Raw genomic sequence first — 144,179 nt, 5'->3', positions numbered from 1 at the left:
GTTCTGAAGTGATATAACAGAAATTCACGAGTTCAAGATATAAGAGGATTCAACCTGAGTTCATGAGTTCATGGTATTGTATAGAATGATTTACAATACCTTGCAGCATTTAAACTGAGAAATTCAATCTTTCCAAAGAATTATTGAATTGGACTATCACATTTTAATTAAAACCAAGGTTAGGCAGCTGATCAGTTCTGCACTAACCCCGAGCAGGCCCCGCCATGCTCTATCACTGGATCCAAGGCACTCATTGGCCTAACATGACCACGAATCTGGTCCACAGGTTTATATAAAAACAATAATCCAATTCTCTAATTCAATTCAAGAAGCCAATGTAAATCAACAGAACATCATCATAAATATCATCAACAACAGAATAATTCCAATTCAAACTTTGATAATAATCTATTCATAAATCATGATCCATCATTTCATAAATCACAGTTCAGGAAATCCTCAACTATTCAGTATCCTCCATTATCGGCTAAGCAACTGAATTTAGCCTGCTAAACCAGCATGACAATGGCGGGTTGAATAATCAAGAAGATCCCAATTCATTCAAAGCTCTAACTATCACTGAGCAACACATGCTTCAATGACAATCTGAACTTCGAATTAATTTGTAACACGGAAATTCTTTAGAAACTCGAAGATTAGAAAGAATGGGTCAGAATACTCGCACTTTCGAACATTGAAAAGAAAGGTATGAATACTTGAAACATATACCAAATGAATGGATCAGAATATTTGCAATATATCCAAGAGAAAGGTTTAGGGTACTTGCAACACATGTAAGAAGAATAGATCAGAATATTAGCAATATATCCAAAAGCAGGGTGCAGGATACTTGCCTTAAATCTGACTCCAGTTTCATAGCTCAACCTCATCTTTCAACTTTCACAATCTATGCATATCATAGTCTCTAGACCATCTCTGGCTATACTCTATCTACCGTACATCTTTGCTTCCTCGGTTCATCCCTTATTCGCCTTGCAATACCATTTCGACTTCCTGACGTCTTCGAGCGTACACGTCTCGTCCAAATCCTTTACGAGAATAAGATAATACTATAGTCACTAAACAATATATCGCATATACATATCACGTATACCGATACCCACTTATATACCCCTTTAAACCTATCACATATCACTTAACACATAATCATGCTTTGACTCTAACATATAGTCAAGTCATATTCCACATAACATGTTACAAATCAATTATCATATAGATCCTATCGATAATCTGACATCGTCTCGTCTATTTATTAGACTATCCTCTGGTCAACCTACTCTCAATCAACAACCAATCAACCAATTTCAATTCCTATAATCCATATGTTCTTATCCAATATCAGTCAAGTCATGACACCATGTCATTCAAATCATTTATCCTGTATATAATATCAAGAATAAACATATATATCACGTAATCATCAATTAATAGCAATCAAATAACATATAATCACATTTTGCACACTTAACAAAAATTATTCACATTCTCGACTCCATCATAATATTATGTCATATCAAACTAGACTTTATAAGCTTTCATCTCTCTTTCGTTTCACTTGATTCCGACTTACGGATCAAAAGTTATGACCAAAACCGTTTTCTGACTCCGCTCTCAACATATAATACCTTACACCGATAGCAGACAACACATTACACATTAAGTCTCCCATCCCAATTGATGTCAAGTCAAGTCTTGGGTTAAAAATGATTTTTCGGGAATTTTCTGGAATTTTTAAACATTTTTCGGAATTAAAATCGATAAAAGAATCACTTTTCGAATAAATAATCAAGTCCCAAATACTTGAAATTGGACTTGAAATCATTCATAAACAATTATCGAGCCTTGAAAATAACTTGGAAAAATATTTCAAAGCTCGAAACTATTTTTCGGAAATTTTTAAATCAAAAAGGATAATTAAATCCAAATAATTAATCAATTAAAATCAATTAATAATTAATTAAAATAATTAATCAATTAATATTTAAATTAATTGACCAATTAAAATAATTAATTACTAATTAAAATTAATTAATAAACTAATTTAGATTTATTTTTGAATAAAGAAATAATTAAAAACTATTTTTGGAATTTAAAATAATTAAATAAAACAATTTTTGAAAATTAAAATCAAAAGGTTTAAAGTGTAAAGTTTTGAAAACTTTGTAGCAAGGTTGAAACTGTAACTTTTAAAAGTTACAGGGGCTGAACTGGCAAAATCGAAACTGCAATACCAAATCTTTACCATCTTCATAAGTCTGGGGGCTAAACGGCAATTTGCCGCCGCCGTTCCCCCTGACTCGCCGGAATCTCCGTTCCCGGCCACCTTTGCTTGCCAAACTGTCCAGATTCATTCTACTAGCCACCACAAACATGCTCGAATCAACAAACACGCCAAACACACTTATATTTGGCCGGAAAAATCGAAGCAAAAACCCACCGGCGAGTTTCTTTCGAAACTCCGGTGACCCCTTTCCGGGAATCCCACGTAACTTTTGAACATACCCACAAGTTCCTCTCTTCACGCTCTATCCAACCATATCAACCGATTGCTTATGTGATTAACAGATAAGAAACGCCCAAATCTCAATTGAAAATATTCATAACCCACGAAGAACACTCAACAACACCTACTCAAGAATTAAACCACTGTTTCTATATGATTCCGAACCCCAAATTCAACATATAATATATCAAAACGACGAGAAAAACACGCTCTACAACATAGAAGCATCAAAACAATCAAACAAGATCGTTTACAAAAATTCATCTTTAAAATTATAATAATTCGAATTTTAAAACTTCAATTACTCCCTACCTGTGAATCTCATGTTGTTTTTGATGATTGATTTGGGTTCTACTCTTCAATATCTTCGATTTGACTATTTGCACGCTTGATTCTGACTCCAATAACACCTTCAAATCCTCGTTTGATTATGAAGAACACGAAGAACACTGCTCGGTTTCTCTCGGTATTCGTGCAGAGAAACTGGTGAAATGATTTTACGGGTGAAAATAAGCTCTAGAAAGGTCTATTTATATTTACAAATAACTGGTACCCCTTTTTATCGTATATGACATGAAAATACGTATTTAATAGCTTTATATTAATAAAGCGGGGTCCAATCGGTACTGGTTTTCGAGATAATCATCAAAACGGGGCTTTTTAACTCAATTATTGGTCTGCGGGTCCCATTGCAATTATTACAAGATAAGGATGAATATAATAATCAAAATATCTTGTTTCACGTTTATCGAGACAAACTGGATAATTATCAACAATTAAAATACCCGAAAAACTCCGCCGGACCGACTCTGGGGAAAACCGTACTCCGGATCGAAAAAGTCAAAACACGAAAAGTGTCCGGAATATTCAAATTAGGCTAAAGGTGAGTTTTCTCGAAACTTATGGGAAAAAAATTTGCTACACCGTTACGAGTGGACGGTTTTACGAAAAATCAAATAATTAACAATTAAACATAAATATACACAATTAAATCTGTAAATCGATTATAAAATCATCTAACATTCCATAAATCGATATGAAAATATCCAAATAAACTATATTTTCTTCTGAGCATATAGAAATTGAAATCTCTCAAATACGAACACATATGAGTAGTTAACGCAATAAACCAGATAATATAAAATTCACAAAAATTCATATATTAATCATATAATACTCATAATTAACCATAATTAATTAACCAACAAATCCACCAATACCACTTAATCACATAACACATATATTCACATAATATTCATACAGAATTTTCAAAACAATATATGAAAATCAATTTTGAAAATACAATTATTTATCAATAACACAATAACCCGGGGTTTAAATATAAAACTTTGAAAACTCATTAAACTGGAATAAAATATTAAATCTTATTCCTTCTTTAAAGAAAATCACTTTTAATACTAATAAAAATATTTTTAAAAATCCGGGTCATTACAATCTACCCTCCTTATAGGGATTCCGTCCTCGGAATCAGAGAAAGAAGGAGGACGCAAAATCTGTAAAATCCATATTAATCCACAAAACAAGTATAATCACATACAACTATTCACATAATCAATTCACTTTCAACTAGGGGTGAGCAAAAAAACCGATTTGAAACCGAACCGAACCCGAAACCGGGAAAAACCGGTTAAAACCGAACCGTCAAAAACCGAAACCGGAACCGAAACCGAAAAAATTAAACCGAACCGTTTTAATGGGTGCGGTTCCGGTTATATTGCAAAACCGAACCGGAAAAAACCGAACCGAACCGGTTATTAAAATAAATAATTAAATATAATTTTTTATAATTTTATAATCTATACATTTGTAATTTTTTTTTGAAAATATATATATATAAAGCTGTCATACAGATTTAAACATTTAGTAGTTGGGCTTCTGATTTATACGAAATGGGCTTGTAATCTACGAAATAGGCTTGTAATCTTGAATAAACACTTCCATGTTCCACTGCAAGGCTTCCAGCACAAAAAAACTAAACTCTGCTACACGACCCAAAGTCCCAAACTAACAATTAGGTCAAGTCGTCGAGACTCAAGTCACTATACCACGTTCTATTCGGTATTCACCAACTACAAACATCTGTAATTGTCAATTTGGTCGAGAGTAGCAGGCAGCCAGCAACCAACAACTGCAAGAAGAGTTCGAAGAGGAGAAAATCTATCAATCATGGCATCTCAAGATTCTCAACAACAACAAGAATCTGTGCTTAACGGCTCATTGGATTAATAAAGATTGGAAGCTGTGCAAAAGAATTCTAAACTTTCGCCAAATTGGGAGCCATAAAGGTGATGCAATTGGTAAGATGTTGGTTGAATTATTTGGAAGATGGGGTGTGGATCGTATATTCACCATTACACTAGATAATGCAAGTTCCAATGACACCGCAATATTACATTTAAAGAAGTTTCTTAGAGGTCCGGAGGCTATTTTGGAGAACAAATATCTCCATATGCGATGTTGTGCTCATATCTTGAATTTAGTGGTAAAGGACGGCTTGAAAGAACAAAATGATTCAATCACAAGAATTCGAAATGCTGTTAGATATGTTAGATCTTCCCCCGCAAGGCTATTATGTCTCATTGTTTTTTTACTGTCCCTGTTTTGAGTTCCAATAATTTATTTCTGATATGAATTCTTTAATTTGTAGATGAGCTTAAACCTTGTGTTCTTCATATGAGTATAATCTTATTAAATCAAATCATGGAATATCAGGTGGCCAAATACAGTATCATTTTGGTCGATTAGCATGTTATGTGAAATAGTCACTACATTATTGTTCTCACTTCTCTCTCTGCTTTATCCTGTTAAATTTAACTTCATACTTGTTTTTGTATGCTGATACTTGTATGGTGCTATTCCAGGTTCACTTTCAATTTTCTTTATTAACTAGGTCGCATAGGCTACTGGCTTCTCTCTTTTGGCAATGGATTTGCGGAAGACTTTTCTACAGGCCATGTAGTATGATAATTTGTTTATGTCATTTTGTAAAAGACTATTTTGATTATCATCTGTAGAAGTTTAAACAGAGAATGTACTTTTGTTATTTGGTGTTGAAACTTCAAATTCACCACTGTATTTATTTTAATCTCTGGATTACGCGCATAATTTTGTCTCGCTTGTAATTTTATAGTTGTCGGTTTTGTAACCGAAACCGAGCCGCTTATAACCGAACCGGGATATTTTAAACCGAAACCGAAACCGAATCCGAACCGGCGGTTGCGGTTTTCGATTTTAAAAACCGGAGATATATGGTTGCGGTTCCGGTTTTATCCCGAAACCGAGCCGAACCGGCCCACGCTCTCCCCTACTTTCAACTAAAGCCAACAATAATATTTAGACAAATAGATTTATAATAATCACATCTAAATTTAATAATATGGGATATTACATTTTACCCCCCTTATAAGGATTCCGTCCTCGGAATCCCCCGAAGAAAACTAAAACGTACACACTTCGTAATATCATATCGTCATCCGCCTTTTGATCAATCTTGGCATACCTTTGACTTCAAAGAAATAGGAAAATCAAAACCTTCACAATTGCAAACTTCGTTTCCCAAGAATCAATCTTTGGGAATTTCGTAGGAACAAGATATTTTCAAAATAGGTCACATTGGAATACAAGAGTGACTGGGAGATCAATACGATCAATTGAACTTAATGTTGCGTGTCCATATTAGACACTACTAAAGGTTGTTAACCTTCTTGTAATCACAACACACACAAGTGATGGCGTCCCATCCAACTCCTATCACACAGACAGGTATACCTTGTGTCCCCTATACATAGGGTTGTTCATCCCAATCAGATGGAAAGAATCCAAGAAATCTCAAGGAGCATCAAGGAATGTTAAGGATTATCGAGGCATATATTAAGGAACATCAAAAAGATATCAACGAATATCAAAGAATGTCAAAGAATATCAACGAATATTAAGGGACATCAAAGAATATGGATGAATATCAAAGGATATCAAAGAATATCAAGGAATTCCAGTGTCTCTTCATAAACACGCCTTTATCATACACCGATTCAATACTAACTCACACCAATAATCAATATCATTATCATCTTAGAATTTGAGAAATTAAAGATCTCATTTATCAAAACTTTTGTAGAAAAGATATCATGATAATATCTCACTGATGAGAAAACAATCAAAAGAATCTTTAGTTGAAGAGAGGTATTGCCAAGGTCTTCTCAGATTTTCGCTCTACTTCGATAAATCATTGTACGATATATGTCTTCTTTTCAACGTTCTTGATGATCAATCGATTTGACTCGTAATAGCCTCGTAAGATGTCATCGTAGATGTTATCGTTCGTAATAAGTCTGGCCCAAGTAGTTCACGTTCTCATGCTTCATCCAGTTGCCTTTGAAGTCCATAACACAACACGTAGCATATCTTCGATTTTCTGAATCGTCGCCCTGTGGGTTATGGGCCCACCTTGTCCCGCTTAACTTAAAGCGTCGTCGTCGAGAATTAACATTCTAACTTACTCGCAATTATCGCTTCTAATAACTGGACTCAACTCCACCTACTCTCTATCATTCACTTCTCACCTATCAACCAATCTCTCCTTCTAATCCAATACAACTCATACTCTACACTTACTCTTCATATCTTCACTCAAAACAATATACATCTTCCAAATATCTGACATGGTCAACATACTATGAACCATGCATTTATATCATCCTCAAATCAATATGATAATCCAGTTTCAAATATGCAGTATAGTCAGAATACTCTGAACTCTGCATTTTCACCATTCTCAATTCAATCATTCACTATCAAACTCTTTTATATAGGTCTAATACTGACCTTTTCCACAATTCACCATCTCAATTAATCAACATACTAGAAATCATATGTCTAAACTTGAGAATCCTAATCTCTTTAGATATCCACACTTAACTTGATCATCTAACTAAACTCTATGCTTCACTCACATCTCAAGACTATTCCTAAATAGTCCGACCATACCTCTATGTGAGGTTACACCACATTCTTCTCTAGAAAACCTATAACTATGATCTATATTCTAATTTCAAATACTTATAACCTGTTGCTCTGATACCAACTGTGACGTCCCGAGAATCCGGGGGTCTGGATTCTGACGTCACCACACAAAAACCATTTTTTTTTTTAAACACTTTGAAAACCTGTATTTTTTTTAAAAGATAATAAAAATCCAAAAGAATTCAAAACCTGAAAACATTTAATAAAAGATTTGAATGAGAACATTTTAACCCCCTAAAACAACAGGATCGCATCCAGGTTACAGTATTGAAATTAGAATCCACTAACTATTACACAACATCTCTTACCAAATCAGATCATCTTCGATAAGACGAATCGCTGTCAACTATTCCAGCTATGACTTACACTTGAATCCCTATAGCACAGCTCTAGCTTGCACCAACCTCATCAACTTTCCTGAACACTCCTCGACCACTGGATCCTCAACTCTGTCTCCTCGCCTAGCATTAGCCTTATTCACAATCTCAATCAATCATCTCATCTTTAAGCCTTTCTGAAAGGGTTAGAAAGGAATAGCAAGGGTGAGCAACAATGCTCAGCAAGTAATAATAAACAATGAAAGTTCTGAAGTGATATAACAGAAATTCACGAGTTCAAGATATAAGAGGATTCAACCTGAGTTCATGAGTTCATGGTATTGTATAGAATGATTTACAATACCTTGCAGCATTTAAACTGAGAAATTCAATCTTTCCAAAGAATTATTGAATTGGACTATCACATTTTAATTAAAACCAAGGTTAGGCAGCTGATCAGTTCTGCACTAACCCCGAGCAGGCCCCGCCATGCTCTATCACTGGATCCAAGGCACTCATTGGCCTAACATGACCACGAATCTGGTCCACAGGTTTATATAAAAACAATAATCCAATTCTCTAATTCAATTCAAGAAGCCAATGTAAATCAACAGAACATCATCATAAATATCATCAACAACAGAATAATTCCAATTCAAACTTTGATAATAATCTATTCATAAATCATGATCCATCATTTCATAAATCACAGTTCAGGAAATCCTCAACTATTCAGTATCCTCCATTATCGGCTAAGCAACTGAATTTAGCCTGCTAAACCAGCATGACAATGGCGGGTTGAATAATCAAGAAGATCCCAATTCATTCAAAGCTCTAACTATCACTGAGCAACACATGCTTCAATGACAATCTGAACTTCGAATTAATTTGTAACACGGAAATTCTTTAGAAACTCGAAGATTAGAAAGAATGGGTCAGAATACTCGCACTTTCGAACATTGAAAAGAAAGGTATGAATACTTGAAACATATACCAAATGAATGGATCAGAATATTTGCAATATATCCAAGAGAAAGGTTTAGGGTACTTGCAACATGTAAGAAGAATAGATCAGAATATTAGCAATATATCCAAAAGCAGGGTGCAGGATACTTGCCTTAAATCTGACTCCAGTTTCATAGCTCAACCTCATCTTTCAACTTTCACAATCTATGCATATCATAGTCTCTAGACCATCTCTGGCTATACTCTATCTACCGTACATCTTTGCTTCCTCGGTTCATCCCTTATTCGCCTTGCAATACCATTTCGACTTCCTGACGTCTTCGAGCGTACACGTCTCGTCCAAATCCTTTACGAGAATAAGATAATACTATAGTCACTAAACAATATATCGCATATACATATCACGTATACCGATACCCACTTATATACCCCTTTAAACCTATCACATATCACTTAACACATAATCATGCTTTGACTCTAACATATAGTCAAGTCATATTCCACATAACATGTTACAAATCAATTATCATATAGATCCTATCGATAATCTGACATCGTCTCGTCTATTTATTAGACTATCCTCTGGTCAACCTACTCTCAATCAACAACCAATCAACCAATTTCAATTCCTATAATCCATATGTTCTTATCCAATATCAGTCAAGTCATGACACCATGTCATTCAAATCATTTATCCTGTATATAATATCAAGAATAAACATATATATCACGTAATCATCAATTAATAGCAATCAAATAACATATAATCACATTTTGCACACTTAACAAAAATTATTCACATTCTCGACTCCATCATAATATTATGTCATATCAAACTAGACTTTATAAGCTTTCATCTCTCTTTCGTTTCACTTGATTCCGACTTACGGATCAAAAGTTATGACCAAAACCGTTTTCTGACTCCGCTCTCAACATATAATACCTTACACCGATAGCAGACAACACATTACACATTAAGTCTCCCATCCCAATTGATGTCAAGTCAAGTCTTGGGTTAAAAATGATTTTTCGGGAATTTTCTGGAATTTTTAAACATTTTTCGGAATTAAAATCGATAAAAGAATCACTTTTCGAATAAATAATCAAGTCCCAAATACTTGAAATTGGACTTGAAATCATTCATAAACAATTATCGAGCCTTGAAAATAACTTGGAAAAATATTTCAAAGCTCGAAACTATTTTTCGGAAATTTTTAAATCAAAAAGGATAATTAAATCCAAATAATTAATCAATTAAAATCAATTAATAATTAATTAAAATAATTAATCAATTAATATTTAAATTAATTGACCAATTAAAATAATTAATTACTAATTAAAATTAATTAATAAACTAATTTAGATTTATTTTTGAATAAAGAAATAATTAAAAACTATTTTTGGAATTTAAAATAATTAAATAAAACAATTTTTGAAAATTAAAATCAAAAGGTTTAAAGTGTAAAGTTTTGAAAACTTTGTAGCAAGGTTGAAACTGTAACTTTTAAAAGTTACAGGGGCTGAACTGGCAAAATCGAAACTGCAATACCAAATCTTTACCATCTTCATAAGTCTGGGGGCTAAACGGCAATTTGCCGCCGCCGTTCCCCCTGACTCGCCGGAATCTCCGTTCCCGGCCACCTTTGCTTGCCAAACTGTCCAGATTCATTCTACTAGCCACCACAAACATGCTCGAATCAACAAACACGCCAAACACACTTATATTTGGCCGGAAAAATCGAAGCAAAAACCCACCGGCGAGTTTCTTTCGAAACTCCGGTGACCCCTTTCCGGGAATCCCACGTAACTTTTGAACATACCCACAAGTTCCTCTCTTCACGCTCTATCCAACCATATCAACCGATTGCTTATGTGATTAACAGATAAGAAACGCCCAAATCTCAATTGAAAATATTCATAACCCACGAAGAACACTCAAGAACACCTACTCAAGAATTAAACCACTGTTTCTATATGATTCCGAACCCCAAATTCAACATATAATATATCAAAACGACGAGAAAAACACGCTCTACAACATAGAAGCATCAAAACAATCAAACAAGATCGTTTACAAAAATTCATCTTTAAAATTATAATAATTCGAATTTTAAAACTTCAATTACTCCCTACCTGTGAATCTCATGTTGTTTTTGATGATTGATTTGGGTTCTACTCTTCAATATCTTCGATTTGACTATTTGCACGCTTGATTCTGACTCCAATAACACCTTCAAATCCTCGTTTGATTATGAAGAACACGAAGAACACTGCTCGGTTTCTCTCGGTATTCGTGCAGAGAAACTGGTGAAATGATTTTACGGGTGAAAATAAGCTCTAGAAAGGTCTATTTATATTTACAAATAACTGGTACCCCTTTTTATCGTATATGACATGAAAATACGTATTTAATAGCTTTATATTAATAAAGCGGGGTCCAATCGGTACTGGTTTTCGAGATAATCATCAAAACGGGGCTTTTTAACTCAATTATTGGTCTGCGGGTCCCATTGCAATTATTACAAGATAAGGATGAATATAATAATCAAAATATCTTGTTTCACGTTTATCGAGACAAACTGGATAATTATCAACAATTAAAATACCCGAAAAACTCCGCCGGACCGACTCTGGGGAAAACCGTACTCCGGATCGAAAAAGTCAAAACACGAAAAGTGTCCGGAATATTCAAATTAGGCTAAAGGTGAGTTTTCTCGAAACTTATGGGAAAAAAATTTGCTACACCGTTACGAGTGGACGGTTTTACGAAAAATCAAATAATTAACAATTAAACATAAATATACACAATTAAATCTGTAAATCGATTATAAAATCATCTAACATTCCATAAATCGATATGAAAATATCCAAATAAACTATATTTTCTTCTGAGCATATAGAAATTGAAATCTCTCAAATACGAACACATATGAGTAGTTAACGCAATAAACCAGATAATATAAAATTCACAAAAATTCATATATTAATCATATAATACTCATAATTAACCATAATTAATTAACCAACAAATCCACCAATACCACTTAATCACATAACACATATATTCACATAATATTCATACAGAATTTTCAAAACAATATATGAAAATCAATTTTGAAAATACAATTATTTATCAATAACACAATAACCCGGGGTTTAAATATAAAACTTTGAAAACTCATTAAACTGGAATAAAATATTAAATCTTATTCCTTCTTTAAAGAAAATCACTTTTAATACTAATAAAAATATTTTTAAAAATCCGGGTCATTACAATCTACCCTCCTTATAGGGATTCCGTCCTCGGAATCAGAGAAAGAAGGAGGACGCAAAATCTGTAAAATCCATATTAATCCACAAAACAAGTATAATCACATACAACTATTCACATAATCAATTCACTTTCAACTAGGGGTGAGCAAAAAAACCGATTTGAAACCGAACCGAACCCGAAACCGGGAAAAACCGGTTAAAACCGAACCGTCAAAAACCGAAACCGGAACCGAAACCGAAAAAATTAAACCGAACCGTTTTAATGGGTGCGGTTCCGGTTATATTGCAAAACCGAACCGGAAAAAACCGAACCGAACCGGTTATTAAAATAAATAATTAAATATAATTTTTTATAATTTTATAATCTATACATTTGTAATTTTTTTTTGAAAATATATATATATAAAGCTGTCATACAGATTTAAACATTTAGTAGTTGGGCTTCTGATTTATACGAAATGGGCTTGTAATCTACGAAATAGGCTTGTAATCTTGAATAAACACTTCCATGTTCCACTGCAAGGCTTCCAGCACAAAAAAACTAAACTCTGCTACACGACCCAAAGTCCCAAACTAACAATTAGGTCAAGTCGTCGAGACTCAAGTCACTATACCACGTTCTATTCGGTATTCACCAACTACAAACATCTGTAATTGTCAATTTGGTCGAGAGTAGCAGGCAGCCAGCAACCAACAACTGCAAGAAGAGTTCGAAGAGGAGAAAATCTATCAATCATGGCATCTCAAGATTCTCAACAACAACAAGAATCTGTGCTTAACGGCTCATTGGATTAATAAAGATTGGAAGCTGTGCAAAAGAATTCTAAACTTTCGCCAAATTGGGAGCCATAAAGGTGATGCAATTGGTAAGATGTTGGTTGAATTATTTGGAAGATGGGGTGTGGATCGTATATTCACCATTACACTAGATAATGCAAGTTCCAATGACACCGCAATATTACATTTAAAGAAGTTTCTTAGAGGTCCGGAGGCTATTTTGGAGAACAAATATCTCCATATGCGATGTTGTGCTCATATCTTGAATTTAGTGGTAAAGGACGGCTTGAAAGAACAAAATGATTCAATCACAAGAATTCGAAATGCTGTTAGATATGTTAGATCTTCCCCCGCAAGGCTATTATGTCTCATTGTTTTTTTACTGTCCCTGTTTTGAGTTCCAATAATTTATTTCTGATATGAATTCTTTAATTTGTAGATGAGCTTAAACCTTGTGTTCTTCATATGAGTATAATCTTATTAAATCAAATCATGGAATATCAGGTGGCCAAATACAGTATCATTTTGGTCGATTAGCATGTTATGTGAAATAGTCACTACATTATTGTTCTCACTTCTCTCTCTGCTTTATCCTGTTAAATTTAACTTCATACTTGTTTTTGTATGCTGATACTTGTATGGTGCTATTCCAGGTTCACTTTCAATTTTCTTTATTAACTAGGTCGCATAGGCTACTGGCTTCTCTCTTTTGGCAATGGATTTGCGGAAGACTTTTCTACAGGCCATGTAGTATGATAATTTGTTTATGTCATTTTGTAAAAGACTATTTTGATTATCATCTGTAGAAGTTTAAACAGAGAATGTACTTTTGTTATTTGGTGTTGAAACTTCAAATTCACCACTGTATTTATTTTAATCTCTGGATTACGCGCATAATTTTGTCTCGCTTGTAATTTTATAGTTGTCGGTTTTGTAACCGAAACCGAGCCGCTTATAACCGAACCGGGATATTTTAAACCGAAACCGAAACCGAATCCGAACCGGCGGTTGCGGTTTTCGATTTTAAAAACCGGAGATATATGGTTGCGGTTCCGGTTTTATCCCGAAACCGAGCCGAACCGGCCCACGCTCTCCCCTACTTTCAACTAAAGCCAACAATAATATTTAGACAAATAGATTTATAATAATCACATCTAAATTTAATAATATGGGATATTACATTTTACCCCCCTTATAAGGATTCCGTCCTCGGAATCCCCCGAAGAAAACTAAAACGTACACACTTCGTAATATCATATCGTCATCCGCCTTTTGATCAATCTTGGCATACCTTTGACTTCAAAGAAATAGGAAAATCAAAACCTTCACAATTGCAAACTTCGTTTCCCAAGAATCAATCTTTGGGAATTTCGTAGGAACAAGATATTTTCAAAATAGGTCACATTGGAATACAAGAGTGACTGGGAGATCAATACGATCAATTGAACTTAATGTTGCGTGTCCATATTAGACACTACTAAAGGTTGTTAACCTTCTTGTAATCACAACACACACAAGTGATGGCGTCCCATCCAACTCCTATCACACAGACAGGTATACCTTGTGTCCCCTATACATAGGGTTGTTCATCCCAATCAGATGGAAAGAATCCAAGAAATCTCAAGGAGCATCAAGGAATGTTAAGGATTATCGAGGCATATATTAAGGAACATCAAAAAGATATCAACGAATATCAAAGAATGTCAAAGAATATCAACGAATATTAAGGGACATCAAAGAATATGGATGAATATCAAAGGATATCAAAGAATATCAAGGAATTCCAGTGTCTCTTCATAAACACGCCTTTATCATACACCGATTCAATACTAACTCACACCAATAATCAATATCATTATCATCTTAGAATTTGAGAAATTAAAGATCTCATTTATCAAAACTTTTGTAGAAAAGATATCATGATAATATCTCACTGATGAGAAAACAATCAAAAGAATCTTTAGTTGAAGAGAGGTATTGCCAAGGTCTTCTCAGATTTTCGCTCTACTTCGATAAATCATTGTACGATATATGTCTTCTTTTCAACGTTCTTGATGATCAATCGATTTGACTCGTAATAGCCTCGTAAGATGTCATCGTAGATGTTATCGTTCGTAATAAGTCTGGCCCAAGTAGTTCACGTTCTCATGCTTCATCCAGTTGCCTTTGAAGTCCATAACACAACACGTAGCATATCTTCGATTTTCTGAATCGTCGCCCTGTGGGTTATGGGCCCACCTTGTCCCGCTTAACTTAAAGCGTCGTCGTCGAGAATTAACATTCTAACTTACTCGCAATTATCGCTTCTAATAACTGGACTCAACTCCACCTACTCTCTATCATTCACTTCTCACCTATCAACCAATCTCTCCTTCTAATCCAATACAACTCATACTCTACACTTACTCTTCATATCTTCACTCAAAACAATATACATCTTCCAAATATCTGACATGGTCAACATACTATGAACCATGCATTTATATCATCCTCAAATCAATATGATAATCCAGTTTCAAATATGCAGTATAGTCAGAATACTCTGAACTCTGCATTTTCACCATTCTCAATTCAATCATTCACTATCAAACTCTTTTATATAGGTCTAATACTGACCTTTTCCACAATTCACCATCTCAATTAATCAACATACTAGAAATCATATGTCTAAACTTGAGAATCCTAATCTCTTTAGATATCCACACTTAACTTGATCATCTAACTAAACTCTATGCTTCACTCACATCTCAAGACTATTCCTAAATAGTCCGACCATACCTCTATGTGAGGTTACACCACATTCTTCTCTAGAAAACCTATAACTATGATCTATATTCTAATTTCAAATACTTATAACCTGTTGCTCTGATACCAACTGTGACGTCCCGAGAATCCGGGGGTCTGGATTCTGACGTCACCACACAAAAACCATTTTTTTTTTTAAACACTTTGAAAACCTGTATTTTTTTTAAAAGATAATAAAAATCCAAAAGAATTCAAAACCTGAAAACATTTAATAAAAGATTTGAATGAGAACATTTTAACCCCCTAAAACAACAGGATCGCATCCAGGTTACAGTATTGAAATTAGAATCCACTAACTATTACACAACATCTCTTACCAAATCAGATCATCTTCGATAAGACGAATCGCTGTCAACTATTCCAGCTATGACTTACACTTGAATCCCTATAGCACAGCTCTAGCTTGCACCAACCTCATCAACTTTCCTGAACACTCCTCGACCACTGGATCCTCAACTCTGTCTCCTCGCCTAGCATTAGCCTTATTCACAATCTCAATCAATCATCTCATCTTTAAGCCTTTCTGAAAGGGTTAGAAAGGAATAGCAAGGGTGAGCAACAATGCTCAGCAAGTAATAATAAACAATGAAAGTTCTGAAGTGATATAACAGAAATTCACGAGTTCAAGATATAAGAGGATTCAACCTGAGTTCATGAGTTCATGGTATTGTATAGAATGATTTACAATACCTTGCAGCATTTAAACTGAGAAATTCAATCTTTCCAAAGAATTATTGAATTGGACTATCACATTTTAATTAAAACCAAGGTTAGGCAGCTGATCAGTTCTGCACTAACCCCGAGCAGGCCCCGCCATGCTCTATCACTGGATCCAAGGCACTCATTGGCCTAACATGACCACGAATCTGGTCCACAGGTTTATATAAAAACAATAATCCAATTCTCTAATTCAATTCAAGAAGCCAATGTAAATCAACAGAACATCATCATAAATATCATCAACAACAGAATAATTCCAATTCAAACTTTGATAATAATCTATTCATAAATCATGATCCATCATTTCATAAATCACAGTTCAGGAAATCCTCAACTATTCAGTATCCTCCATTATCGGCTAAGCAACTGAATTTAGCCTGCTAAACCAGCATGACAATGGCGGGTTGAATAATCAAGAAGATCCCAATTCATTCAAAGCTCTAACTATCACTGAGCAACACATGCTTCAATGACAATCTGAACTTCGAATTAATTTGTAACACGGAAATTCTTTAGAAACTCGAAGATTAGAAAGAATGGGTCAGAATACTCGCACTTTCGAACATTGAAAAGAAAGGTATGAATACTTGAAACATATACCAAATGAATGGATCAGAATATTTGCAATATATCCAAGAGAAAGGTTTAGGGTACTTGCAACACATGTAAGAAGAATAGATCAGAATATTAGCAATATATCCAAAAGCAGGGTGCAGGATACTTGCCTTAAATCTGACTCCAGTTTCATAGCTCAACCTCATCTTTCAACTTTCACAATCTATGCATATCATAGTCTCTAGACCATCTCTGGCTATACTCTATCTACCGTACATCTTTGCTTCCTCGGTTCATCCCTTATTCGCCTTGCAATACCATTTCGACTTCCTGACGTCTTCGAGCGTACACGTCTCGTCCAAATCCTTTACGAGAATAAGATAATACTATAGTCACTAAACAATATATCGCATATACATATCACGTATACCGATACCCACTTATATACCCCTTTAAACCTATCACATATCACTTAACACATAATCATGCTTTGACTCTAACATATAGTCAAGTCATATTCCACATAACATGTTACAAATCAATTATCATATAGATCCTATCGATAATCTGACATCGTCTCGTCTATTTATTAGACTATCCTCTGGTCAACCTACTCTCAATCAACAACCAATCAACCAATTTCAATTCCTATAATCCATATGTTCTTATCCAATATCAGTCAAGTCATGACACCATGTCATTCAAATCATTTATCCTGTATATAATATCAAGAATAAACATATATATCACGTAATCATCAATTAATAGCAATCAAATAACATATAATCACATTTTGCACACTTAACAAAAATTATTCACATTCTCGACTCCATCATAATATTATGTCATATCAAACTAGACTTTATAAGCTTTCATCTCTCTTTCGTTTCACTTGATTCCGACTTACGGATCAAAAGTTATGACCAAAACCGTTTTCTGACTCCGCTCTCAACATATAATACCTTACACCGATAGCAGACAACACATTACACATTAAGTCTCCCATCCCAATTGATGTCAAGTCAAGTCTTGGGTTAAAAATGATTTTTCGGGAATTTTCTGGAATTTTTAAACATTTTTCGGAATTAAAATCGATAAAAGAATCACTTTTCGAATAAATAATCAAGTCCCAAATACTTGAAATTGGACTTGAAATCATTCATAAACAATTATCGAGCCTTGAAAATAACTTGGAAAAATATTTCAAAGCTCGAAACTATTTTTCGGAAATTTTTAAATCAAAAAGGATAATTAAATCCAAATAATTAATCAATTAAAATCAATTAATAATTAATTAAAATAATTAATCAATTAATATTTAAATTAATTGACCAATTAAAATAATTAATTACTAATTAAAATTAATTAATAAACTAATTTAGATTTGTTTTTGAATAGAGAAATAATTAAAAACTATTTTTGGAATTTAAAATAATTAAATAAAACAATTTTTGAAAATTAAAATCAAAAGGTTTAAAGTGTAAAGTTTTGAAAACTTTGTAGCAAGGTTGAAACTGTAACTTTTAAAAGTTACAGGGGCTGAACTGGCAAAATCGAAACTGCAATACCAAATCTTTACCATCTTCATAAGTCTGGGGGCTAAACGGCAATTTGCCGCCGCCGTTCCCCCTGACTCGCCGGAATCTCCGTTCCCGGCCACCTTTGCTTGCCAAACTGTCCAGATTCATTCTACTAGCCACCACAAACATGCTCGAATCAACAAACACGCCAAACACACTTATATTTGGCCGGAAAAATCGAAGCAAAAACCCACCGGCGAGTTTCTTTCGAAACTCCGGTGACCCCTTTCCGGGAATCCCACGTAACTTTTGAACATACCCACAAGTTCCTCTCTTCACGCTCTATCCAACCATATCAACCGATTGCTTATGTGATTAACAGATAAGAAACGCCCAAATCTCAATTGAAAATATTCATAACCCACGAAGAACACTCAAGAACACCTACTCAAGAATTAAACCACTGTTTCTATATGATTCCGAACCCCAAATTCAACATATAATATATCAAAACGACGAGAAAAACACGCTCTACAACATAGAAGCATCAAAACAATCAAACAAGATCGTTTACAAAAATTCATCTTTAAAATTATAATAATTCGAATTTTAAAACTTCAATTACTCCCTACCTGTGAATCTCATGTTGTTTTTGATGATTGATTTGGGTTCTACTCTTCAATATCTTCGATTTGACTATTTGCACGCTTGATTCTGACTCCAATAACACCTTCAAATCCTCGTTTGATTATGAAGAACACGAAGAACACTGCTCGGTTTCTCTCGGTATTCGTGCAGAGAAACTGGTGAAATGATTTTACGGGTGAAAATAAGCTCTAGAAAGGTCTATTTATATTTACAAATAACTGGTACCCCTTTTTATCGTATATGACATGAAAATACGTATTTAATAGCTTTATATTAATAAAGCGGGGTCCAATCGGTACTGGTTTTCGAGATAATCATCAAAACGGGGCTTTTTAACTCAATTATTGGTCTGCGGGTCCCATTGCAATTATTACAAGATAAGGATGAATATAATAATCAAAATATCTTGTTTCACGTTTATCGAGACAAACTGGATAATTATCAACAATTAAAATACCCGAAAAACTCCGCCGGACCGACTCCGGGGAAAACCGTACTCCGGATCGAAAAAGTCAAAACACGAAAAGTGTCCGGAATATTCAAATTAGGCTAAAGGTGAGTTTTCTCGAAACTTCTGGGAAAAAAATTTGCTACACCGTTACGAGTGGACGGTTTTACGAAAAATCAAATAATTAACAATTAAACATAAATATACACAATTAAATCTGTAAATCGATTATAAAATCATCTAACATTCCATAAATCGATATGAAAATATCCAAATAAACTATATTTTCTCCTGAGCATATAGAAATTGAAATCTCTCAAATACGAACACATATGAGTAGTTAACGCAATAAACCAGATAATATAAAATTCACAAAAATTCATATATTAATCATATAATACTCATAATTAACCATAATTAATTAACCAACAAATCCACCAATACCACTTAATCACATAACACATATATTCACATAATATTCATACAGAATTTTCAAAACAATATATGAAAATCAATTTTGAAAATACAATTATTTATCAATAACACAATAACCCGGGGTTTAAATATAAAACTTTGAAAACTCATTAAACTGGAATAAAATATTAAATCTTATTCCTTCTTTAAAGAAAATCACTTTTAATACTAATAAAAATATTTTTAAAAATCCGGGTCATTACAATCTACCCTCCTTATAGGGATTCCGTCCTCGGAATCAGAGAAAGAAGGAGGACGCAAAATCTGTAAAATCCATATTAATCCACAAAACAAGTATAATCACATACAACTATTCACATAATCAATTCACTTTCAACTAAAGCCAACAATAATATTTAGACAAATAGATTTATAATAATCACATCTAAATTTAATAATATGGGATATTACATTTACCATCAAAAATAGGCATATCGAGCTTTCTATAACGCCAGTGGCCCGGGCCACCACCAGATCCACCCCCAGTGTACGCACCCCCTGTACCGCCTCCACCTTCCGCGTTTCGGCCCCCACTCCCACGATTACCACCCGCACTACCAAACAACACCGACATAGACGAGCCGCCTGGAGGGCGGAACATCTCTTCAGATCGCGGAGGAGTGCCGAGATCTGGCTGCAGAGCAGCAATTGTGTTCTTCATCTCGGTTTGAAATTGGATCTGGTCATTACGCATGGTTTGTACCAACGCCTCCTAGTACTCGCGACTACGGCTAATACGGCCCTCCAACCGTTCAGCCAACACCTCGAACTCACCCCCCATCTTCTTCGAGGTCACCGCCTGAGATTCGAGGACTAATTCAGTCAAAGAGTGTTTCATGGCATCGAAAGCACGCGCCACCGCCGTGGCCACCATGTCGGCCATGGTCTCCTCAATGGCCGTCGCCTTCTCTTCCAACTGATCCACCCGCTGCGTTACTGTAGGAGGCCCCATAGGATCTAAAGCTCTGATACCAATGTTATGTAATGACTAATTTATGAAATAAGAGTACGAGCTCAACTTCAATTCAGATGCAAACAGTCTATTACAAACAAGAATAATACTCTGGACTTTCGAGAGGCCAGATCTCTCCACAAATTAACTAGACGATATGACAAAAGATAACCCTAATTCCTTCTCTTCCCCCTTTCTTGTATTCCTTACTCCTCAATTACTGATGTGCCCTTTGACTCTTTCATGTTGACCTCCATCTGCGAATTGTCTTTCTTGCCCTTGTTTCTTGTGTACGTTATCACCTTGTTACTGGACCCTTGTGGCATTTTTTGGCCCATTACAGGGTCCCATTAATAGTGTCTTATTTTTTGAAAGTACTGTAATAAATTTCTCTGTGTACGTTTTGTGGAACAAATATTAAACGTTCTTTGAATACTCAATAGTCAATACTTATAAAGAGTAGTACTTGATACTATAAGATGAATTTATTGTGAAATATTTTTATCATTATTATGGCCATACAGAGGAATGAAAGCCAACGGCCCAGGCCTACTCGTAGATTTGCAAGATTGTCGAATCGTTGTAGATACTTCCTTCTTCCCACATTAAGAGCAAATTTTATATATCTTAAAAAATATATTATATTCCATTTTTATTTGACCAAAGAAACTTTAACTTTGAAAATGATAATGTAATACAGACTCAGAGAGATTTTCATTTAGGTGTAAAATTTTGGTCCACAAAGATTTTGTATATGCAAAATCATCATAATAAATGAAATTGGTGTCGATAAATCTATCATTTAATAAAAAATAACTGTTAGTGTGTCACGAGCACAAGAGAATTTAATTTTAAAACATGACGTCATAATATCCTCTGCATCGTAGACACTTCTCCTGAAAGAAGTTGATTCACTCGTTATATTTTTAAAGGATTGTTTGGTTAGAGCTCCTCAGGTATTAGGCATAAATTTTATTCATTCCAAATTCATATTTAGTCTTCGATTAAGAAAAAAGATGATTAGTTACCCATATGTTAAACTTAGAGGATATGAAATTTCATACCATAAGGTTTCATGTATGGATATAAGATTTTTTTTATTTAATTTATAATATGATATTATCCACTTTATATGTCATCACCCATCCTCTGGAGGTTATCAACCACTCGGTGCTCATTATTGACCCCACTCAATCCATCTCGTGCCCACTAAAATTTTATTGTGGCTCCGGACAGGACCCAGAAGCGCTCTAGACGAGCTCAAAAGTCAATATTTTACCCTACCTCCTTCTCACTAAGACCCACCCCGTGCACAATATCTCACCTAGGTCTTGTCAAGACTCATATCGAGCTCCATTCTAAAGCCAATAAACCCCCCATACTTTTAAAAACATTGGTTCGCATTTAAATTTGTATTTAGTAATTTGTACCAAAATTAAACACCCCCTCTCTATATATACATGGAGAGTCTTATTACTCTAATACAAAACTTCTTATTTTACGAACTAAATTTCTAAGAGATTATCACTAAATTCTCTCAAAACCCCACCTTCTCCAACCCAGCCTCTGCCTCCACTCCACTTCCGGCAGCTTCACTCCCGCCACCCTTGCCAAGTTTGCCGCTCCCTCCACCTCCATGCCGCCTGCCTCCTCCATAACCACCACCTTCATGTGCGCCTCCATTATTTATATCAACATCAAATCTAACTCACTTCCACCTCCACTTCCACTTTAGTCTTCCTCACTTTCGGTACCATATGTCCAGCTTTAATGCCGATTTCAATTTTGTATCTTTGCCAAAAACTGCCGAACAACGCTAAAAACTTCTTCCATGTCTACTACGTCCATCTCCACCTTCACCTCCACTATCTCCACCACCGCAACCACCACATGAATCGAAAACAGAATAGATATGAAGATTTCAACAGTTTCTGAAAGTTTTAAGACCTAAAGAGAATATTATTAAATTCTAAAGAGAATATCGCTAAATTAGATCATTATCATATATATAGTAAGGATGATATTTTGAAATAAATTTCACATAGGTATAGATCAAATTATTTAAAATTGTTCATTATATATAACTATAAGCATCAAGAAACTTTTAAGCTTTGTTTTTGTTAATATAAATATAGATGAGTTATTAAATATAAACTTGTAAGGTATATTTTTCTTAATAAATTATAGATGACTTATTAAACATGTTTAAGTTTGACTAATGACGGGCAAAAGGAACTAAGCACGGCAATTCTTCCCCGAATTTCAATAATTCAAAATCACTGAATTCTGCATCATATATTCTTTAGACTTTTATATGTTGATTTTACTACACTTGAGCCAAAAATTTAGTTAGTAAAGCATAAATTTAGTGGTTTGGACTTTGAACCTAAATTGTCGGGTTAGCACACTGTTTGCTTTTTTACATGACCACTGGAAATGAGAATTGAATAGGAGCACTTTCATGCAATAATGTTAATTTCATTCAACAATCACAATGTCTTACTCTGTGATAAGTCTGGTCACTGGTGTGTGAACCGAGAGTGGTGTTGACGTGCATACTGAGAATCTCAGTATTATTAGTATTAGTTTGAGTTGAATCAATCATATGTTTGACAATTAAATTTGAGTGGAAAAAAAATTGAATAACAATTTTTAAGTACCTATCATTTTCCGTCAATGAAATACTCCCTCCGTCCTCTTTTACATCTTCATTTTGACTTTTGACCGGTCAAATTGACAATATTTTGATCGAACTTTACACGTATCAGATAATTGAGAAAAATAAGAAAGACTATACCACTAGAAAGTATTGAATGGATGAAAAGGAGGGGACGCGTCCTCACCTGCCAGCTGAAAATAAGAAAGGGATGTAAGAACGCGTCCGTATTGAAGGGGCAAATTAATCAAGATAGTTGTGGCTATTTGAAGATGTTGTTCATTGATGAAAAAAGGATTATGTGGAAAAAGATTCAGGATAATCAAGAACGCGCCCGTTGGGAAGATGTCGCGCCCCTGTGGAACAATTAGTATGGTCATAATTGAGGTTCTCCTTAGGAAAGCCGGACGTGCTCTGGGGTATTTATAACTATCAGAATGCGCATCTTTAAACTGAGGGCGCGCCCCCTTTCTGTGTTATCGTGCATCTTAGTTCCAGTAACAAGTTAACGGTGATTCTTAAAGGAGTTTACAAATCAAATCTATATACATACGCATATATATACACAAACACAGGGAAGAACATGCGAGTAACCGAAAGGACATACATGTGGATCTACTAATGTGATGGACGAAAATCGACGAGATCGGAAGGGAAATGTACCTTTGAAGATGACGAAATGGTTGGCCGGAACGATTTAGTGAACGGACGCGTCCATGGCTAGGGCGCGTCCCTCGATTCAGTAAGGTCGCAATTATAGCTAAACAACTTATGTGTGAGGGTGAGTGAGTCTCGATGACGACCCTTCTGGGCAATATGAAGACTAGTTACCAGGCTCATCTGGTAGATATCAGGCTCATCTGATAGTTCCCAGGCTCATCCGGGCATGATCTATAATCCTCAATCCTGTTATCTGCCGAGTTAACCCTCGTGTGGGGGCTTGAGGTGATCATGGTTCTTGAAGGTCCTCCGGGGTAATATGAAGGCTGATCATATGTCTGGATCCTGTATTCTAGTGAGTTAGCCCTCATTGGGGGATTGAGATGATCGTGTAACTTGGCTCCTTATTTGCTTTGCTTGATGATGAAGACCTCACCGGGAGGTGAGGACCCGTCCCTACACTTCAAGGAATGATCACGGCTTTACCAGATGACTTCTCCATGGTGTAAAGAGTCGTGGTGGATGTTATCTCTCGTAGAGGAGGTAACGTCGAATCCGTGATTTACTTGGACTAGGAGTCTGAGGTAGTCAGCCTCAGGGCTAATTCTAACTGGAGTAGGACTCTCCGAGATAAGCTACCGGCTTAAGATTGATCTTATCACCAAGAGGTCTAGTCCTGATCAAACTAGGAGTCTTGGCTAAGTAGAACTACGTACGGCTTGATCCCCTATATAAAGTGGTATGTAGGCACATTGAGGGGATATATCGAAAGTTGTGAGAACGAGAGCTGAAATATATTCCCTTGATCTCAGCCACCCTCAAACACCTGAAACTACCACCCACGACGGATTTTCGTCATATAATCACCGCGAAACACTTAATTCCGGCAACGAACCTCACGTTTGTTGATTCACCAAATTCCTATATCAACATATAGCATAATATAGATATACTTTGACTAGAAAGTAAGGGCCGGTTTGTCTTTACCTTGCTCCTTCAACTTACTTTCTTAAAAACTACTCCCTCCGTCCCATTGAGATATATTCATTTGTATCGGGCATGGAGGCTATGAAAAATGTATAAAGTAATGTATAGTAACAAGAAAGAGAAAGAAAAGTAGGTAAAATGGTGGGACCCATTAATATTTAAGTGATAGATTTGGAAAAGTAAAGTTAGTGGGTGAGTGGGATTTTTATATTATAAAATTTTACTATTTTAGGAAAGTTTTGAAATGTATAGAATTGAATGGAACATCCGAAAAGGAAAGTGTATAAAAATCAGAGGGACGGAGGGAGTACGTATTTACGTGTTTTTGTGCTTTCGCACATTGAGTAGTGTTGGCTATAAATCAGTGGATATGTAATATAACCTCAAACTAATTTATTCTCTTTTTTATTATTTGATATTTTGACTTTTTGCACATATTTTTAAGTGCTTTAACCGGATATTTAAAAATATTATTTTTGATTGATTTTTTTTGTGAATTAAAATTTTGAATATATATTTTTAATTAGAAAAAAAAATTAATAATAATGTTTTTAACTATCCAGTCAAAAGACTTAAAAGTGTGTGCCAAAAATCAAAGCGTCAAATAATAAAAATCAGAGGAAGTAATTTCCGATACTTTAACAAAAGAAAGGCAACAAATATTGACCAGCACAAGAAGGTCGTCGCAGCCAATTTCAACACAGGCTCCTGTCATGGCCCATCTTCTTCCAGACTGCTCCCGGGAATTTTAACTACTGCACGACGACTTTGTCATTGTAGACCTTCTTTTTCAAAAGGATTGGGCAGGGGCTGATTTGTCTTTTATTTATTTTGTTGAAAAATTAACATATTATGTAGTATTTGAACCAGAATTTTTTAGAAATACTTCGGTCACATTTGCAATAATTTATTTATTTTTGAGAAATTGTCTTTTCGGTTTTCTTCCGAAGAAATTAATTAATTTGATCTGCTAACGTTCAAGTACTCGTGTGCTAGAATTTGTGCATAAAATGATAATCAAATATGGATACTCAAGACACATCTCAGTCGGTGAACATGAAACAAGTTGGAAATGTACCGCCCAGAAACGAGGGTAATTGATATTTTACTACAAAATTAGCAATTACTTTCTATGTCAAATAAAATCACAGCAATCATGTGAAAAATACGTAATGGTCATTAAATAAATTAATATAAGGGTAAATGACAAAGTGGTGGCTGAGGTTTGATAATTTTTACAAAATGATGGTTGTACTTCGAAAACTACGGAATGGTGGCTAAAGTTCACTTCCGCCTTCTGGTGGCGGTCGTGAAGCTCCGTTAGTTTCCTCCGTTAACTCACACAAAAATCAAAAAAGCAAGAGTAAAAACGGGTTTTAGATTAGAACAACGGTCATTAGCAAGGGTAGTATATATATACAGTAATAGAAGCATAATCAGTTAGAACAATTGATCGGAAAACAGCTATTGCATCAACATTCATTTCATTCATCACATATCCAGAAATCATGGCAGAGTAAATGACAATATCTGCTGCAGAGTTATAACTAAAACCACATTTTGCCATCTTCACTTGTCGACATTTGAAGTACATATCAATAAGGCATTCTTCAGAAACACATTTATAAGCACACCATGTCTTACTATGTGGGTGTTTGGCACGGGCTTATAAGCCCGGCTTCTGAATTATAAGTTATAAGCACTTATTTGTACCGTTTGTGTAAGAAGTCAAGAAGTACTTAAAAAAAGCTACGATTACTAGCTTTTGTCTCACGGCTTCTACTTATTTCCCAAACACTTTTATCACTTATAAGTCTTAACTTGCTTCTAACTTCTACTTCACTTTTTTACTTTAAGCAATAAGCACTTATTTTAAGTTCAACCAAACGGCCCCTATATAATAATGAATTTCTTTAACTTAATTTAAACTTGATGTTTCAGAAACTAATGGGAGGAAACTTGCAGATGTGGTTGGGTCAGGTTCGACAAAAGGAGAAATGATCTTACGAAACAAATCCAAAGCCACAAGCATACACCCATTCAACACATACCCTCGTACCATAACTCAACATCTTAAAATAAACTAACAAAGCAAAATCAAAACAACCCATCATAGTAAACCCACTTACTATCCAATTCGAAGGTGAAGCATAAGACTAATCCATGTCTCTGCCTTGTTTCTTTCGGATTGCCAAGTAGAAATGACATTGTTCTAACTAATTATGCCTTGTTTAGTTTATATATATACTACTTTTTCTAATGACTGTTATTTTAACCTAAAATCTCTTTTTACTCTTATTTTTTTATTTTTATTGGGAGTTAACGGAGGAAAACTATAGGAGCTTAACGGCCGTCACCTTTTTAAAAGTTGGAAGTGAACTCCAATCACCATTTCGTAGTTTTCAAAGTACAACCATCATTTTGTAAAAATTGCCAAATCTCAGCCACCATTTGATCATTTACTCTTAATATAATATATATTCGTGGTGAATTTTGTTGTTGGAACGTGACTGTAAGTCTGTAATACAAGATAGCATGACAATTTCTCAATTTTCTTATAAAGTATGAAATTAAGAAATATAATTTTGATTCAAAATTATATTTGACTCGTAAACTTGTATAATGAATCGGTCTACGATTATATTTGATTCGTAAACTTGTATAATGAATCGGTCCACGTATATATAATTAAAATATGTGGACCGATTCATTATACAAGTTAACGAGTCAAATTTAAATAAATTTTAAATTATATAACTTGTATAATGAATCGGTCCACATATATATAATATCAATTATTCTATTGAATACCATCTTAATTTTATCGTTAATTTTAATAAATTTTAAATAATACTAATTGAACATCATCGGATTTTTAAACATAATTTAAATCCTCGTCGCATACCGTCAGATTTTGTATCATAATTTAAAATTTTAATTAAATATTCTAAATTTATGATATATTTTTTAAAATATGAGTTGAATACACTCGAATTTCATAAATGAAAAAATTTCTATGCAAGCCAATTAAATATACCCCACTTAAAATTGCAGGACTCTTAGGGGCCGTTTGAGTGAGCTTAAAAAAAGTGCCGCTTGCTTAAAATAAAAAAGTGGAGTAGAAGTTAGAAACAAGTTAAGACTTATAAGTGATTAAAGTGTTTGAGAAAGAAGTAAAAACCCTGAACGTTGCGATATTTATCCAAGAAGAAGTAAAATTTGAAGTTAAAATGTTCCTGGACGTAATTACAGCTACCTTCGTAGTCTTTAAAGTTTAAATACAGGTGAGGAGCCAAAGCCGATAATAGTATTGAAACTTTCAAACACTTGTCCTCGTTCAAAGAACCTGGACTAATTTTGGATTTCTTATTCTTACTCTCCTATTATTCCTCAATACTGTAATATTTATGCACATAAATATTTTTTATATCATCAGTTCTCACCAAAAACCAAACCGGTAAATGTTATAGTGTGTACAAAATGTTTTTCGGTTTTTCTATGGTGTGCCCATGGGCACATGCTAAGTGCGGAAAATTTCGTGCTTGGATCATTTTGATTGGCTCCTATCTCATGATAATGGTGGACCCCCTGCAAATAGACCAACCACACCAATCAAAATCTCCCAAATACAAAAATTTTCGCGCTTAGCATGTGCCCATGGGCACAAACTAGCCAAACCGAATGTTTTTATACTCCTACCTTTTTTGGAATATTCTTTCTTATATCGGTGTCCGGACCAGCTTGCGATTATGCAAAAATTTGTCATATATGTGTATTATATATGTGTTCTTTTTACAAAGATCTCTTTTGTACTTTTTGCAGTTAAAGTTGAGGAAGGTGGAGAATTGGAAATGTGGGCACTCTGTATGGCATCCATAAAAAAGCTTGTATTGACCAAAAAAGGTGGGGAAACAGAGGTAAGAAATAAAAGTTGGGAGGTCTTTTTTTATTTTAAATATTTTTGTTCGACCTTTATGATCATGAAAAGACAGATTTGGGTTTCTTATAGTATCATGTTTCTGTGTTGTTTATTCATGATCATCATGTTTAGGTAGACCCAGGGAAAGGTTATCTGTGATTGTTTATGCCAGTTTAAGTTATGTAGGATTTTTGCTTGCTTTAAATATGGTATAGAATAAAAGCTGCCTTTTGTTGAATCACAAGAACATTAAGTAAAAAAAAAGACATAAAGTAAAGGTTACTGTGGATGATTCAGGAGTGCAGATGGATTCTAAGTAGAAATTTTGATTATATATAGGCAGGATGGATGTTTGCTAATTGCTAGTGCATTAATCTCTGTACATATGGTGTGCTGTGCATTTTTCGACAAATAGAACATCTGCTTGATCCTCCTTTTAGTTAGCAGTAGCGATGATCGACACCTCACAGCCAGTAAGTTTGAAAGATGTGATGGATTCGTTTTGGTTGATGGTCCATAATTTCATGTTAATAAAGGATCATCTGCACTTTGGATGGCTCTGCAAGATGAACCTAATCTGTACATTGTTCTTTTACCTCATGTAGTGTGGTTTCTGTGAACTAATCAAACAGTGTTTTACTGAAAAGTCATGAGCCACATGATGGTCTAAAGAAAGCTTGATACTTGTAGTCAACTTAAGGGTTCCTAAGCCAATAAGGCAGCACTACTATTGTATATCATGACTGAGAGGCAGGAAATCTCCTACTCCTATTTGATTACCGTCGTCAATTATAATTAATGAATGGAAATTACAACTGGCACTTGCTTAATCTCATATCTGAGTTTCTTAGTTATGCATAATGAATGTGGTATGTTTAAGATCCAGGTTCATTTAAGCCTCTCTCTAATGATGTGGCTTACCCCCATATTTTTATTTAGTTGACTTTTCTGATCTTTACCTTATATAAGTCATAGCCCATGCATTCATTTTCATAACCATTTTCTACATTCTAGTTTATTCTAGTTTATGTAGCTTGGCAGGTAGCAGCGATTTTACATTGTATCGAGTTTATCAGAAATTATTCAGAATGAGCACCTTTCAAGCTCCTCACTAGTGCTTATTACCAACATACATAATTTTATTGAGTTTGTGAGCCTTCTATACTGTAAATTAATCTGGTATAGAGTTTAATTTCTTCCCTTCTTTCTGAAGTTCTCTTCCGATGAGTAATCGTATAAGTAACGATATGGGAGCAGACAATACAGATAGTACAAGTTTGCATTCATTGCCTCATGGTCCAGAAGAATTACCATATATTCACAAGGTGGGCGTACCTCCAAAGCCAAAACTACTGAAGGAAATCACAGATACTTTGAAAGAAACGTTCTTGCCAGATGATCCATTACGTCCATTCAAGAAACAACCACGAAGGAGAAAGTTCGTCCTCGGCCTTCAAACTCTATTCCCCATACTTGAATGGGGAAAAGACTACAATCTTTCAAAGTTTAAAGGTGATCTTATTGCTGGGCTCACCATTGCAAGTCTCTGCATTCCGCAGGTAAATGACTACACTGCATGATTTTGAAATTTTCAATGTTTAAAAGTTGTTAAATTCTTTGACCTTCATCTATACAGGATATCGGCTACTCGAAACTAGCACATTTGGATCCACAATTTGGATTATGTAAGTTTTTTGTTTTTAACACTATTTGTCTTTGCGGAGGACCCTTAATCATACTTATGTGTGTGTGTGTTTATATTGTATTATATCACAGATAGTAGCTTCATTCCACCTCTTATATATGCCTTCATGGGTAGTTCAAGAGATATTGCCATAGGACCGGTGGCAGTGGTCTCTCTCTTGCTGGGCACTTTGCTACAAGACGAGCTTGATCCTGTTAAAAACAAACTTGAATATCAGCGCCTTGCATTCACAGCGACATTCTTTGCTGGTGTCACTCAAGCCACGCTTGGTTTTTTCAGGTACACAAATATCTGATCACTCGAAATATGCAATGAAGAAATTACCCCCCCACCCAAAAGAAATAAAAATAAAAAATCGTATATTACCTGCGTTGATTCTTCTTCCATTATATGAAGATTTCCCTTTCTTTCTAGACTGGGTTTCTTGATTGACTTCCTATCGCATGCTGCTATTGTGGGGTTCATGGCTGGAGCTGCCATTACAATTGCACTTCAACAACTTAAAGGTTTGCTTGGCATTAGGAAATTTACAACAAAGACTGATATTGTATCTGTTATGAAATCAGTGTTTGGGGCAGTACATCATGGGGTAAGTGTGTTATCTGTTACATTTATAAAAAAAAAATATTATAATCAGTTGTATATTGTTATCATACAATTTATTTTGTGTTGTAGTGGAACTGGCAGACAATAGTGATCGGAGTATCCTTCCTAGTGTTCCTTTTGTTCGCCAAGTACATCGTAAGAGTCTTTTGCTCGTCTTATTACCCTTCTATAACTTGATTTTGTTGCTTCCGTCCAAGCTCAGTCTTTCCTTTTTCCTTCGTTGAACCAGGGAAAGAAGAACAAGAAGCTATTCTGGGTGCCTGCAATTGCTCCATTACTTTCTGTCATCATCTCGACCTTCTTTGTGTACATCACCCATGCCGAAAAGGATGGTGTTCAAATTGTATGTAGCAACTGATTTACATTTACAAATGGTATCAATTTACACTGCCTTGTATGTTTTTGTGATTAAATTTTCTTCCTCTTTCAGGTCAGACATATCAAAAAAGGTGTCAATCCATCATCTGTGGATCAAATATATTTTACTGGTGACTATCTGCTCAAAGGTTTCAGAATAGGTGTTGTGGCAGGCATGATAGCTCTTACTGTATGAAAAAAATTCTCACCTTCCTAATATCATTCAATTCAATAAAAAAGTAAACTTTAAATTATTAAATGTAACATACTGGACTATAGGAAGCCGTTGCAATTGGAAGAACATTTGCATCTATGAAAGACTATCAGATAGATGGAAACAAAGAAATGGTGGCACTAGGGACAATGAACATTGTGGGCTCGATGACATCCTGTTATGTTGCTACAGGTTTGATGCCACGCCATTTGCTGATACAGAACCTCTTCTTTGTTTGTCTCAGGTTTTTTAGTTGAATTATTTTGTATTGATTATAAATGGCTCTACCATTGTTGCAGGTTCCTTTTCTCGCTCAGCAGTGAATTACATGGCAGGCTGTTGTTCAGCAGTCTCCAACATTGTGATGTCTGCTGTTGTACTACTAACTCTGGTAGTAATAACACCATTGTTTTACTACACTCCGAATGCCATCCTCGCCTCCATCATTATATCTGCAGTTCTCGGACTTATAGACTTGGATGCTGTAATTCTAATCTGGAAGATCGATAAATTTGACTTTGTTGCCTGCATGGGAGCGTTCTTTGGAGTAGTTTTTGCTTCAGTTGAAGTTGGTCTCTTGATTGCGGTAATTAACCAAAATCATTTTTCACCAGATGTTTATTTGCAGACCAACAAAAGTTAATTTGGTACAAAGATTTTCAATATAATGGGTTTAATTCACAGGTAGCTATTTCCTTTGCCAAAATTCTGTTACAAGTGACCAGGCCACGGACAGCAGCACTCGGGAAGATTCCCAGGACTAGTGTTTACCGAAACATGCAGCAATATCCTGATGCAACAAGAATTCCGGGTGTTCTGATAATCAGAGTTGATTCCGCAATTTACTTCTCCAACTCCAACTATATCAAGGAGAGGTATATATATCTTACTTGTATGCTTCTTAACTTAGGCTCGACATTGTCAATGTATAATTCAAGGTAAATCTGCAACACACTAAAACATGGTTATATTTGTTTTTTTGTTAAAAATCCGAGAATCACAAATTGTAGCCAAAGAAAGACGCCAATGAAAATAAGATACATATACAAGTGATGTTAATGCCAGTACTTAATATTTTGCAGGATTTTGAGATGGTTACTGGACGAGGAAGAAATGCTGGCGGAACACAAACAGCCTAGTGTCCAAAATTTAGTACTTGACATGTCACGTAAGCATTTTCTACTCATACAAAAATTCATTCTGTTGGATCTCACACCATAATAGTTGGGTAATGCATCTATCGTATAATTTCGATATAATTCAAATATTTTTTCTTGTGTTGCAGCTGTTACCGACATAGACACTAGTGGTATTCATGCCTTGGAAGAACTGTATAGGAGCCTTCAGAAGAAGTCTATTCAGGTACCAAATTCATGAGCACTTTCATCTCAGAGTTCTCCATTAGGCGATTGCTGTGCCAAAGTAACTTAAGTTGCATATCGACTATTATTAACTTATTTTCTTGACAACTTAATTGTAAACAGCTCAATCTAGCAAATCCAGGGCAAGTTGTACTCGACAAATTACATGCGTCTGAGTTTGCAGCCTTGATCGGAGAGGACAACATCTTCCTCAGAGTTGCCGATGCAATTGTTATGTGTGCTCCCAAGTTCGAGCAAGTTTGAATTTACTTGTATCAATTTATACCCCATATTATATGATCATCAAGTGATCAGTACATTTTGACATTTGCTTGATAAATGATCCAAGTCCTCTGCACCTGCTGTACTTATGTGCCCCTTGCGGTGAATATTAATAATATTCTCACAAAGAAGTTGCTGCTTTATATTTCTTGTTTCTTGACATCCAGTGTTTTTCTGGCACAATAAAATCTCGATTTGATAAAATAGCAAAAGTAAATTAGAGAATATGAATTAAATAGGATCGATTTTATTTTTTTTTTTTTCCGGTAAAGAAAAACACTTTCATGAACATAATAAAACTGGGACAAACCGTCTTTTCTCACCATCCTTCTTGGGATAGTATCGGAGTCCTTCAAGATACTCAGTGGATTGATGTGCATCCTGTAAACGGAGCCCTAATAGCTAACATTGGGATTTCCGACAAGCTTTGTGTCAAGTTATTAGTTCTGATTCAACTACTCAGAATCACTCTACTTCCTGTGTAGCTAATTAGCAACGACAAGTTCAACAGTGTCCAACATAGAGTGCTAGCTGGAAGAGCTGGTGCCAGAACATCAGCAGCTCTTCTGATAACTTGTAATTACTATCAAACGAATCTAATCCTGTGAAATGAATTTTTGCAAGTCCCCGCACGAGTACTGATATAATAAAGTTGCAGAATGAACTGTAAATAGGGGCCTAACTGAGACAAGCTTAACGTGCAAAGCTCTCGTTTGAGCGATTGATTTTGAGCCATCTAGTATCAAATCATTTGACTCGTTAATCCTAACAAACTTCTTTACTATTATTAATCATCAAAATGTAATAACTCTTTATACACAAGTTCACAAAAATTTCCTATGTTCTTGTATGTATGCAAGCAGAAAGTGGAACCAATGGGAGCAAATGACTGCTCCATCATAACATCAAAGGAACAAAATTGTAGTTCAAATCAAGATCAATGTAGAGTGAAATGGAATACAATATTTATGACCTAATGCAAACGTGCCGCTAACAGAATTTTGATCGGCTAGGCTTAAGTAGATTACCTCCTTTAGTCAAGCGTAAATCACCAAATCATAACAAAGTATTCCTCAGGCCAAAGTTAAGATTATATTACAGAAAAGAAAAACAAAAACAAATCAGCAACTGCATGTCATATCCACTTGTAGCAGCAGCATAATGATGGCAAACCACTTCATATCTATACATGTCTTGTAGAGACGAGCTGACTAACACATGGTAAGCTAATCAACACAAATTCTCAACCGAACACAATTAATCACAACTCAAACACATTTCAAGAATTGGATTTAAAAAGGACCTTTACGAACCAGATTGTGATCTTTACCAAGCTGTATGTGTCGGTACTGACTTCAGCTGCTCAAACAACTTTTCTTCTATATAATAATAGCAAAGTATCTATTGCAGCACCTAAACGTCGGTCTTTGGTTGCAATATTTGCACAAGTGACCATAATATATCCATCCGGTGAACATTCCTATTGTTCAGTCCCTGCAGATAGTACGTCAACAAAATATATAAAGCAAAGATCACAAACTTTTTTTCATCCACATAATTATGTATATTTTGTATCATAATATTACAACAGTAGTAGAAGTATACCTCAGCAACAAAACATATCCATATTTTCCCACCACAGGCTTCTGTAGAACCTTTTAGAATTGTCATACCCAAGCTCCTGATTGCCTCCGCAATCTCGAAAAACCGACTGCAGTTCTCACACAGCATCTACAAATAAATACAAAAAAAAAAAAAAATTACAAGAAAATCAAGTTTTTTTGCAGCACTTTGTAAGAAAAACATTGGCACTTCAGTCACCCACACATCTAGGTTACCACATCTAGGTTGCAGCACTTTCAAAGTGTATTGTACTGCATACCTCTATCAACATTTGCCCACTCAAGTTCATATTCTCTATCATTATTGGAAAAACTCTCAAGTGACTTTCTACTTCCATTGCCCAACTTGAACCCAGCTCATTGTTAGAGGAGACATGTACACCAGTTTCCTTGTCAATCAACTGCAAAAGCATAAGCAAATAAATACTAGACCATAATAGAAATAGGTTACTCTGTTCTCTGTTTTACAAAGGACGAGGTAATCATGAAAGAAAATGGTTTTACAAACTGTGTGCTTGCACATTTATAGAATGATTGCGAGCATTGCCGAGGAATGGTGGTCAATAAGTGTTTACACATGAAGAAAGAAAAGATGAGTCAAGAAATTTCATAAGCTTACTTTTGATTCAGCACATTTCTGTAGCTTGTCAGCATGCTTGGTGGTACATTGCAAAAAGAGCATGTGCTTAATAGTTCGCTCCAGAAGAGAATCAATACTGCACTGTATTCATTAAGCATATTAGCACATAGTAAAACACTAAACAAAAAATTATATAACAGGTAAATGGCTCAAGGAAACTACCTTTGACCCATTTGGTACAAGTTCACGAAGCTCCTTAATGCGATCTTGGATTAATTGTCTGTCCCTTGGCCTAGGCCTGCAATTTTCTCCAGGTCTAGCCCTCTTTTTGTTCATCTTTGTAAGTTCTTGAGGCCTCTCTAACTGTTCGCTACATGCACTAGGACTAGCCGATGAGATTCCTTTTGATGACTTGTCACCATATACCTCAGAGAAGGCCAAGCAATCTTCAACAAGTGAAGATCGATCATATGAGTAATTTGCTGAACCAATAGTATGGTTATCACTACTGCAAGGCTCCAATAATTTATCAATCGTCAATAGTGACTCCGCTGTACCCAACTTGGGATTTACACATTTAACGTCTGAGACACTTTGGCAAACATTGGCCACCACTGCTTCTAGAAGATGCTCTGTACCATTGTTTATCATCAAAAGGTTACCGCTGCTCGTTCTTCCTTCAGATATCTGAACAAGTGCTCCATTTTCAGTCTTATCCGTCTCCCATTCAAGATCAGTATATTGTTTCTTAAACGATGGCCCTAGTGCTTCAAACAACTCACAGCCAGCAGTAAACTGAAAACACGTCTTACAAGTGTCCATATGATTAGTTTTTGCCTTCAACTCTGATGTCTTTACTGAAGATGCTCGAGACTCTTGTGAAAAATCATGTGCACCGAATGACCCACAATAATTGCCTGTTCCAGTGTCTTGGAAAGCTGAAGGCAGGCATGACATGCTTGCCCCATTATTACCAGTAGCAAGTGCAGTATTATAGAAATTACATTTGTTATTACAGTTATTAGATAGAGATGGAGTATCATTGTCTTCAGATTTAGATACCACTCCCACACCCCTAATGCCAGTAGTGTGTCCATCAGACTTCTTCTCACTTGTCAACTGTCCATCTACTTGTGTTTGCCTATCCATGGATGCAATTGGAAGTACTGATGAACTCTCACCAACACCCGAAACTGTATATTCAGGCTCGTCATTGTTGACAGTCGACACCATCTTCCTGGAATAAACTTCAGCTGCTGGAACAGTATAAGAACGTTGAGGAGGCCTTTCAAGAGATGCAACCACAGGACACCACATATTTCCTTTATCGTTTTTCACAATTTTGTCAGCATTGCTCATTAGATGACGATAATTTCGCGACACTGAAGTTCTAGAGGATATGCTTGACTGAACAGAAGAAAAGAAACATATGATGCTTCCATAGAATGAAATGTTTATGGAAAGGTGCAGGTGTTGCGTGCAAGATAAAAGGCTTTAGTTTGCCTGTGAAAGAGAGGGAGTGAGTGAGAAAAAGAGTGTTACCAGGCATGACGAACTGTCTATATTACTACAATGTCCTGATAAAGAAGCTTGAAAATCCAAAAAATTATCTTTGATGTGATTGACCAGCATCAGGTCTTCAGCGATCTGCACCTCTCCCATCAAGGGAGAAAAAAAGGAAAAATTGAGAGAAGAACATACCTATATACAAGGCACGATTCCTGACTCTATGACTCTTTTTTGTAACCTCAGCTCCCTCGAGTACAAATTTATAAGAAAAAAAGTAGCGATTTTTTTGGAAAAATAATCAGCATCATATTTGTTGAATTAGGTTACAACCCTTTTAATACCATCCCCTTAACCCTGAATATATAAATGCATACCAGAAAAACAGACATTTATACATATAGTTGTACGTATATGAATCTATATTTCAAAAGTAATAGAAGTTTTATTTTTACATGAAAGGAAAAAATAGTAGAGCTTATAAATGAACAGACCAGCAAAAAAAATTATAAGAAAAGATAGTAGTTAAAGGGGCAGCCTCATGAGCCTCCAGCTCAAGAGTCATTACCTATGATACATTAATTGGGCAAAGTATTGCATCAATTTAAAAAAGTCAAATATTAAGTGCTATAATGTATCTGGCAAATCAGATATTGAGTTCATAAATTCCCTATAGTTGGCTAATTTGCATAAGTTTCACGTACTTTGCGCAAGTCAGCAAAATTTTCAGATAAACTATGAGCTAAAAAGTTTATAGCACTAAATAGTAAATTCATCAAAACCTATATCATTTGAGCAAGTATTTTGCGCAAGTCATCAAAACCTCTATCATTTTTTCCTAATCTAATAAAGTAGTAACAATAAACTAAATTTATATACATAATGCATTATCTTGTACAATTTTCCTTAGTTTTCATGTAGGATTTTTTGAGATTCGAGGATATATCCTAAAATATTTATCAATCGAAAAATCTATTGAGATAGGTGGGACTCCCTCTCTGAAAATCGTAAAAGAAACTGTGCGGTGGATACTTTTTCAATACTTAGAAAATCAAGCCAGCTTACAATATCTAAAGAGCCAAGCTGTACAACTCCATGAGGAACAACAGGCACAACAGCAATAGTCTGCATAGTTAAAAAAAGAAAATTCACTTATTGTAGTTACTAACACCTGATAAAAAAAACTTAATAACACAACTCAACATGTCAGAGAAAGAGGCTGGGTAATACGTGAATAATTAAGATGGCTATGCAGTGAACACCCACATAATTATAAAAGTAAAATGAATATATACTATATAGAAACGAAAATATAAAGCCCGTCTTCTTTGCAGTAAACCTAAACCCTTTCATTCAAATCGGAATGAATTTAATTGAATCTAAAGTTTTAAATCCAGGTTAGGATTTCAAAAGAATTTAGAGAATTTATATTGTCTGACGGATCACTACATTAAATACAAAATTTTTTGTTCAGATCCTAATTCCTGAACCTAACACTAACATGCTATTTATTATTCGTACAACCAAACAATGCTACAAATTTTACAACTTACTGATCGTCCACCACATATGATACCCTCATCGATACCACTGGTAGACCTCTCTTTATTGATGTATAATAAGATTTTGCAGTAAATATCGTCCATGCAAGTTCGAAAACCATTGATGTGGTGTGCACAAGTGTGATAAAAAAAACTCATATAGGAAATATATCACTTCCTTCTCAGTAAACAGACACTGTAAGGCAATGTGCTATCCATATTAGAAAAGATGACAAATGGAAATTACAACCTAAGAAGAGGAGAGAAGGCATACCCTAATCCCAGATGAAAACTGAGGAAGCAATCCATCAGAATACTGTAAATATAAAACTATGTAAGCACTGATACAATATTACATTGGGTTCAGATCACCATACTTGGCTCCAAGCTAAAGTATAAAGAATAATAACCTCCCCAATAAACCTATCCAAACTAATACTCACCTCTAACAAGGAGCAGGAATCAAGTACATGCTTATCTGTTGAAATCCACATATGCTTGCCAGTTATAGCAACCTTTCCGACAATCCTATTATAATAATACAAACAAATGTCAACTTTGATTGTTTATTTCCACACCAAGAAGTATACAGAAACAAATGTTGTAAGAACAGACAAGACTCAAGACCCAGTTTCAAAATTTAAATGGACTTAAAAATCAACTAACACTTGGATAAATGGAATATGGAGATGTCTGAAGGTACATAAGAAGATACAAATGAGTAGCAACTAGGATGATTTCAAAATTCATAAAAGTGTACACAAGAACATTCTTCCCACAAACGTAACAAAGGAATATGAAAAATATGCTCATCAGATAAGAATTGACTGGGATACTGAGAGCTTATGAGTTAATGATATAACTAATACCCTTCCCCAAGTGAGTATACATGAAGTGACATCTTTGCAACAGCTAACCCAAGAGAGTCACGCGAAGATTGTCCATCATATGAATAGCCGGCTAGTTTCTTTGAAGCATCGGGTTGCTCATGGTTTTCATAGTAACCATCTTCCCATGTCAACACCCTGCAAAAATTCCAGTTCAATGAAATAGGAAATTAAAATTTATAATTGCAAAGGACAAACACTAATTCACGTGTCCTGGATTATAAAACTCAATCAATACATGTTGAATACAATATACTACTCAATTTGCTTTTGCTCGATACGAAAGGTCTTAAAAAATCTCTCTTATAAATAGTAAACTAATTTCAAGGTAAATCAAAAACTGCTACAACCATTAAGTTCTAGCATGGCAATTTGTAATTGAATTAAGAATCACATCTGCTGCGACAAGGTTCAGAGGCTTCATTACAACTCATAAACAGTCACTTGATACATTCACTTTAAATACATTAAGCAAAAAAGCAATCTCTAATCAAACGAAAGAAATCATTTATTCAACAGAAAGTCCTCAACGAGAAACCTGATTATTCCATTGAGTCTTTATTATTTAAGATTGTCCAATGACAAAATACTCATGGTTCACACACACCTGAAATTTATTCCCAATTACATGGACTTTATCATGTTAGTATGTTTTTTTTTGTTAATTGACATGCAAATACTTTTAAATAATAGGCACTCTAAGTATTGCAAGTCAACCCAGAAATCATTCAAAAAGTTGAGAAGATTAAATACTAGTATATCATGGTAGGCAAGAGCACAGAAGAAAATACAGTGACACAAAAAATATGAACTAACCGGGCTGAAGATTTATTCAACTTACATTTGGGCTTGATGCTCAAATTTCCAAAAGACGGCGTAATTCCAGCAAGTGTCGAAACACAAACTCTTGAGTGCTTGGCGTAACTGACTACCCATTTTATCCAAAAATCAAGAAACCTTAACACCCACCTACTTAAAAATTGCTCCACCAGGTTAGATTAATTAAACCCCGCAAATATTCTCAGGCTCCAAATTTTCTAGCTACCCCTGTAAGAACCTCTTCCTGCTTGCTTCCTCCGCAGCCCAGCTCTCCTCTTAATTGGTGGTCCTACCGTGGGAAGCAATAAACCATCCATCCCCATTCCACCCAAAACCTAAAACCCTATACCCTAACACCAACACAAGGAAAACACCGATCCTAAAAGATCAATCTCCACACAAAGTACTCGATTTGATAATCTTCCCATATGTATCACAATTCACAAACTATATATTTCTTCTACCCAATGGCTAATCAAGAACTAAACTAACAATGTAAATATAACTTAACAAGTATCACCAACTAAAACCACAAAGCACCACCAACCCTTTACCGCTAAAACTTAACTATCAGTACCAAGATCATTTACATATATTACAACCATTATATTCAAGAACAATAAATCTAGAAGGGCTTGCTGTAAAGGCGAAAAATTTATCGAATATCAGTAGACATGAATGCAATAGAACCAAGAATCTGCAGCATATGAGTTAAAGTTGAGCAAATATTAGGCTTTTATAAAAGAAACGACAATGGCAAGATAGAAAATAACATCTTTTTTTGACTATTCACTGTAAAAATCTAATCTTTTTGTTAACAATAATAATCATTTGAAGATGGTTGCTTTTTTTTTCTTGCTTTTACTTACAGTGGTTGTAACCAAGAGAATCTTGAGCCACCCAAATTCAACTCCCCACTACAGTTTTACAAGATTTGCAGTGACTAAATTAATGGGGTTTGTTTATTTTGATGAAGCAAAAGGAAAAAGAAAAGGGAGCGAAATTGAGAGGAGTGAGATCAAAGTGAGTTATACTTTTGTTTTGTTTAAACAGCTTTTTAAGGTAAGAAGCTTTGTGTCGAATGTGTAGAGTACGCCCCCCTTTTAACCCGCTTCATCGTATACTTGGGCCAAAATGACAAAAATCATAATTTTAATATCACATTTTCTGGTACGAGTTCACAAGCATGCAGTAACAACTAGTTTATAATGAGGTGGTGTTTTTATCAACTCTTATCTCAAGAAATCAGTGAGAAGGTCCACTGTAGGTGAATTTTTAATATTAGCTCTCATCCCAAGAAATACTGACCGTTGGTCGGAACGGTTTGTGGATTCCGAATAGCTAAAGTTGCTAATTTGATAAAATTGAAAATACGCGTAGAGGGATGAATAGGTGTAAATAGCTAACTAGGGTATTTCAATTTAGTGTTTTGAATTATAGCACGGCTATTTCAGAAGTAAAACAGTAAAATGCAGAAATATAAATCAAACACAAGCAATTTTAGTCAGGTTCGACATCTATATCTGATGATCTACGTACCAAGAATTATTATTACCGAAAATATTGATAATTACTGAATAATAGTATATCTTCCTTTTCCCAATCAGTTAAAACAACTTGTTGAAATCTTGAGCAGACAGTAAACAGCTCGACATTATTGTTCCCCGTGAACTCCTCCTCAGTTCTTATCCAAGAACCCAGCTAATTCTAATGACTAACATTTACAAACTTTGAATACAAGATAGGAAGAATGTTTACGACTCAACTAGATTTTCTATCACAGATACAGAGAAAGTATACGATCAAGGTTAGAGAGAAAATATAAGTTTTTAAGATCAGGAGTTGTATTTTGCCTTAAAAACTTCCGACCGTGTTATTCATATTTCGATGTTTAACTTAATTGTAACACACACCATACATATATGTATATGTGTGTGTATATATACATATACATATATATATATATATATATATACACTAAAATTGTAAATTTATTAATAATGCATGTACTAAATTTTTTTTGTTTGTTTCATTAATACATATATTTAATAATTACATCTTTCAAAAAATATTTAATATTAAATAATTCTGATAAACATGTCTAAATTATAATATTTAAGAAATTACAATTGACATAGACATAATATGAATTTTAAAAGGAAAAAGTGTAAATCAACTCAAATACCAATCAATCAACTACTTGATTAGTAAATTTTTCAATATATTATCATTTATTTTGAATAACATAGTGTAAATTACTTTGTACACATATATATATTTAGATATAGTAAAATCTTGATTAATTTATAATCGATAAATTAATAACTCATGATAATTTTCTATCTAAGGCACAAAATTTTGGTTTTAACATAATATTAATAGTATATAATTAATTTTAATTAATTAATTATCTTGATAGATTTAACATTGAAATTAATTTTAAATTTTTTTTCACTATATCATGGTTGGTAGATGAAGACACATCACATAAATTTTTATATCGCGTATCTGAATGGTTAGTCGATGTCCATTGACATAACTATACGGTAATAGGTAGATATTCCCTCCGTTTTGAAATATATGTCGTTTGATTTTTTGGCACAACATTTTAAATTTTTTGACCGCATAGTTAAAATTATAATATTTTTTTTTGAATTATAGGATTAGTTATATATTTTTATTCAAAAAAAGAAAATTTTGAAAATAATGAATTTAATTATACAGTCAAACGACTTAAAAGTACGTATTAAAAAGTCAAACGACCTATATTTAAAAATAGAAGGAATAATTAAGTTAGCCAAATCATGTTTAATTGGATGATCCAAATATAATTTGAGTTACTCTTGAATCTTTTTTTTGTTGAGAGCAAAGTTACTCTTGAATCTATGATTATCCAGTGTGAAATGGTATTTTTTAGGTCTCTGAAGACAGTGTCTTATTAAATCAGAACAGATATGAGAAAACTATATATAGAGGGTGTTTGGCGACACTTTTTAAGCCGGACTTCTCGGTTTATAAGTTAGAAACACTTATTCGTACCGTTTGTGTAAAAAGTCGAGAAGCATTTATAAAAAGTTAGGAATGCTAACTTTTGTTTCAGGACTTCCACTTATTTCCCAAACACTTTAATCACTTATAAGTTTTATCTTGCTTCTAACTTCTACTCCACTTATTTATTTTAAGCAATAAGCACTTATTTTAAGCTCACCCAAACGGCCCCATAGTCCTGTGAATATTGCTCCTTATATATGCTGGATGAGTTCATGAGTTTGAATTTCAAAAAATGAAATGAAACTAATATTTAAAAACCTAAAGTCTTGTAAAATTAAAGTGTAATTTCGAATGAGTGATTAGAATGGCAAGAGTCAATGTGGCCAACAACATGATCTCTGAGTAAAGATTATCTGTTTCTCATCTTCCTATCTTCTCATTTACACATCAATGTCCTTTTAGAAAGAAACTGCAAACCCTAATTATATTGTACCCTTTATTTTCAGCTCTTTCCACCAATGATTTTATTACTAAAAGTTTTGACACACACCTCAATCCCCATTCTTCTCTTTATTATATGCTCACCTGGCCTCTTTTGTCATGTAAATTTCGTAGCCACTACCAGCCAACCTATAATCAATTGAGTGGCATTTGAGAGCCATTATTAGCCCAGTCGCCCCCCTTTATCTCCTACTATCCAATTTTGATATTTTTGGTTTCCATATTTTATGTAATATTAAATACGAATATTCTGATATTATCACTATTCCTCTTTCACGTTCATATATATACTTCTAGAATTTGAGAATTACCCATTTAATTACAACTATTGAGTTCAAAAAAAAACAAACAAACTATTGAGTTTACTGATAAAAGTTCAACGTGATATCTAAAATGAAGTACGAGATAGGCGGAGCACTACAAGAAATAATGCAGATAATTTTGATAAAAAAAATTATGTAGAAACTAGTTAAAATTAACAAAATAATATCGAAATTCGTTATTTTTTACTGAACAAGGAATCAGTCCATATGTCCAAAATATGTAATTTTGACAGCTTATTTTTGATAGTTTAATTTCGACAATTAAACTGATGAAAATTTACATTCTGACGAAAAATTCAAATTGGCCGTGGCCATTGTAAAAATTTTGACTTTCCTGCTATTCTTGTGAGTTATTTACACAGCGAACAAATAATTTTAAAAATAAAATCACGGTGAGTACTAAATTAGATTCAAGTAAGTGTTCTAGTATTTTAGATAAGTCATTGAATTGAAGCCTGCACTTAACTTATTATTTTTAACCACAAAATTAAAAAAGGACGTAAAAATTTTAAATTTAACTCTGCAATATGTCAAATTAATTAAGTTTACTGTTCAAATTTAATCACCAACCCTAGACGGCTGATATAAAAAGTAAAAAATCGACGAAAACATACACAGTAATCCTTGTTTATAGGGATGACAACGGGTTGGATCGGTTCGGATATTTGACATATCCAAATCCAAATCCAAATTATTTTTAAAATCCAAATCCAAATCCAAATCCAATCGGGTTTCACATATCAAATCCAAATCCAAATCCACGGATTTCGGATCGGGTTCGGGTTTGTTCGGGTTTATCCAAAACCTGAATTCCGAAATTTATATAGTGTTGTAAACATATTATTTTTGATTTTTTCGCACTTAAATTTCATTATATTTAAAACTAAATTACTTTAATAATAATGTATTACACATTAATAAAATCTTGAACCGTATATAATAATTTCTAAACACAGATCTTCACTATATGATGTATGAAATTTTAAAGTAACTCATTAGTTAAACAAAAAAAATCACTATAACCCAAAGAATATACACATTTACACTCTACCTATATATATATAAACAAAATTTAGTGGATTTAAAATTGAAAAAAAGTATATTAGTATACTTATACATATACATACACATACATACATACATATACATATACATACATACATACATATATATATATTTGGATTTTTTTCGGGGTTCGGGTTTGGATCGGGTTTGGATTGGATTCGGATTTCGGGTCGGGTTTCGATACAGAATACCTAGTATCCAAATCCAAATCCAAACTCGTTCGGGTCTAAAAATCAAATCCAAATCCAAATCCAAATCCAAAATATCGGATTCGGTAAGATCCATTCGGATCGAAACGGTCGGGTATCCATTCGGATCGGTTTTTTCTGCCATCCCTACTTGTTTAGCGCCAACTCAACATCTTCATCAGCATGTCCCAATGATTCACATTAGCAGAGTGATCTCATGTGATGATTGCTGTTGATTACTAATCCCAAATTATAGTTAAATACAACGTTAAAAGTGACCATGATTACATGTGTTTAGCCATCAATTACATTCACTTAGCAAGGTTATAACTTCTCCAGAACATACTTTTGGCTGCTCCTATACTCCCTCCGTCCCCCTCGATTGTTTACATTGGAGGGGGACACGGAGATCAAGACAATGTATGAAAAATGAGTAAAGTTTGATGAAAAGTGGGTAAAGTGGTGGGACCCATCAATATTTAATAATATATATGAGATAATGGAGGAAAATAGTGGGTGTAATAGTAGTTTTTATTGTTAAATATGAGATAGTGGGGGAAGATAGTGGGTGTAATGATGATAAAAACTTACTATTTATAGTAACGTAAAGAAATGAGAGGGACATCCCAATATAGTAAGTGTAAAGAAATGAGAGGGACGGAGGGAGTATGTAATTGTGTTTACTGTTTGAATTATTAATTAGTCAAGTAATTATGTGTATCTTGAGATAGATTTGGAGAATAATCAAAGTAGGGATTAAAGTGATGATGTTTCATTTGCAACTACCCATATTAATATACATACTCCACTATTACTGATATTTTGTGGTCAAAAACTTTTAGCTAGCTAGAGATGGACCTCTAGCTAAAATGATTTCAAGAATTCATAGAGCAAACTATATCCTATATTAAATTCATCAACAAATTAAATTTAGCTAATTAGTGCATGGTGATGCAAACAACAAGTCATTTATGTGTCTTCTTTTTTAACATTTTTATTTTGTTGAACCTAATTCACACAAATATTTGTATCTGAAACCGAATCGCAGAAATCACGGATATATTTATTATATGTTAACATCACAATAAAAACTTAATAAATCAATTTTTATATCAATTTTAAATTACAGATAGTTTGTTTTTAATTTAAGTTTATTTGTAAAGAATTATTTTGTCCAGGAAAACGTGTGGGTGTGTGTATATATATTCATTTGTGTAAAATATTTACGTATGTCAAAATATATTAATTTAGTTGCTTATAAAGCATGTTTGTAAAAATCAGGGACCAAAATGAGTAAAATTTGTAAAGTGAGAAAGGAAATGGATACAAACAGATGGACAAAGGCACACTAATATTCTCAACTTTCTTAATCGAAATTATGGCCATGCATAATCCAACAGAGACCAAATTATTAATGCGTCATTGAGTGAACCCATTATATTGTTCCTTATCTCTTATATGAGACAATTATTATGCAAATTTAACGAATTCAAAATATACAAAAGTAGGTTAATGTCAACTTTTGTATACGAATCTGCACTTATAAAATCGCAATTATGACGCCACCTTTTTATCATTCATGTTTGATCTTACCTATTCCTCAATCCTCACTACTTGAGGTAATAGCTAGTAAAAATATAAGCATATTAAAGATACGATATATGTGGTGGGTTTTTATACTGAAACAAAATTATGGTACGTAGATATGGTAGCTTGGCTTTTTACTAACATGTACAGTGTATAATCTCAGAGGTGACTCCTTGGAGTCTTCTTGTAATGAGTGATTTTGTTGATATTGAGGATCATTTAGGCACACACAAAGTCAATATTAACGGCAAAGAAACACAGTGTTTAGTGTTTCTTTTGTGTGTAATCCAGTGTTTAATGATCTGTTAACATGCATTCTGATTAAGCATGTCACTTCTGAATTTATTTGTCACTGTTTGCATATGCAGGTATATTATTGTTGGTGGCGCAACACCCGTCAACTCCACGTTACGGCAGTATAATATGGGAAATGATTGTGCGCACTGTAGTCCCTTACCATACGCGCGAGTTTGCCGCTGTATGAAAATTCACCGGAATCTGGGCATCCTAGTTCCCATGTGGTGATTATCATTTACCTGATAAGTTGGCCATCCTAGTTCAAGTTACTCGGATTGCGTTTCGGAGCTTAATTCGTATTCTAAAATTGCGAAAAGTAGTACAATATTTGACCCAAATTAAATTGGGGCCCTTTAGGACTCATCAGTGGGGGGCAACACATGCATGTTAATGTTATATCAGTACCACCCAGGCACCCACACCAATCTACTGATACATCGCTACCAGATCTAGTTATATGAAATAACAGGATTGCAAACGGGCCCGGCCCATGAACTTTCTCTTCCTTACGTGTATAAGTTTAGGTTTAACTTTTTGACAGGGGTGGTGACACTTAGCCCAACTCGACGTTTTTGATTTAAAAATTCAAATCTGGGATAATTAATTTATCCAAATGCTGATCCGAACCAACTCCATGATCCAAAAAAAAAAAGAAAAAAAAAAACGCTCACATGAGAGTCAAACACCTCATCTCCCTCTAATCCTAATTGTCTCCATCTTTTTATTCGCCTCTTCTACCCATTTCCATCTCTATCCTCCTCTTCCATCTAAATTCTTTTTCTCTTATACCAATCTCAATTTCTAGCCACCCCTTCTCCATCCACACAACACCTCTTTTCTTTATAATTATCTATCAATAAACATCCTTTTTTGTTTATTTCTTCTTCAATAAAATTGAGTATGGATCCACAAAACTCGAAAAACGCATATGGGTTTTTTCGTTACCTTATGTTAGAGTTATTGTTTGTGTGTTTGAGTGTCTCGCTTTGTGTGATTTGTCTCGCTTTCTGCAATGTGTTGGTTGTGTTAGAAAATGAATTTTACAGTATGATGGAGATTTGAAAATCTCGCATCAACAACACTTTCAGCAAGTTTATAACTGGTGTGCGGCAGGTAGATAGCGGGGGTGCGTTAGGAACGGTAGTGAAAATCACATATGCTCAACTCTCACAAAAAAATATCTGTTCATAACATGAGGTCTCTAGGCTCAGGTTTTGCAACTAAGTCCTCTAAACTTTGCACTATCCATGAATTTATTGTGAGGTCAATTGTGAAGCTACCGTTTTTAGGGGAGATGCTGACTGGATTGCTCGGAAAATCATTATCTTCATTTTTAATTTTCAGAATATTTGTATTAAGTTAGTTAAGCAATTTGGAACCAAAACGGCTATTTTGCTCGTTTATTCGTTTTTAAACCTCGTTGCATGATTAGTTCGGAGTTTGTTCCGATTGAGTCTCTTTCAACGTATTAATAAAATCAGCTCTAAATTTGGCCAAAAAAATTAATTTTTATATATTATATTACATAATTTTTATATTAAATTATATGATGTTAAATTTTATATTTAATCATTATTAACTACTTATATTATATTTACTAAATTAATTAAATTATATATGTCTTTTAATCAAGGATCCCAAAATAATATGAGTAATTTTGGCAATATTTTGATTAACTCGGAGAAAATTAAAGTAATTTGGCCGATTAAATCAAAATTAAATTTTTGTAATATTTTCTAGTCATTTTTTACACTTTAAATTTTTATTTTATGCATTTAATTATGTACTTTTTATTTCATGCATGTAATATATACTGATTTAAATTTTAATAAAATTTGGTTTCCTAATTATTGTAAGTTTTATTTCAAAAAAATTAATTTTATTAATTATGAATTGCATACTATTATTAATTAAATATTAATAATAACAAATTAATTTTAAGTCTGATAAATGAAAGATATAGGGATAACAAAATGATTATGCCGAAATAAAGTAAGTGATCTAAATTTGGATCAGTGAACAGTGGTGATCCAAATTTGGATCAACATTGTTCACTGATTTGGATTTTAATTTGGTCACGGCTGGGTTTGCCTTTAGGCCTTAGCTCTTAATAAGAAGAGCGATTTTGTTTAAAGGATACTTTCTCGTATAAAAAATTGTAATCGAATACAATAGTCGCTGTCAGAAATTCCTTTTGTTCAAGAAACTTTACTATCTAACCCTTGGATATGTAAAGATGACCATGGACATTTAGTGGTTATTTGTTAAATCTGAACCTTTGGTTCTGGATGAGAGGAACATTTGGATGATCTGGATGGTTAGTGAATTTGATTTTTTGGACGAATGATGCTGTTTGTTTGAGTTTCTACTAATTTATGTAGATGATAATAATTTACTCATATAACATGTTAAATGATTAATATTACATGAAATTATATTTTGATTGAATAAAATTAAAAAACAAGATATACTTATTTATAGAGGATACAAAATATTTAAAGCGTCAATTTTATTATTGAAATATTATTGTAAAGACAAGGTCTCGAAACACAACTATGTAAGAATTAGAAAAAAAATAACAATTTTGAAGCAATATGATCTCGAAGATCATTAATTCATGTATTGTGTAGCTTGAGATCCCCATTGTGTCTCATTTATTGGTCCTTCCATGTCTTCCTCATTTTCTTCACCATCACTACTTTCATCGCATTGATCAAGGTATTTGTTTTCTAGTTTCTTTTTTCTAATTAAATTTTGAACTGTAATACAGCAATCACAATCTCTCGCTGCGTAGAAAATGAATATGGATCCATTTGTTTCAAGATTGCAAACCTCGCTTTTAACACACCATACGCACGCTCGATAAACTTTCTCAATCTTGCATGGATGTGATTAGACTTTTCTTCCTTATTCAAAGCGCATTGACGGTGAAAATCTGCTAGCAAATATCTTGTGTTACGGTATGGTGTGAAATAACCACGTGTATTTGTATACGCCACATCACAAAGATAATATTTATCTGCAATATCAAGGTATTATTTATTATTTATTTATTAATATAAAATATATATTATCATATTTATTTGAATATTAAAAGAATACATACTTGGTGGAGGAATCGGGAAGCTAGAGTAGGGATTAAGCGCAACTTCAACTAATATTTTTGAATCATGTGATATTCCTTCCCATCCGGCCCATACGAATATGAATACCATATTAAAATCATAAATGCATAAAATATTTTGATAGCATTCACATCTGTCTCTTCCTCTGTATCGAGCTTGTTGGTTAACTGGAACAACTAAAACATAAGTAATCAACAACATCATTAATTGCCCCTATTGCAAGTATTAAGATATAAGTAACAAATAAAATCATGATTATACTAACCGAAAATATTTTTAATAGTTCTCTTTGTCTCCGAGAAATATTTGAGTTTTGATTTGTTGATGTAGGAACAATGATTTCTTTTGCAAATTCCATCATTCCATTCAAAAACTCGTGAAAATATTTATGTACTGTTTGAGTAGAGTGCGCGAATGGGGAGGGGGAGAGAGAGGGGGAGGGAGAGAGGGAGGGAGGGAGGAGGGGGAGAGAGAGGAGCTGGCAGTTCGGGGCGGCGTAGAGGCCGCCGGAGTCGAGCTCCGGCCGGCGGGGGGTATTGGGCAGGGAGGGAGGGAGAGAGAGAGGGTGAGGGAGATGGTAGGATTTGGGGGAGACGAGGGCATAATGGTAAAATCATAAATGAGTTGGAATTGATTAATAAAATACAAATAGAATTGGAATAATGGTGGATATAATTTAATTTGGGGAAAAATATTAAAATAAGATTTAAGTATAGTCCACATGAGTTGGTGAATTTGTGGACTATTAAAGTTATAGATAAATAAAGTTGAGAATTAAAGATAATCAGATATAAAATTGGATTCAGTGGGTTTTAGTTGATTGGAGATAAAAAATTAGAAATATTAAGGGGATAGTGTTATGTGACACTTAATTAAATTACTAGGGAATATGATTGAACCGGAAATATTATAAGTGTGAGAGATTATAGGAGTTATTATTATTAATTTAGTAATCGTGGACTTGATATTTATCGTGAATTAATTAGAGAATCTCTTGGATTATTAGAAAGGTAGTTAATAAATGAGCTTATGGTTCATTGAAAGTGTACATTTTGTTACACTTCATTAATTTAGGAATTTTTAATTAAAATATGGTTATAAAAGTATAAAAGATGAACCGAAGAATAATTTATAAATATTTAGGGATAGTTACCTAAAGAGAATAACAAATTATGAAATTCTTAGTGAAAGATTTAAAGGATATTTATAATATTATTGAACCTAATCCTAGTAAAGAGGAAATATAAATATTCATTCTTCGAGAATAATTCCTTCGAAGTAAAATATATTAAATTCATTACTTTATGTGATTTAGAATCTTTACTGTTCGGAAAGGCGGACCTATCTGAGACGGAATTTTATAGCAAGGGACGACATGCAAGTTTATTTATTCCCTACTTTTGTTATGCTAATGTGCATTATTTATTTGTTAGATATAATACCATGATATTTGAAATTTTGCTTGCAATCCCGATATTTTTATACTCGAGTATTCCTGAAGATCGAGCAGAAGCAGTTATTTAAAGATTGGACGTTCATTTCGCGTATTTATTATCTAATTTTATTTCGTGATTTGAGTTTACCCATTGTTCGGGTTTACTCACCTTTCAAAAGAGATTATCAATTATTTCAATTTTTGAACCCTTATATTTATGTAATCCTGTCGAAATTATATTATTATTTTGGCACTTTCATTTTGCTACAAGACTAACTCGATATGTAATTCTTCACTTTGCTTTCGTCTCGAATGCCTAACTCATTTCTTTAGGTCAATATTTCATTCCAAGAACGAATCAATTAGCGATTTTAATTTATGATTATTCACCAATTTTGATCATTCAAGTATCTAGATCCCTAACTAGAATTCATTCATTCTTACGAAGATATGACATTCTTGTACAACTTTCGGTTAGCAACTAATTCTATTCCTACCCCAAGGGTATAATTGACTTAAATTCTTATTACATTCGCTATCGTATTCAAATCTTAGAACCCTATTCTTGTACTCAAGGGGATAAATGATTCGTACAAGGTTTGATAACCGAGTATGATCGACACTCTCGTTCGTTGTTTGGTTTGGATTACATGATTCTTCGTAATCCAAAATGACTTTGACTTCATATCGCAAAGGTGCATTCGTTCCCACCAGAAAATGACTTTGGAGCTTTGTTGATAAAAAGAGGGCATTTCCTGTACTCTGGGGAAGAATCTTATAAACTGGTCAACACGAATGATTCTAATTCGTGGAAGAGAAGAGTTATTACTATCTCTATGTGGGACAACTTAAAGGGTTAAAAACGATAACCCTTATGCTAGCAATAAACGGGGAAAACTTGTGACACCATTCGAAGTCGCGATCAGACTGCGAAGGCGTTACGAGGTGGTATCTACTTAGTGGCGGTATCGAGCCACAGGGTGGAACCATCAAGGATGGAGACCAGTATTATTCTTTTGCTCATTGATTCCTGAAGTTCAGTATGTGATTACCTGCGATTCTAATTTGTGAATCTGCTTAATTGTTACTCCCTCCGTCCCACCAGGTTCTTTACGTTACATTTCGACACGCGTTTTAAGGCTTCCAAAAAGTATACTTATATTATATATATATTTTTTAAAAAAATCCTGAAAAAAAGTTTGAAGTTTAAACTTTTATTCAAAAAAAGAAAAAAAAATTAAAAATACGTTATAGAACTATACTTTATGAACTTTATGAGAGCCTCAAAATGCGTGCAAACAGTGCACGTAAGCTTCTTGGTGGGACGAGGGAGTATATCTATTTAAACTCCTTGATATTTATGTATCTGTGAAGTTGCACTTGAATTGAGAACTTGCCGAGCAAATCATTTGTTCATACTTGCAATATCTATTCCTTTTAACAGTAAAGACAGAGTATGGCTCGAATAAAGAAGATAATCAGGAAGCGTACCACCGCAAGGGAAAGTGCAAGGCGTGAAGTCAATGCAAGGAGAAGGGTACGAAGACAGACCCCCACAGCAAGGGTGTTTCACTTTATAATAATAGTAGTAGTTGACACCTTTGGACCTATTATTGTAATCATAATCTAAGACTGTGTGTAAGTGTTGTATCGATCTCTGGACTTGTGGGAAGTGTGAGTTGTAATATAAGATGATTATGTTATGCTATTTTTATGTGGCGACCTGGATTCGGGGAATACGAGTTTGGGGGCGTCACAAATGATTGCAGAAATTCCTGACAAAATAACTGAAAAGGCCGAGTGTGTAGCATCACGGATTCTCCTTATTGCAACATTATATATATAATAGATTAATATATATTAAATTTATTATTTAAAATATAATATTTAATATACATATTTAAATTGAAGAAATGAAAATTTAGAAACATTAACTTTTATTATTAAATCAAATTTCACAAAAATAAGTGGAAAAAGCTGAGGGTAAGGGAGTAATTTGAGCATAAAACTCGGAAAAGAGGTACAGTACCATTTTGTCATTGTTTCTATCTTAGTTGTTGGCGAGTCAAAACAGTAAAACACAGAGACCAGATCTACAAACACCACTTCCTCCCCACATTTCCCGACACAACTCCGATGAACTTCCAACAAGCGACCTCCTCCCCTACCTCGTCCTCCACCTCCTCCACAGCCCAGGCCCAAAAGCCCAACCCGGACTCTTCCGACCCAATGCACTCCTGGTGGGAATCCATCTCCAAGGCCCGCACACGCATCTCTCTCCTCTCATCTCTCCTCTCTCCCTCTCTCTCCCTCTCTTTTCTCGCTGACACTGACCGTCCCGCCCGCTCCCTCCTCTCCTCCCACTCCGCTTACTCTTCCATCTCTCTCTCCCTTTCGGACCCTTCTTCCGGGTCAGGATCCGACCCGCTTTGTCACTGGCTCTACGATACCTTCCTCTCCGCTGACCCTGATCTGCGACTCGTTGTGCTGTCGTATGTTCCGGTTTTGGCGGGGGTTTATCTGTCTCGGGTGCATAGCAATTGGGGGTCGTCGTTGGCGGGGTTTGAGGCTGTGTTGCTGTCGATTTACGCGGCGGAGACGAAAGCGAGGAATGGTAAGGCTGTTGTTGTTACATTGCCTGATTTGAGTTTGCCGTCTTTGTATCATACGCCTAGAAATGTTGGGGGTAAATCGAATGGGAATGTGAATTTGAATAATGATCGTAATTTGTCGGGGAAGAGTGGGGTGTTGTGTCCTCCGTTGGAGCCTCAGACAGCGGTGAAATCGACTAAACGGGCTTTCATTGTGGGGGTTGCGCTGGATTGTTATTATAAGCAGATTTCGCAGATGCCTGGGTGGTCCAAATTGGATTTTTGTAGGTTTGTGGCTGATTGGGCGGGGCAGGATTGTGAGTGTAAGTCGGAGTTTGATGATCAGGTTGGAAATGTGTTCGGGGATGAGATTAGGGTTGAGGAGATTGATGAGGTTGGGGAAGGAATTGAGAGTTTGAGGATTACAGAGAATGGGGATTGTGATGTGGGGGTGAAAGGGTCGAGGATTCCGCTTCCGTGGGAGCTTTTGCAGCCCGTTTTGAGGATTTTGGGGCATTGTTTGTTGGGGCCTTTGAACACTAATGAGGTAAAAGATGCGGCTTCTGTGGCGGTCAGATGTTTGTATGCCAGGGCATCTCATGAATTGGTTCCTCAGGCGTTGTTGGCTACTCGGAGTTTGATTCAACTTGATAAGAGAGCAAGAGAATCTGAACAATTAGCAGCTGTCAATTCAGCTTCTTCAAATGCTAATACACCCAGTAAAGCGAAGAAACCGGAGATTCTTTTGGTTTCAAAATGAGAGCAGGGTATGTATGTCTTTGAGTTCCTTAATTTGTCTTGCCTTATTTTGGTTCAGATATTAACTGTATGTTTTAGTTGTGGATTAAAGGTTGTATGTAATTGCAAGTTCTATATATAATATACATGTAAGTGAATGCTTCTATTTGAGTATATTTGTCATAGAATATTTTAGTTGGTGTTGGTATTATGTTTATTACTCTATTTTCCTATGATGGTTCATTTAAGAAATAAAATGCTTACTGATAATCCACTATTGTTTTCCTTTTCTCGATTGGCTACGTTTTCTCCACTGCAATAAACTAGCTTATCGGCAATTCTAGTCAAAGAACCCATGACTGCACGGATGACGAAACTATGATGTGCACCTCTTAACTATTGATGGCTAGGACTTAGCTCCTCATATTCCTTTACTGGTTTGTTATATTGACCATCATTAAGACTATTGCATGCTAGAGCCCCTATAAAAGTCCATCCTTTGGTCTTCTTATGTAGTGTGCATTTTACTTGAATTTATCAGGTATTCACTATATCTTGAGTTGAGTTTGTTGTTTGTAAGACTACCTATCTTTCAAGTAAGAGTTCATTACTTCCTTCTTATAGGATGCATACTACTTGGAGTATGACTTTTTGTGGTGTCCATATTGTTCAGTTTTGCAAAATCTTTGGTTCTTAAGTTTAGTATGTGATTCTAATTCCTACTATGTAATTTAAACTTATTAGATCCTTTTCATGCTGTCATCTTGTTCTTGTGGCCAAAGGTGCAATTTTTTGTATAGCTAGATATCTCCTGTGGCATTCGTGTTTGTAGGGAGCCTGTGGCCTTTATAAAATATCACTTACAAATTTATATTTCACAAGATATCTTTATATTATTTACCAACTAGCAATAGAGTAAGTAAACTATTAACGAAGACATCAGTACATATGAACTTATAAAGTAAAAAAAAGGAATGAACACTGGTGCAATGAACAAATGAAGAAATGATGCATATAAGGTAAATACTCTGAACTAGGGCTTTGTTAATCTGTGACCTGATAAAATTGGGTTGGATCTTGGTCAAATCCTCGACTTAACTTGGTGGCAGAAGCCATTTTACCATATGATTAATTGATTAAAGCTTTTATATGCCCAAATCTCCATCAGATGACTTGTATGATCTACTATTTTGGGGCACTTTTTGTTGAATTCTTTTAGTATTTTCTCTGGTATTTTTCGACTTTTTTTTTTTTCCCCAATGGAACTGGTGGAAATCTGCCTTTTGAAGCCCTTGTCAGCATTCTGAAAAATTCCAATAATACCATTTACTTAAACATTTTCCTAACCTTTCAATATTTATATATCGTCCTCAAGGCTGAGCACGTCACGAGATAGCCATTCTCCAGTTGATCACTTCTAGGAGCATGGAAGTACCCTGAGGTTTACTGCTATTATTTTGATCCCTTGAGGCCCTCAGTTAGAATTAGCAATTAGGATACTGAAGGCTGATTCTTCAGTAATAAAACTTGCATCTCTTTTTTATTAGAAATACAATATAGCCAATTCACAAAATCTTCAGCACTTTAGTGGTGTCCTCAGCACGCCCTTGCTGTTTTCATCAAGAAAGACCAGTGCAGTGCTTATTGATGGATATAAAATATTACATTACCTAGACCTTACCATACCCTACTTTTGGGTGAGATACCATATATGTTTTATTTGTTTTGGAGCAGACACCTGACAAATTATACCCACTAGAGTGAAAAGCGAAACTGCAAAGAAACACAAAATAACCGAAAATCCGTACAAGAAAAACTGATTTAAAGAATCCGAAACAAATGATTTGCTTTTGGTTACAAGGAAGGTGGAAAACTGCACTAAAATTAACTGAACCACTATATATGTTCTATTATCCATTTGTTAAGTGTATATTATATACTATTATGGCAAATATAACTAATTTTACACAATGCACTATTTAATATATGAAGTTAAACTTATGTAAACCACCTTTAGGCTTATAACTGTTAAATTTACCAAATCAATTTGCTTATTGCATCTTTAAAGCAAAAGCAAAAACTTCCAGTGTTCTGTTCAATGACGAGGAGTAGAAACATTTATATAGATAGTTCTATATATATATTATTGATATGTAATACATTCATCAAATTAGAAAAACTTATTTTACTGGAAGATTGTAGCACAAATATATATGTAATTGACAGAGTAATGTGCATTTAGAATTCCAATTTTTCATTTTCAACTAATCCTATATTCTTATTAGTCTATTGTGAACCAAACGGACTAATATTCCATACTGAATTAAACCACACATTGGTTGATGTTTGTGAACACACTATGCACACTCTGCTGTCAACATTGTGAACCTTCATCTTGTAATGGCTACTGTTTGGAACAACACTAAGCACACCCTGTCAACTTTGCTGGCCTTCCTTTTGCATCAGTGGATGTTCTTCCAAGTTCCACTCCCTCAGTTTAATATTTGTGGTTTTCTCTTCTTTTTGAACCCTTCTTGTTTGAGTTGGGTTTTGGCAGGTTATATGTGTGTATACATATACGTAGCAGATCAAATAACATTGGTGTACTAGTTTTGCATCTCCATAATACTCGCAGTTGCTACCCCTCCCCCTGACACAGGCAGACACCTCCATATCTTGGCGGAATATGAGTGCTCTATAAATTGGTACGTTCCCAGGTTTCGACTTGTCAGTTATGAATTTCTGAACAGCTATTGTGAATTGCATTGTCTGAAGCACGGGCAATTGGACGGATCAAATAAGGGGCGCGCAAGTTAATTTTCTTCACGTTGTCAACAAAGTTCGTATGTCTGAAAGTTTGAGGAGAAAATTAGAGGCCGGAAAAAAAAAAATTAGAGGTCAGAGTTAAATCAGAGGTTATCAGTTTTCAGTAGGTTAGAGTCAAATCAGAGGATTTAGTTATCAGTTTTCAATAATTAGCGAATTACAATACCAAATTAGACTTAATAGTAATTAAAAAAGTAAAATAAAATACGTGAATGATAAATATAAGTAGTAAATGATGTTATAAAAGTAATGTTTGTCAAATGTAATAGCTGCAGCACCACATATCATGGCATACCAAACTAAGCAAACACGTTAAAAGATTTTGAAAGACTGATTTATGACGCACACTTTATTCCGCCTGTATAGAGCAAGCTTTGCCTTTCATTTGTTTGGTAAAACATATACTAACTCCTTTCCATTTTAATAGATCAATTTGCACACATCACACGTATTAAAAAATATTAAATGTGATATTTATTTTACAAAAATATTATTAAGTTTTCATTCATTTTGTTCAAAGTCAACATAGTTTACATTTTAAATAATGAAAATTGTTTGGGATGGTAAATAATAGTCCATTTTGCACAAATCACACATATTAAGAAATATTAAATGTGATATGTTGTTATCATTGTCATATATTGATTATACAAAAATATTACTAAATTTTTATTCATTTTGTTCAAAGTCAACATAGTTTACATTATAAATAATGAAAATCGTGTGGGTTAGTAAATATTAATATTGAAATTTGTATAGGATAAAGAAGGACAATGGGAAATATATTGAAGCATACTTTTTCATTTCCAATCTTACATATTTTCTATTCCCTTTGTCCATCTCATTTTTTACGGGTTCTTTTCATTACCTGCCACGCATTTTAGGACATATATAAAATATAGTTTTACAACTTATTTTTTAAAAAATTTCTAATTTTTTTCTTTTTTATATAAAAATTTAAACATTAATTTTTTATTCAGAAGAAAAAAATTTAAAAATAATTTATTGAATTATATTTTATGAGAGTATTAAAATGTGTGCGAAGTATCTTTCATAAACAACTGAGGGGGACTTATGTAATATTAATTAGTTTTTTAGTGTAAAAGAGGTAAACAATTGACGAATGGAATATTAATTAGTTTCTTAGTCTAATAAAATTATAACACAGTTATGTGTATGAGTCTCTCTTTCAGTCTCACTTTCGAGCTTTATTTAATATATAAGTACAATCTAACTTTACTTATTTCACAAATATATTATTAGTAGTATTATTGTTTATAAATTTATCATTGTTTGATTTATTAAAGATGTCTATGACTATCAACTTGGTATGTCTTTAAATAATATTATTAAAAAGTTTTTTGACGGTTATGTCATTGAAACTTTTTAATTATATTTGCATATATTTAATTGTTTATGTATTAAACCTATATCTTGACGTGTCATGTTTCAAATATATATTTATATATTCAGAATGATGAACCTTGCAGAATTAGAGTTGTTATTTTTGATTTTTTAAAAAGAGTTATCTACCTTGAGTACTTGATGCAGAATTAAATCTTCGTGCTAACGGTTTAAAAGACATCACATTGGTCGAGAGAAATCTCCATTCTAGAACAAAATGCAAAATAATTATCTTTTTCAGGCATAACATTCATGAAAATCTAAATTGTGAATCTCATAGATAGATTTGATTACCAGAAACTTGTTCAATTACCATCAAACCAATACTAGATTAATTTTAGATTACAAGATTTTAATCTGTAGTTGAATACAATTTTGTCATCTTCAAAATAAGCTCAAAATTAATTTATGTTGCTGAAAAGATAAGGAAAATTACATGAAATACTACCTTTTAAAAAATATTATAAAAAATACTGTTATTATAAAACTTATTCTCAGAATTACTATTATCTAAATTTTATTTCAAAAATACAATTTGTAACTTCTGCTATTTACAGCTTTGATTTTATAATTTCTAAAAAAAAAAAATTAATTTATAAGTTGATTTGAGTTTAACATCTTTGACTCTACTTCTGTAATTTATAACTATACCACCTACACTTGGTCACAAACTCATTGTCTTTTCCTTCAACTTGATTCTTTCGTATCATTTGTCTCCATCTCCTTGGAGATGTTGTTTCCGTCCTCACTCCCAACATTTGATAAGTGGATTTCATATCAACTTGGAAGCCTTCGTTTTGACTTAAATTGATGATCTGGTCTCAAGTTTTTGATATTTTTGATATGTTTTAGTGTTGTGTTGTGTAGGTTTCCTAGAAGGAGGTCGGAGAGAAGATTCATAACTTCAAGTGAAAAAAAACGACGAAGCAATCGGATGCACGAGGAGAAAGTTATGGACACGGAAGCGCTGGCTGTGCGAGGCTGAATAAGTGACGCGGCCGCCCCACTTGTGGCGCCCGCCCCAAGTGTGGCGCGGCCGCCCCACATTCTGGACGGGAATTTAGGCCCGTTTCGCCCGTTTTTGATCCGTTTGAAGGCTCGTTCGCTGGGGGGCTTAAAGAAAAGCATGGGGAACCAAAAATATAACCTAGAAACATTCTAAGGAGCACGTGACGGCTACGGAGAAGATCTAGTTTCATAGTTTTCACTTTTGTAATTCTTTTGACTATTCATCCCAACACTGATTCTGACATACCAATATAGATAGCGGAATTTTCAAAAATATGATGGGCTGATATCTCTCTTTTTTGTGGCTGAAAAGAATAATGAGCTGCCATTGAAAATTAAAATCATTAAATTCGTCTTATAGACTTTGCCCGATTACATGAAGTACATAACACGTCATTCTTGAAGTACATAACGCGTCATTCTTGAAGAAATGCATCTCATGAAGGAGAGAATCGATGCATCTTTCATAAGTGCGGATCTGAAGGGTATTGGCAATCCACTCTTTGCACACCCAAACATCTTATTGATCTCTATGAGTCATTCAAAAAGAATAATGAAAGAGAAACAAACTTTGCTAAATATAATTCAGTTAATGAATCAATCAATAAAGTCTCAAAAGAACTAGCTAGCAACTGATACTAGTCTTTATTATGGTCTAAATGACTAATTTTCATATGTATAGTCTTGCTTTAATATTCTTCTTCATATACCCGTTTCATGAACTTGTACTTTCATGTTGTTGTTCTATGTACTTGGTTTGTTTTTAATAAAGATGTTTTTCATTTATATATGTATAGACATGAAATATATATGCATTGTTGATTATGCAACCACACACACCATTTACAAAGTCAAAAATACTTCTCACAGTTGACTAAAACCAACTCATATGTCTGGACAATATCGAGTACATCAAATATATTAGAAGGCTTTAGGAAAGCTAATTTTATTCTACCAAGTGAGTAGTAATTACACATAAAAAATGCTCTATACTCCAGCAAGTCAACTAGAAATCTACTGAATTTTAAGGATATATGCCTTGATTATTTGTGACAGTCTTAAATTTCGAGGTCTAAAATTTAGGTTTCAAGAAAGATATCTAATAAAACCAGAAACAGAAAGAAACTAAAATTGAACATCAATTTAAGTAATAATGTGCAACTACGACCTCTACAAGATCGATCTAGGTTTAAGTATGACATAGGTTATACGAACTATACGAATTCCATAACAACACGAAATAGTCCCGACATGAGATTCCCAGTACATACTAGATTATCAAGGTACAACACTCATCAATGTACCCCAGAAAATGATGGCACAGGAACGGGTGTGGTTGCGTGCAGTGTTAAGAAGGCGAGACATCTGTAAATGTTAGTTTGAAAAATAGCAAGGTGAGTAAAAAAACGCTCATCAAGCATAATAATTTAAACAATTAAATAGATGAATCGAAAGTACACAAATTAAAGCATGCTTTAAATCTGAATTCAAAATTATTTTATAAATATAACTTGTTTCAGCTTTCCGAATTGTTCAGATATAGTGGACGTTTTATGATATCACTGATGATCAGTTCACTGATAACCCGAATATTACTTGAACAATTATTCTAAATTAATTTTTTTTCTATAATTAAATACTAGCTAGGTGTTTATAGAATGCTGGGTCATCTATAATGAACCTATTACGCAATCGTTCAACCCGAGCCGTTTAGAATTACAGACCTCTTACGCAACTAAATTGCCCGTTCTAGGATGATGGACCTCTGATGCAACTCCGCGCCAATATTTGATATTTTACTTCCAGTTTTCAACAATTATTCTTAATTAAACCTATCTCATTTCGAGAGAAATAGCAACTCACTTATTGTAAATCATTTGATTTATGTTTAGAAACAAATACTAGTAATTAATGACTCCTATTCATTATCTAATTCAAGTTAAAAGTTATAGGATGTTCCAAAAATCAATTATCTTACTTAAACAATTTCTTATCTTACTAATGACAAGAAATCAAGGTTCTATGATAGGAGTTCAAACAATGACAATAATAAATATAGAATGAGAAGGTCGAATTTAACTGCAGTAGTTAATTATAAGTCGGATATAAAATTACTTGCTCTATAATAATAAAAGATAAATAAGAATACTTGCTCGTAAATACAAAATGAGAATAGGAATGCTTGAAGTGAATATAAGTTAAAAATAGAAATACTTGCCTTAATAAGTTTGGTGCTGACCGACTTAGCTTGAAAATAATTGAGATCCTTTTCTAATATATTATAGTTATATAATATTTACATTTAATTTTCCTTATGGTTACAATTTCTTTTGTCATTAATTAGATGTAGCCATATAATGTTTGTTTTTTTTAATACAAAACTGATTATAATAAATTACAAATTTGGTACGGTTTCTCACCATCTTTTCAATTTCTTCATGTTTTCGATCAAATACTTATTGCAAGATCATTACATCATAAAACTAAACAAAGTGTACAAACATCAAATAGACTGATGTTATAAACAATTTTCTTCCTGTTTGACAATTTTAAATAACCCCGAACCTGTAAATTTTGATCTCCTTAATTAATTTTTGAACAAACTTTACGAATTTCACCATCCGTGCCAGTTTTCACTCCAACGTTGGTCATTTTAATCATGGATTTAGCAAACTCAACGTTCAAAGTCAATCCAGCCAAGCCTCTTATACCAATATACCTCTTCACATAAGTCTGTGTTGTATTGTCCTGCCACAGGCTTTGGTCTGATTCCAGAATTCCGCGGTTATTTTGCACATTCTTGAAAAAGGAGTTATCGAAATCGTCCCCACTTCCATAGTCCAAAGCGATACGCTTATTTCCATCACCGCCTTGGGGGCAAAGAGATTGGAGTGTAGAGAGGAATGTGGAATCGATGGTGGGATCAGGACCCCCGGAGCTCGTGAAGTTGTAGAGTCTGTAACTTACGAACTGGCAAGCCACTGTTCCAATTGTGTGTCCTCCTACAATACATAAACACGTTTATTTTAGAATATAGTCCAAGATTTAATATTTATTAGAATTCGAATATTGCATGCATGCAAAAACTACAAACATACTTTGTTATAATATATATCTCAGGCTTACCAACAAGAGTAACAAGATCCTGAGCGCTCAGACCAACATCTGAAAATTTCTTCTTCTGGACATCGACTGAATCCCTGAAACTCGGCAGATTGGCGGTGTCGGAGGCTAGCGACACTCGTCCATCTCTCCGTCCTGTTGGCACCTTGTATGTCAATCCACCAACCTGAATATATAACAAAATCAAAATGAAAATTATAAATTCACGCACACTAATTAGAGAATGCAATTTAGTGAACTTAGGCACAACAGCAAGTGAGTGACATACCGCAACAGTAGAATCACGGCCAGCAAGAGCGAGAATATCGGAACAAGACACCACACCAGGGCATGCAGCCTCCAGTTGTGTCTTCGCATCTTCAATCACATCATATCCTCTCAACAGAAGATTCGGCGTAGCGGTTTTCTCAGCATCGCTGCCATCGATAAGAATGGAAGCGTCGCAGCCATGAACGAAGCAATCATGGAAGATCATTCTCAGCAATCCCGGAGCCACGGCAGTGTTGGCCTTAACATGCTTCTTAACAGTGTCTGAAACAATGGTCTCAGCTTTAGGACACGAAGTGGAATAAAAGCCGACCTTGGTTTGTGCCAAAGCCGAGGGGGTGACTAGTAGAAGAAGCACTAGAACAGATACTTGTTTAAGAAAAGAATCCATTTCTGCTTGCTTTGTGTTTTGGTGAGTTGATTGTGAGTAAACCGACCGTGTATTTATAGTGATTAGTTATGAGTAGAGAACGAATAAACGTGTAGAGATCACAAGGAATATAATATAAAGTACGACGGAAAATTCAAATGGCATCCACTTGTTTGTCCGGCTGCCCTAAATCAGTTTGTCATTTACAGGAAATTTCAACCCAAGGACAATGTATGTTCACACAATTATATTTGTTGGGAATTATATAACTGTGTCAAGCTTGTGTTTCATGCTTATATAATCGAGGTCTATGACGTACATACAAACATATATTACTCCCCGGTCGTGTATATGGATGGATTAAACATGAAAATATAGAAAATTATATAAAATAATAGAAAAAGGAAAGAAATATGATAAAGTGATGAGTGGATTTATAAGTTAGAAACACTTATTTATATCATTTGTGTAAAAAGTCAAGAAGCACTTATAAAAAGCTAAGAATCCTATCTTTTGTTTCACGACTTCTACTTATTTCTCAAACACTTTAACCACTTATAATTCTTAACTTGCTTGTCACTTCTATTTCACTTCTTTACTTTAAGCAAGAAGCACTTATTTTAGGTTCAGACAAACGGCCTCATAGTTATATTATAATTGAAGGTAAGGAAAATGTATATATACTTCATAAATCAAAACAAAATTAATTTTGTTTTAAGGTTTCACTTGGCAACAATTAATCGGGATCAGCTTTTGGTTAATTAATATACAAGTAATTGTATGTTAACACCAAGTTGTTAGGCTGGCTCCTAGCTAAAGTGTGCTGAGCAATATTCTAAGTAACTAAAAATCAACAAAGGAGAAGAAGACTCTTTGGCTGTGTAATTATGTATTAATAGTCAAAACGCTTTCGAAAGAAACAAAGAAATGCGCGTGGAAGTCGAAGCATAATTAACAAAAGATTGTTTAGAAACTTCTTCATGGAATCAAGCTTTTCACTACTATAAAAATCGCACTGTACACTTAAGGTTAGGGTTACCTGATCCCATTCACATGAAATAGTTATACAACTTGGCTGAAAAAGTCATGCAAACTTATAATGCTTGCAAATTTTCAATGATCAAGATGGTCTCGGAGTTATTTACTTAAAACCTTTTGTCAAGTAGCATCCCGTTGATTAACCACCATTAGACTTTTCCCGTGATCTCTTTGAATTTTCTGTCATCAAATACTAATCTTGCAAATATAAGAATATCTATTCTTTTAAGATTTTTAAAAACTGTAAATTACTTATTAAAATAGAATAGAATAGATATAGTTTTGAATAATATAAATATTACTATTTTTCAATTGTCTAATACATATTATAAATTTTAGTTAAATTTTGATAATTTGATCTTTTAAAAATTAAAATTTGCGATTATTAGGGATGAAGGTATCATACAGTCAAATGTTGATTATCTTATTATTTAGGAAAAAAAAGTTTGACTATCTTATAATTTTTTTATTTTAATTCTTTTATTGTGATCTGATAATTAATAGTAACCCTAGCTGGGTAAGATAATACTGCTCTCCTGTCTCGTTATATTTTAATGGATACAGCAGGCAGATTAATCAATTTTGACTTCCCTTTGCAAAGTGATCAATTTGGACTTGATTTACCTAAAAAAAAATATCGTTGAGACTTTTCCTCCACCGGCTCTTCCTCATTGTTACTCTCATATAATGTATTGTAGTGACAACAAAATTACTCAAACAGATGTTTACCAACTAGAAAAAGCCATCTTTGTGGACGGAAGTTTTAAGAGGTGAAAAAGAGGCTTCACCCTTATTAGTTTATATACTACATTATCAAACGTTCAAGCACGGAAAGCTTGATAAGTTATTTTCTTTGTCTGGTCTAATGAGTGGTAGATTATGGTCCAAGTAATGACATAATTTGCAAGTTATCGGATGTTCAAAAATATTGTAAAACAAAAAAAAAAATAACATTCAGATGACTAGATTATTTTGTACTCTAATATTCTAATATTTTTATGAATTGCATGCATTGGGCTTTTAATCTAATGGTCGCAGGCTTTACTCTTTTCAAGATTAAATGCGAGAATGAGGTATCAAAACAGAACACAATGAGATTAAAAATTCAGAGCTAATCTTATAATTAGGAGCAGATATTTCTGTGTGTTTGTCTCGATTTTTATATATGAACCTTAAGATATTTTTGACTTAAACGAGAAAATATATGTTTATGTAATAAATTCAAATTTCAAGTTAAATTTAGAAATAAATCATAAATTGACTTAAAAGTTGAAACTAGAAATTGATAGGATGTATTTTTATAATAAGCTTATTTTATAAATATAATTTTTAGTAAAATCAATTTAAACATTAAACATTGCTCATTCCAAACTCCATGCGAACGATGAGAAATCTTTCTTCAAATGAGGCTCGGTGAATATGTCGGCAAGTTAATATTTTGTGGGGACATAAATAAGATTTATATTTTCTTTTGCCACATTCGCGGGCAATAAATGATGTCGAACGTCGATATGCTTTGTGCGAAAGTGAAGAACTAGATTTTCTGAGATTTTTGTTGTGCTTGTAGTGTCACAATAAATTGGAACCTTTCCACATTTGATTCCCGAATCCTTGAGAGTTTAATTGCATCATCCATAACACTAGAGAACAACTTCTTCCTGCAACTAGATATTCTCCCTTGGTAGTAAGTAGGGCAATAGATGTTTGCTTCTTGCTTTACCAACATACCAAGCTAGAACCAAGAAAATGCAAACACCGCTTGTACTTTTCCTATCCATTTGAGGTCCTGCATAGTCTGCATCACTATATTAAATAATATCAAATGTATTCGAAATAGGATAGAATAAGCCAAGATTAATAATACCACTTATTTAAATATTATTTTAGTGGCATTCAAGTGGGATTTCTTAGGTGTAGAGGCTATTAGATATAGCAAAGATCCACTCATACCTTGATATTTTGTTCTATCAACACTTTTACCTGATTCATCAGAAAACAACTTGCTGGTTTGAAAAATTAGAGTGGGTTTTAATTTGGCTTGATGACACTTTCAAATCAAAATCTCTTCAGCAACTCTTTCACATATTTAACTTGGTGCACAGAGATATCATCAGGAGTTTGCTTGATTTAAAAATCCAAGAAATAATTGAGCTCACCCATCAAGCTCATGTCAAATTCACTGTGTATACATTTAGAAAACCACTTACAAAAGTCATCATTAGTACACCCAAAGATAATATCATCAACATAAACTTGAACTACTAAGATTTTATCATTAAGAGATTTTGTCAACAAAATTGGATCAGTTTTACCTCTTACAAAACTATTCTTAATTAAGAACTTAACGGACACTTTCGTACCATGATCTAGGAGTTTGTTTCAGTCCATAAAGAGTTTTCTTCAACTTGTAAATATCGTCTGGATATCGTTCGTGTTTAAACCCGGACGACTATTTTATATAAACTTCCTCTTCCAGCATGCCGTTTAGAAAAGCACTTTTGACATCCATCTAAAACAGCTTGATTTTTTTGTAGCATGCATAGGCCAAGAGCATTCTGATAGATTCCAAGTGAGCAATCAGAGAATATGTCTAATCAAAATCAATTCCTTCTTGCTGATTGTATCCTTGAGCCACAAGTATTGCCTTGTTTTCCTTCTTCATCAACCTTGTTCTTGAAAATCCACTTTGTGCCAATAATTGATGCATTTTCAGGTGACTTAACCAATTCACAAACATCACATTTTTTGAATTCATTCTATATCTTCTTGCTTAGTCAAAGTACAATTTTTATTTTCAAGAACTTCTTTGACATATTTTGCTTCTTAAACTAGCTAGAAAGGCAGCAAATGCACACAAATTTGACCTTACTCTTCTTGTCTTTATTCTTCAGAAATATCACCCATGACCAAATCGGGATGATGTTCTTGACTGTCCTTTAGGCAAATTATGTTGAGACATTTCTTCATGAGATGTCGTTATATATAGTTAGCTGAAATGAAGTTCCATCTTGCTGTAATGGAGCGAAAGTTGGAGTAAATGGAGTTCCAACTTTCTTAGATGCTAGAGTAATAGCTTCATCTAATTTCTTGTCACTAGGTTGGTTGTGAATAAAGATCAGTACCTACATCATCTTCCTCATTCCTTTGATAGATTATTGTAGGTTCTTTGAAAATATTATTAATAGAGATTCTTCAACATTATGTTTCTCTAAATTGTAATATCTATATGCACGAGTTGAAAAATAAGTAAGATATATAACTTCGAAAAATTTAGTGTCAAATTGACCAGCGTTATCAATCTGCTTAAGACGATCACACCAACTTCACTAAAGCAAGAGAGTACAGAAACATAAATTAACTATCGTTTTTAAATCTACGTTTTCTGTATGCCAAATGAAACCAAAGTGCCTGGCAATGAAAATGTTGTTTAAGCGGCTGAAGTGGAACAAAATGAAATGACTCTGCTTTCGTTTTTTAAGTGATATTTTGAAGAAAATAATATTGACAACGACACATACAAACCTAACAAATCATGTGTCTGGCATATAATACGTTTGACATTGTTTTGAAATATCTTAGGCTTGAAGGAAGAAGTTGCAGTATTCGTGGAAAATGTAATGTGGATTGACACTTTGACAGAGTCAAGTATAAATGGAATCCCCATTGTCCACCCAACTAATCATTTTGCCGGAATCTTCTGTATGATGGAATTCGACAACTCTCTACTACCCAGAGTCCACATTAATTGTAATAATTGTTCAAGCAATCAATTGTTATAGTAATTCTACGAATAAATAACAAGCACAACATTATAAATGTTTATTTTCGACAACCATAAAGGCATAAACCGGTGAAAATGGTCAAAATTAATTATGTTTCCCAATCGATAATAGCAGCTTTTCATGTATGCAATTCTATTCATGTTCCAAAATATTTATTCTAAATTTTAATCTTTCAGTTTAAAGTATATAAAGATAATTATTTACAACAATCATATATGAACCGTTTATGATATAAGTATTAATAGTGCAGTTGACAATTTTAAACAACTCCGGGCGACTTCACGTTTGCATGTGGAGAAAGCTCGACAGATATAAAAATGCTTCATTTTGACCAGAAACAAGCAAGGAAGATTAGGCAGTAATTAACCAATGCTCTGACAAATTAACTCAGTTGAAAATAATGAAAATTATAGTGGACGGCGATATTGTATAGAAATGCATGCATGGCGGTGATAAAGACTTGAGCAGAAGACTTACCCTAAACTAAGCAACGTTTGTAGACTTTTATGTACACTGCCTACTACTTCCAGACAGCAGGGATCTCATAGAAAATGCACGATAGACTCGTTCTTTACGCGCGCTACTTACAGGAGACGTACTCTTCATTTTCATGTCTGCAAGAGTACTTAAACAAGCCATACTAGCCTGCACTACAGGAAAACAGGTCAAAACCGACCATCAGAATTGGTAATCGGTCGGTTATAACGCTAAAACCGACCGATAAAGGTGGTCGGTTAAACCCTGATCGGTTACGTCATTTATAATCGGTCGGTTATAATGGTAAAACCGACCGATAAAGGTGGTCGATTAAACCCTGGTCGGTTACGTCAATTGGTCGTGTTTAACACTTAAAACCAACTGTGTGGGTGGTCATGTTGTATTCCCAGAAAAATGGTCTCACTTGATGCCACCTGTCACCACGTGGCAACTGGTGTCACACCATGTCAGAACTGGACAGTAAATTGGACGGTATAATTTACTCTTTAGTAATAATTAAATAAATTCTTACTTAGTTCTTGTTTTAAGCACAAATGGTGATTGTTTGTGTTTGACTGAGTTTAAAAATTCATTTAAGTCAAAATAGCTTATTTGTACAGCTTGTACAAATAATCTATGAATCAATTTCAAATTTAAAAGTGAAAAGAAAATCCTAACTTTCTTTAGTAATTTGTTTTATTTTTGAAATTTGATTTTGCATAATGTAAAACCATTTTAAAAGATAATTTATAATATTTTATTATTATATTAATAATTTTTATATCCGATAATTTATAAATATCAAAAATTATCCAAACACATGAAAATAAAAATTACTTTTACTTGTAGCATATAACTTCTCACATATTAATTCTGTCAAAAGAAAAAAACTTCTCACATATTATAAGCAGTGTTCTAAAATTCCTTAACATATTAAACATTAATCCTCATTAATCTTTAACAAATATACCGATTTCTTGATTACACTATAATTTTATTAAAAATATCTGTTTTATCAAATCTTTTTTATAAATCCTAAATCTGTAAATCAACCAAATAATTCCGATTTCAATTTATACAACCATGCTAGTAAGCATCAAGCACTACATAAGTAATAACTTTCAATACTGACTGTCATTAAAAAAAACTGAACGTCGAAACCCGTCGATTACGGCCTAAAATGATCGGTTTTAGGTCTAAAACCGACAAAAGACGGTAGTCCCTTTTGACTTGATAGGTTTTGACAGATTGTATAAAATCGACCGGCCAGGGAGGTGGTCGGTTTTATCAGTTGCAAAAACTCGCAGATCCATGATGGAATATTACTCACAAAAATTGATAAGTTTATATTGTTTTGATTGACTAACATTTTTTAATAATGGTAGAGTCCTTGCATTCAAAACAAACACACCAACCATCAACCAAATTCATAGACTTTAAATTTTAATACTTAACATGTCATCATCGAGACACACCAGATAAACCCAACAAATTATACCAGTGTACTTGTCCGCTAGGAAAACTTCTTACTCCCTCTTTTATAATTATTAAATAAGATTGTACATATATATATATATATATATATATAATAGGTAGAAATGGCAAGTGAAATTTTTTTATCGGTTGACAGAAATTATGTTAAAATAATTTCAGTAGCATCTTGATGATCCTTGCATGTATAAATCTAAAATCAACGAAACATCACTCTTTTCTGCTAGGTTGTACAATAAGTCATAGGAATGAATCAGGCAGCCCGGAAATTATGTGTATAGTGGGATGTTTAAAGTAAAAAGTTTGATACCCTCTCTCTCAAAGAAGAAGTTTGATTTTAGGAAGTTTCTTAATGGAGCATAGACTAGAGCAAACTTTAATTAGTTAGTTATGCATGTCGCCAAGCGCGTTTCTTCGCTTCTAGGGAAAATGTTTTGACTAGTGATGCTTCTCACACTTTGGCTGGTAGACAGCCTACCAACTTTGTATTTTCATACGATTACATCACCGATTTTCTCTTAATTGATTGCTACTAACCACTGCACTACTGCAGGAAGAAAAATGGTTAAATTAAAATAACTATGGGGCCGTTTGGTTGGGTTTAAAATAAGTGATTCTTGCTTAAAATAAATAAGTGGAGTAGAAGTTAGAAGCAAGATAAGACTTATAAGTGATTAAAGTGTTTGGGAAATAAGTAGAAGTTCTGAAACAAAAGCTAGCATTCCTAGCTTTTTATAAGTGCTTCTTGACTTATTACACAAACGGTACGAATAAGTGCTCATAACTTATAATCCAGAAGCTGGACTTATAAGTCCAACCCAAACACCCACTATATCAATTGATCTTTTTCGTTCCTGCTAATATTTGATCCTTCTTCTCAAAAAGAAACATTTATTCCTAATATCTTTTCTTGTTAATTGATTGCTGGCAACCCGTGGAAGAAAAATGATAAAAATATTTTGATTTACTAGCTTTTTCAAAAATAGATCGAGACAGTTTTTAAAATCCATCTCTCTTTTGATATCAAAAATCCATATACTGAGGGTTGAGGTATGGATGAAGTTTTGTTTCTGCTGCCCAAACTGTGATACATTCGGTTGATGCCATATTGCCATGTATGATTTTGCAATATACAAAGCTCATATCTGATCACGTAGTAACAACATATACACTGATCACATACATTCAAATTAAATTTAGAAGCTTAGCGTTAATTCACAATATTCAAATGTAATCGTGTGGACATATCTACGTTGCATTTCATTGATATTTTCGTTAGTGACAAATTAATAATTTGGGGCAGCCGGACAAACAAGTGGATGCAATTTGAATTTTCTTTTCTGCAGTACTTTATATTATATTCCTTGTGATCTCTACACGTTTATTCATTTTCTACTCTTACTAATCACTATAAATACGCCCTAGCTAAGGTCGGTAATTTACTCACAATCAACTCATCAAAACACAAAGCAAGCAGAAATGGATTCTTTCCTTAACCAGTTATCTGTTCTAGTGCTTCTTTTACTAGTCACCCCCTCGGCTTTGGCACAAACCAAGGTCGGCTTTTATTCCACTTCGTGTCCCAAAGCCGAGACCATTGTTTCAGACACTGTTAAAAAGCATGTTAAGGCCAACACTGCTGTCGCTCCGGGATTGCTCAGAATGATCTTCCATGATTGCTTCGTTCATGGTTGCGACGCTTCCATTCTTATCGATGGCAGCGATGCGGAGAAAACCGCGACGCCGAATCTTCTGTTGAGAGGATATGATGTCATTGAAGATGCCAAAACACAACTGGAAGCAGCATGCCCTGGAGTGGTGTCTTGTTCCGATATTCTCGCTCTTGCTGGTCGGGATTCCACTGTTGCGGTATGTTACTGACGCTGTTGTGCCTAATTTCACTAAAATGCATTCACTAATTAGTTTGCATGAATTTATAATTTTCATTTTCATTTTGTTATATATTCAGGTTGGTGGATTGACGTACAAGGTGCCAACAGGACGGAGAGATGGACGAGTGTCGCTAGCCTCCGACACCGCCAATCTGCCAAGTTTCAGGGATTCTGTCGATGTGCAGAAGAAGAAATTTTCGGATGTTGGTCTGAGCGCTCAAGACCTTGTGACTCTTGTTGGTAAGCCTGAGATATCACATATGTTTGTAGCTTTTGCATGCATGCAATATTCCAATTCTAATAAATATTAAATAAACGTGTTTATGTATTGCAGGAGGGCACACAATTGGAACAGTGGCTTGCCAGTTCGTAAGTTACAGACTATACAACTTCACAAGCTCCGGGGGTCCTGATCCCACCATCGACTCCACATTCCTTTCTACACTCCAATCTCTTTGCCCCCAAGGCGGTGATGGAAATAAGCGTATCGCTTTAGACTATGGAAGTGGGAACAATTTCGATAACTCCTTTTTCAAAAATGTGCAAAATAACCGCGGAATCCTGGAATCAGATCAAAGCCTGTGGCAGGACAGTACAACACAGAACTATGTGAAAAGGTATATTGGAATAAGAGGCTTGGCTGGATTGACTTTGAACGTTGAGTTTGCCAAAGCCATGATCAAAATGACTAACATTGGAGTCAAAACTGGCACAGATGGTGAAATTCGTAAAGTTTGTTCAAAAATTAATTAAGGAGATCAAAAATGCAAGTTTTGGGGTTATTTAAATTTTGCTCAACTACTGGAAGAATTGTCCATAAGATCAGTGTATTTGATTTACGTACAGTTTGTCAAGTTCAATGATGTAATACCATATTACTATATATATATCCAGCGGAAACATGATGTTTCAACCTTGAGCTGTCATGACCTACTGGCTAACTTAAAATTTCAAGTTACTCTGTGTGCTGGAACGGGCAACCTGTGTGCATGGTTTAAACTTCACGGTTTGAAAGTATTTTTGTTCTATGATATATTTTTTAAGTAATTAATTTTATTTCTAATTTTTTAGATAATATTAATCTATTAAATTTATTATTATTATTTATAATATTTAATTATTTCAAAATACTGCTCACTTATCATATACTCCCCCGTTTCAAATTAGATATCCATTTTCAAAAAATTACACCGTGAATGTTTAGAAATTAATCGCATTAAATGACATAATGTGTGGAATGAAGTTTATCCAGGAAATATAAATAAAAATTATGTGAAGTACAATCGATTTTGAAAAATATGATTTTGCATTGAAAGTTGAAGTGTGCCACGATTTTGAAACAAATTTTTTTTTTCCCTAAAAGTGAACATGTAAATTGAAAGGAAAAAACTATTAAGTTACAATAAGATACTGGCATAATTTTTGATTTACATAGACGGGCTCATGGTAGCCTTTATTGAGGAATAACTACTTCCAATATGGGCATAATTTTAGATTTAAATAGACAGGCTCAAAATTTTATTTTGTTGACTTAAAGAAAAAACTTAATTCTCTCTAGCCTCTCTCTTGTCATAGCCGCCTGGGCTTCCATCGGTTTTCACTGATGAAAAAGCTAGAATCACTTAACTACTTTGTTTTATTCTTAGTTTTTGAATTATACTTTTTTTCGGGAAACCTAGATCCAAAATCATCGGAGATTTCGTTGTCTCTTTTCCAAGCGGGTGGGTTTCAGTTCGATTTCTCTTGTTTTTGTGGTTCTGCTCCAGATCTATTCTCGAGGCAATTCGTAAAACCATCGTAGATTTTGCCGTCTTTCTTCTCTATTTTAAGCGAGTGGATTTTCAGTCGGATTTCACTTGTTTCCGTGGTTCTATCTAAGGTTGTTTTCTCTCCCTGGTGAGAGTTTTGTTTTTCACTTCTTAATTGTAAACGGAGTTTGATTTGGTGATGAAAGTTTGTATGAAATCACAGTTCTGATCGATAACTCAAACGATAGCTCTATCGGGGCATGATGAAGAGGGTACCAGTAATTCAACGAGAATGCATGAAGCGGTTACTACCTCTGTCTCACTAGATACTTTACAGTTTTCTCTTTTGGACGTCCCACTCAGTTCTTTACAATACAAAACTTTCCAAAAATTGTTAATGGGTCCCACCATTTTCCCACTTTTTCTTCTTTTCACAGGACTTTTACTCCACTATCTCTCTTTTATATATTAAAAATCAATGAGTCTCACCACTTCACCCACTTTTCTTTCTCTTTTCCACTACTTTATACATATTTCTTAACCTCCGTGCCCAAACTCAAGGTAAAGAATTGAGAGGGGCTGAGGGAGTATTGTATTTGTATATACATGTCTTTCAAAAAAATCATTTAACTGTCTATTTGTGAGAATAGTTTATTGTTTGTTCGACTCGATCATTGGCGTAAATGTCGTATGATTTTTTAATATTAGATGAACACTTTTGTTTCAAAAAAAAATGACAGGCTCATAATAGCCTTTATTTAGGAATAACTACTTCCAATATGACCGGGCTAATAATCGATTATTTAAATATTGGTGCCATGGATAAAATCAGATTAAATATCAATTTTTAATTCTTAATATGTAATAAACTAGCTCAGAAGCCGTGTTCAGAACCCTGTTAGAGCATTTCCAGCAGCTTAGCTATATGGTATCCTAAACTATTATAATAAGGAATATGACATAAAACACAACTCCAGAGAGTCTTAGCAATTTGTTAAAAACTTATGACGCTCACTTCATTCCTCATTTTTAATGATTGTGGAACCATTCCTCATACTATTTTAAAGAATAAAATATTCACTTCTCTCCTTTTTTCCACACTCTCTCTCCTTTCTTCCTCCTACTTACAAGTTGAATATAATGTTATAGTAATAATAGAGAATACAAATAGGGAATGCTGTTGGAGTTCTCATTCAATAAATTGTAATAATCTCTTAAAAAATACATATTTTATTATATATTTAGAGAATATTTCAAGACTCAGCTGGACATGCTCTTAGGGTAGCTTCTTGTAATTATTGCATCTTTTCCACAAAGATGGCTAAACCGAAAGTGTTTCCGAGTTTTGACTTGTGTTCAGTAGCCAAAGAGCTTGCGAAGCAAGAGTCCAACAATATCGTTGTCGTAGTCTAGTTTGTTACATGGTTATTGACTTGGTCAATAGTGGTATGTAAACACGAAATCAATCTCTCAATGTACCAAACAGTTATATAAAGTTTTAATATAGATAGAGTTTAAATATTAATAGTCAATATTTATTTAAGTTTATTTTCTAGGTACACTGTTTTAATAGATCTAAATGATCAGGGTGGTTTATTAATAATAAGTTTGAATTAATTCTTAAAATTTCCTTAAAAATTTAAAATTAAATCTATTAAATATATTTAAATATAAATATGTCACCGTGATGTGTTTAATTATAATTTTAAATAAGGCGTACGTGCTGAATAGTAATTTGCTGACTCATAATTTGAGTCCGTCGAATTTGAATCGAGTTAGATTAATTATATTCGCTCTGGCCCGAATAGTATATATTGGCGGATGGGGACACGGCTATTAATATAATATTCATGTAAATATGGTTCTATGACTTATTTTTGAAATTTTTTATGAATAAAAATTTAACATCTAAATTTGTTATTCGAAAAAGGAAAATTTAAAAAATAAGTTACAGAACTATACTTTATAAAATTAAATATAGTTTATAAATTTATAAATTATATTCAAATCAAATTTATATATTTAATTATCTTATAAATTATAATCATATATACATGTGTATAACAAGACACATGTTCTACCGTATATCTCTTGCTATTTTTCTCTTTCATGTCAAATTTTAAGAACATAACACAATTTTAAAAACCGATCCGATATTTTGAATTTAAATTTGGATTGTATAATTCAATTTTTAAACTCGAAAGAGTTTGGATTTGAAAATGGATATCAGGTATTTCGAATCGAAAACCGATTTGAAATCCAAAATCCAATCCAAATCTAAATCGAAACAACCCAAAAAAAATTCAACACACATAATAGCTTTATAAACTTTCAAATTTTAATAATACTTGGGTTTGTTTTAATAAATAAAATTGAGTATAATTAAAATTTATAAACTAAGAAATTATGTTATATATACATATATGTGTGTATTGTTTGTTGATGGCGTGTAATTTTTGTTAAGTTAATGAATTAATATAAAATTTAAGACTCTATCCAAAGAATATTGCATATAGAAATAATTAATAATGGTTTAAGATTTTTTTACTTGTGATGCTTCATTACCATTACTGTATAAATTTTAAATTTAATGAAATTCAAGTTCAAAAATTCATAAATAATATTACGATGATGCTATTTATTTTTTGAAATTCAAATTTTGGATGAATCTGAACCTGATCTCCGAAACATACAAATTATATTTAAATCTATATATTTGAAATCAGATTAGATAAAATAAGTTGTATTTGAATTAAAAACATCTTAAAATAATTTGTAGACTTAGCTTGTAGTCGAAAGTCTAACAGTATCATTTATTATTTAGTGAAAGAAGTTAATGATATACCATTATTGGAGGTAAAACTAAGTCCAAATGGTTAGTAATTTAGTATGTTAGCAAAGTCAAATATAATATATAAGAAAGGTCAACATATATATACATGACCTGGTATCGTAAGAAATGTCAAAAGTAATACATAAATAGTATAGTTCACTATTTAAATAAAGTTGACTTCTTTAACACATGTTATATCTTTTATCATTTATCATTTATATAAGTAAAGAACATTACACAATATAACTCTTTGTATCACATCTATAGATATTATAATTTATATATTTCTATAATGATATTCAAGTAATTGCATATTGTATAAATATTGAATATAATTTTAATTTCTTTCGAGAATGTATGGGTCCTTATACATAATATTAATTATCTTTATAGTTCAAATTAAGTAACCTGCACTTTTTAATCTTATAACTGATTGAACAAAAGTCTTTAATATATATTATAAATATATATTATAATATTTGTTTCATACCAATTTTATATGTTGTTAGAACTAAAATATAATCTTTAACTTACCTTTTGAATAACTAGACTTGCAAATATCACAAATTAGATTCTGTTTTAATATATTTCTCAATCAAACTCATTTAATTATAAATTTTTATAGTATATTATCCTCTTTATCTTTTAACTCACCCTGGTATATATAGGAGTAATGTTCACTAATATTTTCATACACTATGCACAAGAAAATGCACAAGAAAATTAAAGCTTTGTTTATCATACGGTATATATACACAAGAAAGTACTGTATGTTATTTATTGTAATTTCCTCAGCACCACTCTTAGCTAGCTAATTAGCTAATATGAGATTTAAGCATGGGTGCTATTGTAAATTGCACGTACATAATCTACGCGCATTCTGACATATAAAGAATTTGACATAAACACTGCCTCGGTCAACAGGCTCCCCTCTGGTCCATTCCCTTCTGATTTTTTGTTAATCATACACTGCATGTCACAATTAATGTAACTGTATTCGATGGACATTTTCTGTACATGACAAGTTCAATTATTTGGGCAACCCTAGCAAGTGGGATATATATCAATTTACCATTCAATAACTTTCATTCCTATCACTATAAATACACTGTCTTGGTTTGCTATAATTCACACAAACAACTTATAAAAATACATTACAAGCTCAAATGGATTCTTTTCTTAACAAATTCACTCTGCTAGTGCTTCTTTTACTTGTCACACCCTCAGCTCTAGCTCAGACTAGGGTCGGCTTTTATTCTAGCTCTTGCCCGAGAGCTGAATCCATTGTGCAAGCCACTGTTAAGAAACATGTTAAGGCCAATACTGCTGTTGCCCCGGGATTGCTTAGAATGATATTCCATGATTGCTTTGTTCACGGCTGTGATGCTTCGATTCTCATCGATGGCAGCGATGCTGAGAAAACCGCTAGGCCGAATCTTCTGCTGAGAGGATATGATGTGATTGAGGATGCCAAGACACAACTAGAGGCAGCATGCCCCGGAGTCGTGTCTTGTGCTGATATTCTTGCTCTTGCTGGCCGTGACTCTACAGTTGAGGTAAGCTGAAATTGTGCCGGTTAGAATTTCAAACTAATGTATTCATATGATGCATATATTTTAAATCAATGCTGATTTGTTTAATGTGTACGTATGTTTCAGGTTGGTGGATTGACATACCGAGTCCCCACAGGTCGGAGAGACGGACTAGTGTCGTTAGCCTCCGACACCGCCAATTTGCCGAGTTTCACAGATTCAGTCGCTGTCCAAAAGCAAAAATTTGCAGACGTAGGTCTCAGCGCCCAAGATCTTGTCACTCTTGTTGGTAAGCAATACATATATTCTAGACTAATTTTTTGCATGCATGCAATATTTTCGTTCTATATATAACATAATATTATTGGATAATATTTTCTAAACCTTGTATGAACACATGTATTATAGGTGGACACACTATCGGAACAGTTGCTTGCCAATTTATAAGCTACAGACTCTACAACTTCACAACTTCCGGGGGTGCTGATCCTACCATTGATCCCACATTTCTTCCAACACTCCAATCTCTCTGTCCACAAAACGGTGATGGCAATAAGCGTATTGCGTTAGATTATGGAAGCGGTGACAAGTTTGATCATTCTTTCTTCAAAAATGTGCAAAATAACCGCGGAATTCTGGAATCTGATCAAAGCCTATGGCAGGATAGTACAACAAAGAATTTTGTGCGGAGGTTTATTGGAATAAGAGGCCTGGCTGGATTGACTTTGAACGTTGAGTTTGGAAGAGCCATGATCAGAATGACTAACATTGGAGTGAAGACCGGCACGGAGGGTGAAATTCGTAAAGTTTGTTCAGCAATTAACTAAAGTGATCAAATATTCAAATTTTCCAGTTTTGGGGTTATTTCAATTTTTGCATAACAAGAAGAAATTGTTCACAATACCAATGTTGATGTACGTACAATCTGTCAAGTTGTCTGATGTATGTTTATATGTTATTGAATCAAAAACATGATACTTGTTATTTTTTGTATACATCTAGAAGCAAAATATTTTATACACAAAATTGAAACATTTTTTTTTTGAATTCAAACATGAATACCTGTTTACGAGGAGAAGCTAGGCTTTAACTAAAAAAAAAACGTTTTTTATTTTAAAATTCAAAAAAGATGTTTATTGATTATAAATAAGAATATACTTAAAAATATTTTATACATTTGGATAAACTTCTTTTTTTTTTTTGTGTGATGGAAATTTGGATAAACTTCTTAAAACATCGGTAAACATACACCGAAACCTCAATTTTCTTCTGCACTATACACTGATGCATTGTCCGCAGCCCCAAAAATGCGTGGCTCTATGTCCGCAAGGGAATCAAAGTAAAGGGTCAGGTGGGAATTCTGAACGTTGAGAATTTTCACCAGCATAGAGTAAATGCAATAAAATTTGTGCTTAACCACATACTCCCTGTTTCATAATACATGTCCACTTTTGAATAAATTACGCATATTAAGAAAAACTAACTTTCTTAGAGAACATTCATTTATTATTATATTTATTGTATTGACTAAGTATAATATATGGTAGATATTTGATCTAGGTTAAATAACTTGATAAGATGTGGTATAAACCTCTTCTTGGAAATACAAATTTTGACTACATTTCATTGAAAATAGAAATGGACAAGTAATTTGAAACACTTTTTTGTCCTCAATAGTGGACATGTAATATGAAACAGAGAGGGAGTATGACAGAACGGGTTGTCTATCCTGTGTCGCCCTCAGGCTCAGGGCACAGATTAACCTGTCATAATTATTCTATTTTTCTGCAATATGTACTCTCTTTCTTCTCCTTTTCACGTGACATTAATTATAATTTTTTATTATTATGTTTTCTTCTTTAACCACATAACTAATGTATTTGACTTTATTATTTTTACAAATTATATTCTAAAAAATAGTATTCATAAATTATACACAAGTTAAAATTTTATTAAATAATAACTATATATTTACTTTTGATTTATGTTTCAAAATTTTATATTTATAATTAAATATAATTTATTTTAAAGAATGTCAACATAAAATAAATTTTTATCAAATTTTTATGACATCTTTTAATTAATTTCGTCCCACAAATAATAACGAGGCCCCCCTGCATAGACATTAATTTTCTAATTAAAATTATCCAATTTGATATTTAATAAAAAAAATTAGTTAGAAGGTATTTTAATTAGAAAATTAATGTATATGCAAAAGGGCCTCGTTATTAATTGTGGGACGAAATTAATTAAAAGTTGTCATATAAAATTTGATAAAAAAATTTATTTTATGTGGACATTTTTTAAAATAAAATAACATTTTATTATAAATATAAAATTTTGAAAGATAAATCAAAAGTGAATATATATTTAGTATTTAATAAAATTTTAATTTGTATATAATTTATAAATAATATTTTTCTGAATATAATATGTAAAAAGAATAAAGTATGTGGTTAGAAGAAAACACAACAATTAAGAAATATTAATTTATTGTTTCACGTGAAAAATAAGGAGAGAGAGGATAGTTGTTGACTTGTTGCAGAAAAAAAAAAGTAAAAATTTGTCCCTATTTATCTGTCCATTTATACTTTCAAAACTAATTTAATGATAGTTTTTCAAATATATCTCCATAATTTCAATTTTCAAGGCTTGAGTTATTTAAAACTTGGTTGAATTCATGTTTTCAAGACATAAAGTAGGGGTATTTCACCATTTTCAAGATATTAATTAGAGGTATTTAATGAAAAAGTTTATACAATCAATTATTCCTTGGTATGTGTTTTTTTTTTCCAAAATGGACAGATAAAAAAGGACGGAGGGAGTACAACCCGATATCCGAATCACAGAGGTACCAACTGAAACACAAAAAAAAAAAAAGACAGAGGTTGACATCCCAAGGGCTAATATCGGCCGTCCCGCGGAGCCTTTATTACCTGCCCGTTTTATTTACACGCACCCTGCTGGCAGTTCCACTACTCTTTGGTAAATAGGAGAACAAATTTTCGAGTCCATCAGATTATTAAAAAAGAACTTGTTTTTGATCAAGATCTTGTTAGCACTAAAAAGAGGAACAACTACAAATGATTATACTCTCCCGTTCGCACAAATACTTCATCAAAGTTCGACAAAAGATTTTGGTCCCGGACGTGTTCTTCTTGGAAATAAGTCATTAATCTCTGAATTAAGTACCTAAATTTGTAAGTTTTTCTAAAGATAAGTAACTTTTGTTTTCGAAAATAATGAATATTATGTATTAAATGTTAATTAGAAAAATGTTATATAAATGTGAGACTTTTTTTAAGATAAATCATCATTTTCATTAAAAAAGCCCGACATATCCTTTATTTACAGATTAACCCCGCCTAGCAAATTACAAATTTCATTTTAAAATTAAAAGAATACATTGAAAACACCTATCCTTATGGTATGGGACGGCTCTTTGCTTGCAATGGCTTCACAAGAATCAACGCTAGAGTTGAGCGATCAGACTGGAAAGCAGACATTCATCCCAGATGAATTGCCTCATTTTGGCTTGCATAACTCGAGTTGCAGCACTCGCACCAGAACTCAATATCATCTTGATGATAAATCCTCCTCCTAATATTTTGAAATTTGAGAAAAATTAATCATTTAATATGATATTAGAGTTACACCGAAAACTTTTCTCAAATCGAGATATGATACGGGAGGCAGTTGGACACCACAAAAGTTGTACAGACTGATCTCATATCGAGCCATCTATTTTTACCAATCTGGACGAAGTACAAAGATTAAGAAACTTTTTGTTCGATTGTAACCTTTGCATAGTCAGCACGTTGTTTTCTACAATATACACTGTCGTGACTTACTTTAAACCTGTCCTAAGCGCGGGACAACACAGCGTTTGGATCAAGGGTTCGGTGAGATGTATAAACTAATCATCTGAGTTGCACGGAACTTTCTCAGAGCCCATAAAGGGTTTACGTTACCCGATACGACTTTGGGCTACTTTTAGAAATGCTTGAACAACTACTGTAATACTATTCACCTTAGTCAACAATTGCTACCTGCAGCTCTTTTGAATTTTTGCGGGACATAACAAATTTGTAAAAACCTGCTACAATTCTATCCATTTATAAATAGAATATATAATATGCAGACACTTGGACTACTTGGAGTATATTATGAGCCGGACATGAAACTTTCAGATATTCCCACTAGTTTCATGTTGAGTGATTTCCTGAGCTTCTCTATCTTTTAATGTATTTTTTTCATAACAATAATCTAGGACCATCTTAAAATATTAGATGAACATATTACGTAGTATGATATTAGCTGATTTTAAAGAGTTCGGATTTCGAGTTTGTCGAGTTTGATCAGTACTGCACTCCAATCCTATTTGATTTAATTGGTTTGTTTCTGTTCTAAAACTGATTTTAAAGAATTATGAGGTTTCGAGTTTGAGTACTGCACTCCCATTTTATTTAGTTTAATTGGTCTATATTTCTTCTAACGGTACGACTGGAAAAAATGTTACATTTTTTTGATGGTATCTCCTCGTCAATCTATTTCTTTTCAATCAGAAGACAGAAAGAAAGAAATGTTACATTCTCCGATCGTATCTCTTCGTGGAAAAGTATTCATATTAATGATAACAAGAACATGCATCTACTTCAGCTGAGAACTAGCTAATTCTTGAACGGAGTCCTTAATCTTTCATTATAAATCTGATTACAAACTAATATATTGAGCTTATAATATAATCCACCTTCAATATTTCTAATATATAACATGAGGGTTAATACAAATAATTTTTCACATGGCATTTCTAACACACGATAGATTTTGTTTGCAACATAAATGCCAAAGTAGATCAAGGAATCTTACTTTAGTTTAACATGCACATAATGTAATGTAATCGCATTAAGACAATAACACGCATTGTACGTCCTTGTTTAAAATTGTCATTAGGTGAGTCATTAAAAATTTGGAGCAGCCCTAGAGTGGACACCAACTCACCATTGGACAACTTTTTGACCCTCTGAGTCTCCACACGTTTTACCATTTTTTGTTCTTGCAGATCACTATAAATACACTATCCTTGCTTGCTCTAAATCACACAAACAACTTATAACAACACATTACAAGCTCAAATGGATTCTTTCCTTAACAAATTTTCTGTTCTAGTGCTTCTTCTACTTGTCACGCCTTTGGCATTGGCACAAACGAGGGTAGGGTTTTATTCTAAGTCATGTCCGAGAGCGGAATCTATTGTTCAAGCCACCGTTAAGAAACATGTCAAGTCCAATTCTGCGGTTGCTCCGGGATTGCTTAGAATGGTCTTCCATGATTGTTTCGTTCATGGTTGCGATGCTTCGATTCTTATCAATGGCAGCAATGCTGAGAGAACGGCTAGGCCAAATCTTCTGCTGAGAGGATATGATGTGATTGATGATGCCAAAACACAACTAGAGGCAGCATGCCCCGGAGTTGTGTCGTGTGCTGATATTCTTGCTCTTGCTGCTCGCGACGCTACGGTTGAAGTAAGATCACTGTTCCCTTTGTTGTTTATAACTTTATGTTGACAGTGATATGAGAACATTTTTTTTCTGAGAACAGTGAGAAATATTGTCGGCACTTCTTACAACGTGCAAAACAATTATTTTGGAAAATTTTCACTTTTTGAATATTGTATATTGTTTTATAACGAATAATAGTATTCTCACTATTTTTAGGCCTAAAGCTGTTCTCCACTGAGCACGACCCTTAACATAATATATTATTACATAATTTGATAGAAAAGATATACATGAATGTTGGAGCTTCCCAGTGAAAAGTGTAACTCCCAGGCTCAAAAGTATTTAAGGAAGTAGTTTGTTGCAACAATCATCTGTCAGATAGTACTCTAACCCTGTGTGTTGCATGCAGGTCGGTGCATTGACTTACCGCGTGCCAACTGGACGCAGAGATGGACGAGTCTCATTAGCATCTGATACCTCCAATTTGCCGAGTTTCACAGATTCAGTCACTGTTCAGAGGAAGAAATTCTCAGACGTAGGTCTCAGCGCTCAAGATCTTGTCACTCTTGTTGGTAAGAGATACTAAATTTTATATTCTCATGACATGCATACTATATATTGAATTAATCTCACACGTATATTCACATGCATTGCAGGAGGACACACTATTGGAACCGTTGCATGCCAATTCGTAAGTTACAGACTATACAACTTCAAAAACACTAGCGGTGCGGATCCAACAATCAATTCCAAATTCCTTCCTACACTCCAATCTCTTTGCCCGCAAAATGGTGATGGAAACAAACGAATCCCGTTAGATTATGGAAGTGGCGACAATTTTGATCATTCGTTCTTCAAAAATGTACGAGATGGACGGGGAATTCTGGAATCAGATCAGAGCTTGTGGCAGGACGGTACAACAAAGAATTATGCACAGAGATTTATGGGTATTAGAGGATTGGCTGGACTGACTCTGAATGTTGAGTTTGGAAAGGCCATGATCAAAATGACGAATGTTGGAGTGAAGACGGGGAGTGCCGGTGAAATTCGCAAAATTTGTTCAGCAATTAATTAAAAAGGATGTAGAATTTGGGGGGTTTTCCAAAACCCTACTTTTTTTTAAACAATAACAATTTGAAACTTGAGTAGGGAAGGTTATGTAATATAAGCATGCAATTCCATTTATCAGTCGCAAAATAGTGCTCCCCTCCTTTTACATCTTATTCGAATTTGTCCATGTAATTTAAAATATTTAAATATATTTAAATTTTCCATTTCGTAAATCAACAAAAGTGCATAGTTTATATTTTTGTTGAGAATTTTTTTTTTGACATAACAATTAAAATGAGATATTTAAACATCATAAATTATGTGAAATAATTGGAAGGAATTAATTATAAAATGGCGCGAAATATGTGTTTTTATCATTTAGTTATGATTTAATTATAGCTGTCTTTGCGGTTTGCCGGTTTGAATAGAACTTTCTGGAGAAATTTATTTAGCTAGAGTATTAAATAAGCTGTCATTTTACAAACACAAGGAGCCCACAGAAAAGAAACGATTAAACCGAATGCTGTACGTTTGTCATGTACTACTAACTCGCGCAATCTGAAACATTTCAGAAAATTGAGTTAGATATGCGGGAGGTAGAATGTGCAGGCGCAGCAGATCAGAGTCAACGGATAATTTGATCGGCATTGATAAGGTTTTAGCAGGAGTTTGGTTTGCAAGGAACTGGAAAGTCTTGCAAGAGAATGAAACTGAGTCGAGTACATGTTTTGGAGATGAACTCTAAACAGATTATGGATTGGCAGGAAGCAAATAAGAAAAATATGATGTCTAGATTGCATTCGAATTGTGATGCGTGATAAATAGGCCAGTTTGTTGGGTGAAGGTAGCAAGCTGGACAAGTGTGTTAAAAGCCCAAACATATGGTGTCTTAATTAGAGCATCTCCGATGGTTGGCACCCTTCGAGGGGTGTCAATTTTGACACATAATTCAAAATATTATTTTTTATATTCTCATTCTTCCAAATCATTTCTAGCATCCTTATTTCAAAATACACTCCAATGGTTGGCACTCCAAAATGTCAACTTTATTCATTGAGATAATATTCTATGTATTATTGGGACCACAAATCTATATTTTATGTATTATTGGGACTACAAAAGAAGTTGGCACCCTACTTTATGGGTTGCCAACTTTTGGCACCCCAAAGCCAACTCATTTGGCACCCCAATAGCACTCCAACATCTCCAATGGGGGTGCTAACGAGAGTGCCGGTCTATGTCATGCCACATAGCATTGGCACCACTCTTGGCACCTCCCATTGGAGATGCTCTCCAATGGGGGTGCTAACTAAGATTGCTTAAAATGACACATCATCAAAAGTACTATTATTTTATCTTCTCTCTCTTTATTTGTACTTTTGGCAACTCTTACATAAAAATTTGCTCCAATGGTTGGCAACCAAAGTTGCCACATTAAATAAAACAAATATAAGTGTAAAAATATAGGGAACTATATGCTTTAGGATATACACACTTTTTTCCATTTTAGGAGGGTGTCAAAAGTTGGCAACTTTACTTGGCACCCTTTCCACTCCAATGAAGAGCCAACAAGAGTACCATGCCACGTCATGCCACATGGCACTTTGGCATTCTTTTTAGCACCTCCATTGGAGTTGCTCTTAGTAGCTCTTCACTGGATTCAAGAACTCTAACTTAAGCACCTTATCGTCAAGAGTGCTTTACAGACAGTTTGGTTGAATTTATGACTTAATAAGACTTATATGATAAGCTGGGATTTTAACATATCTATTTAGATAATTTTGAGTTATTAATGACTTATAAGTTATTAAAGATATAATAATGAAAATAAAAGTGAATTCTAAATAATTTATGTCTTATGAATAATTTTTATCAAAAAAAATTCTAAAATATTAATTCACTGAAAAAATACCAAAACCTAATTTCAGACTTTAAGTCAATTTTGGATTTAATTCTAATTTTAAGTTGATTCTGACTTATTATATAAATAATTATTTTTCAGATTAAAGTTGAAAACAACTTTGAAATAGTTGTTTAGGCTACCTTTCTGGACCTAATAGTATACGATATTTTTTTTTAATCTTATAATATCAATGACTAACCCAGTAATCATTGATTTCTGTATATATCGATATATACAAATTAAAATAATTTTGATTTTAAGAATTTGATATTCAAATACTGAAAAATTGATATAAAATAAAATATAATGAAAAGACATTATAATTTTGTGATCGATCGGTTTAATTAAAAAATTAATTTTAATTTATCACTACAAATTTAACCCTAGATAGATATTCTAATTATAAGTTATGAAGTCATGCACTATCACAAACTAAAGAGAACAGGAAAGGAGGGGTTTATGGCGTTTAAGTTGGACATGGCTAAGGCTATGACAAGATTGAGTGGAGTTATTCACTTATTTGAGTGCTATTCTACTAAAACTGGGATTTCATGAATGGTGGGGCATCTGGTGATGCAATGTGTCTGTTCAGTCAAATATACGGTGGTGCATAGAATGAAGGAGATGGGGCCAATTATACCAGGCCGGGGTATACGACAAGCGCTACAACAAATAAAGTCATTTATAAGTTATAGTAACAGATAACTTATGAGGGACCACGCGTATAAAGTTACTATGGATTAGTAGAGTTCCGTCTTAAATTGTTACGACGAAAAACGAATCCGTTGTAAGCTTTTTATATATTTTAATATTTTTTCAATTGAAAAAATCAAATAATTATAATACTAGAGTACGATGTCATAAGTTTTTTATAAATATTTTTTCAAATGAAAAATAAGGGAGAAGTGCCGGATCCAAGGACGGCGCTGTTTTTTAGATACGAATTTCTGTCGTAAGTACCCGATTTTATTGTAGTGAAGGTGAGCTGATGACGCCCGTCGCCCCTTACTTTTTCATACTACGTGCATATAGTCTGTCAGCCTTACTCCGTAAACATTTTTTAGGCATTTAACATGAAACTCTCCATGAACATTATATGTCAAAACTCAAAAGCAACTCAGCTCATGTTTTCATCTATTATCACAGCTAAGAAAAATTGCCATATAAAGTGACAAAAAAAAATAATAGATATACATTCTACCATACACACAAATAATATACCTATAGCATCAGAGAGAAATCGTCCTCGATACCTATAGTCCGTGTTGGTTTTGCTGTCGGACACAATGACTGGTTTAACTAAAAAGTAAGCAAAAAAACCATGTGATGGAGTAGAAAAATATGTAATCGTGAATAAGATGTCCTGCAAAACTCAGCAAATAAAATATTTAAGGTGAAATATATATATAACATTTTAAAATTTTCAAATGAAATAGTAATATTTTTGAAATATAATTTGTGAATTAAAATGTCTGACAATAATTTTCTATCGAACATGAATAATCTTTAGAAAACTTTAATGAAATAGCTGTTGCGTAAAAGCTGACTTATGAACAGAGAAGACGAAGACAAGTTTTTGATTAATATCTTTTGTGATCAAAAGAATGATGCAGGGTTCAGATTGAAATTTGTCCTCCCAAAATCTGTCGATGATTAAAAATATATTCAGTAGAATCATTTAAAGACAATATATTTTGTGTTTTAATTCCATCTAAATTAAATATGAGGAGTTCTGTGTTTTATGCAAAAATTTGTATTTTTGCACAAGAGGTATCGAAAACTAACTGGAATAATTACTTCTTAAACTCTTTAATTTATTCTCACACTCTTTTACGAAACCGCTATTTGATTATCACGGCACGTAGATTTTGAGAACAGTCATATACAGCATGCGGTTTTTGCCTCCCTGATAGACATATAGCTCGATCTTATTATTTTATTCGACGTTTGGTTTCTAATACATATTTTTAAATATTCTGACTAGATAACTAAAAATAATTCAAAATTTTAATTTTCAGAATAAAAATATATAATCAATATCATAATTGGCAAAAATATAATAAAAATAATTATATTATCAGATCACTTCACCAGAAAATACGTGTGAAAAATTAAAATGTTAAATAAAACAAATTGAGGGAGTAAAGTAGAAGGCTTGACAAAGAATAGTTAAATACTAGTGCAGGAAGTTTCATGATAATGCAGAGTAAGTTATTCGCGACCCCACACGCATTGCTTTGACTCTTTTGAAAACTTTTGCTGAACCCCGAGTCAATAGTTTCCACCTTCTCTTTTAGTAATTTTTAGTTTTTTAATCATGGAATGCATGCATGTCAGTGTTAGCGGAGTATTTGACACCCTAACAACTTTGTAATAGAAAACATGTTTACGCTATCCATTTGGAGTACTAATACTCCACACAAAATTAAGTTTGCAACAGCTTCGCCATTACTTTAGTTTCCTTGATAGAACGTAACATCAAGGTATTCGCCTGCGTATGCGTTTCACACTTATTTAAGCTTCTTTTCCGGTTCCCACTTCACCATTTTCCGCAAGCACAATGATTTACAACATTTCAAATATAGTTTTGTAAAACTAATTTCAAATTATGTTTCAAGAGTTGTAATATTAGGCTTACACACAAACACACAATTATGTTGTGTTTAGTTGGAGTGGATGTAATAGAATAAAATGAGTATAAATTAAAAAAAAAATGATAGAGATATTATTTATACATGTATGCAGTGTTACAGAAATCGAGAATCGGACTTAATCGGTTGAGCTACCGATTCAGGGATTAATCGGAAATCGGAGATTAATCGCAAGGATTAATCGGAGTGAAAATCGGTTTTGTTTTTATATTAAAATATTATTTAATATTTAGTTATTATTATATTAGCTATTTAGTAACTAATATCTTTACCATATTCATAAACTCTATAATAAACCATACTTAAAGTAATATAGTATTTTAATTTTAATAATTTATCATATATACTTCGATTAAGGAATATATATAAGGATTAATCGGATTTAAAAAATCGAATCGGTGGCCGACCTTGCAGGGGATTTATCGGTTAAATCGGGGATTTTTAGAATACTGCATGTACGATGATTTAAGACCGTAAAATGAATTTCGAGTAAGTCCATAATTGTTGGAATTTTGAATATCTAATCAATAATTATTACTCTATAATTTACAAGAAGGAATTAGTTTCTGAGCAAACTTTTATGTATATATGAGGTAAATGCCAAAATATTAATCCACTGAGTACGTGTCTGAGAAAATCTGACATAAATTGAACTTAAACTATGCAACCGCATGTATGAACATTCATTTGACTCTTCTATCAATCAACGAATCAAACAACTTGGGCAGCCCGAGAGTGGACTACAACTCACCAGTGGACAACTTTTCCAATCCGTTGCCACGTATTTTTCATTGACCCTGGTTCTCTCTGGTCTCCACACGTTTAGCCCATTTTAGCACTTTTATGTCCCTATAAATACACCACCTTCGTTTCCTCTAAACACACAATCAATTTATAACAACACATAACAAACTCAAATGGATTCTTTCCTTAGCAAACTCTCTATTCTATTTGTTCTTCTAGTCGCCACACCCTTAGCTCTAGCTCAGACTAGGGTCGGCTTCTATTCCACCTCTTGTCCCAGAGCGGAATCCATCGTTCAAGCCACCGTTAAGAAACATGTTAACTCCGATTCCACTGTTGCCCCCGGACTGCTCAGAATGGTCTTCCATGATTGCTTCGTTCATGGTTGCGATGCTTCGATTCTTATCGATGGCAGCAATGCTGAGAAAACCGCTAGGCCAAATCTTCTGCTGAGAGGATATGAAGTGATTGAGGATGCCAAAACACAGCTAGAGGCAGCATGCCCCGGAGTCGTGTCGTGTGCTGATATTCTTGCTCTTGCTGCTCGTGATGCCACAGTAGAAGTAAGATAAATGTTTCGAATGTGCTATATATGATTTTAACCAAAAAATTCAAATAATTTATGCTATTTCGAAGTAGGATCATTGTTATATCAGCATCTCATTGTTCTTATGTTTTCACATGCAGGTCGGTGCACTGACTTATCGCGTGCCTACTGGCCGGAGAGACGGACGAGTGTCATTGGCGTCCGACACCGCCAATTTGCCGAGTTTCACAGACTCAGTCGCGGTCCAGAAGAAAAAATTTGCAGATGTTGGTCTAAGCGCTCAAGATCTTGTTACCCTTGTTGGTAAGCAATAAGCCAATATTACATACGTTTATCAGACATCCGAAATTTTTCTATCTGCATGCATGCAACATTCTAAACCATATAGTACAAAAATGTGTTGCAGGAGGACACACTATTGGAACAGTGGCTTGCCAATTCGTGAGCTACAGATTATACAACTTCACAAACTCCGGGGGTGCTGATCCTACCATCGATCCCTCGTTCCTTCCTACACTCCAATCGCTTTGCCCTAAAAATGGCGATGGAAATAAACGTATCGCTTTGGACTACGGGAGCGGTAACAATTTTGATCGTTCTTTCTTCAAAAATGTTCGAGATGGACGGGGAATTCTGGAGTCAGATCAGAGCTTGTGGCAGGACAGTACAACGAGGAACTTTGCGCAGAGATTTATGGGTATCAGAGGCTTGGCTGGATTGACTTTGAACGTCGAATTCGGAAAATCTATGATTAAAATGACGAATATTGGGGTGAACACTGGGACGGCCGGGGAAATTCGAAAGGTCTGTTCAAGAGTTAATTAGAGTCGAACTTTGATATTCCAGTTCTAGAGTTATGAAAACTTGAGTAGGCGGATGCAAAATAAGCCTGCAGTTGTAAAAGCTTCCACGAACAGCAAAGAAAGTTCATTTACAAACAAACACGTATTGTTTGAGTTATATATAAAGAGTATAAAGCGTCTTCAAGAACTAAGAAACAGATGTTTTTCATGTACAATATATATATATTTTTATATTAGGAATGGTCACTTAATGAAATACAATTTATACTTTGCTTGCTGGGCCATATTTATAATTTCCATTTCTTTTATCATTTTAGTTCAGATTATCTTTAGTTAGAGATCTAATCATGTACTTATAATTAAAATTTTACTTCTTGTACTATTATTCCAACATGATCACATAAAAGTTAATTCATTCAAACTAAATTACTTTTATTTTAAATATTTTTCTTTTTCTCAGTATTTTTGTAATTTTTATTTAATTATCATCCTCATTTCATTTAGAGTGAACATCAAATTACTCGTTTTCATCCTATTTCATTTAAATAGGATGAAAACGAGTAATTTGTACATGCTCGATTTATTTACGGAATGTGAGTGCAAACTATTATACTCGTCCCTCTATTTTGATGTATACTTTCACTATTTGCACACATTTAGAGACTCCAATAAATTACAGTTTTATAATAAGTTTTTTTTTAATTTTTAATGAGTTTAAACATCAAATTTTTATTAAATTTTTAGAAATATATTATGAAATTATTATATTTTATACGTATACAAGTGATGAGACAGGGATAACTATTTTATATTGATCGAGCGATTTTATTCTGATCACTATAAATATTTAAAGGTAAGCGAGGGATCGAATAGTGGCGGGGCTGCCGCGTAGGTGACGGATTGGAGTGTTGTATACTGTATACTCCCTACATCCCAAACTAGATGATCCTTTTGAGAAAAAAATATATCCTAATTAAAATTGTTGAGTCTCTCCCTTTTCAATGCAAATTTATCAACAATATTCCACTCTTATCTTTTCTTATTTATCATTTTAATGTACAATGAAGCTAATACAATAGAAAGTCAACCCAATAAATATGGGTAGAGTCGGAAAAAATAACAATCATTTAATACTCTTTAATATGGGTGAAATGAGTAAAAAGCTCATTTAAATTGGGATGGAGAGAGTATTCGTGAGTGCACCTTGTGTTTATTGCTTTGACTAGGCATCAACTTTTTTAAGCTGTGACTCGACAAAAAGTATAATCGTGGTGAAGTTTACGGTTGACAATATATCTACACATCTAAGCTACGATTAACATGTGGAAGACTTTTTTGTCTTTAGTGGCGGATCTAAAATTTTATCAGAGAGGAGTTTTATTAATATTAAAATAAATTATTGAAATTGAATCTGGTTGAAGGGACTGAAAGACTGAGTTACTGAAGTCGAGCAAGGTATAACGGAGTAGATTATTTAGTCAATAGATTAGGTTTGGAACAAAAATGGACGTTCCAATAGTGTGTCCTCCTGCAACACATTTTTGTACTATATCGTTTAGAATATTTATTCTCAGGAATTATGTACTTGTTTGTCGGTCTTTCCATGCGACAAAGAAATTTAAATTTTGAAAAATTGACGATAGAATGCTTGACAAACAACTGGATTCAGGATTAAAAGCGACTTGGGCTCCCAAGTTTGACCATGGAGTCCATAACAAATTATGTACGATTTTATTTGCTTAGATGACACAGTTTTGGGTTTTTAAAATGGGCCTGGTTGCTCTTGGCTGTGGTCATTTTAAAAAAATAATCAAAAATATTGTTTTTTTAATTATTTTATGTTATCGGTTTTTAAAAATACTAGTCTTTAACCTGTGCGAAGCACGGGGTAATATAGTTCGTAATTGATTATTTAAAATTAAAATTTTAACATTATTTTATTAGTATTTTAATATTAATGAATTGAATTTTAATTAAATTATATTGGCCAATGGATTATATTTAAAATTATAAATTTATAATTATATTTTAAACATCATTATAATATTTTTATGAAATATTATATGATAATACATTATCATGAGTGTTTTTAGTATTTGAAACTGTTTAACAATGTATGAGTAATAGACCTCTATGTGTGGTAGACTTTAAAATTATATATTTATGATAATATATTATCATGATTGTTTTCAGTATCTGAAACTTTTTAACAATGTAAGAGTAATAGACCTCTACCCGTAATAGACTTTAAAATTATATATTTATAATTTTATTTTTAACATCATTATAATTTTTTTATGAAATATTATATGATAATACATTATCATGAGTGTTTTTAGTATTTGACACTCTAAGAGTAATAGACCTTTACGTGTGGCAACTTATAGTTGCAGGAATGCAGGATAATACCAAACCAAAAATTATAATTAAAAAGTTGGACTACAAATTATTTTTATATTGGCTTGTTATAGTATGTGTGGCAGACTTGTAATTGCAGGGGATAGTACCAAACCAATAATTATAACTAAAAGGTTGGATTACAAATTATAGCCATGTTGCCTTATTATGGTTTAGTATAGATTTTTTGCATTTGAAATTGTTTAAGGTTATGTTTAATTTAACCAGCGATCTATTTGCAACCAGATACTTTAATTACTAAATTTTAAATTTATATTTCTGATAAGTGATTTAATTTATAAATATTATTCCAAAGTTACGAATCATTTTAATAAAAAAAGGAAAACACAATAATGTTATAAAATAAATTAATTTTTTGCTTTTGTAAAATGCTTGTTGGGGGCAGAGGCATTGACACATTTTATTTCTCCTATAAAATATAATTTTATAAAGAGTAATTTACATTTTTCATCTCATAAGTTTAAGCGCCTTTTCGATTTGGTCTCAAACAAAATTTCATGTCAATACGAACCCTAGTGTTTAAAATGCGCTTCGGTATTCGCCCCTTTTAACCATTTTCTGTCAAGTTGACTGTTAAAATTAACGGCTGGAGGGGTAAAATAATAATTTTATAGAGTTCCTTCTACTGATTCTCTTATACAAAATTAGTGTTTTACCTCTACAGCCGTTAAAATAATAATTTTATAGAGTTCCTTCTACTGATTCTCTTATACAAAATTAGTGTTTTACCTCTACAGCCGTTAATTTTAACAGTCAACTTGACGAAACATGGTAAGGAGGTGCATATCAAAGTGCTTTTTAAACATTAGAGTGCATATTGACAAGAAATTTTATTTAAGACCAAATCGAAAAAAGCTCAAACTTATCAGGTGCAACGTGTAAATCTAGTGATTGATAATTTAATATTTAAAGTTTTATTAATAGCAATTAAAAATAAATTATAAAACTAAATTTTATAACAATTTAAACAAGTGCATGTAAATAAACTATAAAGAAATGAGAGAGACAAATGGAAAGAAAATATTATTATAGTATAAATAACCTATACTTCCTTTGTATCTTCTTTCTTTTAGTTCTTCCAAATAAAATCTAAGAACAAATTCTAAGAAAATATTGAAAAATGGCTGACAATAAGAACGAATAGAATATATTATTATATATATTGAATAAAAGTAGAGTGAATAAATCTTTAAAGATATTGGAGAACAGTCCACCAGAAATAGGCTGCTAGTTGAGTTGAGTCCTTGACTTCAGTTGAACATGGATCTCCAACCCCATATACAAAGTAGACGTGTAGATGCTCAAGAGACAGGGCAGTTGAGGCGATTCGTATTGAACAAAGAAGTTATAACAATTTCTAGCATCTCTTTCAAATGATAATTTATGCTATAAGAAATGGGTCCCACATAGTATAAGATAAGGTTGTGTACTTGTGTCTGGTCTTCATAAAAAGATTTGTATGACTAGCATAGCTCCAAAGCGAATACTTACTAAATGTAGTAAGTTTTTGCCCATCCAATGATGTTGTAAAGCAAGGAAAGATTTTCATCCACTCAGATTCTCTATGCTTTTTCCTTCTTTCTTCTTCCACTCAACAGGCTCGTGGGTCCCACTAAAGAAATTTATACACCGTGACAAAAGTATTATATAGTGTTCTTAACTTGACACGTATCTGATTTCTGCATTATAAATAGGATTTATGCGGTGTTCATGGACACATGCTAACACCATTGGACTTTCAGCATCGGTCAAATAATCTCTAAGACGTCGGTTAAATGGTGTAACAAATCTGGGAGACGGTATAAGTATAGGCCTATAGCGTCGATTAATCTAGCGACGCAAATAATCTCTGGCGTCGGTTAAATGCAGAGGTCCACCATTATTAATCATCATTAAAATATGTGATATTGAATAATTTTCAGTGGTGTGGTTGTTATAAATGTAGGAGTTTATAATTATTAAATAATATAAGTTAATAAAATAAAAGAAATTTATCAAAGTTTTGTGTTTATTGGTGCCCCAATGAGCACATTATTAGAAATACGGTTATAAGTATACTTATTGAAATCAAGAATTTAGATATAAGACTAGTCTCATGTGTCAAAGAGATATGTACATATGACGTAACATCGAGGTTAAGGATATTTTTTTAATTTAGTTAAAACAAAGTACTTTGTCTGTCTCATTTTATATATATATGTCTTTTTTAAGAAAAAAAATCGTCCCAATTATATGTCCTTTTGTACTTTGAACACAAATTTATCAAATCCAATTGATCATATTTGGGTTGCTAATTGCTCCCTCCCTTTCAAATTACATCCACTTTCAAAAAATCATATAGTTTAAGAAAAGTGAATGTTTATAAATTAATTATATTAAATGATCATATTATGTGAAATGAGGTTTTGATCTAGAAGATATAAATGAGAAATATGTGAATTAGAATTGAATTTGGAAATATAACATTACATTGAAAGTTGAATTTCACACGTTATAAACTCTTGGCAAAAGTACTTGTCAACTGTGGTCTCTTACGTGACAAATATGGAAAATGCTAGATGCACAAAATTGAGTACAGAAACATTTACAAAATGAGCATGCGTTAACTTGTGATTGGAATGAGAAATATGTGAATTACAATTGACTTTGGAAATATAACTTTACGTTGAAAGTTGAATTTCACACGTTATAAACACTTGGCAAAAGTACTTGTCAACTGTGGTCTCTTACGTGACAAATATGGAAAATGCTACATGCACAAAATTGAGTACAGAAACATTTACAAAATGAGCATGTGTTAACTTGTGATTGGAATGGACCCCCTGCACATGCATTAATAGCACCAACTAAAACTCCCCACCTAGATTGCCATGTCATTTTGTGTAAAATTATGTACAATTTTGTGTATGTAGCACTACTCAACAAATATTACATACTAGCCTTTAACCCGTGCAAAGCACTTATTATATATAATTTAAATTTTAACATCATTTTATTAGTATTTTAGTATTAATAGATTGAATATTAATTAAATTATATTATTCAACTGACTATATTTTCTCCCGATTACTTAAAAATGGATATATATATATATATATATATATATATATATATATATATATATATATATATCTGTGTGTGTATGTATATTAGGATTTTAGTACATTTAATCCGAATTTAGTACACGTAGATTTAAAAATAAAAAAAATCAAAAAATAGTAAATATATATATATATATATATATATTTACTATTTTTTGATTTTTTTGATTTTTTTTATATATATATATTTGTTTATTTTTATTCATAAATTTGGTCTAATACATAAATTAGAGAAATCTAAAAATTAACACTTCATCTTATAATGTTAATTATCTCTTAAGAGTGAACAAATATTTTTTTGGGGGCCAAATTTTTATATTTATATAAATATAAAAAGAAAATATAATTTTTTTCAAAATTATATACTCCCTCCGTCCCTATTTATCCGTCCACTTTGGAAGTAAATATTTGTCCCTATTTATCTGTCTATTTATACTTTCAAAACTAATTTAATGATAGTTTTTCAAATATATCTCCATAATTTCAATTTTCAAGGCTTGACTTATTTAAAACTTGGTTGAATTCATGTTTTCAAGACATAAAGTAGGGGTATTCCACCATTTTCAAGATATTAATTAGAGGTATTTAATGAAAAAGTTTATACAATCAATTATTCCTTGGTATGTGTTTTTTTTCCCAAAATGGACAGATAAAAAGGGACGGAGGGAGTAATACAAATTATAGTATTACGGAAACCCTAGGGGGGGCCATGGCCCCTTCTGGCCCCTACATAGTTTCGTCCTGCTGTGCATGTACTAATTAACATTAATATACTAATTAACATTAATTAATCCACTTGTTTAGAAATATTTGATAGACTGCATGCAGGTCTTATCTTATTTTCAAAGAAAATAGAGTTTAGTTTTACAAATATATATTAAATTTTTCTTAGAGTTTATTTAGTTTTAGTTAAATAATGAATAATAATTCATTAACATTTAAATTAATTGAACATATTTTTGTGTCGAAATATATATACCCCTACACAGCCTACAGTAGTACACATATTTGATGTGTTTTTAGCATTAATGTTAGTGTGTAGCTTCATGTATTATTAGTAATCTAAACTCATTTTAAAAGAAAGAATTCTAACAAAAAATATTATCTTTACTAATTAAATAACTTGCCATTAAATAACAAATACTTGATAACTATAAGTAAAGTTTAAAGATAACAAATTTAAACACATTTTTTCTATATAAAAATATCATTTTGACAGTATAACTGTCCTGCTATTTATATCATTGCATGGTGTAAATGGATGGGGGACACGACAATTGCTAAGAGGGAATATTTGGTAATAATTTATTCCGACATGTTTTTAGAATATAATTTCATGATATTTTCCTAAAATTTTCTTTTTATAATAATATTTGATGTAAAATTTTAAAAAAATATAATGAAATTATATTTTAAAAATATCACTAAATGGGTGCAAATAATAAATATATATACTATCAGTTTGAGATATACATAGGTATAAGTCCCACGTGGGCCGGGACCATTGCCATGTAGCACTCAGAGCAGTATATAAGTAAGTAGAGTTGGCACAGATGGAGCATGGATTTCATAGCCACTAGATACACTAGTGAGTTGCTATGTATAAGTTAAACACACTTGCGTAGACACTTTGAGTTTGACATACTCTCACGCTCACAACATAAATATCTTTGCCATTTTAATTATGCCGCCTAGAGGCGATCCTCTTGTTGTTGGTAGGGTTATAGGGGATGTTTTGGATCCATTCACCCGTTCCATTTCTCTTAGTGTGATATATAACAACAGAGAAGTGAACAACGGCTGTGAGTTGAGACCTTCTCAAATTATCAACCACCCAAGGGTTAATATTGGTGGAGATGATCTCAGAACTTTCTACACTCTTGTAATCCTCCTTCTTTATACCCTTTTCTCTCTCTCCCCCCCCCCCCCCCTCTCTCTCGTATGCCTCTCTCCCTCTCTGGTCTTCTCTCTCTATCTCTCTCTCCCCCCCCTCCCCCCCTCTCTCTCTCTCTCGTATGCCTCTCTCTCTATCTCTCTCTCTCGTATGCCTCTCTGGTCTTCTCTCTCTATCTCTCTCCCCCCCTCCCCCCCTCTCTCCCTCTCTGGCCCTCTCTCTCTATCTCTCTCTCGTATGCCCCTCTCTCTCTCATGCATTTTTCTACTTGGTCTTCTCGTGTAGCTCACTCCCCCACACACTTACCCAGCATACTACTTTATATCTTCTTCTCATCCCTCACACACACAACTTCATATCCTCAAACACACACATCACATAAAGCTATGCATATTATTATCATTATACAAACATGCTAAGTTGTATCATTAAATCTGATTGCAGGTTATGGTGGATCCTGATGCTCCCAGTCCAAGTGATCCAAGTTTGAGAGAATACTTACACTGGTAAGTACGATTAATCCTTTACAATTTTCCTAAGTACTCCTAATTCTTAACAAATAGAAAAAAATCATTTCAAATTCTCAACGTACAGTGTGATGAATTAATAGTACAGTATGGTATGGGCATTAGCCTAAAGTAAAAGCTCTGCTTGACATCTCAATCTCCACATAACTCCTTCCAACACATGAAAAAAGTATTACTAATTTGAAAAACTGAAACCCATGTCACTGGATTTATGTAGCTTACGTGCTACAACACAATCACTTGCTCTAGCGATATCGTTCTTGCATCTCTAATGGGAAGTCGAGGATTTAAATATTATAATTTTGAATCGATTAATGGTCAATTACAAAAACAAAATTCATGCGTTTTTTCTTTTAAAGAAAGAATGATCAATGTGGATGATAAAATGATGTATTTGCCGTCGCACTTATTACTCGATTTTTAATAAAATTTACATATTCGACGTGATGGATAATATTTAACATCTACAACAGTGATTTGTATTCAACAGGTTATTTGTATTCGACGTAACTAATAAATTTATCTAATTTCTGATTGAATATGCCCGGTAGGATCATAGGATCATATTGTATTGTTAACTAGAATCCTCTTCACTCCAGCTTGGTTATGTAAATTCTTCCTAACATGTAGAATTCTTCTCTATGCCCCTGATTTAGGTTGGTCACTGACATTCCTGCTACAACTGGAGCACATTTTGGTGAGCACTGAACTTTAAACTCCTCTTTTCCTCTGTTCTCTAAACTATTCTAACCAGCTATTCCTTAGGCATCCCTTATTGTATAAACTTGTGAAATTTGGATGTACTCGTTTGCAGTTAAGATATACGGTATTATATGATCTTTAGAAAAAGGCTTGACATGTTTCTCGTAAGATATCAGTTGATCCGTAAACTTAGCATTTGTTATAATCATGCCTTGGGGTGATTTTTCCATGCATTTTAGTTAAATTTAAATTACCAATATCTTCAACATGAAGCGAGATTGATGAGCTAATTTGATTAATAGGCCATGAGATGATGTTCTACAAGAGTCCAAGACCGTCGAGTGGAATCCACAGATTCGTTTTCGTGTTGTTCAAACAACTGGGACGACAGACAGTCTCCGCTCCACCAAGGCGCGAGAACTTCAACACCCGAGACTTTGCAGAACAAAACAATCTGGGTTCGCCGGTAGCTGCCCTCTATTTTAATTGCCAGAGAGAGACTGGTTCTGGTGGCCGAAGAAGACCACCAAATTAGAGACTCTTGCCGCGTTAATTATTAGCCTGCATCATGGTATCATAGTTGATCTGTTAGCTAGGGTTACTGCGACTTGCAGGCAGAGAATAAATTCCATGTTACATTTGTATTACCAAGTGCTATAATAATCTGTATTTTGCTGCTCATAGTAAAAATGCGTTAATGGTGTTATCTTATTTATTTTCGTTTTTAATTTACTTAAATGATTAATGACTGAACCATAATGGATGGAGTTTATGTATTAATCCGATCAATTTCAAGATAAAAATAATTTAAAATTAGTATATAACTCGACTTTCACTTTAATCTGATCAATCTCAATATATGGTTCGCCTCAATAGAACAAAATGAGAAGTAGCTTATGACCAACTTCTGGAAGATACATAATTGACTGCATTGATCTAGAAAAATAATTTAAAATTGGTTTATGAATTGTGACACGATACTGAAGGTTAATTAAAGATGTTAAAAATTGCTGTCCTCAAAAGATCTTAGCTAGCTTTAAATTAGTTCCATGCACGATCCCCGGGTATTTTTGATTTTTACGTCGTCTTTACATTTTAACTTATTTTGTTAAATATATTAACAGTGTATTTAAGTATTATAAATAAAATAAATATTTATTCTACGTATTGTATAATTAAATCACATAAGTTGCAAATAGAGACTCAATAAGTTATTAAAATGAGTGAGAGAGGGGTTTCAAGTGATTTTCCCAAGGTTGTAAAGTTTTCCCTACAAGTTTTGCATGACAAATCGACAATCTTGTAATAAAGAAACTCATCCCTTCATTCGCAAAAATAACCTAGCAGAGCGCTTTCTTTTTCTTTTTTTTTTCTTTGACACAAAAGCACTTGTCCGTAACTGAATACACCGATACTCCCAAGAGTTTCATTCATTCAAAAAGCTTATTATCTAATCGAAAAGCGTGAAAATGTCTCCAGAAGAAAAGAAAACGCTCCAACTTATAAGATCACGGAAATAAATACAATCCATTAATAACAAGAAAATAATAATAATAAATTTAATTATATTAAATTCAGTATAGATTCTCAAAATAAGATAAATCCAATATAATTTATCAACAAAGAAGATAAATAAAAGGAAAATAAAAAAATATATCTAACCAAAGGGAGGCCCTTTGGCTAACGTTGATGGCCTCCGAATATGCCTCGCAGTGACTCTGAAAGGAAGAAATCTGAATTCCAATTTTCATTGTCTGTTGCCCGGTTGTGTCGTTTAGAATCCAATCTTCTTTCTCGGTAGAATTTGAGATGGTGATTTATGGGTTTTATTTTAAAATCGGTAACATCATTCTTTTAATTTATTTGTAATCAAATTCTCTCCGTCTCTTTAAAAGGTACGTCTTTTCTTGATCTTTTCTTGATGTTTCTCGTGTGTTTTTGGTTTGTTTTGTTGGTTTTTTCGGTGATCGAATTCATTTGTAACTTCGTTGGAATTTGTTCGGATTAGGTTGTGAATTTTGTTGAGTTTGGTGGCCTAGATTTTTCAAACATGTTTTGTCTTCGCCGGATTTGTTGTGGCCGGTCATAGTATTGATGGAATTCGGGGTTCGTTTTAATTTTTTATATGTGTTTTTTGTATACGTGTTCTTTGTGTTCTTGGTAGTTCTCGATTGATAGATGTGTTTAGTGTGTGTTTGATCTTCTATATTTAAAATTTTAGTTTTTTAAATTGTTTTTAGTTGCATGTACGAATAGATTATTGATTTGTTATGATTTGAATATCGATTGATTTTAATTATGGTATAATTTTATATGTTATACATGTATATATTTTAGTGTGCAAGAATTTTGGATAGGAAGAAAATAAATTCTTCAGTTATACATCAGAAAGAATTAAATATTTGTGTAATTGTGTTTTTATATTTAAATATATAGAGTTTATTTGATCGTACTCATGTTTTTAAAATATGTGTTTGGTAAGTGTTTTTATTTGCATTTATTCGCCTTAATTGGCATATTAAATTTGTTGATTTATTAATTATTAATGAGATATTATTGTGTGCCATAATTGATGGCTCTTATTTACGTCTTGATATTGTTCAAGGAGATTGTACCATTTTTTGATGGCCATAATTGGTGGCATATATTTTGGACCATTATGGGTTGGCATGATTATTGTCCCAGACGAATTTGTGCGGAAAATTTTGTTCTTTGATTAATAATTAGAATCTATTAATTCTTATACTTTGTGATGCTATGATGACTCTTTGTTGATTAATTGGATTATTAAAAATGTTGATTGTGATATATATATTATTTAAATTTTAATAAAATAAATTTCTTAAAGAGAAGGTTTTATTCTTTTCCTAACAAAAAGTTTAAATTTTTTTGTTTATGTATGTTTGTTTCTCGTGAGAAAAGATTAGTATGTGTTGTGATTTTTTTAGTATTGTGTGTCTAACCAAAGTTATTGCTTTGGTTAGACATTATAACTTCTAATATTCTTTTTTTTATCAAACTTCTAATATTCTTATTATTGAATAAGATGTTATATTCTTATATTTTTGTCGGGAATTATATTTCACAATTGGTTTTAGTTTGCCCCTCATATACTTTTTCTCACTACACCAAATATGGCCTATTGCAACCCTAACATACATTTGTGTTGCATAAAATGTTGCAATAGATAAAAAATTTGCTACTCTATTGTAATATTTTGCAAAGTGTTGTATAAAATAGAAAAGTGTTACGAACGAACTTGTCAAAAACAAAATTTAGAACAAACGCAATACTTTTAAAAACGTTACAATACATAGTTTACAATTTGGCTGAAAAATAGGCGGGGGCTTCAAGTTTGATGGCGGGATATGAAATTTTTGTACCAAAATTTTATTACACATAAATTTTATTACACAAAAATTCTATTACAGTATCCTCAACTCTCTCTCACACTATCTCTCTCCACCACTAACTCTCTCGCGCGCATCTCTCTCTCGCTCATCGCTCTCACTCACCTCTCTCACTCAACTCTGTGGCTCATCTCTCTCGCTGGCTCAACTCTGTGGCTGATCTCTCTCGCTCACCTCTGCGGTTCATCTCTCTTTCTCGTCTGCTTTGAAAACGTCTAGAGGAGTGAATTAGAGCTTCGATTTGAGGTAAAACCCCCAAATCTTTTTATATGTATATGTATGTTAGAAGGTAGATTCTGTTTGCATCTTGAAAATTTAGAGCAAATTAGGGCTTTTTTGTATATTTGTTTATATGTCTGTGTAGGATTAGTAGTGAATTTGTTGGTATTGTGACTTATTTAGGTCTGATATTGTGGGTATTGTGACTCAATTAGGTCTGATATTGTGGGTATTGTGACTTAATTAGCATCTGATACCTCCAATTTGCCGAGTTTCACGGACTCAGTCACTGTTCAGAGGAAGAAATTCTCAGACGTAGGTCTCAGCGCTCAAGATCTTGTCACTCTTGTTGGTAAGAGATACTAAATTTTATATTCTCATGACATGCATGCATAATTTATATTGAATTAATCTCACACGTATATTCACATGCATTGCAGGAGGACACACTATTGGAACCGTTGCATGCCAATTCGTAAGTTACAGACTATACAACTTCAAAAATACTAGCGGTGCGGATCCAACAATCAATTCCAAATTCCTTCCTACACTCCAATCTCTTTGCCCGCAAAATGGTGATGGAAACAAACGAATCCCGTTAGATTATGGAAGTGGCGACAATTTTGATCGTTCGTTCTTCAAAAATGTACGAGATGCACAGAGATTTATGGGTATTAGAGGATTGGCTGGACTGACTCTGAATGTTGAGTTTGGAAAGGCCATGATCAAAATGATGAATGTTGGAGTGAAGACGGGGAGTGCCGGTGAAATTCGCAAAATTTGTTCAGCAATTAATTAAAAAGGATGTAGAATTTGGGGGGGTTTCCAAAACCCTACTTTTTTTTAAACAATAACAATTTGAAACTTGAGTAGGGAAGGTTATGTAATATAAGCATGCAATTCCATCTATCAGTCGCAAAATAGTGCTCCCCTCCCTTTACATCTTATTCGAATTTTTCCATGTAATTTAAAATATTTAAATATATTTAAATTTTCCATTTCGTAAATCAACAAAAGTGTATAGTTTATATTTTTGTTGAGATTTTTTTTTGACATAACAATTAAAATTAGATATTTAAACATCATAAATTATGTGAAATAATTGGAAGGAATAATAAAATGGCGCGAAATATGTGTTTTTACACTACAAGAAACTTGTTAATAGACATCATAGGTCAGACATCGGTCAGATTTGCCGCCGATGTTAAAAATGTTTTTAACATCACCCATTCTAGAGGCGATGTCTTTAGCATTTTAAGACATCAATTAAATTTAAACCGATGTCTAAAATATCATTAAAAAAATTCAAAACACACGGCCATCCCTCTCTCCCCTCCTTAGTCAAAAAAACCCCGCGTTAGAACCAAATATTCCTCCGCCTTAGAACATTTTAGGCTTCTCTCCTTCTCTTCAGACATATTTAACATAAAATTAAAATCAAAAATCTAAACTAATAACTAAAATAACTACAACATTTCTTACAAACTCTCTCACTCGACTCTCTCTCTCACTCGACCTCTCTCTCTCGACTATCTCTCTGATCTCTCGACCATCTCTCTCACTCAGCCCACCCACTCACCACCGCTCACCACCCACTCAGCCCGCTCACCACCGCTCACCACCGCTCCGCTCAACACTACTGCTCACTCATCACTGCCGCTCCGCTCACCACCACTCATCACCTATCTCCGGTGTTCTCTACTCTCTACTCAGCTTGGTAAGTTTGAATCGAAGTGGGTACGTCTTCTCTCACACATATCTTATTTCAGACATCGGTTTTTGACCGATGTCTATATATAGACATCACCGACAAAGACATCGGTCCGGAAAGAACATAGACATCGGTTAAAAACCGATGTCTATTGACTGTTTTCTTGTAGTGTTATCATTTAGTTATGATTTAATTAGCTGTCTCTGCGGTTTGCGAGTTTGAATAGAACTTTCTGGAGAAATTTATTTAGCTTTTAAATAAGCTGTCATTTTACAAACACAAGGAGCCCACAGAAAAGAAACGATTAAACCGAATGCTGTACGTTTGTCATGTACTACTAACTCGCGCAATCTGAAACATTTCAGAAAATTGAGTTAGATATGCGGGAGGTAGAATGTGCAGGCGCAGCATATCAGAGTCAACGGATAATTTGATCGGCATTGATAAGGTTTTAGCAGGAGTTTGGTTTGCAAGGAACTGGAAAGTCTTGCAAGAGAATGAAACTGACTCGAGTACATGTTCGAGATGAGCTCTAAACAGATTATGGATTGGCAGGAAGCAAATAAGAAAAATATGATGTCTAGATTGCATTCGAATTGTGATGCGTGATAAATAGGTCAGTTTGTTGGGTGAAGGCAGCAAGCCGGACAAGTGTGTTAAAAGCCCAACCATATGGTGTCTTAATTAGAGCATCTCCGATGGTTGGCACCCTTCGATGGGTGTCAATTTTGACACATAACTCAAAATATTATTTTTTATATTCTCATTCTTCCAAATCATTTCTAGCACCCTTATTTCAAAATACACTACAATGGTTGGCACTCCAAAATGCCAACTTTATTAATAGAGATAATATTCTATGTATTATTGGGACCACAAATCTATATTTTATGTATTATTGGGACTACAAAAGAAGTTGGCACCCTACTTTATGGGTTGCCAACTTTTGGCACCCCAAAGCCAACTCACTTGGCACCCCAATAGCACTCCAACATCTCCAATGGGGGTGCTAACGAGAGTGCCGGTCCATGTCATGCCACATCATCAAAAGTACTATTATATGCCACATCAAAAACCGATGTCTATTGACTGTTTTCTTGTAGTGTTATCATTTAGTTATGATTTAATTAGCTGTCTCTGCGGTTTGCGAGTTTGAATAGAACTTTCTGGAGAAATTTATTTAGCTTTTAAATAAGCTGTCATTTTACAAACACAAGGAGCCCATAGAAAAGAAACGATTAAACCGAATGCTATACGTTTGTCATGTACTACTAACTCGCGCAATCTGAAACATTTCAGAAAATTGAGTTAGATATGCGGGAGGTAGAATGTGCAGGCGCAGCATATCAGAGTCAACGAATAATTTGATCGGCATTGATAAGGTTTTAGCAGGAGTTTGGTTTGCAAGGAACTGGAAAGTCTTGCAAGAGAATGAAACTGACTCGAGTACATGTTCGAGATGAGCTCTAAACAGATTATGGATTGGCAGGAAGCAAATAAGAAAAATATGATGTCTAGATTGCATTCGAATTGTGATGCGTGATAAATAGGTCAGTTTGTTGGGTGAAGGCAGCAAGCCGGACAAGTGTGTTAAAAGCCCAACCATATGGTGTCTTAATTAGAGCATCTCCGATGGTTGGCACCCTTCGATGGGTGTCAATTTTGACACATAACTCAAAATATTATTTTTTATATTCTCATTCTTCCAAATCATTTCTAGCACCCTTATTTCAAAATACACTACAATGGTTGGCACTCCAAAATGCCAACTTTATTAATAGAGATAATATTCTATGTATTATTGGGGACCACAAATCTATATTTTATGTATTATTGGGACTACAAAAGAAGTTGGCACCCTACTTTATGGGTTGCCAACTTTTGGCACCCCAAAGCCAACTCACTTGGCACCCCAATAGCACTCCAACATCTCCAATGGGGGTGCTAACGAGAGTGCCGGTCCATGTCATGCCACATCATCAAAAGTACTATTATTTTACCTTCGTTTCCTTTAAACTCACAATCAACTTATATATAACAACAACACATTACAAACTCAAATGGATTCTTTCCTTAGCAAACTCTCTATTCTATTTGTTCTTCTACTCGCCACACCCTTAGCTCTAGCTCAGACTAGGGTCGGCTTCTATTCCACCTCTTGTCCCAGAGCGGAATCCATCGTTCAAGCCACCGTTAAAAAACATGTTAACTCCGATTCCACTGTTGCCCCAGGATTGCTCAGAATGGTCTTCCACGATTGCTTCGTTCATGGCTGCGATGCATCGATTCTTATCGATGGCAGCAATGCTGAGAAAACAGCTAGGCCAAATCTTTTGTTAAGAGGATATGAAGTCATTCAGGATGCCAAAACACAGCTAGAGGCAGCATGCCCCGGAGTCGTGTCTTGTGCTGATATTCTTGCTCTGGCTGCTCGTGATGCCACAGTCGAAGTACGATAAATGTTTCGAATGTGCTATATTCGCGGTTTTAAGAAAATAATTCAAATATTTCTGCAGCATAATAGGATCATTGTTATATCAGTTCTCATTGTTCCCATGTTTCACATGCAGGTCGGTGCACTGACTTATCGCGTGCCTACTGGCCGGAGAGATGGACGAGTGTCATTGGCGTCCGACACCGCCAATTTGCCGAGTTTCACAGACTCAGTCGCGGTCCAGAAGAAAAAATTTGCAGATGTTGGTCTTAGCGCTCAAGATCTTGTAACTCTTGTTGGTAAGCAATAAGCCAATATTACATACGTTTATAGACACCCGAAATTTTTCTATCTGCATGCATGCAACATTCTAAACCATATAGTACAAAAATGTGTTGCAGGAGGACACACTATTGGAACAGTGGCTTGCCAATTCGTGAGCTACAGATTATACAACTTCACAAACTCCGGGGGTGCTGATCCTACCATCGATCCCTCGTTCCTTCCTACACTCCAATCGCTTTGCCCTAAAAATGGCGATGGAAATAAACCCAATAGTATACGATATTTTTTTTTAATCTTATAATATCAATGACTAACCCAGTAATCATTGATTTCTGTATATATCGATATATACAAATTAAAATAATTTTGATTTTAAGAATTTGATATTCAAATACTGAAAAATTGATATAAAATAAAATATAATGAAAAGACATTATAATTTTGTGATCGATCGGTTTAATTAAAAAATTAATTTTAATTTATCACTACAAATTTAACCCTAGATAGATATTCTAATTATAAGTTATGAAGTCATGCACTATCACAAACTAAAGAGAACAGGAAAGGAGGGGTTTATGGCGTTTAAGTTGGACATGGCTAAGGCTATGACAAGATTGAGTGGAGTTATTCACTTATTTGAGTGCTATTCTACTAAAACTGGGATTTCATGAATGGTGGGGCATCTGGTGATGCAATGTGTCTGTTCAGTCAAATATACGGTGGTGCATAGAATGAAGGAGATGGGGCCAATTATACCAGGCCGGGGTATACGACAAGCGCTACAACAAATAAAGTCATTTATAAGTTATAGTAACAGATAACTTATGAGGGACCACGCGTATAAAGTTACTATGGATTAGTAGAGTTCCGTCTTAAATTGTTACGACGAAAAACGAATCCGTTGTAAGCTTTTTATATATTTTAATATTTTTTCAATTGAAAAAATCAAATAATTATAATACTAGAGTACGATGTCATAAGTTTTTTATAAATATTTTTTCAAATGAAAAATAAGGGAGAAGTGCCGGATCCAAGGACGGCGCTGTTTTTTAGATACGAATTTCTGTCGTAAGTACCCGATTTTATTGTAGTGAAGGTGAGCTGATGACGCCCGTCGCCCCTTACTTTTTCATACTACGTGCATATAGTCTGTCAGCCTTACTCCGTAAACATTTTTTAGGCATTTAACATGAAACTCTCCATGAACATTATATGTCAAAACTCAAAAGCAACTCAGCTCATGTTTTCATCTATTATCACAGCTAAGAAAAATTGCCATATAAAGTGACAAAAAAAAATAATAGATATACATTCTACCATACACACAAATAATATACCTATAGCATCAGAGAGAAATCGTCCTCGATACCTATAGTCCGTGTTGGTTTTGCTGTCGGACACAATGACTGGTTTAACTAAAAAGTAAGCAAAAAAACCATGTGATGGAGTAGAAAAATATGTAATCGTGAATAAGATGTCCTGCAAAACTCAGCAAATAAAATATTTAAGGTGAAATATATATATAACATTTTAAAATTTTCAAATGAAATAGTAATATTTTTGAAATATAATTTGTGAATTAAAATGTCTGACAATAATTTTCTATCGAACATGAATAATCTTTAGAAAACTTTAATGAAATAGCTGTTGCGTAAAAGCTGACTTATGAACAGAGAAGACGAAGACAAGTTTTTGATTAATATCTTTTGTGATCAAAAGAATGATGCAGGGTTCAGATTGAAATTTGTCCTCCCAAAATCTGTCGATGATTAAAAATATATTCAGTAGAATCATTTAAAGACAATATATTTTGTGTTTTAATTCCATCTAAATTAAATATGAGGAGTTCTGTGTTTTATGCAAAAATTTGTATTTTTGCACAAGAGGTATCGAAAACTAACTGGAATAATTACTTCTTAAACTCTTTAATTTATTCTCACACTCTTTTACGAAACCGCTATTTGATTATCACGGCACGTAGATTTTGAGAACAGTCATATACAGCATGCGGTTTTTGCCTCCCTGATAGACATATAGCTCGATCTTATTATTTTATTCGACGTTTGGTTTCTAATACATATTTTTAAATATTCTGACTAGATAACTAAAAATAATTCAAAATTTTAATTTTCAGAATAAAAATATATAATCAATATCATAATTGGCAAAAATATAATAAAAATAATTATATTATCAGATCACTTCACCAGAAAATACGTGTGAAAAATTAAAATGTTAAATAAAACAAATTGAGGGAGTAAAGTAGAAGGCTTGACAAAGAATAGTTAAATACTAGTGCAGGAAGTTTCATGATAATGCAGAGTAAGTTATTCGCGACCCCACACGCATTGCTTTGACTCTTTTGAAAACTTTTGCTGAACCCCGAGTCAATAGTTTCCACCTTCTCTTTTAGTAATTTTTAGTTTTTTAATCATGGAATGCATGCATGTCAGTGTTAGCGGAGTATTTGACACCCTAACAACTTTGTAATAGAAAACATGTTTACGCTATCCATTTGGAGTACTAATACTCCACACAAAATTAAGTTTGCAACAGCTTCGCCATTACTTTAGTTTCCTTGATAGAACGTAACATCAAGGTATTCGCCTGCGTATGCGTTTCACACTTATTTAAGCTTCTTTTCCGGTTCCCACTTCACCATTTTCCGCAAGCACAATGATTTACAACATTTCAAATATAGTTTTGTAAAACTAATTTCAAATTATGTTTCAAGAGTTGTAATATTAGGCTTACACACAAACACACAATTATGTTGTGTTTAGTTGGAGTGGATGTAATAGAATAAAATGAGTATAAATTAAAAAAAAAATGATAGAGATATTATTTATACATGTATGCAGTGTTACAGAAATCGAGAATCGGACTTAATCGGTTGAGCTACCGATTCAGGGATTAATCGGAAATCGGAGATTAATCGCAAGGATTAATCGGAGTGAAAATCGGTTTTGTTTTTATATTAAAATATTATTTAATATTTAGTTATTATTATATTAGCTATTTAGTAACTAATATCTTTACCATATTCATAAACTCTATAATAAACCATACTTAAAGTAATATAGTATTTTAATTTTAATAATTTATCATATATACTTCGATTAAGGAATATATATAAGGATTAATCGGATTTAAAAAATCGAATCGGTGGCCGACCTTGCAGGGGATTTATCGGTTAAATCGGGGATTTTTAGAATACTGCATGTACGATGATTTAAGACCGTAAAATGAATTTCGAGTAAGTCCATAATTGTTGGAATTTTGAATATCTAATCAATAATTATTACTCTATAATTTACAAGAAGGAATTAGTTTCTGAGCAAACTTTTATGTATATATGAGGTAAATGCCAAAATATTAATCCACTGAGTACGTGTCTGAGAAAATCTGACATAAATTGAACTTAAACTATGCAACCGCATGTATGAACATTCATTTGACTCTTCTATCAATCAACGAATCAAACAACTTGGGCAGCCCGAGAGTGGACTACAACTCACCAGTGGACAACTTTTCCAATCCGTTGCCACGTATTTTTCATTGACCCTGGTTCTCTCTGGTCTCCACACGTTTAGCCCATTTTAGCACTTTTATGTCCCTATAAATACACCACCTTCGTTTCCTCTAAACACACAATCAATTTATAACAACACATAACAAACTCAAATGGATTCTTTCCTTAGCAAACTCTCTATTCTATTTGTTCTTCTAGTCGCCACACCCTTAGCTCTAGCTCAGACTAGGGTCGGCTTCTATTCCACCTCTTGTCCCAGAGCGGAATCCATCGTTCAAGCCACCGTTAAGAAACATGTTAACTCCGATTCCACTGTTGCCCCCGGACTGCTCAGAATGGTCTTCCATGATTGCTTCGTTCATGGTTGCGATGCTTCGATTCTTATCGATGGCAGCAATGCTGAGAAAACCGCTAGGCCAAATCTTCTGCTGAGAGGATATGAAGTGATTGAGGATGCCAAAACACAGCTAGAGGCAGCATGCCCCGGAGTCGTGTCGTGTGCTGATATTCTTGCTCTTGCTGCTCGTGATGCCACAGTAGAAGTAAGATAAATGTTTCGAATGTGCTATATATGATTTTAACCAAAAAATTCAAATAATTTATGCTATTTCGAAGTAGGATCATTGTTATATCAGCATCTCATTGTTCTTATGTTTTCACATGCAGGTCGGTGCACTGACTTATCGCGTGCCTACTGGCCGGAGAGACGGACGAGTGTCATTGGCGTCCGACACCGCCAATTTGCCGAGTTTCACAGACTCAGTCGCGGTCCAGAAGAAAAAATTTGCAGATGTTGGTCTAAGCGCTCAAGATCTTGTTACCCTTGTTGGTAAGCAATAAGCCAATATTACATACGTTTATCAGACATCCGAAATTTTTCTATCTGCATGCATGCAACATTCTAAACCATATAGTACAAAAATGTGTTGCAGGAGGACACACTATTGGAACAGTGGCTTGCCAATTCGTGAGCTACAGATTATACAACTTCACAAACTCCGGGGGTGCTGATCCTACCATCGATCCCTCGTTCCTTCCTACACTCCAATCGCTTTGCCCTAAAAATGGCGATGGAAATAAACGTATCGCTTTGGACTACGGGAGCGGTAACAATTTTGATCGTTCTTTCTTCAAAAATGTTCGAGATGGACGGGGAATTCTGGAGTCAGATCAGAGCTTGTGGCAGGACAGTACAACGAGGAACTTTGCGCAGAGATTTATGGGTATCAGAGGCTTGGCTGGATTGACTTTGAACGTCGAATTCGGAAAATCTATGATTAAAATGACGAATATTGGGGTGAACACTGGGACGGCCGGGGAAATTCGAAAGGTCTGTTCAAGAGTTAATTAGAGTCGAACTTTGATATTCCAGTTCTAGAGTTATGAAAACTTGAGTAGGCGGATGCAAAATAAGCCTGCAGTTGTAAAAGCTTCCACGAACAGCAAAGAAAGTTCATTTACAAACAAACACGTATTGTTTGAGTTATATATAAAGAGTATAAAGCGTCTTCAAGAACTAAGAAACAGATGTTTTTCATGTACAATATATATATATTTTTATATTAGGAATGGTCACTTAATGAAATACAATTTATACTTTGCTTGCTGGGCCATATTTATAATTTCCATTTCTTTTATCATTTTAGTTCAGATTATCTTTAGTTAGAGATCTAATCATGTACTTATAATTAAAATTTTACTTCTTGTACTATTATTCCAACATGATCACATAAAAGTTAATTCATTCAAACTAAATTACTTTTATTTTAAATATTTTTCTTTTTCTCAGTATTTTTGTAATTTTTATTTAATTATCATCCTCATTTCATTTAGAGTGAACATCAAATTACTCGTTTTCATCCTATTTCATTTAAATAGGATGAAAACGAGTAATTTGTACATGCTCGATTTATTTACGGAATGTGAGTGCAAACTATTATATTCGTCCCTCTATTTTGATGTATACTTTCACTATTTGCACACATTTAGAGACTCCAATAAATTACAGTTTTATAATAATTTTTTTTTTAATTTTTGATGAGTTTAAACATCAAATTTTTATTAAATTTTAGAAATATATTATGAAATTATTATATTTTATACGTATACAAGTGATGAGACAGGGATAACTATTTTATATTGATCGAGCGATTTTATTCTGATCACTATAAATATTTAAAGGTAAGCGAGGGACCGGATAGTGGCGGGGCTACCGCGTAGGTGACGGATTGGAGTGTTGTATACTGTATACTCCCTCCATCCCAAATTAGATGATCCTTTTGAGAAAAAAAAAATATCCTAATTAAAATAGTTGAGTCTCTCCCTTTTCAATGCAAATTTATCAACAATATTCCACTCTTATCCTTTCTTATTTATCATTTTAATGTACAATGAAGCTAACACAATAGAAAGTCACCTTGTGATGGAGGGAGTATTCCTGAGTGCACCTTGTGTTTATTGCTTTGACTAGGCACCAACTTTTTTAAGTTGTGACTCGACAAAAAGTATAATCGTGGTGAAGTTTACGGTTGACAATATATCTATACATCTAAGCTACGATTAACATGTGGAAGACTCTTTTTGTCTTTAGTGGCGGATCTAAAATTTTATCAGAGAGGAGTTTTATTACTATTAAAATAAATTATTGAAATTGAATCTGGTTGAAGGGACTGAAAGACTGAGTTACTGAAGTCGAGCAAGGTATAACGGAGTAGATTATTTAGTCAATAGATTAGGTTTGGAACAAAAATGGACGTTCCAATAGTGTGTCCTCCTGCAACACATTTTTGTACTATATCGTTTAGAATATTTATTCTCAGGAATTATGTACTACTTGTTTGTCGGTCTTTCCATGCGACAAAGAAATTTAAATTTTGAAAAATTGACGATAGAATGCTTGACAAACAACTGGATTCAGGATTAAAAGCGACTTGGGCTCCCAAGTTTGACCATTGAGTCCATAACAAATTATGTACGATTTTATTTGCTTGGATGACACAGTTTTGGGTTTTTAAAATGGGCCTGGTTGCTCTATACATTGGGATCGGACACGGAGACCAAGAAAAAGTGTAAGAAATGAATAAAGTTAAATGGAAAGTGGGTGAAGTGGGATCCACATATATTTTAATAATAGATTTGAGATAGTGGAGTAAGGTAGTGGGTGTAATAGTGTTTTTATTATTATATAATGGAGATAGTGGGAGAATGTAGTGGGTATAGTAGTTTTTTATATTATAAAAAGTTGCTATTTTGGGAATGTATAGAAATGATGGGACATCCAAAAAATGAAACTGTATAGAATTGATTGGGACGGAGGGAGTAGTCTTTAACCTGTGCGAAGCACGGGGTAATATAGTTCGTAATTGATTATTTAAAATTAAAATTTTAACATTATTTTATTAGTATTTTAATATTAATGAATTGAATTTTAATTAAATTATATTGACCAATGGATTATATTTAAAATTATATATTTATAATTATATTTTAAACATCATTATAATTTTTTTTATGAAATATTATATGATAATACATTATCATGAGTGTTTTTAATATTTTAAACTGTTTAACAATGTATGAGTAATAGACCTCTATGTGTGGTAGATTTTAAAATTATATATTTATGATAATATATTATCATGATTGTTTTCGGTATCTGAAACTTTTTAACAATGTAAGAGTAATAGACCTCTACCCATAATAGACTTTAAAATTATATATTTATAATTTTATTTTTAACATCATTATAATTTTTTTATGAAATATTATATGATAATACATTATCATGAGTGTTTTTAGTATTTGACACTCTCTGAGAGTAATAGACCTTTACGTGTGGCAACTTATAGTTGCAGGAATGCAGGGATAATACCAAACCAAAAATTATAATTAAAAAGTTGGACTACAAATTATTTTCATGTTGGCTTGTTATAGTATGTGTGGCAGACTTGTAATTGCGTACCAAACCAATAATTATAACTAAAAAGTTGGATTACAACTTATAACCATGTTGCCTTATTAAGGTTTAGTATAGATTTTTTGCATTTGAAAATGTTTAAGGTTATGTTTAATTTAACCCAGCGATCTATTTGCAACCAGATACTTTAATTACTAAATTTTAAATTTATATTTCTGATAAGTGATTTAATTTATAAATATTATTCCAAAGTTACGAATCATATTAATAAAAAAAGGAAAACACAATAATATTATAAAATAAATTAATTTTTTGCATCTCTTTCAAATGATAATTTATGCTATAAGAAATGGGTCCCACATAGTATAAGATCAGGTTGTGTCTGGTCTTCATAAAAAGATTTGTATGACTAGCATAGCTCCAAAGCGAATATTCACTAAATGTAGTAAGTTTTTGCCCAGCCAATGATTTTGTAAAGCAAGGAAAGATTTTCATCCACTCAGATTCTCTATGCTTTTTCCTTCTTTCTTCTTCCACTCAACAGGCTCGTGGGTCCCACTAAAGAAATTTATAGACCGTGACAAAAGTATTATATACTCCCTCTGTCCCTCTCATTTCTTTACAGTTACTATTTTGGGATGTCCCTCTCATTTCTTTACGTTACTATAAATAGTAAGTTTTTCTCATCATTACACCCACTATCTTCCTCCACAATCTCATATTTAACAATAAAAACTACTATTACAACCACTACTTTCCTCCACTATCTCAAATCCCCTACTCCCTCCGTCCCTAAATACTTTTCCTGTTTGTACTTTTCACGTTTGCCAACACACACTTTTGATCGTTAATATCTTTCATTTCGTAGTAGCATTAAATATAAGAACTTCACCGTATTAAAGTACTCGTGAATATGAATCTAACAACATCACTCATGACTATATTTAGTTTTATAGATTAGATATAAATTAGTAATTTGTCTCATGTTATGAACAGTACCGACATTACAAATAGGAAAAGAAAAAAGATACGGAGGGAGTATTAAATATTGGTAGGTCCCACAACTTTACCCAATTTTCATCTAATTTTACTCATTTTTCATACATTGTCTTGGTCTCCGTGTCCCCCTCCAATGTAAACAATTGAGGGGGGCGGAGGGAGTAGTGTTCTTAACTTGACACGTATCTGATTTCTGTATTATAAATAGGATTTATGCGGTGTTCATGGACACATGCTAACACCATGGGACTTTCAACACGGGTCAAATAATTTCTAAGACGTCGGTTAAATGGTGTAACAAATCTGGGAGACGGTATAAGTACAGGCCTATAACGTCGATTAATCTAGCGACGCAAATAATCTCTGGCGTCGGTTAAATGCAGAGGTCCACCATTATTAATCATCATTAAAATATGTGATATTGAATAATTTTCAGTGGTGTGGTTGTTATAAATGTAGGAGTTTATAATTATTAAATAATATAAGTTTATAAAATAAAAGAAATTTATCAAAATTTTGTGTTTATTGGTGCCCCAACGAGCACATTATTAGAAACACGGTTATAAGTATACTTATTGAAATCAAGAATTTAGATATAAGACTAGTCTCATATGTGTCAAAGAGATATGTACATATGGCGTAACATCGAGGTTAAGGATTTTTTTTTTTAATTAGTTAAAACAAAGTACTTTGTCTGTCTCATTTTATATATATGTCTTTTTTAAGAAAAAAAATCGTCCCAATTATATGTCCTTTTGTACTTTCAACACAAATTTATCATATTCAATTGATCATATTTGGGTTGCTAATTGCTCCCTCCCTTTCAAATTACATCCACTTTCAAAAAATCATATAGTTTAAGAAAAGTGAATGTTTATAAATTAATTATATTAAATGATCATATTATGTGGAATGAGGTTTTGATCTAGAAGATATAAATGAGAAATATGTGAATTAGAATTGAATTTGGAAATATAACATTACATTGAAAGTTGAATTTCACACGTTATAAACTCTTGGCAAAAGTACTTGTCAACTGTGGTCTCTTACGTGACAAATATGGAAAATGCTAGATGCACAAAATTGAGTACATAAACATTTACAAAATGAGCATGCGTTAACTTGTGATTGGAATGAGAAATATGTGAATAAGAATTGACTTTGAAAATATAACTTTACGTTGAAAGTTGAATTTCACACGTTATAAACTCTTGGCAAAAGTACTTGTCAACTGTGGTCTCTTACGTGACAAATATGGAAAATGCTACATGCACAAAATTGAGTACAGAAACATTTACAAAATGAGCATGTGTTAACTTGTGATTGGAATGGACCCCCTGCACATGCATTAATAACACCAATTAAAACTCCCCACCTAGATTGTCATGTCATTTTGTGTAAAATTATGTACCTAATTTTGTGTATGTAGCACTACTCGACAAATATTACATACTAGCCTTTAACCCGTGCAAAGCACGGGCGGATATATAATTCATAATTTATTATATATAATTTAAATTTTAACATCATTTTATTAGTATTTTAGTATTAATAGATTGAATATTAATTAAATTATATTATTCAACTGACTATATTTTCTCCCGATTACTTAAAAATGGATATATATATATATATATATATATATATATATATATTTGTGTGTGTGTGTATGTATATTAGGATTTTAGTACATTTAATCCGAATTTAGTATACGTAGATTTAAAAATAAAAAAATCAGAAAATTCTAATTTTTTCTGAATATAGCCGTTCGTGTAATACCTTTGAAAGATTTAGTAATCTAATCAATCGAAATTCAACGTAATCTTGTAATCTTGGTTTTTTTGACAACAATAACTTTTAAGATTAGAGTTAAAAAGGATTATGTAATGGTTATATTGAAATAGAACACGTTAAAGTTAAAAAGAGTTATATGAAGGTTCTTGTTAAAAAAAATATTCAAAATTGTATATTTATAATTTAATTTATAACATCATTATAATTTTTTAATAAAATATTATAGGATAATGTATTGTTAGGAGTGTTTTTAGTATTAGAAACTGTTTATAATACTAATAGATTCCACCTTTGTAGACTTGTAGTACCAAAAGGAGAGTACCAAACTAAAAAATATAACTAAAACCTTGGCCTACAAATTATGCTTATTATAGTATAGTATAAATTATCATGCGGTCTTTAAATTACTTAGCAAAAAAATTTGGTCTTTTAATTGCATGGAGACACTCTGCAATCTGCATGTACTAATTAACATTAATATACTAATTAACATTAATTAATCCACTTGTTTAGAAATATTTGATAGACTGCATGCAGGTCTTATCTTATTTTCAAAGAAAATAGAGTTTAGTTTTACAAATATATATTAAATTTTTCTTAGAGTTTATTTAGTTTTAGTTAAATAATGAATAATAATTCATTAACATTTAAATTAATTGAACATATTTTTGTGTTGAAATATATATACCCCTACACAGCCCACAGTAGTACACATATTTGATGTGTTTTTAGCATTAATGTTAGTGTGTAGCTTCCTGTATTATTAGTAATCTAAACTCATTTTAAAAGAAAGAATTCTAACAAAAAATATTATCTTTACTAATTAAATAACTTGCCATTAAATAACAAATACTTGATAACTATAAGTAAAGTTTAAAGATAACAAATTTAAACACATTTTTTCTATATAAAAATATCATTTTGACAGTATAACTGTCCTGCTATTTATATCATTGCATGGTGTAAATGGATGGGGGACAACGACAATTGCCAAGAGGGAATATTTGGTAATAATTTACTCCGACATGTTTTTAGAATATAATTTCATGATATTTACCTAAAATTTTCTTTTTCTAATAATATTTGATGTAAAATTTTAAAAAAATATAATGAAATTATATTTTAAAAATATCACTAAATGGGTGCAAATAATAAATATATATACTATCAGTTTGAGATATACATAGGTATAAGTCCCACGTGGGCCGGGACCATTGCCATGTAGCACTCAGAGCAGTATATAAGTGCATGGATTTCATAGCCACTAGATACACTAGTGAGTTGCTATGTATAAGTTAAACACACTTGAGTAGACACTTTGAGTTTGACATACTCTCACGCTCACAACATAAATATTACATTTTCTTTCCCATTTTAATTATGCCGCCTAGAGCCGATCCTTTTGTTGTTGGTAGGGTTATAGGGGATGTTTTGGATCGATTCACCCGTTCCATTTCTCTTAGTGTGATATATAACAACAGAGAAGTGATTAACGGCTGTGAGTTGAGACCTTCTCAAATTATCAACCACCCAAGGGTTAATATTGGTGGAGATGATCTCAGAACTTTCTACACTCTTGTAATCCTCCTTCTTTATACCCTTTTCTCTCTCTCCCCCCCCCCCCCCCCCCCCCCCCTCTCTCTCTCGTATGCCTCTCTCCCTCTCTGGTCTTCTCTCTCTATCTCTCTCCCCCCCCCCCCCCCTCCCCCCCTCTCTCCCTCTCTGGCCCTCTCTCTCTATCTCTCTCTCGTATGCCCCTCTCTCTCTCATGCATTTTTCTACTTGGTCTTCTCGTGTAGCTCACTCCCCCACACACTTACCCAGCATACTACTTTATATCTTCTTCTCATCCCTCACACACACAACTTCATATCCTCTTCTTAATTACACCTCAAACACACACATCACATAAAGCTATGCATATTATTATCATTATACAAACATGCTAAGTTGTATCATTAAATCTGACTGCAGATTATGGTGGATCCTGATGCTCCCAGTCCAAGTGATCCAAGTTTGAGAGAATACTTACACTGGTAAGTACGATTAATCCTTTACAATTTTCCTAAGTACTCCTAATTCTTAACAAATAGAAAAAAATCATTTCAAATTCTCAATGTACAGTGTGATGAATTAATAGTACAGTTAGGCCTGGCAATTTGACACGTAACACGCTAACACGAAACGAAACGACACGAAAAAAATGGATACGGGTTTTGATTTTCGATACACGAAACACGAAAGTACACGAACACGAAATTACACGATAGATTTCGTGTCGGATATGAGTTTTCATTTGGGGTACACGAAATACACGAAAGTACACGAAATATTTGTAGATTATATTTATAATCTAAAAAAAAAAAATATTTATTATATATATGTAATGATATATTAAAACTATAATTGAGTATAAAGTATATATTTATATGTATGTGTGGATATATATTGTACATATATTAACAAATTTATAAAGAATTGTATATAAGTATAATATATATCATTCACATTTTATAAATTTATAAAGGAAAATATATACTAAATCCATTTTTTGATTAAAAAATATATTAATATTTTTATATATAATATACACGAAAAGTACACGAAATATACACGAAACGATTCGAAACGGATACGGGTTTCAAATTAGGTACACGAAATTAATAACGGGCGGATACGAGTTTCACCTTCGAGTACACGAAACACGAAAATACACGAAATGAAAGTATACGAAACGAAACGATTGCCACCGCTAAGTACTGTATGGTATGGGCATTAGCCGAAAGTAAAAGCTCTGCTTGACATCTCAATCTCCACATAACTCCTTCCAACACATGAAAAAAGTATTACTAATTTGAAAAACTGAAACCCATGTCACTGGATTTATGTAGCTTACGTGCTACAACCCATGCCACTCCTATAAAATGAGCGTGCCTATATCACTGTTTATATTATTATGGCCCCGCGTCTGCACAAGTCCTTTTCTGGGTTCTTCTTTTGCTTTTAATTTTTATGTATTTCTTTGATTTCTTGTTAAGGCAAACTTGAATGGCTAAATCTTTGCCTTCGCACTTATTACTCGATTTTTAATAAAATTTACATATTCGACGTGATGGATAATATTTAACATCTACAACAGTGATTTGTATTCAACAGGTTATTTGTATTCGACGTACCTAATAAATTTATCTAATTTCTGATTGAATACGCACGGTAGGATCATAGGATCATATTGTATTGTTAATTAACTAGAATGCTCTTCACTCCAGCTTGGTTATGTAAATTCTTCCTAACATGTAGAATTCTTCTCTATGCCCCTGATTTAGGTTGGTCACTGACATTCCTGCTACAACTGGAGCACATTTTGGTGAGCACTGAACTTTAAACTCCTCTTTTCCTCATCTGTTCTCTAAACTATTCTAACCAGCTATTCCTTAGGCATCCCTTATTGTATAAACTTGTGAAATTTGGATGTACTCGTTTGCAGTTAAGATATACGGTATTATATGATCTTTAGAAAAAGGCTTGACATGTTTCTCGTAAGATATCAGTTGATCCGTAAACTTAGCATTTGTTATAATCATGCCTTGGGGTGATTTTTCCATGCATTTTAGTTAAATTTAAATTACCAATATCTTTAACATGTAGCGAGATTGATGAGCTAATTTGATTAATAGGCCATCAGATGATGTTCTACGAGAGTCCAAGACCGTCGAGTGGAATCCACAGATTCGTTTTCGTGTTGTTCAAACAACTGGGACGACAGACAGTCTACGCTCCACCATGTCGCCAGAACTTCAACACCCGAGACTTTGCAGAACAATACAATCTGGGTTCGCCGGTAGCTGCCCTCTATTTTAATTGCCAGAGAGAGACTGGTTCTGGTGGCCGAAGAAGACCACCAAATTAGAGACTCTTGCCGCGTTAATTATTAGCCTGCATCATGGTATCATAGTTGATCTGTTAGCTAGGGTTACTGCGACTTGCAGGCAGAGAATAAATTCCATTTTACATTTGTATTACCAAGTGCTATAATAATCTGTATTTTGCTGCTCATAGTAAAAATGCAATGGTGTTATCTTATTTATTTTCGTTTTTAATTTACTTAAATGATTAATGACTGAACCATAATGGATGGAGTTTATGTATTAATCCGATCAATTTCAAGATAAAAATAATTTAAAATTAGTATATAACTCGACTTTCACTTTAATCTGATCAATCTCAATATATGGTTCGCCTCAATAGAACAAAATGAAAAGTAGCTTATGACCAACTTCTGGAAGATACATAATTGACTGCATTGATCTAGAAAAACAATTGAAAATTGGTTTATGAATTGTGACACGATACTGAAGGTTAATTAAAGATGTTAAAAATTGCTGTCCTCAAAAGATCTTAGCTAGCTTTAAATTAGTTCCATGCACGATCCCCGGGTATTTTTGATTTTTACGTCGCCTTTACATTTTAACTTATTTTGTTAAATATATTAACAGTGTATTTAAGTATTATAAATAAAATAAATATTTATTCTACGTATTGTATAATTAAATCACATAAGTTGCAAATAGAGACTCAATAAGTTATTAAAATGAGTGAGAGAGGGGTTTCAAGTGATTTTCCCAAGGTTGTAAAGTTTTCCCTACAAGTTTTGCATGACAAATCGACAATCTTGTAATAAAGAAACTCATCCCTTCATTCGCAAAAATAACCTAGCAGAGCGCTTTCTTTTTCCTTTTTTTTCTTTGACAAGAAAGCACTTGCCCGTAACTAAATACACCGTTACTCCGAAGAATTTCATTTATTCAAAAAACTTATTATCTAATCGAAAGGCATGAAAATGTCTCCAGAAATTTAGACAATAAAACTTAATTTCCGAAAAGAAAACGCCCCAACTTATAAGATCACGGAAATAAATACAATCCATTAATAACAAGAAAATAATAATAATGAATTTAATTATATTAAATTCAGTATAGATTCTCAAAATAAGATAAATCCAATATAATTTATCAAAAAAGAAGATAAATAAAAGGAAAATAAAAAATATATATCCAACCAAAGGGAGGTCCTTTGGCTAACGTTGATGCCCTCCGAATATGCCTCGCAGCGACTCTGAAAGGAAGAAATTTGAATTCCAATTTTCATCGTCTGTTGCCCGGTTGTGTCGTTTAGAATCCGATCTTCTTTCTCGGTAGAATTCGAGATGGTGATTTATGGGTTTTATTTTAAAATCGGTAACATCATCCTTTTAATTTATTTGTAATCAAATTCTCTCCGTCTCTTTAAAAGGTATGTCTTTTCTTGATCTTTTCTTGATGTTTGTCGTGTGTTTTTGGTTTGTTTTGTTGGTTTTTTCGGTGATCGAATTTATTTGTAACTTCGTTGGAATTTGTTCAGATTAGGTTGTGAATTTTGTTGAGTTTGGTGGCCTAGATTTTTCAAACATGTTTTGTCTTGGCCGGATTTGTTGTGGCCGGTCATAGTATTGATGGAATTCGGGGTTCGTTTTAATTTTTTATATGTGTTTTTTGTATACGTGTTCTTTGTGTTCTTGGTAGTTCTCGATTGATAGATGTGTTTAGTGTGTGTTTGATCTTCTACATTTAAAATTTTAGTTCTTTAAATTGTTTTTAGTTGCATGTACGAATAGATTATTGATTTGTTATGATTTGAATATCGATTGATTTTAATTATGGTATAATTTTATATGTTATACATGTATATATTTTAGTGTGCAAGAATTTTGGATAGGAAGAAATTAAATTCTTCAGTTATACATCAGAAAGAATTAAATATTTGTGTAATTGTGTTTTTATATTTAAATATATAGAGTTTAATTGATCGTACTCATGTTTTTAAAATATGTGTTTGGTAAGTGTTTTTATGTGCATTTATTCGCCTTAATTGGCATATTAAATTTGTTGATTTATTAATTATTAATGAGATATTATTGTGTGCCATAATTGATGGCTTTTATTTACGTCTTGATATTGTTCAAGGAGATTGTACCATTTTTTGATGGCCATAATTGGTGGCATATATTTTGGACCATTATCGGTTGGCATGATTATTGTCCCAGACGAATTTGTGCGGAAAATTTTGTTCTTTGATTAATAATTAGAATCTATTAATTCTTATACTTTGTGATGCTATGATGACTCTTTGTTGATTAATTGGATTATTAAAAATAAATTAATGTTGATTGTGATATATATATTATTTATATTTTAATAAAATAAATTTCTTAAAGAGAAGGTTTTATTCTTTTCCTAACAAAAAGTTTAAATTTTTTTGTTTATGTATGTTTGTTTCTCGTGAGAAAAGATTAGTATGTGTTGTGATTTTTTTAGTATTGTGTGTCTAACCAAAGTTATTGCTTTGGTTAGACATTATAACTTCTAATATTCTTTTTTTTTTTATCAAACTTCTAATATTCTTATTATTGAATAAGATGTTATATTCTTATATTTTTGTCGGGAATTATATTTCACAATTGGTTTTAGTTTCCCCCTCATATACTTTTTCTATCTAATTTATCATTCTTATGTTTCTTTTTGCTTGTTTTGATTTTCAGGATCATGGAAAGAGATCTTACGGGTTTTTTTTATCAGACTTTAAAGTCTTATTATCTAAACGTCCGGAGATTTCCTTGCGAATCTTTCGGTTAGATGATAAACTTTATCGGATGAAAGTAATCCCTGATGCGGCTATTGTATCTATGATACAACTCATCTACGAGTATGTAGATCCTAACAAAAAAAAAAAAGAGGCCCTTTGGCTAGATATATAACAAGCTAAATAAATAATATGAATATAATTAATAATATAAGTATTAAAATATAAATGTTGAAATATAAAACATCTTCAAAATAATATCTAAAAATTTAAGAAACAAATTAAATATAATAAATATGCCAACAAAATGGCACCAAACTGCCGTATACTAGGCCAAAAATATACGCCATCAATTATGGCCACCTATAAATGGTACAATAAAAGTCATTAATCAGCATTAAACATGATTAAATCAATTAGAGCATGTATAACCAATTACTAACAAACATAATTTGATCTCTTTTGCTCTCTTATTCATACTTTCAATTCCGATCGATCTGATTTGTGTTTTCAACCGATTCAAATATTGGGATATCGATCTACTCACCGACTTATGCAAGGATATCTTCAAAGGACGGATCATATTTGAAAATGACTCATTTTGTGTGAACACTCCACAAAATCAAGGTGTACTCTTTCTAATTCACAATCTTACTTGTTTACGGGATCTGTTGATAATTTAGATATGTGCATTTTAATATTGTTATTCATAATATAGATCTTGTTCTTTTTAATATTGCTTGCATAAGATTAAATTCTATGCAACCACAACCAGTAATAGGTTTTGATTTAGTGTTAACATGTTGTATTTTCGAGATGATGGTGGTCTAACGGTGGTTTGCGATGGTGGTTTGCGGCTGTAAAATTTTTGTCTAAAATTATGGCATAATTTATGATTTCAGTTTTATATAATTGTATTTAATTTTCGGTTTTTAATTGTCTGCATTTAATGTTTTAATGATTTTGGTTGTAACATAAGGAATTTGTATTATGCGATATTTCCTTAAATAGTGATCGACTCATTTTTCTATATTTTTTAAATATAGATATCAACCTTTTTAGTAATTGTTATATTATCATCATTGATTGATGTTTTACTTAAACATTATAGGGATTTTATATAAAAATTTAATTTTCTTATTTAAAATTTCCTTTATCTCTTTAAAGTTGATTCTTTTGTATATATGGAAATTATTTGAATTTTTTTGAAATTGTCTTGATTGTCATTTAATGAGTTCGTACGTTAATTGTGCATCTATTGATGGCTAATTTTGTACCATTTATGGGTGACCATGATTGATGGCTTATTTTTGGCTTGTAAGAGGCATTTATGTGCCACTTTGTTGGCTGCAATTATGTGCCACTTTGTTGGCTTGTTAATAATTGTTATTTTATATTTTCGGTATATTATCTTTTTCGTTAGTGTCTCACCAAAGATCCATCTTTGGTTGAGACTTTACTTAATTTCCTTTTTCACTAGTAAATGATAATCACATGATGTTAATTATTATTAGTTATTGGATATATTATTCTTTATTTTATAATAATGTATATATAATCAGTTATATATATAGACTTATATTCTCCTTGTTTCCTTTGTTTATTTTTTCAGGATGCTTGGAAGAAGACGGGTTTTCTTTTCGGACATTAAAGTTTTATTATCTAAATTTCCCCGGTCATCTTGCATGTCCGATGGTTAGATGATAAGCTTTCTTGAATGAAAGAATTATCTCGGTGAATTGCCGGATCATTTTTGTTGAGATTCATTCTCATTATCAAAAAAAAAAAAAAAAAAATTACTAACAAACAAAATAAAAATTCATTTAGTCTTATTTTAGGTTATTTTAGAGTAAAACGGACATATCATATAAAAACATATGTATTATTCTCTTCTCGTCTCACTTTTGTCGAATGTGGACATGTTGTAACATCTTCAAATCAACCAATCAAATGTTGCTTTTTAATCTTTTTACTCTCGAACGACCAGTTTTTTCACAAAGTGCGCATTGTACTTGATCATGTTTATCATCAGGCCAGAGACCATATTTCCATGCAGGAACAAAAGAATTTGCTAGCTTCTTCTTTTTTTGATCCTTCGAAGGATCATAAGGCGTTTGTGTATTTCCCACCGACATTCTATAAATAAAATCAAAATCTCTTTTAAATTACCATACAAACATTCTTGATATACACATAATAATATTATAAATACCTGGTGGAATGCTTGATTAATTCGTAATCACTCGAGGGAGACTTGAGAATGAGATAAAGTTGCTAGGTTTTAAAATTTAGGTTATTAATTAAGTTATAAAACATATAATCTGGGCTTATTGGACCACTTTTTATTAATTAGTTTTGGGATGGGCTGGCATTACAGCGGTCTTTAACGTCATATGGACGTCAAAAGACACCATATAAGAAGCAGACTGATGTCATGGATATTTCTACAGTCTTGTCGTCAAGACGAAGCCGTCTAAAAAGTGGTAATAACAAAAAAATATATAAAGATGTCTACCTGATATACCTATTTACACAACGCACAAAAAAGTTCAAAATTTTTTAACTACTTTATCATGATCTTTTTTACAGCCTTTCATAGGGCTCATCTAAGAATTAATTTCATAATTTACTTACAAGACTTACTAAATATGTCGAGTGAAGTCAATCGATTACAAAACAATCATCAAAATTCTGACTACTTGCACATATCATACATTTAGTATTTATTTTCGCATACATCATTTTCCATCATTTTTAATGGGAATCGATGTCGAACTGCAATTTTATATCCTAAGATGATTAAGTATGTAATTTAAATAAATTCTTAATGTGAAATCAACTTTGAAATATTAAAAAAAATTCTATATATATTCAAACCTATAAATTATATATCTTGATTTGTATATCCTGAACACATAAGATATACCTAATTTCTCATTTCAAATTTTCAACTGAAACTGAACTTCATACCGTATTCTTAATAAATGGCATTTATCCGTACATTCCGGGTTAGAAATGTTTTAATATCTGATTACAAATAATTAGGGTGTCGATATTGGAATCCACTAACACTTGATACTGAATCGGAAGACAATTTTCGTTCCCTGAAACATCTTGATCTTTATTCTTTATTGAAGCCTGACATATTAATCAACTTCTTTTAGTGGACCTGTGAATGCTTCAGTTTAGTTGATCGTCTGCTTGTATATACTGGTTATTCAATCTGTTGATTCATGTATTATACTTGTATATAATTTCCTGTTTTTTTACTGTGTGAGTTATCGCTATTACATTCTTAGTTATGTTATGCTTTATGGTCTTTTACTCGTTTTGTATGACTAGAATTTGAGGAACTTTTCATTGGCTAGCAGCGACAGATTATGGAGTTAAATGCTTTATCAAAAAGCGGTACGTACATTAAGAAGATAGATGCTTATCAATACATCGATAAGGATGGCAATCAGTTCAGATCAGATTGGATATGATTTATTCAAAACCAAGTCCGAATTTTTATCCATATCCAAAACCGATTTGACGGATTTCAGATAGGATTCTCTATATTTTTTCTCGATTGGATATAGATCATCTGAAACCCAAATCCAAACCTGAAATTGAAACTTGTATTTACTTTTATTCAATAATTAATCTTCAAATATACTAACGTTTCCTAACATGCATGATTATAATACATCATTAACACTCAAAATATATCACTCGATAACTAATTTAAAAAAAGTGTCAGACATATCTTCTTTACCTTCAACAGAATGCTTATCACTGACTCAGTTATTGTTCGGCTAAGTGCTAAATGATTTTAAATTGATAAATTTATAATGTATTATTATACATAATATTATATATCTAATATGACATATCTTGGATTTAATTATCAAACTGAAAAATATTTTATGAATATAATATGGGGCGTGTTTGGCAATCATGCCATTCAAAAAATAAACCCTGATATTTATTTAATTCTCTTTTGGATATAAATGTTAAAGAGGTGTTTCATATTCTTATTGTACGAGAAAAAAAAAGGGATTATTTCAGAAAAAATTAGAGTTTTATGTACTTTTCTTCAGAAACAAGTACTTATTTCTGAAAAATAAGTTTATCCAAACGGCCCCATAATATATAAATTGCAATATATTATAATGTAATCCCTGATTTTTTTCTAAAAAATACATTTCTTTTAATTCTTTTTTGGAAATGAATGTTAAATAGGTATTTCATATTCGTTATTTGACAAAACAAATAAGGGATATATCAGGAAAAGAGTAGAGTTTTATGTAATTTTTTTAGAAATAAGTCCTTATTTCTAAAAAATAAGTTTAGCTAAACAGCCCCATAATATATAAATTGCAATATGTTATTATAATGTATAATTTATAATTCATTATTAGTCACATAATATATTAAAATATATATCACAGTGTATAATAAATAAAATATCATACACACACACACACATGTATATATAAGGAATTTTTTCTGAATTCATATTCAGACCGGTTTGGATCCGATTACAAATCAGTTTACCTAAAATCCATACTCATATTCAAAGAAAAATGGATTTAAAAGCTAGATTCAATTCCAAAAAAATGGTTTCGATAAATAGCACAAGAGATATGAATGCGAGCTTCACAGAGAAATAGTACACTATGAGGATGGAATTTTATGAGGATAACACTAAGGTTGTATTCACTTCATGTAATGGAATGAGGGGAGAATTGAATGAAAGTATATGAACAAGTTTTATGAAATTGGAGAAAGTATGAGGCAATAATGATTAAATATGAGTGAGTTAAAAATTTTCATGAAGAAGATGATAGTAAAAGATGATGAACAAATGGAATCAACATTCATTTCAAAACATGTAGGTTAGATTTTTAGTTAAAATAGTTAGAATGGAATGATTGAAGGAATAAAAATTATAAACAATTTCACTAATCACTCACAATTTATAATACAAATTTCATTCCATTCTCCCCTCATTTCATTCCATGAAGTAAACACAACCTAAATGATGCATTTGAATGTTTAACCTAAATAATTAAAAAGACCCTATCGACTTTTCACCAAAATATTATGATTCTGGCACAACGATATGGAGAGCGTAGTTTCCAAATAATACCATAGGCTCTGCCCAGTTACCTAAAGTACATAACACGTCATTCCTGAAGAATGAACGTGGGAAAGGGCATAGAGGAGGACGAGGTTATGGACGGAACCGTGTACGTGGAAATTTCTGTAGTCGGTTTCGAAATATATATCATTGTGGCCAACTGAAGTGGCAACGTGATGGTTACAACTCAGGCCACTAGAAATGGCAACGTGAAGTGCCAAAAGAAAGGCACCCCAAGAAGGAGAGAACCGATGCATATGTTATTGGTGTGGATCTGAGGGACATTGGCAATGTACCTATCGCACACCTAACATCTTGTTGATCTTTATGAGTTATCCAAATGGAATAATGGAAAGAAAGTGGAAACAAACTTTGTTAATTATAATCTAGTTGATGAACCAATAAGGTCTCAAATGAAATAGATACTGGTGTTAACCTTTATTATGGTTGAGAAGAGTAGACTTTATATGTATTGTCTTGCTTTACTTGTTTCCTTTATGTTTTACATTTTTTCTTTATCTGCTTGTTTCATGTTGTTATTTAATATACGCGGTGTGTTTTTAAAAGATGTTTTTCATTTATATATGTAAAGAGGTGGAAGATATATGCATCATTGTTTGCACAACCACACACACTATTTTACAAAGTTAGAAATACTTTCATAGTTGACTAATAAAACCAACTCACATGTCTAGACGGTATCAGGTACATCATATATAATAGAGGGTTTTAAGAAAGCTAGTTTTATTCTGCCAAATAAGACGCACATAAGATGCTCTATACTCTAGAAAGGCAACTAGAAACCTACTAAGGTTTAAAGATACTCGTTTGTAATGGTTTCATGTTGAAACTACTGATGAGAATGAAAAAGAATATCTTCTTATCACCTCAAACATCGTTTGACAATAAAAAAAGGTCCCAGAAAAATTTCACTCAATTTCTTCAGGATTATATGTTACAAGAATAAGTGTTATTTGAATCTCATAGTGTCAACATTCCCAAAGTCACAAAACCAAAACTACTTTTCCCTTGGCACGAAAGTCTTGGTCATCTAGGAATATCTATGATGCATCATATTATTGAAGATTCTAGAGGACATCCTTTTAAAACTCAAAAGGTAATACCCCAAGATGAACTTCCTTGATCAGTATGTTCCTTAAAAAATTTTGATTGTCTGATCATCCTTAGTTAAGCTTCAAACTGAATCTTCGAAATTCTTTGAAAGAATTCAAGGTGACATTTGTGGTCCTATTCATCCATCTTCTGGCACATTTGGATACTTTATTGATGCGTCAACTCGATAGTCCCTTATATGCCTTTACCAAATTACTTGTCTAAATAATCAATAGAGTAAAGAGCTATGTGACCTACAATTATTTAGTATCTTGTCAAATAGTACTTCATTAATAAAATAAAATCGAATCATATGATTGTCATATCTTTTGGTTGACTGGTCATTAAAAGGATTTTAGAGATACTAGTGGTGGACTTTTGATAATTGAAGAATGTGCCCTTATTGCATTGTCACAAAGAACTACATTGAGGCACAATTAGTATATATGTTGGTTTTGATTCTCCGTTTAATATAAGGTATCTACAACCATTAACTGGTGATATTTTTTTCTGCTCAGTATGCTGATTGTCATTTTGGTGAATCTATATTCCCTAAATCAGGGGGAGAAACTATTTTGCATAAATTATGTGATATCTTCGAATGCATCAGTTTTAAATTATATTGATCTACTAAAAATATGGGTCATAACTTCAAAGAGTTATTTATATGCAAAATATTGATAATCAAATGCCGAATTCTTCTAGTGATTTTTAGACATATTATCACACATACATGCTATTAATGCTTTGGTAAGGATTGACATCCTGATTTATAAATCAATTTTTGAAGAATTGGTTAGAGTATAATAAGCACGCCGGAAGCGTGGGAAATCTATTCGTACATAGGATATTGTACTGTGAAATTACAAATTGATTGTACTTGCCCCAGAAGCGGCAAGCTTTTTGATATATACCCTAAAAGTGGTATTACCTCCTGAAGAGGTTTGAGCCCCTGAAGTGGCTGAAACAAAATCCTTAGAAATGGGATTTTCTTTGAAAGATGATATTGTCCTAGAAGTGACAAATACATACCCCAAAAGTGGTATTGCCTCCTGAAGAGGTTCAAGCCCCTGAAGTGGCTGTAACAAATCCTCATGAAGAGGAAATTGCCCTAGAAGTGGCAAATGCTTCCATAAAAGCAAAGGTACCTGAAAATTATGAGATCTCAATGAGTTATGTACATAGAGGAAAATTAGTGGATCGTGAGAGTACTCAGATTGATGATGTGTATGTTTTTCCGTGATATGTGATATTATTATAAACTCCGATCCTAAACCACAGTGTGGAGAAGTGTCGACAATGAGATGATTGAATCGTGGGAGTATTGAGATTGATGATATGTATGTGATATTATTATGAACTCCGATCCTGAACCACAAAGTGTGGAAGAGTGTCGACAATGATATGATTGGCCAAAATGAAAATTTGCAATCGAGGAAGAATTGCAATCCTTGCGCAAGGGAAATATTTATGGACCTATAATTTAAACACCAGCTGGTGGCATCCCTGTTGGGAATAGATGAGTATTTGTATGAAAATGAAATGAGAGAAATGAAATTGTGAGATATAAAGCTTAGCTGATAGCCCAAGGATTCTCTCAGAGACCTGGATTTGATTATCAGAAAACATACTCTCCTATAAGGGATAGAGTCACTTTTGTTTCTTAGTGGGTATAACTTTAATCACCAGGAAATATACTCTCCTGTAATGGATGGAGTTACTTTTCATTTTCTAATGAGTATGGCTTTGGAAACACGTCTGATGGACGTTGTGATAGCATACTTTTATGGATCACTTGATAGTGATATTTTATAAAAATCCCTGAAGGATTAGAGATAGAGGACACTAAGCCTCGACCATTATATTATGTTATATCCCAACGATTATTATATGGTTTGAAACAATTTGGTCGTATGTGGTACAACATGCTTGGTAAATAATTATTGAATGATGGATATGTTAATAACCAGGTATGTCTTTGCATTTTTATTCAACGTTCACCAACCGTTTTTGTTATTATTGTTGATATGTGGATGATTTGAATATTATTGGTACTTTTGAAGATATTACTGATGCTATTAACCATTTGAAAAATGAGTTTTAAAATGAAAGATCTTCGAAAGACAAGATGTTGTTTAGGTATACAGGTGGAACACTTATCTTCAGGCATATTTGTTTATCAATCAAACTACACTGAAAAGGTCCTTGATCGGTTCTACGTGGACAAAGCTCATCCACTAACCACGCCAATGGTTTGTCAATCACTCGAGGTTGAAAAGGATCCCTTCCGTCCTAGAGAACAGGATGAATAAGTACTCAGATCTGAAGTTTCCTACCTTCGTGCAATTGGAGCCCTTATATTGCATTTGTTGTGAACCTGTTGGCGAGATTCAATTCTGGCCCAACTAAAAGATGCTGGATACATGTCAGATCTTCACTTTGGGCGATCACAAACAAAGTTACTGGAAATTCATGAAGCAAGCAAATGATGTATTTGGTTAAGACAACTCAAGGAAAGACATGTCTAAGGAGATCGAACAAAACACATATTGTCAGAATTCTTCCATACTCATGAGTTTCAAGAAAATGGTGATATTGATGTACAACAAGTTCGTTCATCCGATAACCTGGTGGATAAAACTGCAAAGTCATTACCGACATCAACATTTGAGAAGTTACGAAGTAATATGGGTATATGGAGATTAAAAAGTCTACTGGATCAAGATGTCGAAATGTGAGTAATTTAATTCAGGGGGAGACTGTACTCTTTTTCCTTCGACAAGGTTTTTTATCCCATTGGGTTTTTCCTTGCAAGGTTTTAACGAGGCAGTCAATCTCTATGATAACTCGCATTTGACAATCAAGGGGGAGTGTTATAAAATAATATATTAAGTGATTGTCAAAAACTTAGTCAAGAAGACTCGCAAATCTTATCAAGTAAATTTGGTGAAACTTACTAAGGAAGACTCGCAAAGCTTATCAAGGAAGTCTGACGAAACTTACTAAGGAAGACTCGCATAGCTTATCGAGGAAGACTTACGATACTTACTCGAGAAGAATCATAATACTTAACCTAGAAGTATTGCAAATCTTAGTTAGGAAGATTTATCAACCAACCTCTATAAATAGCTGGTTCGGTTGAAATGAATTCTATTCTGAAATATTCCGAAATACAACTACTTTCTCTCTCCATCTTCTATTCTCTTTATACTTTCCAGGATAGTTTCCTTTATATCCTTGTGTAGTTTAATAGTATACTTTACGAGATTTACAACACTTCTTAAACTCTTTAATTTATTCTCACTCTTTTACGAAACCGCCATTTCATTATCACGGCACGTAGATTTTGAGAACAGTCATATACAGCATGCGGTTTTTGCCTACCTGATAGACATATAGCTCGATCTTATTTTTTTATTAGACGTTTGGTTTTTAATACACATTTTTAAATATTTGGACTAGATAATTAAAAAAATGCAAAAAGAAACTCCAGAATAAAAATATATAATCAATATCGTAATTGGCAAAAATATAATAAAAATAATTATTTTATAATCAGATCACCTCATCAAAAAATACGTGTCAAAAGTTAAAATGTTAAATAAAACAAATTGAGGGAGTAAAGTAGAAGGCTTGACAAAGAATAGTTAATTAAATACTAGTGCAGGAAGTTTCATGATAATGCAGAGTAAGTTATTCGCGACCCCACACGCATTGCTTTGACTCTTTTGAAAACTTTTGCTGAACCCCGAGTCAATAGTTTCCACCTTCTCTTTTAATTTTTACTCCCTCCGTCCACCTGAGTTGTATACATTGGGGGACGGGGACGCGGCACGGACTTTAATGCTCCTGTAGAGTGTAGTTGTGTAATTTATTTTTGAAATTTTCTTTTTCTGAATTAAAGTTTGGATGTTATATTTTTATTCAGAAAAAGAAAATCTCAAAAATAAATTACGGAACTATGTTTTATAAGAGCATTGAAATGCGTGTCGAGCAGTTGAAAATAAACGTATACAATTAAATTGGACAGAGGGAGTAGTTTTTTAATTATGGAATGCATGCATGTCAGTGTTAGCTATTTGACACCCTAACAACTTTGTAATAGAAAACATGTTTACGCTATCCATTTGGAGTACTAATACTCCACACAAAAAACATAATTAAATTAAGTTTGCAACAGCTTCGCCATTACTTTACACCCTGCTCCCGAGTTTTGAAAAGGGAGGAAAGCAAGTGAAGAGGAAGGAAAGTTATCTAACTTTCACTCCTACTCGTGCTCCCGAGTTTTTTAAAGGGAGGAAAGCGAGTGAAAATGAGTGAAAATATAGCATACTTTCACTCCAAAACTTTCACTCCAAAAGTGGGATGAAAGTGAAAGCACACTTGCTATCACTTGCATTCACTTGCTTTCTCTCCTAAAAAAACTCGGGAGCAAGGCCTTAGTTTCCTTGATACTCCCTCCGTCCCACCCATTTCTTATCGAATGGGTTGGGCACGGAGGTTAAGAAATATCTATAAAATAGTGGAAAAGAGGAAGAAAAGTGGGTAAAGTGGTGGGACCCATTAATTTTTAATGTATAAAAAAGAAGATAGTGGAGTAAAAGTAGTGTGAAAAGGAAAGAAAAGTGGAGAAGTGGTGGGACCCATTGACTATTTTTGATAAGTTTTGAAATGTAAAGAATTGGGTGGCACACCCCAAAAAAGAAAGCATAAAGAAATGGGTGGGACGGAGGGAGTAGAACGTAACATCAAGGTATTCGCCTGCGTACGCGTTTCACACTTATTTAAGCTTCTTTTCCGGTTCCCACTTCACCATTTTCCGTAAGCACAATGATTTATCAACATTTTAAATATAGTTTTGTAAAACTAATTTCAAAATATATATGTTTCAAAGAGTTAAAGTGGGTGTTTGGCAACCCATTTTAAGCCGGACTTCTCGACTTATAAGTTAGAAGCACTTATTCGTACCGTTTGTGTAAAAAGTTAAGAAGCACTTATAAAAAGCTAGGCATGCTAACTTTTGTTTTAGGACTTCTACTTATTTCCTAAACACTTTAATTAATCACTTATAAGTCTGATCTTGCTTCTAACTTCTACTCCACTTATTTATTTTAAACAATAAGCACTTATTTTAAGCTCACCCAAACGGCCCCATAATACTAGACTTACACACAAACAGACACTTATGTTGTGTTTAGTTGAGGTGAATGTAATAGAATAAAATGAGTAAAAATTAAAAAAAATAATAGAAATATTATTTATACATGTAGATGATTTAAGACCGTAAAATGTATCTCGAATAAGTCCATAATTGTTGGAATTTCGAATATCTAATCAATAATTATTACTCTATAATTTACAAGAAGGAATTAGTTTCTAAGCAAACTTTTATGTATATATGAGGTAAATGCCAAAATATTAATCCACTAAGTACGTATCTGAGAATCTGACATAAATTGAACTTAAATTATGCAACCGCATGTATGAACATTCATTTGACTCTTCTATCAATCAACGAATCAAATAATTTGGGCAGCCCTAGAGTGGACTACAACTCACCAGTGGACTACTTTTCCAATCCGTTGCCACGTATTTTTCATTGACCCTGGTTCTCTCTGGTCTCCACACGTATAAATACACCACCTTCCTTTCCTTCAAACTCACAATCAACTTATAACACATCACAAGCTCAAATGGATTCTTTCCTTAGCAAACTCTCTATTCTATTTGTTCGTAATTGATTATATTCTATTCTATTTTATGTTACCGGTTTTTAAAAACACTAGTTTTTAACCTGTGCTTCGTAATTGATTATTTAAAATTAAAATTTTAACATTATTTTATTAGTATTTTAATATTAATGAATTGAATTTTAATTAAATTATATTGACCAATGGATTATATTTAAAATTATATATTTATAATTATATTTTAAACATCATTATAATTTTTTTTATGAAATATTATATGATAATACATTATCATGAGTGTTTTTAGTATTTGAAACTGTTTAACAATGTATGAGTAATAGACCTCTATGTGTGGTAGACTTTAAAATTATATATTTATGATAATATATTATCATGATTGTTTTCCTTTTTAACAATGTAAGAGTAATAGACCTCTACCCGTAATAGACTTTAAAATTATATATTTATAATTTTATTTTTAACATCATTATAATTTTTTTATGAAATATTATATAATACATTTTCATGAGTGTTTTTAGTATTTGACACTCTCTGAGAGTAATAGACCTTTACGTGTGGCAACTTATAGTTGCAGGAATGCAGGGATAATACCAAACCAAAAATTATAATTAAAAAATTGGACTACAAATTATTTTCATGTTGGCTTGTTATAGTATGTGTGGCAGACTTGTAATTGCAGGGGATAGTACCAAACCAAAAATTATAACTAAAAAGTTGGATTACAAATTATAGCCATGTTGCCTTATTATGGTTTAGTATAGATTTTTTGCATTTGAAATTGTTTAAGGTTATGTTTAATTTAACCCAGCGATCTATTTGCAACCAGTTACTTTAATTACTAAATTTTAAATTTATATTTCTGATAAGTGATTTAATTTATAAATATTATTCCAATGTTACGAATCATATTAATAAAAAAAGGAAAACACAATAATGTTATAAAATAAATTAATTTTTTGCTTTTGTAAAATGCTTGTTGGGGGCAGAGGCATTGACACATTTTATTTCTCCTATAAAATATAATTTTATAAAGAGTAATTTACATTTTCATCTCATAAGTTTAAGTGCCTTTTCGATTTGGTCTCAAACAAAATTTCATGTCAATACGAACCCTAGTGTTTAAAATGCGCTTCGGTATTCGCCCCTTTTGACCATTTTCTATCAAGTTGACTGTTAAAATTAACGGCTAGAGGGGTAAAATAATAATTTTATAGAGTTCCTTCTACTGATTCTCTTATACAAAAATAGTGTTTTACCTCTACAGCCGTTAATTTTAACAGTCAACTTGACGAAACATGGTAAGGAGGTGCATATCAAAGTGCTTTTTAAACATTAGAGTGCATATTGACAAGAAATTTTATTTAAGATCAAATCGAAAAAAGCTCAAACTTATCAGGTGCAACGTGTAAATCTAGTGAATTATAATTTAATATTTAAAGTTTTATTAATAGCAATTAAAAATAAATTATAAAACTAAATTTTATAACAATTTAAACAAGTGCATGTAAATAAACTATAAAGAAATGAGAGAGACAAATGGAAAGAAAATATTATTATAGTATAAATAACCTATACTTCCTTTGTATCTTCTTTCTTTTAGTTCTTCCAAATAAAATCTAAGAACAAATTCTAAGAAATATTGAAAAATGGCTGACAATAAGAACGAATAGAATATATTATTATATATATTGAATAAAAGTAGAGTGAATATGTTTTCAAAAAAAAAAAGTAGAGTGAATAAATCTTTAAAGATATTGGAGAATAGTCCACCAGAAATAGGCTGCTAGTTGAGTTGAGTACTTGACTTCAGTTGAACATGGATCTCCAACCCCATATACAAAGTAGACGTGTAGATGCTCAAGAGACAGGGCAGTTGAGGCAATTCGTATTGAACAAAGAAGTTATAACAATTTCTAGCATCTCTTTCAAATGATAATTTATGCTATAAGAAATGGGTCCCACATAGTATAAGATCAGGTTGTGTCTGGTCTTCATAAAAAGATTTGTATGACTAGCATAGCTCCAAAGCGAATACTCACTAAATGTAGTAAGTTTTTGCCCTGCCAATGATTTTGTAAAGCAAGGAAAGATTTTCATCCACTCAGATTCTCTATGCTTTTTCCTTCTTTCTTCTTCCACTCAACAGGCTCGTGGGTCCCACTAAAGATATTTATACACCGTGACATAAGTATTATATAGTGTTCTTAACTTGACACGTATCTGATTTCTGTATTATAAATAGGATTTATGTGGTGTTCATGAACACATGCTAATATCATTACAGCATGGGTCAAATAATCTCTAAGACATCGGTTAAATGGTGTAACAAATCTGGGAGACGGTATAAGTATAGGCCTCTAGCGTCGATTAATCTAGCGACGCAAATAATCTCTGGCGTCGGTTAAATGCAGAGGTCCACCATTATTAATCATCATTAAAATATGTGATATTGAATAATTTTCAGTGGTGTGATTGTTATAAATGTAGGAGTTTATAATTATTAAATAATATAAGTTAATAAAATAAAAGAAATTTATCAAAATTTTGTGTTTATTGGTGCCCCAACGAGCACATTATTAGAAACACGGTTATAAGAGCATCTCCAACCATCTAAAGCCCTTAGCTAAAAGGTGAGTTGGCTTACTTAAAATAAAAAAATTTAGCCAACAGCTCCAAAACCTCAACTCCAACCATGCTCACCTGTTGTCTATAAATTTAGCCAACCTCCTATGGATGGCTAAATTTGTCGAACCTCTACAGGTCTGTAAGAAAATCTGTAGGAAGATTGGACATCATTTATTACTATATTGAACTGATATATTCTATTTTAACAATTTAAAATATTAATAACATACTATTTTTAAATTATAGCCAACCAATATAGCCAGTACCATTGAAGCAAAATTTCTTACAGGTTCAACAAATTTTACATAATGTCTTACAGGTCCAATTTAGCCAACGATTATAGCCAACGTCGTTGGAGATGCTCTAAGTATACTTATTGAAATCAAGTATTTAGATATAAGACTAGTCTCATATGTGTCAAAGAGATATGTACATATGGCGTAACATCGAGGTTAAGGATTTTTTTTTAATTTAGTTAAAACAAAGTACTTTGTCTGTCTCATTTTATATATATGTCTTTTTTAAGAAAAAAAAATCGTCCCAATTATATGTCCTTTTTTACTTTCAACACAAATTTATCATATTCAATTGATCATATTTGGGTTGCTAATTGCTCCCTCCCTTTCAAATTACATCCACTTTCAAAAAATCATATAGTTTAAGAAAAGTGAATGTTTATAAATTAATTATATTAAATGATCATATTATGTGGAATGAGGTTGATCTAGAAGATATAAATGAGAAATATGTGAATTAGAATTGAATTTGGAAATATAACATTACATTGAAAGTTGAATTTCACACGTTATAAACTCTTGGCAAAAGTACTTGTATTGGAATGAGAAATATGTGAATTAGAATTGACTTTGGAAATATAACTTTACGTTGAAAGTTGAATTTCACACGTTATAAACTCTTCGCAAAAGTACTTGTCAACTGTGGTCTCTTACGTGACAAATATGAAAAATGCTACATGCACAAAATTGAGTACAGAAACATTTACAAAATGAGCATGTGTTAACTTGTGATTGGAATGGACCCCCTGCACATGCATTAATAGCACCAATTAAAACTCCCCACCTAGATTGCCATGTCATTTTGTGTAAAATTATGTACCCAATTTTGTGTATGTAGCACTACCCGACAAATATTACATACTAGCCTTTAACCCGTGCAAAGCACGGGCAGATATATAATTCATAATTTATCATATATAATTTAAATTTTAACATCATTTTATTAGTATTTTAGTATTAATAGATTGAATATTAATTAAATTATATTATTCAACTGACTATATTTTCTCCCGATTACTTAAAAATGGATATATATATATATATATCTGTGTGTGTGTGTGTGTGTGTTAGGATTTTGATACATTTAATCCGAATTTAGTACACGTAGATTTAAAAATAAAAAAATCAGAAAATTCTAATTTTTTCTGAATATAGCCGTTCGTGTAATACCTTTGAAAGATTTAGTAATCTAATCAATCGAAATTCAACGTAATCTTGTAATCTTGGTTTTTTTGACAACAATAACTTTTAAGATTAGAGTTAAAAAGGGTTATGTAATGGTTATATTGAAATAGAACACGTTAAAGTTAAAAAGAGTTATATGAAGGTTCTTGTTAAAAAAAAATATTCAAAATTGTATATTTATAATTTAATTTATAACATCATTATAATTTTTTAATAAAATATTATAGGATAATGTATTGTTGGGAGTGTTTTTAGTATTAGAAACTGTTTATAATACTAATAGACTCCACCTTTGTAGACTTGTAGTACCAAAAAGACAGTACCAAACCAAAAAATATAACTAAAATCTTGGACTACAAATTATACTCATGTTGGCTTATTATAGTATAGTATAGATAGTATTATTATAGTATAGTATAGATAGTATAGATTATCATGCGGTCTTTTAATTACTTAGCAAAAAAATTTGGTCTTTTAATTGCATGGAGACACTCTGCAATCTGCATGTACTAATTAACATTAATATACTAATTAACATTAATTAATCCACTTGTTTAGAAATATTTGATAGACTGCATGCAGGTCTTATCTTATTTTCAAAGAAAATAGAGTTTAGTTTTACAAATATATATATTAAATTTTTCTTAGAGTTTATTTAGTTTTAGTTATATAATGAATAATGATTCATTAACATTTAAATTAATTGAACATATTTTTGTGTCGAAATATATATACCCCTACACAGCCTACAGTAGTACACATATTTGATGTGTTTTTAGCATTAATGTTAGTGTGTAGCTTCCTGTATTATTAGTAATCTAAACTCATTTTAAAAGAAAGAATTCTAACAAAAAATATTATCTTTACTAATTAAATAACATGCCATTAAATAACAAATACTTGATAACTATAAGTAAAGTTTAAAGATAACAAATTTAAACACATTTTTTCTATATAAAAATATCATTTTGATAGTATAACTGTCCTGCTATTTATATCATTGCATGGTGTAAATGGATAGGGGACAACGACAATTGCCAAGAGGGAATATTTGGTAATAATTTACTCCGACATGTTTTTAGAATATAATTTCATGATATTTTCCTAAAATTTTCTTTTTCTAATAATATTTGATGTAAAATTTTAAAAAAATATAATGAAATTATATTTTAAAAATATCACTAAATGGGTGCAAATAATAAATATATATACTATCAGTTTGAGATATACATAGGTATAAGTCCCACGTGGGCCGGGACCATTGCCATGTAGCACTCAGAGCAGTATATAAGTAAGTAGAGTTGGCACAGATGGAGCATGGATTTCATAGCCACTAGATACACTAGTGAGTTGCTATGTATAAGTTAAACACACTTGCGTAGACACTTTGAGTTTGACATACTCTCACGCTCACAACATAAATATCTTTGCCATTTTAATTATGCCGCCTAGAGGCGATCCTCTTGTTGTTGGTAGGGTTATAGGGGATGTTTTGGATCCATTCACCCGTTCCATTTCTCTTGGTGTGATATATAACAACAGAGAAGTGAACAACGGCTGTGAGTTGAGACCTTCTCAAATTATCAACCACCCAAGGGTTAATATTGGTGGAGATGATCTCAGAACTTTCTACACTCTTGTAATCCTCCTTCTTTATACTCCCTCTGTCCCGGTCAATTGTATACGTTTCTTTTTCACTGCTCGACACGCTTTTTAAGGCTCTTATAAAACATAGTTCCACAACTTATTTTTAAGATTTTCTTTTTTTGTATAAAAATATAAATGTTATACTTTTATACAAAAAAAGAAAATCTTAAAAATAATTTACAGAACTATACTATATTGAAGCATTAAAGTCCGTGCCGCGCCCCCGTCCCCCAATGTATACTATTGACTGGGACGGAGGGAGTACCCTTCTCTCTCTCCCCCCCTCTCTCTCGTATGCCTCTCTCCCTCTCTGGTCTTCTCTCTCTATCTCTCTCTCTCGTATGCCTCTGGTCTTCTCTCTC

General features: G+C 33.0%; 14 protein-coding genes, 1 long non-coding RNA gene and 1 pseudogene across 19 annotated transcripts in view; 12 read left to right on the top strand and 4 right to left on the bottom strand.

Annotated features, from left to right (window-relative positions):
* The window catches only part of LOC135152943 (uncharacterized), a 5,756-nt gene extending 2,354 nt beyond the window's left edge, over positions 1 to 3,402 (bottom strand). The window contains exon 1 of the mRNA XM_064094362.1: positions 2,837 to 3,402. The gene's annotated coding sequence lies outside the window, so the exon portion shown is untranslated. The remainder of the gene's footprint in view (positions 1 to 2,836) is intronic.
* Positions 3,403 to 7,871: 4,469 nt separating this feature from the next.
* Positions 7,872 to 19,708, bottom strand: LOC135152942 (uncharacterized). Of its 2 annotated transcripts, XR_010292302.1 has the most exons (3): positions 19,133 to 19,701; positions 16,081 to 16,228; positions 7,872 to 8,081 (listed from the first exon to the last, which is right to left on the bottom strand). It is a non-coding gene; the product is annotated as an uncharacterized LOC135152942 (long non-coding RNA). The 2 variants fall into 2 exon arrangements; XR_010292294.1 differs by lacking the exon at positions 7,872 to 8,081 and having other exon boundaries at positions 16,019 to 16,228; positions 19,133 to 19,708.
* Positions 19,709 to 28,657: 8,949 nt separating this feature from the next.
* Positions 28,658 to 33,912, top strand: LOC108203787 (sulfate transporter 1.3). 3 transcript variants are annotated; one of them, XM_017373074.2, is made up of 15 exons: positions 28,658 to 28,782; positions 29,148 to 29,242; positions 30,458 to 30,803; positions 30,881 to 30,929; positions 31,021 to 31,228; positions 31,364 to 31,538; positions 31,625 to 31,690; positions 31,785 to 31,898; positions 31,986 to 32,102; positions 32,192 to 32,318; positions 32,426 to 32,712; positions 32,811 to 33,001; positions 33,209 to 33,294; positions 33,412 to 33,488; positions 33,611 to 33,912. In XM_017373074.2, exons 3-15 carry the CDS (start codon positions 30,468 to 30,470, stop codon positions 33,749 to 33,751), a joined length of 1,974 nt encoding a protein of 657 aa, XP_017228563.1. In that variant the 5' UTR covers positions 28,658 to 28,782; positions 29,148 to 29,242; positions 30,458 to 30,467; the 3' UTR covers positions 33,752 to 33,912. The 3 variants fall into 3 exon arrangements, with proteins under 3 accessions (XP_017228563.1, XP_017228528.1, XP_017228599.1); XM_017373039.2 differs by lacking the exon at positions 28,658 to 28,782 and having other exon boundaries at positions 29,116 to 29,242; XM_017373110.2 differs by lacking the exon at positions 28,658 to 28,782 and having other exon boundaries at positions 29,162 to 29,228.
* An 897-nt stretch (positions 33,913 to 34,809) lies between these two features.
* On the bottom strand, positions 34,810 to 41,756 carry LOC108204990 (transcription factor bHLH155). 2 transcript variants are annotated; one of them, XM_017374723.2, is made up of 12 exons: positions 41,594 to 41,756; positions 40,747 to 41,421; positions 39,888 to 40,043; positions 39,462 to 39,546; positions 39,293 to 39,334; positions 38,543 to 38,602; positions 37,514 to 37,618; positions 36,194 to 37,378; positions 36,011 to 36,112; positions 35,652 to 35,792; positions 35,375 to 35,500; positions 34,810 to 35,263 (listed from the first exon to the last, which is right to left on the bottom strand). In XM_017374723.2, the coding sequence occupies exons 2-12, from the start codon at positions 40,839 to 40,841 to the stop codon at positions 35,183 to 35,185; spliced, it is 2,178 nt and encodes a 725-aa protein (XP_017230212.1). In that variant the 5' UTR covers positions 40,842 to 41,421; positions 41,594 to 41,756; the 3' UTR covers positions 34,810 to 35,182. The 2 variants fall into 2 exon arrangements, with proteins under 2 accessions (XP_017230212.1, XP_063950421.1); XM_064094351.1 differs by lacking the exons at positions 38,543 to 38,602; positions 41,594 to 41,756 and having other exon boundaries at positions 35,036 to 35,263; positions 40,747 to 40,993.
* A 12,512-nt stretch (positions 41,757 to 54,268) lies between these two features.
* Positions 54,269 to 55,736, top strand: LOC108205431 (uncharacterized). Its single transcript, XM_017375386.2, has one exon. It carries the CDS (start codon positions 54,373 to 54,375, stop codon positions 55,585 to 55,587), a length of 1,215 nt encoding a protein of 404 aa, XP_017230875.1. The 5' UTR covers positions 54,269 to 54,372; the 3' UTR covers positions 55,588 to 55,736.
* A 7,488-nt stretch (positions 55,737 to 63,224) lies between these two features.
* On the bottom strand, positions 63,225 to 64,624 carry LOC108214674 (peroxidase N1-like). Its single transcript, XM_017386812.2, has 3 exons — positions 64,195 to 64,624; positions 63,930 to 64,092; positions 63,225 to 63,805 (listed from the first exon to the last, which is right to left on the bottom strand). The coding sequence occupies exons 1-3, from the start codon at positions 64,582 to 64,584 to the stop codon at positions 63,387 to 63,389; spliced, it is 972 nt and encodes a 323-aa protein (XP_017242301.1). The 5' UTR covers positions 64,585 to 64,624; the 3' UTR covers positions 63,225 to 63,386.
* Positions 64,625 to 72,734: 8,110 nt separating this feature from the next.
* Positions 72,735 to 74,156, top strand: LOC108194230 (peroxidase N1-like). Its single transcript, XM_017361168.2, has 3 exons — positions 72,735 to 73,220; positions 73,321 to 73,483; positions 73,578 to 74,156. Exons 1-3 carry the CDS (start codon positions 72,831 to 72,833, stop codon positions 73,994 to 73,996), a joined length of 972 nt encoding a protein of 323 aa, XP_017216657.1. The 5' UTR covers positions 72,735 to 72,830; the 3' UTR covers positions 73,997 to 74,156.
* Positions 74,157 to 78,948: 4,792 nt separating this feature from the next.
* LOC108213631 (peroxidase N1-like) lies at positions 78,949 to 80,351 on the top strand. The gene is made up of 3 exons (XM_017385438.2): positions 78,949 to 79,380; positions 79,483 to 79,645; positions 79,765 to 80,351. Exons 1-3 carry the CDS (start codon positions 78,991 to 78,993, stop codon positions 80,181 to 80,183), a joined length of 972 nt encoding a protein of 323 aa, XP_017240927.1. The 5' UTR covers positions 78,949 to 78,990; the 3' UTR covers positions 80,184 to 80,351.
* A 4,098-nt stretch (positions 80,352 to 84,449) lies between these two features.
* On the top strand, positions 84,450 to 86,140 carry LOC108201603 (peroxidase N1-like). The gene is made up of 3 exons (XM_017369895.2): positions 84,450 to 84,881; positions 85,267 to 85,429; positions 85,514 to 86,140. The coding sequence occupies exons 1-3, from the start codon at positions 84,492 to 84,494 to the stop codon at positions 85,930 to 85,932; spliced, it is 972 nt and encodes a 323-aa protein (XP_017225384.1). The 5' UTR covers positions 84,450 to 84,491; the 3' UTR covers positions 85,933 to 86,140.
* Positions 86,141 to 91,341: 5,201 nt separating this feature from the next.
* Positions 91,342 to 92,839, top strand: LOC108201586 (peroxidase N1-like). Its single transcript, XM_017369879.2, has 3 exons — positions 91,342 to 91,768; positions 91,893 to 92,055; positions 92,159 to 92,839. The coding sequence occupies exons 1-3, from the start codon at positions 91,379 to 91,381 to the stop codon at positions 92,575 to 92,577; spliced, it is 972 nt and encodes a 323-aa protein (XP_017225368.1). The 5' UTR covers positions 91,342 to 91,378; the 3' UTR covers positions 92,578 to 92,839.
* Positions 92,840 to 99,653: 6,814 nt separating this feature from the next.
* Positions 99,654 to 101,885, top strand: LOC108201615 (protein VERNALIZATION 3-like). The gene is made up of 4 exons (XM_064094326.1): positions 99,654 to 99,956; positions 100,413 to 100,474; positions 101,152 to 101,192; positions 101,500 to 101,885. Exons 1-4 carry the CDS (start codon positions 99,759 to 99,761, stop codon positions 101,730 to 101,732), a joined length of 534 nt encoding a protein of 177 aa, XP_063950396.1. The 5' UTR covers positions 99,654 to 99,758; the 3' UTR covers positions 101,733 to 101,885.
* Positions 101,886 to 104,882: 2,997 nt separating this feature from the next.
* LOC135149876 (cationic peroxidase 2-like) lies at positions 104,883 to 105,785 on the top strand (annotated as a pseudogene).
* Positions 105,786 to 108,582: 2,797 nt separating this feature from the next.
* On the top strand, positions 108,583 to 109,570 carry LOC108220118 (peroxidase N1-like). The gene is made up of 3 exons (XM_017393799.2): positions 108,583 to 108,987; positions 109,108 to 109,270; positions 109,373 to 109,570. The coding sequence occupies exons 1-3, from the start codon at positions 108,598 to 108,600 to the stop codon at positions 109,555 to 109,557; spliced, it is 738 nt and encodes a 245-aa protein (XP_017249288.2). The 5' UTR covers positions 108,583 to 108,597; the 3' UTR covers positions 109,558 to 109,570.
* A 3,330-nt stretch (positions 109,571 to 112,900) lies between these two features.
* On the top strand, positions 112,901 to 114,401 carry LOC108201594 (peroxidase N1-like). The gene is made up of 3 exons (XM_017369885.2): positions 112,901 to 113,330; positions 113,455 to 113,617; positions 113,721 to 114,401. Exons 1-3 carry the CDS (start codon positions 112,941 to 112,943, stop codon positions 114,137 to 114,139), a joined length of 972 nt encoding a protein of 323 aa, XP_017225374.1. The 5' UTR covers positions 112,901 to 112,940; the 3' UTR covers positions 114,140 to 114,401.
* Positions 114,402 to 120,801: 6,400 nt separating this feature from the next.
* Positions 120,802 to 123,518, top strand: LOC135152936 (protein VERNALIZATION 3-like). The gene is made up of 4 exons (XM_064094325.1): positions 120,802 to 121,075; positions 121,472 to 121,533; positions 122,824 to 122,864; positions 123,175 to 123,518. Exons 1-4 carry the CDS (start codon positions 120,878 to 120,880, stop codon positions 123,405 to 123,407), a joined length of 534 nt encoding a protein of 177 aa, XP_063950395.1. The 5' UTR covers positions 120,802 to 120,877; the 3' UTR covers positions 123,408 to 123,518.
* A 19,988-nt stretch (positions 123,519 to 143,506) lies between these two features.
* LOC108201625 (protein VERNALIZATION 3-like) overlaps positions 143,507 to 144,179 on the top strand; it is a 2,544-nt gene continuing 1,871 nt past the window's right edge. The window contains exon 1 of the mRNA XM_064094324.1: positions 143,507 to 143,809. Coding sequence (XP_063950394.1) covers positions 143,612 to 143,809 — 198 coding nt within the window. The 5' untranslated portion in view covers positions 143,507 to 143,611. The remainder of the gene's footprint in view (positions 143,810 to 144,179) is intronic.

This window comes from Daucus carota, chromosome 1 (assembly GCF_001625215.2).
Source record: "Daucus carota subsp. sativus chromosome 1, DH1 v3.0, whole genome shotgun sequence".
Lineage (NCBI taxonomy): Eukaryota > Viridiplantae > Streptophyta > Magnoliopsida > Apiales > Apiaceae > Daucus > Daucus carota.
Note: the sequence above shows the minus strand (reverse complement) of the source record. Positions and strands in the feature narration are given on the sequence as shown.

Coding starts and splice junctions, on each gene's coding strand:
- LOC108203787 (XM_017373074.2), top strand. CDS start 30,468: ATGAGTAATCGTATAAGTAACGATATGGGAGCAGACAATACAGATAGT. Junction 30,930..31,020: donor GGATCCACAATTTGGATTAT/GTAAGTTTTTTG, acceptor ATTATATCACAG/ATAGTAGCTTCATTCCACCT. Junction 32,713..32,810: donor AAGTTGGTCTCTTGATTGCG/GTAATTAACCAA, acceptor TTTAATTCACAG/GTAGCTATTTCCTTTGCCAA.
- LOC108204990 (XM_017374723.2), bottom strand. CDS start 40,841: ATGGGTAGTCAGTTACGCCAAGCACTCAAGAGTTTGTGTTTCGACACT. Junction 38,603..39,292: donor AGTTTTCATCTGGGATTAGG/GTATGCCTTCTC, acceptor TTAACTATGCAG/ACTATTGCTGTTGTGCCTGT. Junction 35,501..35,651: donor GTGGGCAAATGTTGATAGAG/GTATGCAGTACA, acceptor ATTTATTTGTAG/ATGCTGTGTGAGAACTGCAG.
- LOC108205431 (XM_017375386.2), top strand. CDS start 54,373: ATGAACTTCCAACAAGCGACCTCCTCCCCTACCTCGTCCTCCACCTCC.
- LOC108214674 (XM_017386812.2), bottom strand. CDS start 64,584: ATGGATTCTTTTCTTAAACAAGTATCTGTTCTAGTGCTTCTTCTACTA. Junction 64,093..64,194: donor GCCGTGATTCTACTGTTGCG/GTATGTCACTCA, acceptor TTATATATTCAG/GTTGGTGGATTGACATACAA. Junction 63,806..63,929: donor GGATCTTGTTACTCTTGTTG/GTAAGCCTGAGA, acceptor TATGTATTGTAG/GAGGACACACAATTGGAACA.
- LOC108194230 (XM_017361168.2), top strand. CDS start 72,831: ATGGATTCTTTCCTTAACCAGTTATCTGTTCTAGTGCTTCTTTTACTA. Junction 73,221..73,320: donor GTCGGGATTCCACTGTTGCG/GTATGTTACTGA, acceptor TTATATATTCAG/GTTGGTGGATTGACGTACAA. Junction 73,484..73,577: donor AGACCTTGTGACTCTTGTTG/GTAAGCCTGAGA, acceptor TATGTATTGCAG/GAGGGCACACAATTGGAACA.
- LOC108213631 (XM_017385438.2), top strand. CDS start 78,991: ATGGATTCTTTTCTTAACAAATTCACTCTGCTAGTGCTTCTTTTACTT. Junction 79,381..79,482: donor GCCGTGACTCTACAGTTGAG/GTAAGCTGAAAT, acceptor CGTATGTTTCAG/GTTGGTGGATTGACATACCG. Junction 79,646..79,764: donor AGATCTTGTCACTCTTGTTG/GTAAGCAATACA, acceptor CATGTATTATAG/GTGGACACACTATCGGAACA.
- LOC108201603 (XM_017369895.2), top strand. CDS start 84,492: ATGGATTCTTTCCTTAACAAATTTTCTGTTCTAGTGCTTCTTCTACTT. Junction 84,882..85,266: donor CTCGCGACGCTACGGTTGAA/GTAAGATCACTG, acceptor TGTTGCATGCAG/GTCGGTGCATTGACTTACCG. Junction 85,430..85,513: donor AGATCTTGTCACTCTTGTTG/GTAAGAGATACT, acceptor CATGCATTGCAG/GAGGACACACTATTGGAACC.
- LOC108201586 (XM_017369879.2), top strand. CDS start 91,379: ATGGATTCTTTCCTTAGCAAACTCTCTATTCTATTTGTTCTTCTAGTC. Junction 91,769..91,892: donor CTCGTGATGCCACAGTAGAA/GTAAGATAAATG, acceptor TTTCACATGCAG/GTCGGTGCACTGACTTATCG. Junction 92,056..92,158: donor AGATCTTGTTACCCTTGTTG/GTAAGCAATAAG, acceptor AATGTGTTGCAG/GAGGACACACTATTGGAACA.
- LOC108201615 (XM_064094326.1), top strand. CDS start 99,759: ATGCCGCCTAGAGGCGATCCTCTTGTTGTTGGTAGGGTTATAGGGGAT. Junction 99,957..100,412: donor TCAGAACTTTCTACACTCTT/GTAATCCTCCTT, acceptor ATCTGATTGCAG/GTTATGGTGGATCCTGATGC. Junction 100,475..101,151: donor TTGAGAGAATACTTACACTG/GTAAGTACGATT, acceptor CCCCTGATTTAG/GTTGGTCACTGACATTCCTG.
- LOC108220118 (XM_017393799.2), top strand. CDS start 108,598: ATGGATTCTTTCCTTAGCAAACTCTCTATTCTATTTGTTCTTCTACTC. Junction 108,988..109,107: donor CTCGTGATGCCACAGTCGAA/GTACGATAAATG, acceptor TTTCACATGCAG/GTCGGTGCACTGACTTATCG. Junction 109,271..109,372: donor AGATCTTGTAACTCTTGTTG/GTAAGCAATAAG, acceptor AATGTGTTGCAG/GAGGACACACTATTGGAACA.
- LOC108201594 (XM_017369885.2), top strand. CDS start 112,941: ATGGATTCTTTCCTTAGCAAACTCTCTATTCTATTTGTTCTTCTAGTC. Junction 113,331..113,454: donor CTCGTGATGCCACAGTAGAA/GTAAGATAAATG, acceptor TTTCACATGCAG/GTCGGTGCACTGACTTATCG. Junction 113,618..113,720: donor AGATCTTGTTACCCTTGTTG/GTAAGCAATAAG, acceptor AATGTGTTGCAG/GAGGACACACTATTGGAACA.
- LOC135152936 (XM_064094325.1), top strand. CDS start 120,878: ATGCCGCCTAGAGCCGATCCTTTTGTTGTTGGTAGGGTTATAGGGGAT. Junction 121,076..121,471: donor TCAGAACTTTCTACACTCTT/GTAATCCTCCTT, acceptor ATCTGACTGCAG/ATTATGGTGGATCCTGATGC. Junction 121,534..122,823: donor TTGAGAGAATACTTACACTG/GTAAGTACGATT, acceptor CCCCTGATTTAG/GTTGGTCACTGACATTCCTG.